General features: G+C 45.9%; 7 protein-coding genes across 13 annotated transcripts; 1 reads left to right on the top strand and 6 right to left on the bottom strand.

Moving 5' to 3' along the window:
* Positions 1-3,211: 3,211 nt before the first annotated feature.
* On the bottom strand, positions 3,212-13,760 carry angptl2b (angiopoietin-like 2b). 2 transcript variants are annotated; one of them, XM_076731938.1, is made up of 5 exons: positions 13,242-13,760; positions 7,896-8,800; positions 5,653-5,846; positions 4,426-4,696; positions 3,212-4,340 (listed from the first exon to the last, which is right to left on the bottom strand). In XM_076731938.1, exons 2-5 carry the CDS (start codon positions 8,773-8,775, stop codon positions 4,141-4,143), a joined length of 1,545 nt encoding a protein of 514 aa, XP_076588053.1. In that variant the 5' UTR covers positions 8,776-8,800; positions 13,242-13,760; the 3' UTR covers positions 3,212-4,140. The 2 variants fall into 2 exon arrangements, with proteins under 2 accessions (XP_076588053.1, XP_076588054.1); XM_076731939.1 differs by lacking the exon at positions 13,242-13,760 and adding an exon at positions 11,070-11,162.
* A 25,103-nt stretch (positions 13,761-38,863) lies between these two features.
* Positions 38,864-81,883, bottom strand: hmcn2 (hemicentin 2). Its single transcript, XM_076730895.1, has 81 exons — positions 81,625-81,883; positions 79,875-79,945; positions 79,485-79,643; positions 78,910-79,032; positions 75,231-75,402; positions 75,017-75,123; positions 74,816-74,936; positions 74,470-74,733; positions 74,213-74,357; positions 73,645-73,766; positions 73,127-73,399; positions 72,544-72,685; positions 72,105-72,232; positions 71,286-71,399; positions 71,048-71,206; positions 70,770-70,964; positions 69,657-69,752; positions 69,364-69,491; positions 69,128-69,272; positions 67,827-67,939; positions 66,349-66,508; positions 66,011-66,170; positions 63,429-63,556; positions 62,996-63,247; positions 62,002-62,085; positions 60,000-60,191; positions 59,768-59,898; positions 59,462-59,606; positions 58,790-58,916; positions 58,534-58,691; positions 57,831-58,109; positions 57,605-57,747; positions 56,748-56,898; positions 56,365-56,580; positions 56,146-56,259; positions 55,876-56,063; positions 55,691-55,787; positions 55,371-55,532; positions 55,140-55,253; positions 54,748-54,944; positions 54,510-54,591; positions 54,289-54,420; positions 54,065-54,208; positions 53,802-53,961; positions 53,146-53,270; positions 52,887-53,070; positions 52,692-52,789; positions 52,318-52,596; positions 52,026-52,216; positions 51,555-51,636; positions 50,747-50,883; positions 50,512-50,653; positions 50,284-50,428; positions 50,059-50,186; positions 49,764-49,920; positions 49,532-49,653; positions 49,288-49,452; positions 48,980-49,087; positions 48,760-48,894; positions 48,186-48,320; positions 47,774-48,043; positions 47,494-47,684; positions 47,191-47,404; positions 46,920-47,054; positions 46,575-46,765; positions 45,798-45,879; positions 45,383-45,553; positions 44,971-45,123; positions 44,265-44,402; positions 43,777-43,898; positions 43,413-43,653; positions 43,252-43,311; positions 43,041-43,160; positions 42,787-42,921; positions 42,538-42,657; positions 42,249-42,374; positions 41,492-41,620; positions 41,109-41,402; positions 40,904-41,023; positions 40,689-40,815; positions 38,864-40,564 (listed from the first exon to the last, which is right to left on the bottom strand). The coding sequence occupies exons 1-81, from the start codon at positions 81,881-81,883 to the stop codon at positions 40,186-40,188; spliced, it is 12,603 nt and encodes a 4,200-aa protein (XP_076587010.1). The 3' UTR covers positions 38,864-40,185.
* Positions 81,884-83,342: 1,459 nt separating this feature from the next.
* On the bottom strand, positions 83,343-98,602 carry LOC143321069 (neuronal calcium sensor 1). 5 transcript variants are annotated; one of them, XM_076731188.1, is made up of 10 exons: positions 98,358-98,602; positions 97,685-97,791; positions 96,591-96,733; positions 93,510-93,534; positions 88,410-88,548; positions 86,479-86,557; positions 85,967-86,055; positions 85,813-85,890; positions 85,098-85,205; positions 83,343-84,607 (listed from the first exon to the last, which is right to left on the bottom strand). In XM_076731188.1, exons 3-9 carry the CDS (start codon positions 96,652-96,654, stop codon positions 85,107-85,109), a joined length of 573 nt encoding a protein of 190 aa, XP_076587303.1. In that variant the 5' UTR covers positions 96,655-96,733; positions 97,685-97,791; positions 98,358-98,602; the 3' UTR covers positions 83,343-84,607; positions 85,098-85,106. The 5 variants fall into 5 exon arrangements, with proteins under 5 accessions (XP_076587303.1, XP_076587307.1, XP_076587305.1 ...); XM_076731192.1 differs by having other exon boundaries at positions 83,343-84,666; positions 98,358-98,587; XM_076731190.1 differs by having other exon boundaries at positions 96,591-96,725; positions 98,358-98,587.
* Positions 98,603-103,006: 4,404 nt separating this feature from the next.
* Positions 103,007-112,464, top strand: adamts13 (ADAM metallopeptidase with thrombospondin type 1 motif, 13). Its single transcript, XM_076730310.1, has 29 exons — positions 103,007-103,084; positions 103,370-103,436; positions 103,533-103,666; positions 103,911-103,994; positions 104,163-104,287; positions 104,375-104,521; positions 104,887-105,021; positions 105,280-105,430; positions 105,538-105,642; positions 105,733-105,884; positions 105,967-106,030; positions 106,271-106,397; positions 106,479-106,627; positions 106,724-106,844; positions 106,971-107,051; positions 107,120-107,301; positions 107,389-107,545; positions 107,668-107,797; positions 107,882-108,061; positions 108,180-108,378; positions 108,449-108,551; positions 108,636-108,765; positions 108,874-109,050; positions 109,183-109,387; positions 110,540-110,819; positions 110,916-111,059; positions 111,141-111,320; positions 111,615-111,790; positions 111,886-112,464. The coding sequence occupies exons 1-29, from the start codon at positions 103,007-103,009 to the stop codon at positions 112,039-112,041; spliced, it is 4,119 nt and encodes a 1,372-aa protein (XP_076586425.1). The 3' UTR covers positions 112,042-112,464.
* Positions 112,465-112,831: 367 nt separating this feature from the next.
* On the bottom strand, positions 112,832-117,964 carry LOC143320552 (carnitine O-acetyltransferase-like). Its single transcript, XM_076730311.1, has 14 exons — positions 117,784-117,964; positions 116,383-116,652; positions 116,149-116,267; positions 115,543-115,596; positions 115,287-115,452; positions 115,015-115,189; positions 114,720-114,898; positions 114,538-114,638; positions 114,336-114,455; positions 114,132-114,254; positions 113,905-114,040; positions 113,756-113,818; positions 113,533-113,670; positions 112,832-113,414 (listed from the first exon to the last, which is right to left on the bottom strand). The coding sequence occupies exons 1-14, from the start codon at positions 117,808-117,810 to the stop codon at positions 113,199-113,201; spliced, it is 1,887 nt and encodes a 628-aa protein (XP_076586426.1). The 5' UTR covers positions 117,811-117,964; the 3' UTR covers positions 112,832-113,198.
* Positions 117,965-118,424: 460 nt separating this feature from the next.
* On the bottom strand, positions 118,425-119,676 carry LOC143320554 (immediate early response gene 5-like protein). The gene has a single exon (XM_076730314.1). It carries the CDS (start codon positions 119,639-119,641, stop codon positions 118,763-118,765), a length of 879 nt encoding a protein of 292 aa, XP_076586429.1. The 5' UTR covers positions 119,642-119,676; the 3' UTR covers positions 118,425-118,762.
* Positions 119,677-132,830: 13,154 nt separating this feature from the next.
* Positions 132,831-140,481, bottom strand: asb6 (ankyrin repeat and SOCS box containing 6). Of its 2 annotated transcripts, none has more exons than XM_076730312.1 (7): positions 140,402-140,481; positions 139,769-139,916; positions 139,393-139,574; positions 135,523-135,629; positions 135,320-135,428; positions 135,140-135,226; positions 132,831-134,014 (listed from the first exon to the last, which is right to left on the bottom strand). In XM_076730312.1, the coding sequence occupies exons 2-7, from the start codon at positions 139,876-139,878 to the stop codon at positions 133,293-133,295; spliced, it is 1,317 nt and encodes a 438-aa protein (XP_076586427.1). In that variant the 5' UTR covers positions 139,879-139,916; positions 140,402-140,481; the 3' UTR covers positions 132,831-133,292. The 2 variants fall into 2 exon arrangements, with proteins under 2 accessions (XP_076586427.1, XP_076586428.1); XM_076730313.1 differs by having other exon boundaries at positions 140,414-140,442.
* Positions 140,482-140,685: the final 204 nt, after the last annotated feature.

Genomic DNA, 140,685 nt, shown 5'->3' with positions numbered 1-140,685 from the left:
CGCCACAGTTGGAGATCAGTTCAGATGCAGAGCTGCTGGAAGATGGAAAAAAACCCAATTCAATAGTTCCACTCTCCAAGTAATAAACAATGAAGTGATTATTCTCCCAAAGAGAAGCTTCACCACATTATTCCACGTTTCTATTTTTAAGCTTTTCTTAATAACTCCCACATGCATCACAATAATTTCACAGCAGCGATGAGGAGTGGTTTGAAGAAATGACTTGGAAAAAGACGTCGGTTACCTTTTATTGCCGCCTTTTCTTGGATCTCTCCATTTGCTGTTCCACACAGTTGTGTTTTTGCTGACTTGCAGTGCGACAGTGACAGCGCTGAAGTCGGGCTTGTGTCACCTCGGTGGAATTCTCCATTAGGATGTGACAGAGACGAGATCCAGACTCTGAAACGAAAGCATAGCTGTGGTTCCTCAGTGTGTCTTTAGTCTGTGGTGCGTTATGACAGGAAGATGGAGCGATCACAGGGAGGGAGAGAATGGAGAGAGGGGAAGGAGATGACAGGAAGATGGATGTGGACTCACTTTGCAGACACTTCACGGTTACTGTCGGCCTAAAATCTGTTAGAGGAAGGATTCTGTGCAAATGTTCTCCCACTCGATGATAATCAGGATTATTTAATTTTATTTCACAGTTGTGCATGAAAAGATTTTAGTGTGACCGTCGATCACAGCTGCTGCTGCCGCTGCTGCTGATGTGAAAGCATTTAACGCATCTTGAGCATCTTCAGTGCACTGATGTTATCATGGTTTTAAACAGCGATCAGCCATTCATCAGAAGTTATGCGCGTGGGATGAACAGATAATCAAAATATTAGTGAAACTGCATCACGGCCGAGTGCAAAATCCAAACCACAGGAGCTGCAGCCTTTTCATAAAACAACATCCCATCATGGATGAAGCGCTGTGGTGCAGAGAGATGCCTGCAAATCAGATTCTCCAGCAAAAATCACATCATCATCACTTTCAGATTTTTTTTTCAGTGGAATGAAAAAATTGCCAAAAATTCCCTTTCCCACTAAAATGGTGACTCATATTTCAATCAGACTCTCGTTAAAGTAACCGCAGCGTGACGTTTCTCGTGTCAGGTGGTCTTGTCTCTTCGGGGATGTCGACATTCTGCAGCGACGGCATGAAATGTGAGCGGTTAAAGTCCCTGATGGCACGGTTGCACAGCGGTTCGTCCTTGTATGACTACATTCACTGAAAAGGTGGAGTGAGGAGGGTTCATGGGAGCACGGGAAAGAGAAAAACGCTTCTGTTCAAAGTTCAAGGACGTGGACTTTCACAGATGTGAAACAACAATACAAGCCAGCCTGAAAGTTCAGGTTTGAAGGCTCAGGAAATGCGGTTGTCTTTGTGCTGAGTGAGCACTGTGTCAGCTCCTGGTTTTCCATGTTGGTTGGGGAGTGGGGGCCACAGGCCACCCTTACTGAAGCTTTTCCATCGTGGTGAGTCCTCAGACGTACACGGCATCCAAAGAGTCTGTCGTTTCTGTTTATGGAGACGATGAAACATCGTCTTCTGTTTTACCACGATTAGGCTGATTGACATAACAGACTTAAACTGGTTTTAAGACGTAATTGCTATAAAAACGTATTGTCCTGTCTGAGAACACAGGAGGATTTGGTACAAGGTGTATTTTACTGTCTCATCGATCTTTAGTAAAACAGCTGGCGGCAGTGAGCGTCGCAGTGATGAATGTCTTCCTTTGTCCCATCCAAATCCTCTTTGTCATGGGGGAGAAAGCTTTTTAGCTTTTGACTTATGAGACAGTTTTAGCTGCCAGCGTTTTGTCGGTTTAATGTAAGACAAGTGTTTTGGCCTCTGTCTCGTAAGCATCCATCTTCACTCTGGCAGCACAACATGCTAACATGGCAAATTAGGTTTTATTGGAAGCGAGGGAATTTAAATACACACGTCACGTTTTGCTTTGCTTTTGCTCGGTCTCGTCAGATTGTCTTTAAAGTTGTCACTCACAGGAACTCATGCTGAATTGACTTCAGATGCTCCAAACCTTCCTCATCTCGAGGCTGCTCGCAGAATGTGACGTTAATGCGTCTTGGTTGAGTCCAGTGTAAAGTCACTTTGGCTCCGTCTGCAGCTGTCTTTGGAAATCTCATTGACACGTAGTAAAGTAAAGGTGGTTTCTGCTGTCAGTGGAGGCGACTGCTGGATGCATTAGTTTTACGAGCCCGTCACCTTTCATTTGTCAGTCTCTGGTGTGCTGGCTCTATACACAAACACTGTGCTTGATCGTGTTTGAGATGACATGTTTTTTTATGCAATTTAGTCTTTGTCATCACAGAAACCCTTAAAGGGCGAGTCAGGCGTTTTAAAGCCTGCGTTCTTTTACATATTCTGATGTGTAAATGACTAATGGGTACAAAAAGCTTTGGTTTTGGTCCAGTAGATCAGCTGGCAGCTACAAAACGGCCTGCAGCGCAATCTTTATGGCCAAATACAGCATCGATGTACGTCCACTGAAGGTGTTTTAATCATTATGGAAAGGATAGACCCTTTTTGTTCAAGAGTAAGATCCTTTCTTTTAGCCAGAAACAGCTCTTACATCACTCTGTTCAAAACCACCAGGCTCCATTGATAAAAACAGTAATTTTACCTCAAAGAACAAGAGAGTTTCTGGTGTGCTGCTGCCTCCATCGCTGAGTTTGTTTGTGTTGTTGTGTGACTTTAAAGGATTAGATCGGATGCGAACTAATGTGTTAAATCAAAGATTCGCACAGAAGTGCAGAAGAGTCACGATAACAGTGACGTATAGTCAACTGTTAAAACGCAACGTCAGATCTGTGTCAGAGTGACGTTACTAGCCGAATTACACTGAATTGTGCTTTTAGAGCTGCAGTGATTGGTCAATTAATCAATTAGTCAGCTGAAAGATAATCAATTGCCAACTATTGTGATAATCGATTAATTGTTTTTCAAATGAAAATGTCTAAAGCTGCTGTGTCCAGCTTCTTAAATATGAGGATTTGCTGCTTTTTCTTTGTCATTAATGACAGTAAATGAAGAGTCTTTGGGTTTTTGACTGTTGGTTGAACAAAAGACACAGTTATGTTAAGATTATGTTGGGAAATTATGTTAAAAGGCCAAATTAATCGATTGATAGTGAAAATAATTGGCAGATTAATCGAGCCCCAGTGTGCTTTATACCAGAACATCCAAAACAAGAAAAACACAGACAAGCTGTACATATTTTATTGCAACTTAATAGTGACATTACAGGTTTTAATACATTATATTACAAATATCTTTTATGTACAAACACAATGTTTTGGATCTATTGACATCAACAACCCACTAAATTTATACAGTAAATACAGTGCTTGATTCATACAAGCATATTGGTGGACACCTGTTTAAGCAGTTCAAGATTTCAAAACAAGTATTTTTAAGAAAAACAAAAGCAGGAAGTTGAGAGTGTACCTCCTCAAATCTATTACATGTTGCATAAGCATACTGTTAATAACGGCGGGTATTGGTATTAGCACTTTTGGTTTAATGTTAGGAAATGAAATGGCACAATTTCTATGGTATATTTTATTGTCATGGACAAAACTGGCCAGAATATCAACCCTGTATTACAAATCAATACATGTTCCTATAAATTACACATTTGAAAAGTGTGTTTAGAATGAAATTAAATGTCACCGGATACGTTTCCTGTGTCGACCTCATTTACTTGTTACTGCAAAAAAAAAAAAAAAAAAAAGACTTTACATACATACTAAATATATATTGAAGGGTTCATACCTCAGAGCTGCTTAACTTAATTGTTGTCAAATAACTGTCAACTAAGCAGGTTTTCCGGTCAAAGACAGTGTATTTAAAGCAACTCCTGAGCAATGAGCGTGGGTCTTTACTGAGTCGTATGGAGGAGGGAAAAGGTTCAGAGAATTGAGTAACGCTCAAGTGCTCAGGTTCTTCCGAGTTGTCAGGAGGCAGCGGTCCACCAGCCTGACGCTGTGATATTGCACTTTGAACATCGTGTTTGTCTTTGTCGCTTCGCCTGGTGGCCCTCCATGAAACAGCACTGCTGAGGGGTGCATGAGTTTTCTGAGCTGTGAGGGTTTCAGTGAGAGATGCAGCGCAGCATGTGTTCACGGATGCTTAGTGGAAGGTGTTTGGGTTCGGTCGGATCATCATGACCACCTTCTTTAGCGAGTACGCTCCTCCTCTGAACTCGGCCCAGTAGACTCCGTCTTGGTAGCGGCTGCGGTAGTGTCCTCCTCTGTACCAGACTCCATTCAGATTTGAATGGGCGCAGGAGTTGTACCACCAGCCTCCCTTCTGGTAGTGGGCGCAGTTGCCTGGAAGAGAAATTCTGCATTGAACACATGCTGCTTGAAAGCTGCCAAAGTTTGTCATGTTTAAACCCTCTGACATCATTCTTACCTGTATATGCATCATGGTCTCTGTCCAGTGTTGTGAACTGTTTGCCGTTATGCCAGGTGAGGGAGTCTCCGGCATTGCCATGGTAGCGGCCCACCCGTAGCTTGTAGAAGTCGGCCTCGGGCTCCAATCTGAAGCTGGCGTACTCTGCAAACACCTTCCTACCAGACCAGTCCTCCAGCGTGACCAGCAGTTTGTAGTTTCCCTGGTTCGTCAGCCAGTAGATGTTCTCCAGACCCAGCCAGTACTCGCCATCGATGTTGCCAAAGCCTTGCTGTGAAGTGCAGTGATTAAAAAAAACACTATCAGTAGGATCCTTTCTGAATGCTCTTTGAAAAGCTTTCAGCAGTTCGTTTGGATGTCTGGGGGATGATTCAGGGTAGCTGCACATGTTCTGGAGGTAATTATGACTCTAGCTCTTCTATGTTTACCGTCAAGGAACATTATTATAAATGGACCCTTTGAGTCAAGTTTATAGCTAGCATCGGGTGTCCAGATTTCCACTATTATTTTGTTGGTGAAGACACAGCAGGGTACAGTGCATATAGTATGAAATTCGACATGCTGGATGCTGCCTTGCTGCTTTGTTCTGGTTCTGGTCACAGTGTAAGTTGGTTTGCGGTATCTTCCCTACACATGCTTTGAATCATACAAACACTCCTTCTCATGAGTGTACAATGCAGTTTCATGTCTCATGTGGTTTAAAGGTTTTCTTGGAAAGAACTCCATTGTTGCCCTAAGCTGAGATGTAATCAGGACTCTTGTGAATTTTTGGCCAGGGAACAAATGTTTACCAGTGAGCTGCTTCTCGCTGAGTGAGGGGTTTCCCTTTCAAGCGATAAAGAAAATGAGTTCCGCTGGATGCAGAAGTCTGTTCTATGCTGCCTTGTTTGCCAGGCACCCTCTGATGCATGATCCAGAAAATGAGGATATTTTGTCCAGAACATCCGCAATGGGGACACAAGCAGCCAATGTGACACTGAAGTCCAGTATTCCTACATTTTTTATGTGAGTGTGAAGTCGTCACAAAGACCGACTGATGCTGCTGGAATTAATGAGTCATACGGCTGTGGCAGTGACCGAGGCTGCTGCTGCATCAGACATTTTGAAAGCTTAACAATTACCTATTCATTACTGGCTCACATCTGGTTAATGTCAAAACAGCCTACATAAGCCGCCAGCCTCCCCTCCAAACTGTGAGGTCCTTGATTTGGTGTGAGGTTGTCGCACCTTGTACGTCTCCCAGTTCCTGAAGAAGTTGACAGAGCCGTCCACCCTCCTCTGGATGACGGTCCAGCCTCCTGGGTCGTGCCTCTGGTCGCACCACACCTGCATAAGCCGGTTTGCATTCTCTGGCTTCACCAGGTACATGCCGCTGGCAGTGTGGCCGTCTTCCAGAGCCTGCAGACAGTCCTTAAATGGACCTGAACAGAAAGGTCAGTTGCAGTAAAATCCAGTCAGTTACAGCAATGTCTGACAAGTTAAGAGAGGGAAAAGCAGGAAAAGTCATAGTGACAAGAGGAGTTTTTATACTCTGCATATAGGGAATCCCATTTTTCAGCAGAGGCTCTCATTTTAACAGTAGAATTGACTTTGGCTGCTCCTCTCACATGGGAAATGGCTGCCGGTCGTGCAGCCAAGAGAAACACTGGCATGAGGGCAAAGGGAATCCTGACTACTGAATGATGAAACGGTAGCAAAAACCTACAGTGAAAGATTATTATTTATATTACTTTCACTTTGGTTTGTATTATATGTGTCTGTATGCAATTTACATCATACACACACATCATTTTCAGTGGCAGCATCCACATTAAGGCCTCACGTCGTGTTTTGAAGAGAGGATTTCCAGGACTAAGTTGATTTAAGGACAGCTTGTAAATCCTTGTCTGTAAGTCTGCTGAAGCTTTTTCCAGTATGAGGAGTTGTTGTGTGTGGAGTAACAGGAGTAGCTTCTATGAAGACATATTTCTTTTATGCAGCATCGGCCCTGCACTTTCCTGCAGGAACAGAATTTAAGATACAAGTGTTTGAGAGATTTTGTGCAAGGTCAGTATTGTTTTATTGGATTTTATGGTGCAAATCAGTGAAACCTAATTTTCCTGCGTGCCATTCTGATTTTATCCCAAATTCCAAACCCAGTCGATATGGAAAAACACTAATGGGGCAACTGGCTCTCATGCTTCAATTGGCTGTGAAAGTTCTCAAGATTTCACACTTGTGTAGTTTGCCAACTGGCCCGGATTACAAAGTGTTTAAATACAATGGAGACAAATGAGAAGAGAACAGGAGGTCGCGCAAAGAAGTAGAGGTGAGGGAAGGTTTGCATCAACAGTTTGCAAGATATATAAAGAAAGAGGAAACGAACGAAAGAAACGAAACGTAGAAGTGTAAAAATGTTCACATGATATCAATAACCAGAAGTTTGTCTTTCAGTAACAAGGTTGTTCTCGCTTTTATTAAATCACTCGGGATGAAATCTGCCTCTCCCGCTTTCTGCCATCCATTTACTCTCAGGAATGTCTCTGTTGAGCAGATACAAGCCAGAGAGCTGCCCTGCCCTGCCCTGCTCTGTTCTGCCTGATAAAGTCTGCTGCTTTGGTGGAACATATGACTGATTCTTGCCTGGTGCAACTGGAACAAATGACATCACTGACTCGCGGTATCTCTTTCTGTTCGTGCTTCACCCCCCTCCCCTTTTTCTTAGACTCCATCCCCCGTTTCCCTCTGTTGCTCTTTCAGGTCTCTCTCTTCCTCCCTCCATTCCTGCATTGTGTGGAGCTCTGTGTTCGTGTTAAGGGTTTATGTAACATTTTGGGGTGTTAGTTGCACGGCTGTGGGCAGGAAATTACTTGTCTCCTTTCAGAAATTCCATACAAAGGCTACCGTTCACATACAGGCCTGGAGAAAGTGGCAAGCAGTATCACAAAGTGTGAATGGAAAAAGCTCCCAGTAGTCATGTTGGGAATGGTTCCTTCTTTTTTCCGCGGTATTAAAACTGAGGTCGTCTAATGAAATGGAACGGCAACAGACCAATGCCACAAACACCCTTCATGTAAATTTTAAAGCTTTATCATCCACTAACATGTGTTCAAGAGCTCCATGGGCTCCGTTTAGACACACGTATTAACCCCGCTAATATGCTTTGTGTTTCTGTGTGGGTAGAAACATGGCAATTAGATGATATGCATCTCAAAAGGCTGTAGACAACAGCATTTTTGTTCTCACCCAGAGGCCTTTGCTCTGGGAACGCGTAGGATGCATTTAAATTGGCTATGACTGGAAGAATGGGTAGATGGAGCAGTCTTGTGATTATTATTAAGTGGTTCACAATATAGTCAGCTGAGACACACAATCCTTTGTTTGTGACCCGTGTTTGTGATGGTAACAGACGGGTTTGGTAAGAATGCATCAGAAATAGAACTTCAAAATAAAGTGTCTGTGTTAAAGAGTTCGTGAGTTGTGAGACTCACCAGAGGGCTTGTCGGTGGTGGACGGGCTGTGTGTGCCCGTGGGCATCGTGGGAAGAACAGGCGGCAGAGACTTCTGGTCGCTCTGGATCTCGTTGCTGATTGGGTTGTTAATTCGCGGAAGGACCGGCGGCTGGTAAGGCTTGTTGATAGGTGGCGACGGTGGCGGTGGCTGAGGCCTTGGCTGTGGGACTGGCACGTGACGAGGGGGAGGGCGACTCTGGCACTGCTCCTCCAGCAGGGCAATGAGAGTCGATTGGTTTGTGGCCAAAGAAGCCAAGTGCTGGTACTTGTGCTCGAGGTCTTTGTATCGACTGGTGAGCTGTTGCATCTCAGAGGTTTGGTTCAGGATCTTGTTCTCCATCTGAGCCAGTTCTAGGGCATTGTCTCTTTTCCTGATGATCTCGTGGAGCAGCTGCATGTACAGCTGAGTGACTCTGGAGTTCATGTTGCGGCTCTCCTTCCTCAGAAGCTTGACCTCATTGACAATACCCCCGTCCACCTCTACCAATTGCTGCAGGGTCTCGATCTGCCTCTTCTGTTTCTGTAGCTCCACATTTAGCAGCTCCAGCTCCTGTTTGTTGACCCGGTTCTCCAACATGGCCTCGGGCTCCTTGGAGTTGACACAGATGGCGCCAGTCACTTTCTGCTGAGGCACAATGAAAGTGTAGGAACATTTGTCCTGCTGCTGGTCAGCTGGAGCACGTTTGCTCCGTCCAGCATAGAGAAACTCTCTCTCTAGACCATCCTCACTACTCTCAAATTCTTGGGTCCTGTCCCTTCCATGTCTGCTGTCTGACTGACTCCCCTGAGTCAGCTGGACCCCACAGACGAGTCCATAAACAAGAAGGAGCCCCAGCAGGACCGTTGAAGGGGCCTCCATGAGTTTGTGTCCAACGCACCAAAGCCTGAGGAGAACGGGGAAGAAAATGAAGAGCATGACCGTGTTGCATTAAAAACCTTTCATAACTGACTCACTCTTGCAGTCGGTAAGCAGGAGACTCTATGAGCAATCCTATTCAGAAGCTTTTTTCCTCCAGACTGGGCTCCATGCTCATTTTGACAGAACATCAATGGAGTCCTTCACAGCTACACTGATTGAGACCAGAAGAAGACTACCCATCAGGATACACTGGTCCTATCCTCCATTACCTGCCAGCAGCAGGCAGGCACAGACACCCTCTGCATACACACCCCAACCTCAGCAGGCCTGGAGGTCATTACAGCCTCCAGAAATATGGACTAATGAAAAAGATTAGATCTGAAAGGAAATCGCCCACTTGCCCTGTTGAGCGCCCCAGTAGCTGCTGAGACTTTCCATGACAGCAAGTGGATTATATTCACGTTATTCACGTGTAATATATAAATCAAGACTCTCATCATGGGTACACTGGACATATCACCGCTGGCATGAGCACACAATGTTGTTTTCCACGTGATTTTTGGTGTAATTCATTGGAATACATCTGCTCTTGACCCTTAATTGTGTCAATGTAGATTAATTTTCAGTCATCCAGGTTGTAAACTGTTAAAAAGGTTTATTAAACTCACCAGACTGTTGAAAAAGAACAATGTTGAACAACCAGTGGTTTAAATCAGCCTTCCACTATCAAAAGTATGCAGTTTGAAAGCTACTAATCCCCTCAAGAAAAATCCTTCGTTTAAAGATGTTTTGCTCTCCTCAGCCAGCTCCATTGCTGTTAGCGGGGTGTGTTTAGCTTAGTTTGCTGTGCTGGATCAGGCTCTCTCTGGGCGACAGCCACTGCTCGTCCTTGACACACAGAAACACTCCTGTCGGCCTTCCCCTGCGGGCCTGGACTCATTTTCTTATGGAAAATATGAGACGCCACCAGATGATGCTATTCAAGGAACTGTGTTGAATATTGATCGTGTTGCATCAGTCCTGTCCATAGCTGTTTCTGCTTCGCTTGTCAGACTGAAAGCTTATCTTAACCATCTAGCATGCTGGTGAATGTAATTAGATATGTTACATAACATCATCCTTATGCCTCAGCCTCACTCCTTCATCAAGTCTGAGAAAAATCCCACTTTAAAATTAGAGCTTACAGCCTCTCTTAAATTCTCTTTCCTTCATAAGTCGACCTAGTGGCACAGCTCATTCCCATCAAGGGTTAACAAGACTGAGATGCTCAAAGTGGAGAGAGTTTATTAGAAAAATGGGTGCTGGCAGTTTTTGTAGATGTTATGGTGTTATTAGGGGATGCCACTGAGTCCTGAGGAGAATGTAACTCCTGTGCAAAGATATCAAGGCCTTGAACTCCCGGGGCACCTTAATTGAAAGCTGCTGCATATTGGATTACAGAGAGGTCCTGTGTAACACCTCCCCAGAGTCAGAAGGGGCCCATCTAATCAGAAAGCATTATGGAGAGGCCTATATTGGCTTGGTTTTGAAGAGCCGAATCAGAATTGCCAACCTTACACATTTGTTATAGCTTATCTCTGTGTGAAAGGTAATCTACCGCATAATAATCAGCACAACATTGGGAAGAGAGCAGAAATGTTTTTGTCTCGTTAATCCGGGCGTGCTGCCAGCACATTAGGTTGGAGACATGGAGGAGAGAAATGCAGCGCTCTCCAAGAACATGACCCTCAGCACATTCGACCTTTCTGGCTTTATCTGTCTAGAATAGAATGTGTAAACACGTCTTTTTCCTGGAAGAAAAACTTGAACGGCGGATTTTGCAGGCTGTCTGTTGCGTAACCTGTTGTCTTTTTTTTTGATATCATATCTCACCTGGCGTCAGACGCGACTGCATTGGGTGAAAAGAACTCAAAGGAAGGGTGTAGTTTCTTTTCAAATTTACCATGAAGCTGTCTTCTGTCAGCACAGTATGAGGTCTTTCATAATCCTGCTAACAGAATCCGGCTGAATGACGTCACCTCAGCCAATGCTGGCTGATGCAGAGACCGTCATGAATTTTCTTCACACTGCGCAAAGAAATACTTCCAGTAGAGATCAGTAAGTTGTTACAGTATAATAGATCAAGGCCAGAAGTGATCACTAATAATAGCTTCCGAGTAAGCCCATACTAAGATAATAGAGCAGCCCAGGGCTTGTCCCTTGTAATGTGCTGATGACTGTGTTTGGCCCGTGGCTCCTGCGGTTTCTACCCCTGGAACATGAGCTCTGTCTCTCAGAAATGCCGAGTGATTTACCCCCGCCGAGGAGGAGTCCCACGTTGGACGTCGTTAGTCCGGAATCTCCCGCTCGAAAGCTTCGCTGCACTTCAAAGCCAAGAGGAAAACGTTTGCAGCTTGTGATGAAATGTGTGCGAGCGTTCGCGGGGCGTGCGGGTGTTTTTGCCATTAAAGTGTGTTTTCAGATAACAACGCTTGCTGGGCTCAGTCTCCCAGGGACCCGGAGAGAGTCCCACCTGCCCCGACACAGACAGCCTGTTATTAACCCATCCAGTCTGCCAGAGGGAACAACAGAAAGCCTCCTCCTCCTCCTCCTCCTCCTTCTTCGCTGTTAACAGCCCCCACAGCTCATTATTGTCCCAACATCAGTTCACTTTAACAAGCTGCCATTGACTGGCGAGTAGCTGCAATGATTAACTGGTGCTGAGAAGTGTCAGAGACGTCTTCTCTGCTCAGGAGCTGAAGTGCAGCGAACAGCCGCTCTCATCGTGATTTGATTGGCAACTGCTCTTGGGTAAATTTCTTCAAGTCTGCTTCACACCAAGATGTTTTGGTTTTACTGTTTTCAGGTGGTAAGTCTGTGTTTACACGACTCCTCCTCCTGGATTTTACTCCATGTTAAATCAAGTGTGATAGGCGGGTGCGGCGGATAGGTCAGTGTGTCTCTGTGCTCCAGCCTTTTTGGTCATGCTCAGCACATATTAATTAGAAGGTGGGCAGCCTTGTTCAGACTGATGTCTCTCACCCCAGCCCCTCTCATTTCAGCGTGAGCATGGCATTCCTCGCATTCTTCGTCACCTCATTAGAGTGAGCTGCCATACACACACGGAGAGTCGATGGCGGTGGCAGACGGGGAGAGCTAGACCCTCTAGACGTGGGACCGCTACTCCCCTTATCTTGCCGCAGCTGTAAGACATGCTGTATCTACTGACCCAATTCATTCCCAGTGTCCTACTTTCGTTGTGAATGCTTCATAATCACATCATCCTCATCCACAACAGGAGATCACAACATAACTACACAGCACCTAATTTGTCAGTAGCCGAAAAGAAGCGGGCACTTTGCGGGACGGCTTTGTGCTGAATGTTCAAATTAGCGCCAACTCCGCTGAGAACTGGCAGTCTCCTGCATGACACCCAATATGTGTTGGATCAGAGTCAAATTCAATTTGCTCATGGTAATCTGCACTATTACATTACCTTGAGGGTGACCTCATTCTTTCCTCAAGCATGTAATCCTTGTAAGTGAGGAACATGATTAACCTCAACTACCTGCTCGGTTTGATGGTAAAGGACAGTATTTGTTTTGACTCTGTGGAGCAGGAGGGTTCAAGTTTTTGTTCAGATTTAGCTTCGCTTCTGTGTTTCTTGCTGCTCGGTGCCTTCTTCCGTACCCCACTTGTGATCTGAGTCAGACGGGGCGGCAGGGGGTCTCGGGAATTGTTTCGATAAGTTCCAGCATGCTACCTCAAAGCCCCCTTATCCAAACACCACCCTGGCAACAGAAACAAAGCCGGGATTCAGCCGCCTGCTCCCCTGTCCTCTGGAGCCCAGGGGAACATCCTGAAGCTGCTCACTGCTTGACATCTTTTTCTCTTTTTTGAAGTGAATGGTACTTTTCAGGTATTAGAAAAGAAATCTCTATGGCGACTTGTGTCCTACAAAGCATCATCTTCTGCACACTCTCCTCATGTGTGCTTATTTTACCCCTTTAGGGTCCCATGTTATGACAAGCTAAGTACTTTTTCAGTAGCAAAGAATCACTGAAGAGCCCGCTCTCCAGCATCCCCCTGCGCTGAATTAACCCCCCTCGACTGAGCCAGTCAGTCATCAGTCCGGTTAGTCATCAGAAAGTAGAATTACCCTCAGGCACCACACAGTGAGTCAGATAACAGATGCTGCGTGTCTCCGGCTGAATTTAAGATCAAAAGAAAATATTACATAAAGGGCAGCAGCTTAAGAGTGAACAGCCAAAGAGAAAGACTTCAATCAGTTGAACAAACTGCTTCACCGCTGTGCTACAACTGAGATATCACAGCCTGTGTCAAGCCAAGAAAGGTTGCAAAAGTGGGCAATTTATCAAAGCAATAACTGATATGATGTTTGAATTTTTGTCTGAGCAGAGTGCCTGTGAGATAAACCAGTACATAAGAGAAATATGGAAATAGATCAAAGGTTAGAAGATGCTTACGAGATAACTGCAGAGGATTGATGAGGCGCTCTCAGTTGCCTTGCCCTCCTGGCAGAGCTGATTGAAGGTTCACCTCGAAGAAACTCATCCCAAGTGTGAAAGCTGCACCTCTGCGTCCTCGTCACCCCTCGCTGCCCGTCTGCTCACTCACTCTTTGTCACCTTAGTCCATTCCAGCCGTGGAGAGGTAGCGCTGTTTTAAAGCCTGTTATTAAAAGACCGTCATTAGCCCGGCAGAAGCTTAACTTGCCAGAAACTCTTCAGCAAACATTGACTAGATTGTTCCAAAATCCACTTGAAGGAGTTGGTGCACTTTCGAGAGGGAACTTGTGACTGTAGTTGGATGGTGGAGGCGGTTTCCTGATAAATGGTGGGAGTCCAGGGCAGGTTTGTGTACTGCCTGTGGCCCGTTAGGAGACGACTGTCACTTTTCTGTGGGCTGAATCCATCACTTCTGCCTCACAGCTCTAAGAGGCTGTCTCTCTCAGCTGCACCTCTCTCCCTCCCTCTCTCTCTGTCTGTCTCTCTCTCCCTCCTTGGTGCTTTTAAATGATGAAAAATCCTCTAGCAGTGTTTCAGGAGGCAGACAAATTGAGCTCAGAGCCTCCCCCTCGCCCTTAAAAATGAACACATTCTTGTTTAAAGCAACAGCCTTCTTTCTCCACCCCTCCTCCCCATGGCACAAAAGAGATCCACAAGCATGCACAACACCAGCCACACACACACACACACACACACACACACACACACACACGCACGCACGCACACAGGACTCAGATTTCGAGCCCCCTGCCCCCCGGCCACTGGTTCACCACCACCACCACTATTTCTGGCTGGGACTGCGTGGTTCTTCAGGTGGTGGACAGCACTGATGTTACACTGATCACATCCTAATTGGCCATGAATGAACACTTCCCCCCCGAGAGGCCGTCAGATAGGAAGCGGATCCAGGTGTTTGACTCAGACCAGGTCTGGGTGAGCGGCTGCTGACCCTGCTTTATAGCCTGGAGGTGAGATGTCTGAAAGGAGCAGGATCTGCACACTTGAACTCCATCTTTCGGGGAGGGGGGGGGGATCATTACGTAATTACTTAAAAAGCCAAGTTGCGCATGGTTGTGTCCATGTGTGCTGGTGAACTGAAGGATATGAAACATGTCCTGTCAGCGAGGACAATCCTGCCAATATTCAGTATAAACAATAAATTTCTCAAGCTGGAACTCGGCTGTGGACACTTTGTTGCTTTGGTTGCCTTGGCTGTTGTTTTGTGTTGTTTTCAGTGAGGTTTAGGTTTTTGCCGGCCAGTCTTGTTACCACTGGGTCTCCTGTTTCTGCTAAGCTTATTGGGTATTTAATAGTTTTCTGCTCAGTGGACATACAAACTTCAGAGTAGCTTAATTGCAGAGGAATATTCACATTTCTAGCAGCTATTAAAACTCTTCTTAATCTGCTTTCAACTGCTTGTCAGTTATTAAAATGAAACCGTCTGGACCGAACTCGTAGTAGCACCAGATGAGCAGCTGTTCATCACTTACCTCCGCATGGTTTTAAGCCTCGAGCAAATAAAACTGAGACATCATCGCTGCGCCTAACAGTAGCCAGCATATGAAGCTACAGTGTGCCATACAGCATGCACCAAAACATTTACTTGAGAGTTTTATTGTGGCTTTGTGTTTAATAAAACGTCTATGTTAGGCTGTGGAGCTTGTTTTACAATGCATAGGACGTGAGATTCTGCCCTCAGGAGCATAAACACAAAATATGTTACAGATGCTGACTTTTATATGTGTTGACTACAAACTCTGAAAGTGTCGGGATGTGTATTAAATAGGAAAGGAAGGAAAAAATGACAGTGAATTGGAAAAGGATGCATGTCTCTATCATGTTTCAGGTGCTCCTACTGACTGGTGACTGTACAATCAGCATTTTCCATTGCATTGTTTTTAATTTGCCTCTGCTGTTGGCCTCCGTGCATCTCTGTCATCCAGGCTCTTGTACACTTTGCATTCATGTGTTTTTTATCAAGAAATGCTTGAGTCATAAAACAAGTTCAACTTTGGGGGAATGTTCCCATGCACTATTAACCAAATGTAGTAAGACTGGGAAAGCTATTTGCAGTAGGTAGCACTTAACCTCTCCGCTGTAACCTCCTCGGGGCATGATTTAATAGTAAGTGAAAGCAAATATTATACACTGCAAAGTGCTGAAGATGCTACCAGCCTCCCCTCATCGCCGCAGTAAACACAGTCCTTGCGTATGTTGCGTAACGGATTTCATAAGTTTCACATTGGTTTATTCGTGTGTCCAGGTCATGTGTTGTTCAGCGTTTCTTCCACGGTTCATTCAGTTTCCTCTTTTAATGAATGGAACCGTCTAAATGCTTCCCCTGATGACACGGCGAGAATGTGCAACTGGCTTTATGAGACGATGTTCCTGGCAGAAGACGCTGGACCGGCAAGACGTGGACAAATTTCATTTCATAACATCCCGGATTAAGTCAGCCTGAAGGGCCGGTCCCGTATTTGACAAGCTGAGTTTTTTGATCAGACAAAATGTGATTACGCTCTGATGCATCTCGTGTTACACTGATCTGCTGTTATTCAGTTGTTTATGCCCATCTTCTTCTCTTTCTCGTCCTAAATGAGAGCTGCAGCTGACTGAGTGGCTCACTGGTGAAAGGCGCTCTTACTCAGCGGCTGGGAAGCTTTTCAGTGTCGAGTGCTTTGAGTGACTCATTGAGTCTGATCCAAAACCACAGTGTCGGCACAGTGATCAGTTCCCTTTCCATCTCTAATCCTCAGCTGGTGAGCAAGAGCAGATCATAAAAACGTCAGGCGGAAAGAGTTACCTCCATATTGAAAGAGTGACCAATCAGTGCGTTTCGAAGCCGCACGCAGCACTTAGGAGGGATCACGGAAGGTGGCTCCACACTGGAAATGTATCACAGACGAACTTCTGTGTGTGAGTGTGGGATTAGCAGGAGGAAAGCTTCTGTTGTAGCACAATTTGTGAGCGTTTAAATCAATAAATATCTCTGTCTTTTAAATCGTAAACAGGCCAAATTATGGAGTTAATGTCTGATTCAGTGAAAGATGATACCCAACCCAAACATTGTTCACATACAGCTGTTAATTAGTGAGTTGTGTAATGCATCTCCTCAGAGAAACTCGCATGGGAGTTAATGAAACAAGCTCGCACAGGTATGAGGAAGTGAGGTGAGAGCGGTGAGCCTGCAGCACTTCTGTACGTCGAGCACATCTTTTTTTAGCTCAGCGCAGCATTTTGAAATTAGTGTTCAAGTGTTTCAGATGTTAGAAAAGGCAGTGCAACCTGCAGCTTATGATGTGCCCTGATGTTCTTCATTATGACAGCTGCGCCCGATAAAGACCTGCAGCGCCCTGCTCAAGAAATACTGCCGGGTAGAGAACTGGTGGAATAAGTCTGAGCACTTTAGAATGACGGATATACAGCACAGGCTTTTTTCCATGAGCTGATGTTTCGGCAACAACGTACAGAACCTCCTTCAGAGCTGAAAGGGAAAACATGACATCATAGTTTTTATCGCTTTGAGGCAACTGGATGCATGAAATCTGTGTAAAATACACAAATCCACGTATTTATACAAAAAGACAGCCCATGTCTTAAATCTTCGAATCTGCATTAGGTTTCATGCGTTTCTTTCTAAGGTGAACGACTTAAAGTTGGATAAGCCACACAATAATAGAAAAAACACAAGCGCGCTGTGGAATAAATTTAAAGTTCAGTATGAAGGGCTGGACGTGAGCAGGTTTCACCTCAGCAGAGAGAGATTATGAATAAGAGCAAAAAATGTGTAAGCAGACCTCTGTCAGTAAACAGCTGGATAATCGGAAAAGCAGAGGTACGACATGTGAACAGAGTCTCGATTTTCAGTATGTTATGGTTGGATTTACCTAAAAATATTCAGCTGAGCTCTCGTTTCCTCTGACTTCTACAAGCTGGCCCCTCGTTGTCTTTATTTTTGTAGCTTTGTGGTAATTTAAAGACACTTTATTTAGGAAAATGCACCATATGAGCTTTGCAATTTAAATAATAAAGATGTTTGACCTCGATTTTGACACAGGACCCCTCTAGAAGGCCCTCAAGAATATAATAATGCAGTTAATGTTTTGTAAATTCCCTAAAAAACTTGCAAGTAATCAAGTTACTCTGGGGCTTGGTATCTTTGCCTGGTTGGTGATCCAGCCTTGCAGGATACCATCAATTGATCCCCTGAGCTACAAACAGAAATGAACTAGAGGAACTAGAGTCTAGTAAAAATACCCTTTCCTCTGCAAAGGTTAAGCTGAGGTGAAAGGGTAGATACGAAATTAATTAGAAATTAAATATTTAAAGTAGAATAAGTGGAGCTGACTCACAGTTCATCACTGTAAAATGAATGTACTCAAATATATAATATACTCAGAAAGCCAAAATGCATACTGAGAACAGTGCTGAGTGACTTCGGGCCTCGGCCGACGTTGACTGAAACATCCAAGTTGTACAGTTGAAAACAAACTCACCGCAGCTAAAACTTGAATTTTTATTATGAGTATTTCGGTGTTTTTTGGTGGATTTTTCTCGTGAATGGGATCACATGTAACGAGGTTGTGTTTTGGCTGTCAGTGTGTGAGTGGCTGACTGTGTGACCTTTGTTGAAACATGGCTCTGTACGTCTGCCAGCCGTGATGGATGGCTCTGCGCTGACCTGCGTCGACCTCGTCACCCCTGGACGACTGTTTTTGCTGTTTTTTTATGTTTTTTTGACTGACAAGCTGATTACGGCTGTGAATTCACTTCTGTACGCTGCTGTTCGAGTGGCCTTTTTTTGCCGTTTATTCTGCGCGACCGCATCGTGAATGAGATGGTACGAAATTGATCAAAACAGAAATATTAATATTTTCCTCTGTGATGTGGCATGGAAAGAGTTAGCTTAATTATTCCATGGCCTTGCTGTGTAGCACTCCCTGCGCCTGGTGGCTAGACCCACAAGGACCGTACTGTTGGGAGGAAAATTCAGTTTTATGATCTGAGTGGAAAGAATGGGACTGGCTCAGGATTTTGTCAAGCTCACCCCAACTGTTGCAGAAACCGCCAGAAGAGACCAGTAAATATGGAACGTGTGAGAACTCAGAGGAACAGGATTTCATTCAGACTTCATTAGCCTGATGTTGAAAGCGTGAGCATCCTGTGTGGCCTCGTCTGAAACTCACCCGACGTCACTCATGCAGGGATTTAACAGTATATCGCCAACGATGCTGGAGCTGCAAATGACATCAGGAGATCTGGCCTCAGTCTGTCTTTCATTTGTGTAGATTCAAGCAATTCAGAAGTTCATCCCTTCATCTGTTTCCTAACAAGCATTAAAGCACCTCACTGTCTTACATGCATTAAGTTTGACATGCTGCCTCGTAGCGTGGGGTTTAAAGATCAAGGTTACAATAGATATTTGTCATGGCTGCTGAAGCTTTAGCGTATGGTTTCCAGACATGTTTTACAAGAGCGCCGTCTTTACATCATTTGGAAAGAATCCAGAGGAACGCACTCAGAAGGTAAAGGCTTTTAAAAACAGGTGTTGTGATTCGGGATCCATGGAAGCAGGACAGGAAAACAAATAAAGGCCTGTGCCATGTAAGATCAGCTTGAAAATATAATGACGTGTGACCGAATGCGCTGCTGAAAGGCAATGGCAGTCGGTCTGTGTGGTTCGTACACGAGCGGGTTTCAAGGAGGCCGTCTGACGGCCGTCACGGACTCATGAGGACAGAGCTGTGATGCAGGAAAGTCCTGCAGTTTTCATTTTAAACACGTATACTGTGGGCCTGTCATCGGGGGAGGCCGTCAGTAGTAGAGTTCAGGTTTCACAAAGCTCCGCTCAGCTCTCGGTGATGTTTGTGTGGATTATGTCAGCAGCATATTTGACCTACTTTTTCAGCCCAATGATCATAGCTGCTGCAAATACAAAGAATTCCCTCCAAAACCAGCGTAGGAAATAAAACACATGCAGTACAAAACACTACTGTGCAGTGTCTAAGACCGTTTTTTGCAGTTGTGACAGGCATGTAAAACAGGGAGGGTCTGCTTAGCTCTGAAAGTTAGCATCTTCAAGTCAAATCATGAATCTTGGACCCAGTTATGTTCGTATGGTCACCCCACATGTTTATGTGACAGGCTGGTTTTACAGCAGCAGTGATCACTCTTTAAATGTCACCTTCTTGGCTCTGTCAAACCTTATTGGACATTTATTAGGCAACAGTATCATGTTTGAAGAAGCTAGCCCCCAGGCCAGGTGTGACATGAAGTAAAGCCACGTTAACGCAGGATTGGTTGCCTTCTTCCCTCTGGTTTCAGCTCCTGGACTGTGGGGAACCAGGTCTGTTCTGTAGCTGTGTATTTAGGTTCAGGTCTGCTAGATTTAATGGTGGATGTCCTGGGGGACTGATTGCAACGGCACCCCGGCTCAAGGTAGACCGTAGCTCATTTCCCTGTTGTTTATGGAATTACTGATGGCAGCAGAGCCACCCCCGAACCCCCTACTCAGCCCGACGGTAAACACTGTTAGTCTCGTGCTGTAGCATGCTGACACTGACCCATGTGGCATTAAAGAAGCATTACATAGAAGAGAACCATGAATCACACGCGTTGCATAGCACTAAAATAAGACCTCATGGTGGACGACTGTTGGGTACGGCTCAGGATACTTTGCTTTTGTGCAGTGATTGCATTTTGCTGAACGACTGCCGTCTTTCGTGCAGTTAAACTTTTATATTCTTGTACCCAAACATGTTTTGACACACGTGTGACCAACACAGAACTGTAAGATCAGTATGTCTGAACTTTTTTAGGAATCAACGAAGCAGAATTGGAAAACATGTTTCTTAGCAAATCCCACATTTCTCCAAATTCAGGAGAGAAACTGGCCTACAATATTCCTGTGTCCAGGCTTATGCATGGGTGTGTGTGTATATATATATATATATATATAAAATACAGTGGTCAGGCAGTATTTCATGATGTTTGCTTTGTGGCCAGTCAGTTGATTACTTGTCCTTTGTCGCCCTTCTTCACCGAGCATCCAGCCTCACACATACGGGCCTGACCCTGATCTTGAGGTGGGTCGTCTTTGTGGTTTGCTGGACACAGACAGTCCTTGTACACTGATGCTTAACTGCACAGAAGTGGACGAGTGTTGACTGGAAGTCTTTCAGAGCTCCGGTGCTGGAAGAAAGTACCCACAGAAGTGGAAATGTTTCATTAAAATGTAAATATTGAACGTCAGCTCAGCCACGTCTGTCAAAGTCTGCAGACTTTAGTTAGCTTGTGCTCTCTGAGAGAAAGCTTGTGCGAAGACATGAGACTGAAGAGGTAGCTGTTAACAGGAAGAAGGTATCTTAAGAAGCATCTGTTCACAGGTCTGAATATTCCCAATTCCAAAACAGAGTCTGCAGGTGGACTTTCAACTGTATACTCAGTAATACAATGACGGCAGAACTCTGTTTTCATCTTTTATCTTTTCATTTCATCTTTTATTTCATCCCGTGTAATAATTGAATCAGTCTCTGCACCAATTAGCAGCATGTAGCATGTGGTCGCTGTGTTTTGATTTGAAATTTTAGCACCCAATCACAATGATTGTTAATGAACAGCATGGTGGGGTGCATCTTTTGTCTCGCCCTCATCAAAATATGTCCCCTGAGAGTGTCTCATGAAACGAACAAGCAAAACACCCACATCAGAACTGATCCATGAACACTGTCTTTTGTTCCCAATGTTATCCATCTTTGCATTTTATTCAAAAATTCTCACTTAATGAGCAGGTTTCCAAGTGAAAGCCATTGACCTGAAACTCCCAGGGAGCACTCGCTCCAGTTTATGTGACCAAATTCAGTCAAGTGTGGCCTTTTCCATCCCTGTGTTTCAACAAAGCATGTGTGTTTGCTTGACCCTGCCCTGAATATTGAACCAGTTTTTCCAAAATTAAAAATTTAATAGGCTAATGGGTTACTCTCCTAATGAGCTTTAAACCACTTGAAATTAAAAGTTAAAACATACCTGTTTGTATATTCCTTCTGTCCAGCTTTTTAGAGCTGTGAGCCCCCACAAACCTCCAGAACAGCTGCTCTATTTCACAAACCTTCAGAGGACTGAACACTTGTGGGCTGAAACAGCTTCCTTGTCCCCATGTGAGATTATCTGCAGTGAATGCAGCATCATTGTGAGTTCCTGCCCCCTCACAGACCAGGACGAATGTTGCTTTCAGTGGGCTTTGACAACTCGTGAAATCAGAAATTTCCACGTTAACAGCTGGGATAGTTGACCTCAAACAGCTGGAAAAGTGCTAAATACCAGCGGTGAATGTGGGCAAATTCTGTGATACCCAACCTATAATATGATACTATGATGATACATGAAAATATAGTAAATTCATATAAAAGCACATTTCCAGATCATGATTTGTTGAATGATCTAACAGCAGGTTGATAATAATAACAAACAGGGATTTTATGCCTGGATTCCATCATTTACACCATTTACCAGTGATTGCCTACCACCTGAATTCAAGCACCTGGCACCTATAACGTGGTCACGTGATATTTCCGGATTTAACAGGTTGATGGGAATCACATTAACACGCCATTAAAAAGTGACTGGAAAGCTGTGGATTAGGGCTGCTCAGGACACACGTGTCTGCACAGCTCGAGGACAGGAAGTTGCATTTTCAGGCTGCGTGCTGCAGGCGTATGTACCGTACAGAGTCTTTCTGTAATCTATTAACTCTCTGCTAGAAGAGTTTTCCAAGAATTTTCTGAGAAATCAGACTTTTGCTGAGTATCAATAAGTACAGTAACAAATACCCCTCCAGGGAACTTTGCTTCTATGAGATGATTTCCACAGCTTCAGTCTTGTAACCTGACAGCTGGCAGTGCTCCAGTTCAGGTCTTACCCAGATTAGTTTTTAATATGAATAAGGAGACCTGTTTCAATGGCTAGAGTCATTACCGTAGTATTCCTGTTCAGACACGATGACTGGAAGAGCAGCCCCCCTCCCATTGTGACCGTGACTGATTCTGAAGTGGTGCAGAGACGAGACATGTTTGTTCACTTGTTGGCCTTTATGTTCGTTGTGCAACCCTGAATCCAAAAAGTCTGAACGCTGTGGAAAACAAAACCAGAGTCAATCATTCTCAATCAAACTGTGTTTACTGACAGCAGTTTCCTGAAGTGTTCCCGAGCCCATGAAGTAATCTCCTTTATCCAATCATGTGTTCACAGTGTGTTGAACCTCGCTCCATCCTCACTTTGTACTCCATCATGATACTGTCGCCTGTTACCAATGAAGCTAATAAGCTGAAATATTAAATATACTGTCTTTGTGCTGTTTTCAGTTGAGCTCATGTCAGAAAGGATTAGCACGTTATCACATTCTGTCCCAGCTTTTTTGAACCTGAGGGTGTAAATTTGAAGCTTGTATGTGAGAGTCTTTACGGGCACAACATGGCTCCATAGATGGAAACGGACCACACAGTCAGCATAGCTATACTTTGAAGCTGCGGACTGTTTGTCTTGGATCACTCTAAGTCAAATAAGCAGCCCAAGTTGTGTTTGATGACTTTTCTGCCACCTCGTCAGGGTACGGTAGCTTCTCAAAATAGGCTTTGCTCCCATGCAGACTTGAAGCTCAGGTGACCTCTGGTAAATCCTGTACAGACCATCACGAAGGCACCACATCGACAGATATCCAAACGATCAATGGACTGTCAATAATTGAAGCTAACAAGAGAACTGATTGAAGCTGCTCTGTGTTCCAGCTTTCTTCTCTCCGTCGTACCTTTTTTATGAGGTATTTTCCACGATTCATCCCAGCAGGAAGCAAACGTAGATTAGATTTTCCATTGACTGTCCCTGTGGTCATTTTTGTTAGACAACATCTTACAAATCATTTGTTATGGTTTCCTCTGTGAAAACAGTAGTTAATCAGTTGCCGGAAGCCTTTGGCTGTCTCAATGTCAAAAACAGAAGGGAATCATTCTGCTTTGAAGGAAGACCTACTTGCTCCATTTGCCTCCATGTTTTGATTACTTCTCCATGTGTGAAGAGGAAGTCCTTGACTGAACACGGGATGCTTTCCACGCACAGCAGCAAGACCCCATAACACACCAGTGTCATCTATTACAGCTGAGCTGGCAGGAGGATGGTACGAGTGGCCTGAGAGCTGAATGAACGTTCATCTTAAATGATCTGGAGCGAAGCCAGCTTATTGTAGCGCAGACTAAGCCTACCCAACTGTTACCTGAGGGATTTCTGCTCTTCCTGAGCTGCTCTCCAGCCGTTCTACTTCATGGGCCGGCAAGACAAAAGCCCACTTTAGAGGGAGGTGGAAAAAGAGTAGCATGGGACGGAGGCCAAGCGGGTAGTTGTGGTGAGCTAAACTTGCAGACTAAAGCATATCTCCAAATCACAGAGCCCAGAGGGTGGAAGAGGAATCCTCCGAGTGTTATTGTTTCCCATGTTCTTCCACCCCCCCAGTAATATTTTCCAGATTAAAGCATGCTCCTTGCCCTTACTCCCCAATTTCACAGGAGAAACCCCAGAAAACCACAGAACGGGAACTGCTTTTTCCACTGCGCACGCGATAATGTGTTGCCAGCCGTGTTGTGCCAAACTACAGTATTATTTCCATTTTTCACACATCAGTTTAGAGAACAAATGTCTGCTGAAGAATCAGCTTTCATATCATCAGGCTCCCAGAAATCAGCTATTGAAGGCGAAATGGTGATATCCTTCTATTGTTTATGGGATTCAGCAGCTTGCAGTGACGTAATGTTATTCCAAGTTGATAATGAGTGCGCGCCCGCCTTCCAACCTTTTACAATATAGCATGAGTCTTATAGCGTGGAGAAATCTGGCTACAAAATGTTTACTGCTATAACCTAAACATGGCTTAAGTGGAGCAGTAAGGCATTTCCTGGACCACATCAGAAAACGAGACAAGCTTAATAACCCCTCACTTCTGAACAAACACATGTATACAGTTAGTATCCTCTCAGCTCGGGCTGCTCTCGGAGGCCAGTGTTGAGCTCATGGTTTGGCTGAGTGTCTGCAGGCTCTTTGTACCGTACGGTCAGACTACAACAGACAACCAGTCCGGCACTCCTACTTTGGACGCTGGCAGTGCTTGTGTGTTTAGTTTGGAAATTTACCTTGGAAACATTCGTGAACATGTAAGCCCAGTCTTTCACTTCTTCAGTCACAGCGATGAAAGAGATGACCCCCAGGTTTTATGCTGGCTGGAGGATTTGATCTGAGCAGACATGATGCATGGACGGAACTTGTAATTTACTACAACAGTAATTGATCATTGGGCACGGCTTTAATCGAGGCCTGGGGAATTTTCCCTCATTGTCCTCCAGCCTCCCGTTGGCAGCCCAAAGCAAACGCACGTTCGACACAATGAGGCACAATGTGAAACCGGGGTCAGCTCTGAAACACTACCTCTGTGCCACTGACTCCCTGCAGACGAATGTGCACAGTGCACACTTAAGACTGTCAAGTGTTTAATTTCCTCCAAGAGGCAGAGCGCACACTCATAATGATGGTCCGTTTGACAGATTGCTGTAAATGTCGCATGTCATTGCCGAGGACTTGACGTTGGGACATAAAAAGTCTGCTGAAACTACTCAAAAGTTACATTCATCCTGCAACAGCAATCAAATGAAAGGTTTTATTAGTTTCCCTTCGCAAAGCTGGCAGCCAATTTGACTGTGGAACAATAGGGTGCCTGTCAATTGAATTGTCTCATAAGTAAAACTTTATAACATTCGCTGTTTCTGCAGAGCGATGTGGCAGATTTCTTTTCCTATAGCCCTGTTCTTACCCCCCTGCCTGGGTGATCTTAAGGTAGCAATTTGCTAAGTGTTCACTCAAAAGCTTTATTGTTCAGCACAGGTTCAGGTCGTGGCTCTAGTCGGACACTTAATCAAACCTAAGCTCTCATTCGAGCAGCTATTTAAGGCGATACTTGATCACAGCCCCGTTAGTTTAGAAGAAGTAAACAGTAAAATCATTAATGGATTATTTAATTACTGAAAAAGTGCCTTAAAGATTATTTTAAATGCTGAGCATCATGCTTCTATTATGTAACCTCTAAATACCTTCAACTGAAAGAGAAGACGCACGGTTACCTAATGATTGTCAGTCAGAGCTTCCATTTACTTTGAGCCAATATTTAGTCTTGACAGTTTTGCCAGTATTTAGTCAGCTATTTCCACTGGCCAGGCTGAGCTTTGCCATTAAAAAGCCGGAGCCTCAGACAGACATTATTACAGCAGTCTGTCTGTCCAGTCAACATTCCCACATAATTGAACTCTGTGTTGAAGTGGTGCGCGTTATGTCAACATATAGGCTCCAGTGTTAGCATCAGTTCATCAGGGCGATCGCTTCGAGGCTAGTGTTGCTAATGTACGAGTCTGCATCCTTATGTCTTTATGTGACACACATAATGTTGCACATGTGCCACTAAACAAGGGAAGACCAAACCTTTTCTCCTGGAGGCCAAAGCCGAAACTTCATCGAGGGCCAGGGGCCAAAAACAAACACATATTGCATTGTATTATTAATAATTAGGGTTCCATCATATTTAAGGATAATTTCACAAAAATAAAACCTCATAAACAACCATTTATGTTAGAATTTGTTTAAATTATTCTTATTTTTTTGCTCGCTAGAAACATCTGTTAGTCCAATTTGGCAGCCCAACATTAAACCTTACGGTGGGATCCTACACTCACTGAATACCACCATTGTGACATTAATTATTATCCGCTGTGTGTATTTAACTGCCAACAAATCCTCTGTCAGTGCATTTACATGCACTGAAGTAACGTGTTATTGCCAACTTTGTGCAGCAGCCTGATTTATTAAATGTTCTTAAACTCAGTTTCCTTTTTCCCTTTGAGGTAAGAACCGGTTCACGCCGAGCTGACAGTCAGGGCGTGTTTTTTGCTGATGGCTTTAGGCAGCTGCTATCAGCGGCTGTTTAACCAGTTCAGCATGCTGAGCTGTTTGAAGTTATTGTGTCAGCGTTGTAGTTGAATGTTTCCTAAATGTTTGCATCCATTTTTCCTTCCTATATGTTTGAGAGGACGCAGGAAAACAAGCTCCATGCTTCAAAGATAGTAGTTTTTCATGACTTTGGCTACCTTTGCAGTGAGATATATTGACATTTGTGACCCAAAAAAGAGAGTTTTTGCTTTTCTGTGCAGGGTAAATTCATCAAATTTACCCAGAAATACTGCTCTGTGTGATGGACTTCCATACACTGTCAGCCGCGATGGGTTTTCTTCTTTTTTCTGACTAAGTGCAGAAAAAAAGACTTATTGCTTTGTGTAGAATCAAGCTTCAATCCTTTATGATTTGTTTTTTCAGCTCACTTTTGCTGTCAGCCTGCAGTAGCTAACCTTTTAGCTACCGATGGCTATAAAGTTAGCCCGTGGTGACTGTAACACTATAAGAGTTTAAGATGTGAGAGCTTATATCTGAGTAGCGTAAATGCTGCAGCCTTTTCCCCGATCCTTGGAGCTGCCACAGGGGGTCCCAGACTGCAGGTTTGAACCGCGGCCCTGAACAATGAAGCCGGAGAGCTGATGGAAAAGCCATCTCCACTGAGACAGATTTTATTGCTTTCCAGGCCTGCTGTCCCTTATGAGGTCATTTTGGAGGAATGTCCCAGAGAGTAAAGTAAAAGTCAGGTCAGAGTACTTGACCTGTTTGTTTTGAGTCTTACACCTAAAACTTTCCATTTCTTTAAACATGCACAAAAGCAGCTTGAGTTTCTTCACCCTCAGCCTCGCTGGAGCTGGGACTCGCTGCTAACCAGCATGGAGCTTGTAAAAGAGCAAAGCGCCCGTGGTGTATATTAAATGACTGCAGGAGACCTCGCTTGGAGGAAGCCTCCATTGCAGGAGTGAAAAGCAATCAGTGTAATAAAATTGAGTCATGGAGTAGTAGGGGATGGTACAGCGAGCCTTGGCTGAAGCACTTCTGTATCAGGTTTTACAGACGTATGCAGGTCTGCCAGTATTCATGATTCCTTATGAAATTTATCAGCTTTTCTTTGTGCTAATCGTGAAACGTAAAGACGTTCAGGTTACACTACTAAATGATGGATCAAGAAGAGCATCAGATTAATCAATAATGAAAATATTTGTCCGTTGCAGCACTATTTGTCAATATTTTGTTAATATCTAGTCATTTTCACTTTCAGCCACTTACAAATTATAAGAGAGATTGCATATTTTCCAAGTTGGACCCAGTTTTCTACAGTATCAGTCACAAATATGCAGATTTTCCCCCAAGAGGCATCAGTTGTAACTAGATTTTCAAACTAATCCAGTAGTTTGCAGTTAATTTATCTCAGGTCATTTGTTATTCTTCATAAAATACTCACCAGCAACAAATGAAAATGACCTTTAGCCCTCAATAAGCAGAGGGAGAAAGAGCAGAACATATTGGCGCCGCTGCAGTGGTGAGACGTGATCATAGAGATGTGTAAGAGATCAGCAGGAGGAGGCGAAGGAGAAGGAGATGCCTGAGGGTGAGATCATGTCTTAAAGCTGCGTTTACACTCAACCTGGCTGACAGTTTACAACATGGATCTGTTGCTCATGAAGAGCGTTATTGTTGTTGTTGCTGATGAGGAATTGAACCTGTGAAGCTTTTTTCAGTCTTCAGTCTCAACTTCCTCCGTCACGTTTCATATGTAAAACATTTGTGGGCAGAAGACGCCTCGTCACGTAGCAGAGGCTTCACTGCATGCAAGTTTCACTGACTTTCTCACATCAGGAAGAACCAGAGCTCCATGAAAACAGGGTCCAGCTCCATTAATGCACAGAAAGTCTGTCTGCAGCGCGGCTGAGCTCAGCTTAGCGAGTCTCAGTGCGCCGCCGGTTCAGCCCTGCTTGTTTAATGTTTCCCTAATCTTTCCACTGTGTTACCCTCAGTGATTGTAAGCTCTAAAGCCACACTGCAGCTCATTTGTGATCGTTGCCGTTTTGGAGGAACGCTGCTGAGCCAAATGCTGAAGTTTAGATTTTATCAGTGGACGTGAATAGACTGGTAGATCAAACACTGCTCATGCCAAATGTTCCACTGTTGTTAAATATAATTGAAGTGCTTGATCCTCAGCTGCTCCAGTGGCTGCTCGCTGAATAGGGGAATAGTTATACTGGGAACGTGCAAAGTCTTGATATGTGTAAGAGGAGAAATGCATGATGTGTAGGTGCACATGTACAAAGAGCTTCTCTGTTTCAAGAGATATTCCAGTGCTTGCAACTGTGATCTGACCTTGATGAGTGATAGCTGATGAGAGCTTCCAGGCACGAGCTGTGTTCACTGCTCCTTTAAAGTCTGAAAGTCCGGCATCATTACCCGACTGTGTTGATTTATTATCTGCAGCTGACTTCCATTTATCATTCTTTTTCAGTTGTTCATCTCTGTGGTCAGTGAGTGTGCCACTACTTGTTATTTGCAACAACAAAGACGCAGCAAAGCAGTTACAGTTGCTATGGCCTGCAGTACTTTATACAACAGCCACAAACTGTTATGTCTCACAGCAGAGTCACTGGCATTTCTTGGCCCTGTCCGTGTTGCAAGATGTTGAGAGGACAAGCTAAATATAAGCGTGTATTGGATTTCAACGAGCGTGAAATGGTCAGTGCTGAGAGGGAGGCCGGTGGAGCCGTGCTCCGCTGAGGCCCAGGGCACAGGCCGTGATGGATGGCTGTCAACCCCTCCAGTGCCACCCCCCGTTCCCCGGGGTCACACCGCTGGAGGTCAGCTCTCTCTGGAAGTTAGCCACCAGCGCTCGCAGTTCCAGGAAGAAAAACTCTGATCCAATGCATCCTAGACGCTCATAAAACGGAGCCAAAGCAGAAATTGTGAACGCTGGACTGACGATAACTAAATGAGGCTTGTGCCAAGACAAACAGCGTTCGTAGCGTGGGATGCTGTTTGCGAGGAAACCAAAAGTCTCCTGCGAGAGACTAGACTGTCTCTTAGAAGTGGTAGAATGTGCCTTTATTGGACCCCTTTTTATTCTCACTATAAAGGTCCATTCTTTTCTTGTGAGGTAATTCTGTGTTTGCAATTATATAAGGGGTGTATCCAGTGATGTCACCCTGCGGTTCACTGTGTTCACCTCACAGATTTGTTGATGATCTGTGTTGTGTCTGACTGTTCATCAGAGGCAGGAAACCAGCAGTTACAGCTTCAGCTCTTGCCGCTCACGTACACTTCTTGAACATTTCTTTTTCCTTTTTTTGGCTCAAATTGCTGCTACATGTTTATCAGTTGTTGGAAATCTGAAAAGCTGCCATGAATGATTTATAAGCGCTGTTGAATTAAAACGCAGCCTCCTGATGATGAGAGTTGAGTTTTCCTCAGATTATTATGCCAGAGGTCATTCTGAGTCTTGACCACAGTTACTCCATAGCCGCTGTGTGGGAGGATGAGGACAGATGCAGCGCTGTTTTTGGCTTTCTCTTTACCTCTGAGTTGCAAAGCTATTTATGACTGCGATATTTCCATCTCAACCCATTCCAGGCCTGTGAATGAAGTGTCAGGAGTGTTGTACTCTGCCAGTTGCGACTTGCTATTGATGTATTGAAGGTATTTGTGTATCGAAGCCTATCTGGAAGTTGGGAAACACCGGTCTCGCAGACGTCTCCAGATTGGAGAACAGCTGTCGAAAGCACTCAAACTGAACAACTTGAACTTTAAAAAGTCATTTTACAAGTGTGTGATTACAGACGTGCGCTAGCGAGGCATCTGGTTGAACACAGGGAGCACAAGTGTGGTTTGGTTTCTGTTCTCAGGTTTCGAGCACGGCTTCCATCTTTTCCCTGTTTTACATACATGGTCTGAGTTCACTCTCTTAGAGCAGCAATGCATGAGAATCTGAAATATCTGTTTCTATAGGATGCATAAAAGGTTTGATGTCCTGTTACAGAGCAAGTCATCTTTAATTTGTACTTGTACTTGTATAGTTTTAATTGGGGAAAAATGCTTAGCTGCTGCAGAGCATGGTCTTAGTCTAACTGGCAGTGTAGCATGTAGCATGTAGCCTGCTGCTAGCTGCCGCGGTGGTGTTTTTGTCCATAGCCTAAGGGGCTCCAGCTTTGGCGTGAGAAAGTACTTCTTTACTACAAGCCTTACACAGCATGGGTTGTGTCTGAGAGTAATCACCGGAGCAGGATTGACAATTACCTGTCCAACGGGGCAGTAAATCTCTGCAGAGTGATTACTGAGCAACTGTGGCTCTGCAGAATGGAGGCTTTGGCTTCACTAATGGAGCATCCTGAGGGGGCAGCGAACGTGCTTTCTCTGTCAGATTTTCAGCATGGTGGGGGGGAGGGCAAGTTACTGATGCAGTCGTCATGCTATCAGGAGCTTATTCATGTACTTGAATGTGCATTAAGATGTTTTCTAGCAATGTGGGACAGTTGAAAGATGCACAGCATGGACGTATTATCACCTTCTAATCAAATGTATCTCTCATTTACACATCTGACAGGGAGCATCATTGACATTCATTTGGTTTCTGGTTCCTTTTAGCTCTAGTTTGCTCTCCACCTCCTCCTCAGGGATGTATCTCTGGAGCTCCTTAGCTGCTAAATGTTCCGTTACGTGTGCTGTTTGGTGCTGAGCAGGTGGCGTACAGTTGTGTTTTAACTTTTTTGGTGAAAACAGTGTGTCTGATGAACAGCTTGCAGGACGTCCGGGTACCTCGTGTCATGCTCCCGTGCCTTTTATGGTGAAAGCAGGCGCTCTAATTTACTGGCAGTTAATGCAAATTTGGAGAGCTTTGCTAATTAAGTAGCGGAAAATAAGAATACTGTATTGCTTTTTTAGCTGTAAGAGCCCAATGCTAAGGCCAGTCAGGCAACAGTTATGTCATTGCTGATGAACAATTGGTGTATATAGGAAAAAATAAAGAGCCGTTTCACTAATTACGCAACCTTTTACTACAAGCTGAGAGAAGTAGAAAACAGCCCCACTTCCTACGTGACTTTATGCCGTTTACAACGTTCATTTTTAGTGGGTAGGTCAGCTCAATTTATGTGAATGTTTAACGTTAAAACAGCCTCTGCACCCAGCGGTCTTTCAGGTGTTAAACCAAACTCCATTCTAAAAGCAGGTGTTTTACTGTAGGGCCACATTTTTTCACAGTGAAAACTTTAATTTCACCATCGCAAAGGCTCTCGTCTGATTGGCTTCGATGTGCAGGCACAATCGGCACACATGTCCTTTACTCAGTAACATCGTTAACTAGCGTGTGAGGAAGTGTTTGGTGCAGGCAGCAATTATGTCATTGCATTGAGGGGCCCACAGTTTACCATGTCCTCTGTGCAGATGGCCTGTCCTCCGCTCTTTGAGAAAGTAAAGAAAATCAAAAGTTATTTATTATTGTTAGTGTTTGACGAGCAAAATGTGATGCAGCAGCTTTCAGGCATGGTAACTGTAGCGCCCTCTAGACGTCACGTCTATTTTAGGGAGGTGCGCTCCCCAGATTCTCTCAGTTTAAGAAATCGCTTTCTTCGTACTTCAGTAGTACTGCAGGTAAGTAACTGTGCTATGACACCCTGTTTTATGAACTGTACTATTTATTACAATGATGTGTGTTTTTTTCTTACCAAAGTGCACTCTCTTGCAGATAAACTCCCTAACAAAAAAAAAAAAACACTCAAATCATCCAAACCCTGGTTATAGAGCAAGATAAACAAAAGGATGGCAACTGGTATGAATTTCTTATTTACTTAAGTCAATAGTATTCAGTAATAAAACATTTGAATGATGAAAATAAAAATAACAAAAACAAATTAGTAATTTCAGTTACTTCAGTGTTTCAAAGAAAATATCAGCACATATCAAATATGGCACTTATTATCCACTGACCTAAAGCCGGCACTCTGTCTTTAAGTAAATGAAATTAAAATGAAATGCAATGCAATGGTAAGGGTACCCTTTAATCAGTTAACCCGTTGCAGGCCTGAGTCGATGCTGGGAGCAGAGTAGCCTCAAACCAACATGGCTGCTTCGCGCATGGCGCAGAGAAAAAAACCATCAAGCGGTGACATTGAACTCACTGCACTGGAATCGTCCAAGTCCGTCTGCTTCACAGCGGTCTGCTCGAACACGGTCCCTCGACGACGAATCACTCCAGCCACACGTTCTGTCTTTTCCAGACACACTAGATGCTAGTAGCTCCTGCAGCTCCGTTACCACGGGGACAGCCGTCGACTTCGCCGAACGAGAGTGCTGGGTTAGCTTCTCTGTGGCTACGTGACCTCAGGCTAGTTAGCCTTGGCTAGGTTAACTGTAGCTGTGCTGCGCGTAGAGTATTTCTCTCCGCGTCCGCCCCGTTTCAACTCGACAACAGGCTAAATTCACTGCACACTTACTCAGAGATGTTCTGGCTGATATCTCTTGTGCGCCAGATTCAACCACTGTCAAGTTCAGAGTCTTTTTTCTGGCCACCATGAAACTTTGCCCGCTCTGCTCTCTCCTCCTCGCTCCCTCGTGTCGTCCCCCTCGTGTCGTCTCGTCCTTCTCTTCCGGCCGACTCCCTTGCCGAATCCACCCGACCTCCAACCTCGATCACCGATTGGATACATCTTACGACAAGTAAACTCAAAACAAAATATATTTTCACTTGTAAATATTACTTTTCACATTCTTTTAAACAAAATATACACTTGTTATATGAAATATGAAAATAAAACAATTACGAAAAATAAATAAAGTGAGTGCTTTTTATTTCAAATTATTTATCTATTTATATTTTTAACCGGGTTACATAACACTAGCTTCACTCAAAAGGGGGTGTACGGACAGTGACTTACGCTGACTGTCATGCATTCAGCACTGAGAGCAGTGAGAGCCAATCAAAATAGTAAAGTTGTGGTTGTAACATCAAAACAATGAGCTGAATGGAACTATGAACCTTCATAGAGATGAAGGAGCTGCAGAGCTGGGTGATTATTAGTGTAAAAATATTGATTATGGCAGCTTTAAATGTGTGTTTCTAGTTCTATGTAGCATTAGGTTTTAATGTAATTCTCAGTTTGTATAGTGCTTGAATGAATTATGCATACTTCATTCAATATAGTTCAGTATTTGCACTTAACTGCTGCTTCCAGTACGCTGTGATTGTCTTATTTTAATTGGCCCGGACCTTTTCTGTAAATCCTTATATAATATTTTTTATTTATTTGAGCCTGGAAAGCAGTTCTGATTGGAAAAAATGTGAGAGTGAGGAACAAGAAAATCTGGCGTCTGCAGTCCTGCTGTAGTGCCTGGGCTGATGTGAAAGATATTACCCGTAGAACCGAACCCAAAACAGTAGCTTTGAGACTTTGTATGGAATGCAACCAGCGAGCTGTGTGGGTTCTCCCTTTTTTTCCCCAAATGTGGTGGTCGTTTTACCTCTTTCCATCCGTAACTACAAAACGTTAGGATTTGATACACGTCCCTTTTTCCTCCCATCTGCAGCCTTGGGGAGTAATGGTAGGAAGCAGGGCTTGGCTGGCAGATTGGGAAGCAGGATGGATGGAACTACTGTGGTAAGCGTTGTGGCGATGAAGTCAGCGTCTGGCCCACATTAAAAGTCAACCAGGCGCATGCCCTCACACAGCAGCTGCATTCCAGCCAACATGTTTAGAACACACGAGCGTGCGATCCGAGATATCGATAAGCTGCTGTCTTTCTGAATTTCCTGAAGCAATGTTAGAAGGAGGGAGCGTCGCGGGTGGTTGGCAGAGCGCGAGCGTCCCAGCAGCAGCTAGCGGTGATATCACTGGCTGCACATTCTACAGACAGCCATGTGAAGTCTTATACAGGCCTGTAAACACTGGTCCAAAGCCCATTGATGTGCTTGGCAAGCCGCTCCCTGACGTGTGCAGGAAATATTGTCAAGCTGGCTGAAAAGAAGCATGTCAACGAGGATACCACACAGCCTGCTTGTTTTTTATCGCCCCACCGAGAGGGCTGATAGCTCTGAGCAGTGCTTCATTGAAGCTGTATTTCACGTATGTAATGCATATCTCCATGAGCTCATGCACGCTCCGACACTTCTGCCCCAGATTCGAGCCTCCGTCAGACTTTTCCCCGTTGGCAAAGATCAACATTAACAAAAGGTTTAACGACACAAAGGTAAAAAGTGGACGCACATGCATTAGAAATAAGATGGCAGCTCTTAAACACACAAATTACCCCAGATTATCGTCCGTGTGGCATGTCTGCATTATTCCACACTTTTTTCACTGGCCTACTTTTGAAGGATTTTTATATAGGTATATTACACCGCTGCTATGGCGACAAGTAAATATTACCATCGCATCCTTTTCATCCGCGCTCAAGTAATTTCCAGGAGGGCATAGGCTAATTCTCTGGGTAAGGGCGCGCTGCATACGTATGTTGATCAGCATGTTTATTGGCAGCGTGAAGCGAGAAACTCAATATGTCATCTGGAAAATATATACTTGACTTTCATAAATTTGTCTCCGTACTTGAGTGCTATGTTGACAAAGTGTGTGTTAGCGAATTCTGTTACTGGTTTCAAAACATGTTGCCAGCATCTTTATATTCATACACAGTCGCTGCAATGTGCAGTCTTGATTACATTTGCATTTTTGGCAAAAGGCAACACTCCTCCTGTGTGAATTAGTAAGAGCTCTGTCAAAGGAGGAGGCAGGTTTAGGGCTTCTGTCGGGAGGTCTTAGGACTGTTGGAGGAACCGAACCTTCTAACAAGTCCTCAAAATCACTTAAACTTCAAACATCTGATCCTGAGCTTGACAGGGACATTTTTAACAATCTGGAAATGAAGTAAAACAGCGACAAACTCGTCTGAGCAGCACAGTGTCCAAACTATACTTCTGACCTGGAGTCCCGACATCTGGTTCTCCACATCCTCGGCTACACTCTTACCATTAGTTCTCAGTCGCCACATCATAGTATTACTCAATCTCCCCACACTTAGTTACGGACAGCAGAGTTACGACAGTCTGAAGCTGGGGCATTACTCATGTTCATTACTGGTTTGGATTCCAGTTGAAAAAAAGTCTTTTTCGGTGACACCGCTTTGTGCAGCGTCAAAGAAAAATGTCTGGGAAATCGAATCCAACGTCTTGGGTGAACAAAAACTGACGTCAAGTGTTTTAAAATATCATTTTGTCGTGTTAGTATTGTAACTCGGAATATCTGAGAATGTGCTCTTGGACGGCAGACGGAGGTAAAAAGAGACGATGCTTCAAACCGATTCAAGACGCTCAGCTGCAGCGTGCTAACTCTTACAGACTGCCTGGCTCGTCTGCTAACAGGCTGAACATTTAAACCTGCGTTCACTCTCTTTTTTTTTAGCCATTTCTGGGCTGCAGAAGTAGTTGTGAAAACAACACTGGCACACATATCTGTTCATTAACTTGTAATGGTTCAACTAGCAAACAGTTTTTATTACTTGTCACCTCCTGCAGATGCTGAGCAGCATTAGCATTCATTTGGTGTCAAATCTAAGTCTAGTATTCACTCTTCTTGACCTCTTGAGGAACATATCTGCCTCCTCAGCAGCTAAAAGCTTCACTGTGTTCACCAGCGTGTCACTAACTTTGCTGTTTGCTGCTGGACGCGTCGTTCACCATGTGTTTCGCAGAGCTTTTGTGCTGAAAAGACGCTAAACTGTGATATTTCTCTGTGGGTTTCTGACAATTATCGACATCTTTTCTTATTATTGTTTGACTCATTGTTCGTAGAAAACAGTCGACCGGTGCAGCTTTAACTTTTTAAAGCTGTGGCAGGATGCTGTGTCTGATTTGGCAGATCAAGGAGCATAAGAATCTAGGACACAGTCGAATGTTTGACAAGACTTTAACCTGAAGAATTCTTTTGTTTGCACATGTAATTTAGTAATGATGGGTGCGCTCTGAGCTCCATTGCTTATACCTACTAATAGGCAGCAGTGTTGTGCTCATTAGTGAGTGGAGCACAGTGAGTCCCCATTTCTCCTGACATCCTGACTGTGTAAAGCAGTAGGGGAGATGTTACTGGTAGCCATCGCTCAGCCTTAAGCATTCATTTCCACTAATACTTGGCGTTTTATAGAAAGGCAGGGAAGGCCTCCGGTCTGTTTTATACTGTATTACATGTGTTGCGAGGAATTTGCGCAGCTTAATGCAACCTTAATGAATGACTGGCTTCCAGTCGGGTGTGCAGTCCTGCTGTTTTTCTCGGAAGGTCTTCTTTTAATGCCTTTTTTGATTGTTTGCAACCACTGCTCGTTCTCTTGGCGTGCAGCTGTCCTCATGGTGCTGCCTCACTGCTCCAGGTCACAGATATTATAAACACGTGATGAAGTGTGATGGCTGTTTGTTTAGAAACGCAGCTCAGAGGTGTTTCCATGGAAAATATGGAACACAGGTTGATTTACGATGACTTGCTTCATACAGATATTATATTCTAAATCATGATTAGAATGATTTTGACATGCTGATGTTTTATTTTGGAAAGCCTCTTATAACGGTGAAGAAGAGTCTGTGCGCTGTGTGTGGGTTTAATATGCGTCGTTAGTAGGTTAACATCCAGGCTAAGCTAATGACCACATCATAGAAACAGCAAAAATCAAAACAACTGGAGGCAGCCGCCCTCCCACACACACACACACACACACACACACACACACACACACACACTGAAGCATCAACAAACACACTCTCTCCACTTAGCTGAGCTCAGGTCAGCCTCTCTTGACCTTCTTTGTGACTCATTTCAGGGAAATGAAAAGTAAAAAAATGAGTCCTGTGTTACAGATGTCAAACTGAACCAGCTCTGTGGCACCGCTGTGAAAAATAACCTAATCCCACGTAAACGAGTTTACGCAGGTGAGCAGTTCTGTCAGGTAGACGCTGATTCATCGCTTTGCCGCCAGCCGTAAGCGTCGTCGTGTTGGCGTTCCCTCCTGCAGAGATCGATCTGCTCGCCGATGTTTGTGTTATATTACGGCCAGCAGCTCGACATGTGACAGCTGAGGGATCACCAGCAGCCTGCAGTGAGGGCACAGCCTGAATCCTGCTCCATCTACTGAGCAGCTGAGGCATAAACAACCAGAGATGTGCTCCACTTTCCAAAGTGAGGGAAAGCTAATGAACAATGGGACTTCCTGGCTTTGAGATCAGTGTGGAAGATTCTTGTTGAAAGGCTCATTATAAGATCGCAATTCAGTGATGATGGAAATCTGTCAGCCGTCGTAGATTTAGTGTTTATCTCCAGCAAATACAAGCTGCTTCTGGCTTCGAGGCACCAAAGCTTCAGTCACGCTGGACGAAGAACGAACACCCACTAACATCTGGTTTTTGTCTTCAGTGGGAAAAGGTACAATCAGCATTCATTCCTGGATCAAATGACTCCGGGGTCGTCACGGGTGTTTATGGGCTCCAGCTCCGACCGGCAGTGACACGAACACGCCGCCGGGGTGGACGCGCTCGTTTTCGGCCCTTTGCCACATCATCCGGTGCGATGATGATGATGCGTGTTGAAATTCGTTTCAGTATTGCAGATATAGACAGAACTGTCAGCTCGTTGCACTCGTTTCCATCTCAGCATCATTATCATCATCATCATCGTCATCTTTTACCACCAGGATCAAATCGCTGCTTTCCAGCATGACGTCAAACTGAAAGACAAACTCGTCTTCTGCCACTGAAAAAGGAGCCTGTTGACTGTTTTTAACAGCTTTACCTGCATTTAAAAAGCCTGCATGTATGTGCTAACTCTGGTGTGGAAGTGAAAAAAGTAGAGTCTGTGGGAGAGAGGCTCCCCCTGAGGGGACGGTCATGTTGGTTTCTCTTGTTCTTGTACTTAAACTGGAGGTTTTTAGATTGATTCCCTCCTTAGAGGCGACTGTTGGGTTTATCTCGACTCTCTCCCCCTGTTGTACGATTCCTGTACTGACTTATTTTACTGTAGTAACACGTTTTCACCTTCTGTGCCCATGTTAGCCAGCAGTCATGAACAGGGTCATAGTTTGCTGTTTTTTGGACCTCTGACTCATTCTCACCAGGTTTGACTGGAAACCGCGTCTCAAACTCTGGCCAATCATAATCTAATTTTCATCCCAGCTCGCATCCACTCGTCTGGTCGTGCAAACTGTTTTGATTCAGCTTTTATTGTGAAGTGTTTTAGGACTGGGCTGTGAGGTAAACTGGGCTGTGAGGTGGGCTGAAGTGGGTGAGAACCCTCACGTAAAGATTTGACACAGAGTGGAAGAACTTTTTCACTCAAGCTGAATATTCGGTTATTTACGTCATGTATTTTCATGCAATGCAGTGACAGATAACGACTTCTCCTTAACATCACACTTGGCACGATTGAATAAGCAACTGAAACTATTCTCAGTGTTAAATGTTTCATTTATTTTACTTTGACGAGGTGCAAGTCAGAGACCACCAACAGCTGCGTTCTCTGTAAATATCATAGATGCTCTGCTGTATATCCGCCAGTAAACAGGATGTATAACAACAAGACAAGAGTCATAACAGAGCAGGAGAGGGATTGTTTGAGGCTTACCCAAGGTTTGGGTCAAAGTGAGCCAGGATAGACCGTGTTGGCATCTGATCTCAGGTCATACGTCATTCATTTATGTTGTGGCCAAACGGCTTTGCCTGAGTAGGTCGTGCGTATTCCTCGTGATGAATGTTTACAGCAGTATTGTTTGTTGGCTGCAATATGTTGGCTGTTTAAATCCAATCTTCTAGAACAGGATATAGACGGACTGAGACGATGGTAACAACAGACAGGAACAAAAGTGTTGTCCATTTTATTTCTACAAATATTTGACACTCATTTACATCAACAGGGAAGTGTTTGTTTAACCTGCAGGAGCAGAGCAAACATTTGGACTGCAGTTGTGGGCATTTTATGGTTTTCAGGTAATTTCCCTTCTCAGATTTGTACATTGATGGCACATGTTTGATTACTGAGCAGATGTTGAAATGAGAATACTAAAATGTTGTGTATAGCACCATCAACGCAGGAGAAGACGTGCCGGCCTGCAGAAGCTGGAAGTGCAGTCCAGCTCTGTGGTGAGTATCTAACACTGACAGCACGCACACCGCCGCCATGGCGAGGTCACGGTATCAACTCAGAACACTCAAGTGCATTCAGAATAGCACCTTTAAACTTTCCTACATGATAAAAAATGTTATAAAAGAGTACAAAAACACATATATGAAGCGCTGTCGCTAGCTACATGGCTACCAGCCACTGTTACAATGTGCCAATGAAGGTTTGTCGTTACGATGCTAGTAGAGATATTAAGTGAAACTTTGAACCAGTGATGTGTTCAAATGACTTCAATAAATTAAAATAATAGGGGACAAACATCGTACGGTTTCATAACTGTTGAAAGACAAGTCACAGGCTGTAAAGATATAAGAATAAATCTGTCCCAACATTTGAAAGTAACGTACAAAATGAAGCATTCTGCCAGTTCCTGACGCACTTTTTACATTCTGCATTTCAGATATTGGTTAGAAGGACGCACTCACAGGGCATGTGGTGAATAAATGAACATGTTTAGTTCATCCAGCATGTTTGTCAGTTCACTTCTTTTATAAAAGGAGGTTCTGCTCTATAATTAATCAACAGAACCTTGTGAACACTTAAAAAATTTAAAAAAAAAAAAAGGTCTTTTCTCTTTCGGGACTTTTTCCACCGTCACAGCTCAGATCCACTTACTAACTATGTCCACCTTATCTTGTGATATTAGAGTGTCTGTGCATGTCCTGGTGTGTCTGAGGCACAGGGTTTTGGGGGATTGCCTTGCATATAAGAGGCACCCAGAGGCCACTGGTAGAAGAGTCATCTGCAAAGCAGCACAGAGGCTCAGTACGGGTACGTCGAGATGGAGATGTAGATGATGAAGATACTCTGGTACGTGATGCGGCCCTGCAGCGAGATGGTGGTGGCTTGTACCTTGAGGCGCACTAGTCCTGGTCTGTCCAGAGCTCGCAAGGTGAAGATGATCCCCCTGCCCACCTCGTCTCTGATGCCAAACACCCGGCCCAGCGCGCCAGTCTGTGATTCTTGCTCGAGTATGGTGAAGGACGTACGCTCTTGCAGGACACCGGACTCCGAGAAAGCCGACAGTCGTACCACATTGTAATTGGCTGGGATGCCAGAGGGGAGAGTGAGCAGCTTGTACTGCAGGAGCAGAGGAGATCCTCCTGTGGCGCAGTCCAGAGAGCAGGGCCTGTAGCAGGTCCTATCAAGGTCGACAGGAAAGAGGAAAGTATCACCGACACGAATAACTGCATGCATATGTAAGTATCCACAGCCCGATTACTGTATTTAACTACTGTGCGATACTTTTCAGTCATGTTTTTTACCCAGGGCTTCGTCCGCTCTGATAGGATGCAGGACAGGGTGTGTCCAGGCACTGGTATCCCCCTCGGGTGTTAAAACACATCTGATTGTGTCCACACTGGATGCCTTGCTCGACACATTCGTCGATGTCTAGAGGTAGAGAAAGGAGAGAGGATCGTAGCTGTGATCGTTTAAAGAGAAGCAGACGATCGTGCGGTCACACTGAATGAAACTCTACCTTTACAGCTCCTGCCATTGGGTAAGAGCTGGTAACCTGGGGGACACAAGCACTGGAAACTGCCAATGGTGTTTCGGCACTCGTGTTGGCACACCTTCCCGAGCGCACACTCGACTACGTCTGCAATAACAGTAAGACAGTACGATGGACTTTTGTCTTTTTGAATGTTGTATTTGATTGTGAACCAGCTTCGACGCACACTCACCTACACACGTGCCGTCTCTGTTTGTGTACCCCATCGGACAGCTCTGCCTGGTAATGCGAGACGCCCCGTGAGACCGGGACAGGATCGGCCTGCCGAGAGACGACACCAGCTGTGGGCGGAGTCTCGCCCTGACTCTGGTGCCATTGGTGAAGGTCTGGCCTCTTTCCAGCCCCGCACAGGAGCGCCCGTCTCCGAGCAGCACCGTACCAGGAGGGCACAGGCACCTGAAGCTGCCCGGCACGTTGCGGCACTGGTAGGCACAAGGGTTTGGTGTCTGCAGACACTCATCGACGTCTGAAAGGCGAGCCAACACTCAGGTAAATTCTCATGGCAGAGCGTCATTGGTGCATTTCATTATTAAACGTACACAGCAGCTGGCATACCCAGACATGGGAGGCCCACTCCCTGGGATCTGTAACCTCTGGGACACACGCAGCCGTAACCTCCGACGGTGTTCTGACAGATCTGAGTGTAGCGACACATGTGACTTCCATCCTGACACTCGTCAATATCTGAAAAATATGCAGTCAGCAACAATACATCAGCCAATTTTGCACAAAACGCAGCATTTCCTGTAATTCCTCTGATTATCTTTGTCAAATTTATGTGTGACACCTTTTGTATAATTACAAAAATACAACTATGAGACCGTGACTGGGATGACTGGTAGCCTCCATCTCATGCCACTGGTGCTTTAGCAACGTTCAGCTTTCTGAAACGAGGACCTCGCCACCGTAAAGTTTGTTGCATCCTGTTATAAAGAGGATCTTCGGTCAAAGGTTTTCTTTTCAAAAAGCTTTAGCCTTCTTAGTGAAAGACAAGTCGTGACCTCTGCCTCCCTAAAACAAACCTGTGAAATCTGACCTGCTGTTACGCAACGTAAAATTCAGTGAAGACATCTGCAGAAGCTGCTAACGTTACCGCCAAAAGGCCCGTTGGCTTCGGCTGATTATACGAATGCAGAAAAGAACAGATCATCTGACCAAGTGTCACATGTTCACCGTCACAATGAATGAATCCGTGCATAAACGAGTTGATGCTGTGTCTGCATTAGGTGATTTATGTATGGTCAAATGCTGTGTGCAGCAGCCTGTAAATACAGAAAGTAGATAAAGGAAATAAAGTGTGATGGCCGCTAACCCATGCAGGCTCCGTTCTCTGCTTTGGTCATGCCCGCCGGGCAGCTGTCGAAGCACTGGTATCCTCCCTCTGTGTTGCGGCACTCCTTGTGAGCCGGGCAGACGTTTCTCATGCACTCGTTGATGTCTGTAAGATGCAACCGTCACAACAGAGCTGTTATGGGCTGTTAGCGACCGCAGCTTGAGAAATGATATCCTAAAGCGAACATGTTAAAGTTACAGTATTTAATTTCCGGGACTTTCTAGGCTCTTAATAAGCCGTGGGAGTCCCATCCTGTTAGGTGACTGACCGATGCAGCGATGTCCTGACAGCTGGTATCCGGGGTGGCAGATACAGCGGAAGGAGCCCAGAGTGTTGAGACACTGATGCTGACATGGAGAGAGAGCAGACTCTTGGCACTCATCCACATCTGAAACACACAATTGACACATCCGGCTTTACCAGTCTGCTGCGGACCTCCAGTATGCTGTATATGAGAAATGAGACTGTCCTCGTCATGCCTCCGTGCACAGTTTCACAGTCATTAACAGCCGCTTGCCTTCACAGCTGGTGCCCGTGATGCTGGGCTTAAATCCTGGTCCACACTTGGCCTGGCAGCGATACGTGCCCACTGTGTTGACACACTGCTGGTTGTAGTGGCACATGTGCGAGCCCTGGGTACACTCATCAATATCTGCATGGTATTAAGTGAAACACGAGGATAAGGCTGAGGCAGAGGATTAGATGAAGATGAAACAGATTGTCGTTGTACATCCCTAAAAACTCCTGCAGGTGTGCTGCTTCCTGCCTCACCTTGGCATGTGTTGGTCTCTGTGGAGATGGTGAAGCCGGACGGGCAGGCACAGGAAAAGCCTCCCATGATGTTGTTACACGAATGAGAGCAGGGAGACTGGAGCGCACACTCGTCTTCATCTAATAAGGACACACTTAATCAGAATAACAAACCTGCTGCGGCGACAAATGTTCAAAGGCAAATGAGGCATAGAAAAGGAAAGCAGCATACCAGCACAGTAGGAGGCCTGGTCAAGAACGAAACCTTTAGGGCATGTGTCCCCGTAACCATCTGTAAACAGAGGAGTTCATAGCGGTTTCAGCATCCACAGCCAGTATTTCATGAGATATGGTGATGGTGAAGTTTGAATCATTGGGATTTTCCCCTCAGACCTGGTATGAGGAGGCTGGCAGTGATGTGGAAGTCCAACGAGAGAGTAAACATGTTGTAGACGCTGTTCATCCCGGAGACCTTGAGCAGCTGGAGCAGTGGGCCCTGGCGCTCCTCCTGGCCCTCGTAAATAATGGTGTGATTGCAGCGCAGCACCATGGGGTTTCCTCCTCTCTGGTGGGTCTGCGATGACCACGAGTACAGCTGCCCTTGGCCTGTCTGCACGTATGACTCATCAAACTCCTGCTGGACACAGAGGAAATCAGGTCAGAGAAAACAAAGAGGAGCTTAAGCATGTGGACAAATCATCCAATCAGATGTGTTTGAGGTGTTTTAAATGCAGATTGATGACAGCAGTGAACGGACCTGCAGGCTGAGATGAGACGACGATAACGAAGGCGGCACAAATCCGTTAATTACGATGTCAATTAGTAAAACGCCCTCAGAATCCACACCTCTGGCAACGTGAGTCAAACGCAGGATCTCACCTGTGTAAAGACATTAAAAACAGTAAAATCAGCGCTGATTTACAGCCACAAGAGCGCATGCTGACGAATAGTCTTCATGTGTGAGCTCATGTCAGAGGCAGTGAGTGCTGCCATCTGCTGGATGTCGTGTAAACTACAAAACACTCAGAATCAAAGGTCACAGATTAAACTACAAATTCTGTGTTTGCAGTTTGTGTCTGTGTGGAGTTTATGCTGCAAACTCAAACACATCATTTATAGGAAAGTTAGTATGAATGCATCAGTGATTTATGTACAAAGCCTGCCTGCAGCTGGCCAAACTCCCAAAACCTTCACATATAAAAAGTCAGAGGTTTGAAATGTTCATTAACTAACACTTAAACTTACCGGTGTCAAACTCCAGCTGGGACTCCTGTCTGAACTGGCCCTGAGTGAAGGAGTAGCCGTTTCTGGCTGCTCCGCTCTGCAGCACGGTGGTCCAGTAGATGGGAGCAAAAACAGACACCAGCACCCGCAGGAGGGGGCCTGCAAGGAAGCACAGTCTGTTACAGGAGCACAGTACATGCAGAGAACATGGCCCAGAAATGACTGAAAGAAATCAGAGCAGAATTCTCTACAGCAATTCCCTGAATTCACATCAATCACCAACAACACTGATTCGAAAAAAGTCGGTCACAGCGAGGATGGAGTGAGGTTCACCACTTAGTGGATGCATGACTGGAGAAAGGAGATTACTACACAGACACGTCCGAAAGCTGTTGTTGGCTAAAAACAGTTTGTTTGCAAATGATTTCATTGTTTTTATTTATGTTTTATGCAGCGTCTCAACTTTTTTGGAATCAGGGTTTTATGTAGTCAAATGGTAAATAAACACTGAGTAACTGCAGGTCGTCACAGAGTAAAGAACTTTTTTTTGTCTCTCAAAAAACAAAAGGTGAAATTAAAAAGGTGAGTTCAGAGTCCAAGTTTGGACAGTTTATATTCGCACACTCGTCTCTGATCAAAGACAACAGTGAGCTCTAGAAGGACTCTGGGATCTTTGTAGTCTACGTGCTGCAGAATGAAGACACCAGCCCGGGGATACAACACTCACCCACACTGGGAGGGATGTTGTCCAGGCGTGCCTGCAGACTGCTGCTCCCCTCTTCCTCGTTGTCTGTAATGTTGGCCTCCAGGAAGGACACACCGAACTCCCTCTCGTTCACCATGCCTATCAGACTGCCCCTGGTTTTACGAGGAGCCTCTCCTGGACAGAAAACAGTGAGTTTACATGCACGTGAGTAATAAGTGATTATTTATTAAATGCTCCATCTGTCTCTTTACAGATACTGTGATAACACCCAGAGCTCACATACAGAACTGTTGTTTTGGTGCATGTGTGCTGTGCGTGCAGAGGCCTTCATAATCACAGCATTCAGTAATTTGTTATGAAACACTGAAGCAATGACGTGAAAACATGAGCTACTGTCTGAAGTGAAGGAAGACAAACAAAAACGAATCCGTACCTGGACAGAGACCAGCCTGACATTTCCTGGAGTCGATACTGGGGCCGCTGCATGATCTGCCACCATTGGCTGGCTTTGGGTTGTTGCATAATCTGATTCGTTCTTGGAAGCCTTGTCCACAGGTGCTGCTGCATGGACCCCATTCCTCCCAGTTCGAGTAGCCTCCATTGACTGTTCGAGAGGGAGAGACGAGGAGAAAATGAGTCAAGAGAAGTCTCCCTGAAGGAAAATGACAGAAATTAAAGGAACAAGACACTCAAAGACATTTGACAAAGAGGAAAAGGTTTAAAGATTAAATACATTTCATTGAATATTTTTGACGTAGTTCTTGGAAATAAAAGCCTGTGGTTGTGTGTATTTTTTAATTGATTTCATGTCCTGATGGGATTTGTGTCATTCTAAGCAGAGAACTCACTCTGAACCTTGAGAGTAATGGTCCTCTCAGCCGTTCCAGCTTCGCTCTCAGCCACACACTGGTACTCGCCTTCGTCTGCAGCCTGTAGATCAAACAGGTAGAGGGGGACAGTTTGGCTTAATTGGCACTCTGAGGAACAATTTTCCCCTGATAGGGTCATGAACCTCCAGGACAAAAGTGTGCCTTAGATCACACTTATGGTTTTAGGGTAAAGGAGAGCTGACAGTACAGCAAAAGAAAGCTTTTTTTACTGGGCAACGAGACTTTATTCCATTGAATTCTTTGTCATAATAGATAATATTGGGCCAGAGAGAGGAAATTTCACATTAGAGTGCTCTCTGGGAAGGACAGTCATCTGTCTGTGAGAAAGTCTCAACTGCAGGCTGCGCAATTACAGCAGCAGTTAGAGGTCTAACAAGGTTACAGGCTAAGGAAAGAGGGGCAGAGTCTGGGAACATCCAGCTCTCTGTTCATCTCCTCCCTCTGTTGCTAATGCTGTTAGCCTCTCTGACTGAACTGAATCTGATTTAGGTGGGAGCAGGACGCTGCAGGACAGCCACACACTGTCCCTCCACCCAAGGGGACTGCAGATGAAGCCTGGATAGGATGAACACTGCTCCATTGTTCTCAAAGACATGAAACATTTATTGGTGGAAGTAGTTTGCTCGAGGGGGCTTAATTTTGAGTGATTGGGTTTAAAACGTGTCTAGAAGAGAGGCTCACTGCCGTAAAATGCAGGAAATAAAGGACAAAACATAAAGGTAACCCTGCACTTACAGTGATGCTGTAAATGACCAAAGATCCGTTGTGAAGCGCTTGCATTCGGAGGGAGCGGAGTAATGCTTTTCCATTTCTGAGCCAGCGCAGGACGGGGCTGGGGTCTCCGTGGACTGGACAGTCGAGCATAGCAGAGCCGCCCTGGGTGACCGTCTGAGACGTGTGGGCTTCACCCTTCAACACCGGAGGCTCTGCAGACACAGCACATACAGTCAATACCAGATCAAGGTGGTGTCTGTGTTTACTCCTCTGTACTGCAAGTTAAGCCTCTACCTCGATGCATTTCCGAGTTTGAGGTTGGATGAGACACATGAAGCCCTGACTGAGCCTAGACAGAAAGCTCACCTCTGATCCGGACAAATGAGAGCGCTCGGATGGAGCCCACGCTGTTTTCTGCTATGCACACGTAGGTCCCAGCGTCGCTCACAGTCACATTCTCAATGATCACGGAGCTCCTGCCAGCCTCATCCACAGTGGCACCTGGAACATTTTAACCAATCAGTGTAGAGCATGGCTCAGTTATTATTTAATCAGCTCCACATTAGCTTATCTACCTGGAGTCTGTACGTCTTTATTTCATGTTGTTGTGATCAGCAGATGTAAAGGAAGAGAATACCTGAGAAAGGGCTGTTGTTGACAGTCCAGGAGATGACAGGTGGAGGTGTTCCCTGAGCGTGGCAGGACAAGGCCAGACTCTGCCCTTTGTTCAAGGTCGCGTCACCTGGCAGCTCCTTGAAGGCAGGCCTCATGTTGATGGACAGGCGGAGGTCTTGTCTCACGGAGCCTGCTGCGTTCGTAGCCACACATGTGAACACACCAGCATCCCCTGGCTGTGTGAGGAAAGGAATCAGAACCATATGCCCAAGACTAGACAGAGATGTAGTTCATAGTGCAGTGAAGAATGTGGGTTGTGGCTAACCTCAGCCCTCTCGATGATTAGCTCTCCTGATCGCAGGACGGTGAATTTTCCTGGAAGGTTGGGCACAATGGCACCGTCCTTCTCCCATGATACTCTGGGCTCTGGTGAACCCTGAGCAGCGCAGGGCAGCAGCGCCTGAAATCCCTGAATGACTGACAGCTCAGTCTGCGCAGGAGGAATCATGGGTGGGACTGAAACACAGCAAAATATTATCATTTGAAGTGTTTACGGTAAACCTGCTACATTCAGTCTTCTTATATTATGAAATGGCTCAACTCACCTTGAATAACCAGCCTCATGTCATGGCTGGCTCTGCCGGCGATGTTTTTGGCAGTACATGTGTACAGGCCTGCGTCACTGCGCTGGGTAGAAGTAATTGCCAAGGTTCCATTGGCAAAGGTGCGTATATGAGCGCCGTCGACCACAGGCCTCCTCTCCTTATGCCAAGTAACTTCAGGTTGGGGCTGCCCATCAGCCACACACTCCAGGCTGACTGGCCGGCCTAGCACTGCAGTGTACTCCACACGCGGTACACTTAGCACGGGTGGAACTGGAGAAAGAGGAGATGAGCAAGTATGAATTCACTTAGTCATGTCCAAAATAAGAGTAACCTGTTGCATATTACACTCTCATACACTGTAAAGGATGGAGAAACCACCATTTTCTTATCATCTGTGAGAGCAAAATATTACCTTGCAGGACCAGTTTGGTCCTGCCCACAGCTACGCCAGCGTCATTCTTTGCCAGGCACTGGTAGGTTCCCGCATCGCCGAGCGTGACACGAGAAAACTTCAGTGCTCCGTTTGAGAGCACAGCAAGCCTGTGACCTGTAATCAAACAATTACAGTAAGTCACATCACACAAGCAGAAAATCAGATCAGCCCAGGCCCATGAATTCCATGAGCCCTTTGATGCAGAGGACTGAAGGGCCGTACAGCTGTCCAGGCGGCAGACATGTTTGAAGTACTGAGAACTTTCTCACAGCACCTCATCATGTAAGAGATGCAATATATATGATTCATACTCCAAACAACTCAATTCATACTCCAAACAAATAGGGGGCAGCATATCGCCAGAGTAATGGTTAGCCTGTTAGCTCAGTTAGCTGTGCATATATAGACATCTTTGACATAACATCAGTTATTTCTTCAGTTATTTAAGTTGGTTCAATGTGAACAGATGCCAAATGTTCGGGTTAGCACCAGTATCAGCATCCACTGCACGGTGTACGGTTCAGAGTAGTGCCTGCACTTTAAATATCTATACCTGCTGCTATGGGAACTCCCTCTCTTTGCCAGGTAACGGATGGTCTGGGGAAACCTCGAACCTCACAGGACAGAACGGTCCCATGATGCAGCACCACTTGGACTTCCTCTGCCATTGGCCTGATCTCTGGGGGCTCTTAAGTACATGGGAGAGCAAATCCTTTGTTATACATGTTTCCCTGATACCATGTTCGACCATACGTGTTCCACAGACAGCCTACCTTGCACAGTGAGAGAGATGTGTTTATGAACCACTCCAGCTGGGTTGCGGGCCGAGCATGTGTATCTGCCAGCATGGCTTGGCAGAGCAGCAGTTATCTCCAACACTCCTGCATTAAAATGAGTGCAAAGGTACTGAGTTCAATGTCATATTTAATGAACAAAAATACCCCGTGGTATTATTGTTCCAGTTGACCATGATACAGTCAGGAGCGCTCGATAAATCAACGCACACTCTCACATTCTCAATGTTGTGATATATGATGTAAAAAGCTGTAACATCTCTACAGTTCCTTTCGACATGTCTTACCGGTGGGAAGGACACGATAGCTTCCTCCTCTGGAGCCTAGTTTGGATCCACCCTTGGTCCAGGTGACGGTGGGCTGAGGACGCCCTTGTACGTGACAAGGCAACACCACAGGGGACATTTTCACAGCAGTGACGGTCGTGACATCGTCCTCAATAGACGGCGGGACTGAAAGAGCAAATTCTTCAATTCAATCATCTCAAATGGCTCAACCGTCTGCTTATTGTACAAAACTCAGAATCCGTACCTTGCAGGATGACCTCAATGACCCTGCGCTCCTCTCCAACATCATTGACAGCGGTGCACTCAAAGTAACCTTCATCCTCATTGGATGGTGACAAAAGAACCAGTGACCCAGAGGACAGTAACCTTCACAGAACAGCACAAATGCATCAGCTTTTAAGTTATTACAGCTGTGCCATTTGTAGTCAATGCATATTGTGTATCCAAAGGGAGCCCGGCTGTAGCTTTGTCTTTACCTGTATGCACCAGGCTGCTGGCTGACATCGAGCGGGGTGCCATTCCTCTTCCAGGACACTTTAGGTGGGGGTATACCTGTAGTCTCACAGCTCAGCGCAGCTCTAATCCCTGTGGTTACTGTCACATTGAATGGACCTGGGCTAATGGATGGACCCACTGAAAGGACACAGATCAGATTCCCACGTTGAACACATTGTAAGATAAGATGTAATCAGAACCAACACAGGTACCTAAGTATGAACAAAACCGCAATCACCCTACATATGTTACATAAAATGTCTTTTCTATATTTACCAAACACCCGTAGATCCATTCCCCGGTGATCGGAGCCCGCCTGGTTAGACACAGTGCAGTAGTAGCGACCAGCATCACTCAGCTGAACCCCATGTACGAGCAAGGAGCCCTCTGATAACACAGAGTACCTGAAACAAGGGAAAAGATGAACGCATGAATAGAAACACCACAGCTGTGTCTGCGTGGAAAGGGAAACATATAGCAAGGACAAATGTTTGGACCCACTTTTTCTTATCTTGTGTTATGGGGAAGCCATCTTTCCTCCACATGACTGTGGTTGAAGAGTCACCTTCAACTTCACAAGGTAAAACAGCGTCTTGGCCGATGTGTGCGGTCACCACTGAACTGCCCTCCTTTATCACAGGTGGCACTGGAGAAAAAAAGTGGCACATCACATGTAAAACCACTTAAAAAATATATTTAAATGAGCTCAGTATCGACGCGCTGACTTACAGAGAATCTCCACTGTGAAAAACAGACTGGTGCTTCCAGCCATGTTGGTGACCACACAGCTGTACTGGCCGCTGTCCTCAGGCCTGACTTCCTGTATCTCCAGATACTGACCCCCCGCCAGCCGCTGGATACGACCACCCAGCTGATAAAACAGGAGGACGGTGGGAAAAAGGAACAGTGAGTCAGAAGAGATGACTTTCAGTCCGATGCCTGTTTTCATTTCCTCGACCTGTACCTGCAGTTTGGCCTCATCTTTGTACCACTCAATATCAGGGGCCGGGTCACTGTCAGCCAGGCACTCCAGGGTCAGATGTCCATTGACTGGAACCGTCAATGTCCTCACATCACCAGAGCCGAGAAGGGTCGGCGGGACTGAAACACAACCAACACAACTATATGCCTAAAGTGGTTCTTTCAAACAGAAGAGCCACGTAAAGAGGAGGCCATGTGGAACATATAAACCCCGAAGGTCAATCAGGGGCCAGATGTTAAACAAATACATTCTTAGCTTTTCACACAGAGCACAACATTTATATAGAAGGAGTTTTATGGCACAGCTGAGCTGATGTCATAATAATGCAAAGGCGGATAACGTCATGTTTTTTGGGAACTTCACTCTGAGCATTAATCTCAGAAGTTTGAGACATCCCAGCAGTACTGCACATAATGATATTTAGAAAAGCATCATTTTCTTCTAGCAGAACAAATAGGTAGAACAAATGGTGCAGTATTCACAACGCATCGTAAATCAAAGCCTCCTGCGTCATCAGTCGAAACACATGTATGAAAATGCCTTTATAGAGCGTACATACATCATATTGCGTGCATAACAGCACACACAATATAAAAGGCTGCATGATCATACCGGAAAATGCAAATGCCAGACAAAGTCTGTTTCTACTTTTCTGCAAACAACGATCTTCACTCCTGAGTGTGCGCAGGGCTTTATTCATCAAGGCCCAGGTGCAAGTAAGAAAGAGAGAGAGAGCAGACGTGATATATTTCTTCTAAGTTGAACAATAGGCAAGAACAGCTTGTGTCACCTTGGACTCGGACCCAGTGGTTTTTTCCATCCTCTCCGGCGAGGCTGCTGGCCAAGCAGGTGTACAGACCTGCATCCTCCACCTTTAAAGAGACGACATTAATCAACCTGAGTGGTTCTTGCATGACACTGATGTGTTTGCCTGGATCGATGCTGTTCCCTCTTCAGTCTCCCAGTTGCTTGGCATTTAATTTTTGGACATAGATACTCCTCTTTTTTTTTTGCATCTTTACCCTTTTATACTTAAAAGTTCAGCTTCATGTCACATATGTTTGGTTTTTGTATGAAAATACTGGATGTGTGAAAGCTGCAACAAACAAATTAAGTGCTCTTTTCTGATCAAAAATAAATTTTTTTCTGCTTGATGGAATTCTCACAACACCATAAAGGAGCTCACGCTACTGCATGTAAAACTTTGACTACTGTCACTTTAACTTTGCAATATTTCAGATATTGTCCGTTTGAAATTTACCTGAACTTTGCTAATCCTGACAACGTGTCCATCCTCCTGGACAATGTCCGTTCCCTCCAGGGGGCGGCCATCTTTAAGCCAGCTGAGGGTGGGAGGTGGGGCCCCGACGGCGGAGCACTCCAGCTCCAGTGGACTGTTTAATGCTATGGTCAGCTCCTCTGGAGAGGTGGAGCTGGATATCTTTGGAGGTTCTGGATTAGGAAGCAGATTGTTTAGGCTCAGTTTTACAAGGAGTTTACACTGTGATTTAAACTTAGAAATAAATTCAATATACAGATTACATTGGGGTTACCGAGCACGGTGAGGTTAAAGCTCTTTGTGCTGCTTCCAGCCTGGTTACTGGCCACACAGCTGTAGAGGCCTGCGTCTGAAGGCGCTACATCAGGCAGCTGCAGCCGTGTCTCCTGTCCATCCAGCAGCAGGTTGCGGTGAAGGGACAGTGGCTGGCCGTCTTTCATCCAGGTCAGCGTCGGAGGCGGAACGCCCCGCGCTTCACAGGTTAACGTCACCAAGGAGCCCTGGACTACTGTAACTGGCTCCACTGGTTCAATGTGATCCACACCTGGGGGTACTGCAGACCATACACACACAGCATGAAACCGTCAGATCCAAAACGCTTCATATCAGTGCGAGGGAAAGTCGGTGGGTGGTCTGTTATGATTGTACCTTGGACCTGGACATCATAGCTGAGCTCGGCAAGGCCAGCTCGACTGCGTGCCACACATGTGTAAACTCCAGAGTCAGACAGCTGCACGGGGGAAATCCTTTTTCAGAAAGAAAGGGAACACATTACCTCACAGATAAATGTTGATATTTTACAAACGGTCGTGTCAGAATTCAGATTTCTCTCTGTAAACTGACCTTAGCATAGAGTCACCAGACAGGAGGCGCGTACGAGGAGAGAGGAGCAGCGGGCGGCCGTTCTTCAGCCAACTGATCTGAGGAGGAGGGCTTCCTGCTGCCTGACACTCCAGCGTCACGGCGCTGTCCTGGCTCACCTGCACCTCCCGGGGGACGGTGGTCTCACCGGAGATGGATGGCGGGACTGTGGCAAGTCAAATCAAATCAGTCCGAACCTTTAGCACTGACTCAGAAACACAAATGAAAAGTTCAAACTCACCGAGTACAAAGAGGGTGTAGAGTTTGCTCTCCTGTCCGGCCGGGCTGACAGCCAAACAGGTGTATGTCCCAGAATCCTCAGCGCTCAGCCTCAGTAACGTCAGCGTGCTGCCATCAGGGGTCACACTGCCGGGGTGTAAACACACAATTTCACATTAACACTATGCATCACTTCATCTGTTTTTCCTTTAAACCAGCATCTATTATTTTGTCCACCTCTGAACCTCAGCATTGCTTTCCCATCATCATTATCATCACCGTCCCACGATTTTCTCACACACACACACACACACGCACACACAAACTGACATTTGCTTCTTCTGGCTGATGCAGCTGCAATGACCACATAAGCTGCTGCACAGCTGTAAAGCAGCTGCTCTTACTGCTCCCCATGATGAAATTAGGCAAGGGGCTATAAACGACTCCATTTGTCTGTCCACACATCCCTCTGTCATGCACATTATCTTTGACGAAGATGATTAATATTTTATTTTCCAAACCTTTGGGGAGCGGTGTTCTTGTGAGCTGTTAGCAAAACAAATTCGGCAGCTTTGAGAGAGGAGAGCGAGCTACGTGAAATATATCATTATTATTACTTCATACTGTTCTGTGTGCATTTCAAGCCCTGGCAGTAAACAGGGAATGTGAATGACTTACGCGATGTGACGGCTGTCTGATCCCTCTAAAGTCACCCCGTCTTTCAGCCAGCTGAGGCGTGGTGTTGGGATTCCGCTTGCTCTGCACTCCAGGGTCAGCTCCTCTCCCACGGGTGCACTCACATCAGACGGCTGCTGAGAGTCCAGGATGGTTGGCGATACTAAGTAGGACAAAGATTACTGCTAAATGCCACTGGAAATCATTCCTTTTATGAGTGACATATATCATTTTGCAGTAGGCGTGCGCCTCATTCTGCTCTTTACCCAGCACTGTGAGCATGTAGTCTTTCTGCGTTTGTCCCTCGCCGTTCTTGGCCACGCAGGTGTATGTTCCAGCATGGGACAGAGTGAGAGGCCCCAGCTCCAGCCGGTTCCCCCGAACGGACCACTGCCACTGCAGGCTGCTCTCTGGACAGCAAACACATTCGCTTACACCAGTTCTCACACATGACAAATGCATGCTGTTCTAGTTCCCCCATCGCTCTTACCAATAGGAGTTCCATCCTTGAGCCAGGTGATGCTTGGCACAGGGACCCCTGAGGCCTCACACAGCAGGGACACATGGGAGCCAAGGGTGTAGTTTAGGGACTCCCGGAGAGCCCCGTCTAGGACGGGTGGAACTGTGGAAATATATATGTATTATAACTTCAGAAAGGCTGAAATAGTTGTTTAAAGTGTTACTCTGAGGGTATAGCAGAGGTATTCTCACCATGAACTGTCAGCCTGAATGTCCTGTCCACCTGTCCAGCCACATTGGATACTTTGCAGGTGTAGGTGCCACCATCTGCCAACTAGGAACCAAAAACAGGTCACTGAGATGAGGGAGGGTGCATTTTAAGCACAGGCTGGAGGCACAGAAAGGACTTCCTGCTGTGCTAGCTGGTGCATGAGCTCTGAATCAGGTAAATTAGCTCCAGCCTGTGACTTTATGTGACTTTTTTCCTGACCTGAACTCCAATGATCTCCAGCTGGTGACGATCCATCTTCAGTCCGTTCCCTGCAGCCAGTTGCAGCCCATTCTTGTACCATGTGACCTCAGGCTCAGGAACACCATGGGCTTCGCATCTCAGGGTGACGGAGGAGCCGACTTGCGGGGTGACCAGGTCTGACTCAGCCTCTGAACGGGGCTTCAGGGTGGGCAGGACTGATGGTGTGCACAGATGAAGAGGGCATGATCTCAGTTTGATTCATTCAGAACTGGTATGATTCATCCTGAACTCTCCGCGGTCACAGCTGGCTTGTGGTAAACAATTTTTTTTTGCGCCTTGACAATGTTTTGAGATTTGATCATCTGTATATGTAGCTGAATTGTGCAGATGGGTCACCATGGTTTGCTCACCATAAACACTGAGGAGAATACTCTTCTGGTCCTGGCCTGCTGAATTGGTGGCTGTGCATACATATTGCCCTGCATCCTCCAGTCTGGCCCGGGGCAACTGCAGCATCTGGCCGCCTGTAATATAATATATAATGATATGAAATGTGATATCTGTGCCGTTATTAGATTCAAACAAAAGAAATGTTCCTGACACAAGAATCATTTGGGTCTTGCGGGTGGCCGAGGTCTGACCTGGCAGAATGTGGATGCCGGTGCTGAAGTGGAGGACCTGTCCATCTCTGGTCCAGGTGATCTCTGGAGGAGGGTAGGCTTGGACGTCACACAGCAGTGACACCATATGGCCCTCAATCACGCTCACCTCCTCCTCCTTGTGGCCAACTATTCTAGGAGGCACTGAAAGAGAACAGTTGTGTTGCACACATAGAGATGATTCAGACGTCTGTCGCCATGAAAGAACATCTGATAGAATTCGTTATAAAACAGCCAAAAGACATGGACTGCTCCTGATTCCACTGGAAACTGAATTCCTTTCAGTTCTGGACTTTTCTTACCTTGCACTGTCAGACTGAAGAGCTTCTCAACTGTTCCAACCTTGTTCTCAGCTACACACAAATACCCAGCCATGTCTGAAACCTGGACACTGAGGAGCTGAGCGACGGGATTCAAGTGTTATTCCTCAATAAAACACATCACCACTGGATCTGTTTCCATTCTGGTATCTATCTAAAAGTCTAACCTGCAGCTGAGTTCCGTCCTCGCTGATGTGGTGCTGTGAGTCTGTGTGCACTGGCTGCCCATCTCTCAGCCAGGAGACGCCTGGAGCAGGGTGTCCGGTCACGTCGCAGTGGAGGACCACGGTGCTGTTGACCACCGCTCCCATTTCCTCCATAAACTCCTCCGATGCTCCGGTGATAACAGGAGGGACTAAGGAGGCAGACACAATGACTTTGCATCATTTCCAAATACATTTTGATTACAACTAAATTGTCCACATGCACTTGCTTACCTAAGATCTCCAGTTCAAAGTGCATGTGGTCCTCTCCAGCTTCATTCACAGCCTGACACGTATACTTGCCAGCATCTTCTTTCTGCACACGGGTGATTTGTAGCACCTGTCCACCTGAAAGGACAAACCCATTTGTCCATTAATATGAAGCCCTGGTCATGCATAACAACCACACGGCTGGTCTGAACTGAGATCACACAGAAAGGAGTCCCCTCTGACCTGGAAGCAGCACCACTCCATCGCCAGAGGTGAGTTTTCGTCCATCTTTGTACCAGCTGAGCTTGGGCGGGGGGATGGCATTACTCTCACAGGACAGGCTGATTGAGTGGCCCAGGACCACCTCCCTCTTCTCCACCATGTCCTCTTTATCATCATCCTCATGTCCCAGACCCCAGGCTGCTTCTCTGTTAGTCACCCGGTGAAAGATCGGAGGAACTGCCAAGACAAGACTTGTGTCAAGTCACCATTCAAGAAGTTTTTTTTTTTTTCCACAAATGTCTTCTTATATCACATCTGCAAGTTACCAAAAAGTGTAAACCACAGTTTGAGAGCACATCCAATCCTGATACAGAGCACAAATGCACAGATTTAACCGTACACACCCTGAATGGTGACACGAAAATCTCTCTTGTCCTCTCCTGCAGAGTTGGTGACCACACAGGTGTACTGGCCCTCATGGGACAGCATGGCGTTCTCTATAACCAGGAAGTGGCCATTCTCCTGAAGACCAGCATGGATGTTTCCAGTCAGCAGCTAAAGACAAAGAGAATACATGAGATGATGTCCAGGTGTTCATAACAATCTGTGTCTTCAAGAGTCTTTCTTTGAGCAGTGTCAAAACATTAGCCACTATTAGCATAGCAGACATGAATCTCTGATTGAACTGTGGTCAAGTTGCATTATGGGTAATGTAGGCAACCAGGTTTTGACGAGGAAGAATAAAGAAGACGATATCTCTGGTTCTGCTGCATTGATTTCCATCCTATTTTTAAAGCTGTCCAGCAATGTTGTGATTTTCCTGCCTTATATCAAAAATGAGAATAGAGATCAGAAATTAAAACACAATTTTCAGCCTCTGATGTGTTTTACAATAAAATCATAACAATAAAACAATTCCTCCACCCCCATTTAGGAAAAAAATCAAATGCTATATGAATCCAAAATCCCCTTCATCCTCGTGATTTTCCTGCAGGAGCCCTGCATTACAGTATTTTACATCATGATATTTAGTCACTGCATTCTTCTTCTTCTATGTCTTTGCTATAATTAACTAGCTTAGTCATCGCACAAAATCAGGAAAGTGGAGGAGGTTTGTGCAAGAGAACGTCAGTCATGTTGAGGCTGTTGCAGTTTGTGCTGGCTGCCAGTAGAGGCTGGACGTGTTCCATTAAAATCCCCTCAGAAGCACATGTTTGTGGGTCTAAGAGCAGCGCAGGGATGGCAAGGATGACACACCAACCTGTCCGTCTTTGAACCAGTGAACCTTGGGCTCAGGGAAGCCTTTGGTCAGGCAGGAGAGAGTTAAACTCCCGTTGATCCGTACTTTCTCTTCCTGACCTCCAAACGTTAAGGATGTAGAGTCTCCTTCAATCTGTGGTGGGACTGAAAAAAAACAAAAAACAGATGCATCGTTAAAAGTTCTGTCTCAGGCACTTTATTTTGTAAGTGCTGCAGATGTTTCTTACCCAGAACACTCAGAGAATAATGTTTGATGGCGGTGCCGGCCGGATTTGTGGCCCTGCAGGTGTAGAGGCCGCTGCTGTCTCCCTGTGCTGAGCCCAGTCGCAGCGCCTGCCCGCCACGGGTGTACGTCAGCTGGGGACTGGACACGATGGGCTGGTTGTCCTTTAACCAGGTGATACTGGGTGTGGGTGAGCCCTCAACATCACAGGGGAGGACTGTGGGGAAGCCCAGCACCACTGACACCTCTGAGGTCTCATTGGGGCCCTTGATAGTCGGGGGAGCTGGAGAAAAACCGACAATACACTAATGTTTAACGGCCAGTAAGAGTTTTACTGGTTAATAGCACAGAATGAACAGATCCTCAGAGGGTTGACCTGGAGTGCAACACTTTGGCTAATTACAGCACATGGTCTTAAGGTGACACAGAAGTCCTCTCCATAAAGAGAATTCAGTGTGTGCTCATAGACCAGGCAGTGCGGTAGAGGCCACATCTGCACATGCATTAAATATTCTGTTTAGTTGTTGTCTTTCTTAAAACACTGAAACCAGCTCAATATCCTGATAACTTTTAAAAGATTTTTTTCTTTGCTTTTTTCTGTACTTGAATATTTTGTGTAGAGAGAAAATAAATGAGTATATAAACTGAATTCAGGCCAGTGTGGTTGTGCTTTGTGTCTTAGATGAAGTGGGAGGAAAAGCAGAGACCTTGAACTGTGAGTCTGAACTGGCGCATCTGAGTTCCTGCGTTGTTACTGGCCAGACACTGGTAAAGCCCCTGGTCCCTCAGTCGCACTGACTTCACCTTCAGCACCTGGCCATCTTCCAGAAACTCCACATGGGGGTCTCCATCACGGGACAGAACCCTGGAGAGAGAGAGGAAGGAATGGTGGATCAAATCAATACTATGGATGCTGCATCCCGCGCCTGGCGCTGAATGTCACATCAATAAACTGACGCTTACTCTCCATCGCGGCTCCATTCCACTCTGGGTGCTGGACGTCCGCTAACCCGACACTGAAACTCCACCTCCTGCCCCAGCGCCACGGTCAGCTCCTGCAGTCGGGATGTTCCTGAGATCACTGGCGGGGCTTTAACAGTGCGCACACATCAGAAACACACTGGTTATTTCACATGGTTTGAAGTATTTATGATATGAATGAGATTGTGATTGCTTTTAAAATGACTAAAAGAGACTCCTTTAGATATTATTTGTAAATCACCTTTCATACAGGAGCTGCAGCTCAGAGTGAAATAACGTGCACCAAGTGAGTGCTTCACACAGAAAAGACAGAATGGACATAAAACCAGGGATAAAAAATTATGTAAAATAAGATGGGGAATAAAACCCATTGATGTCTGTGATCATAAGCATTGACATTAATGGCTAGCCTTTGTAGGTGTGAGGAGAATGACAACTCTCAGGATGTATGCTCCAGTAAGATGAGTATTAAAGTTTAATTAAACGGTTTAAGCTCTTTGGGGGCTTTAGACTGCTGTTCCAGGAGGTTTCTAAATCCACTGATGGCTTTTAACTCTCTTCTAGATGTAGAAGGCATCCTTAAATCTGTCTTTTCCCCCGACTCTATTCTTACTCATACTAAATACCAGTGTGACAGCTGGTTTATGAGCTCACCTTGCACCACAATGTTGTATTCCCTGCGGGCCTCTCCAGCTGAGTTTTGAGCTGTGCAGGAAAATCTTCCTGCATGTTCTGGCTGAACTCTGTAGATTCTCAGCATCCTGTTCCCATTCTGCAGGTACACCCCAGGACTGTCCACCTGCATGTACAGAAATCACTTTAGTGCATCCTCAGTGTTTCACTGTAGTTAGAACGATGACCACTTGGTGGCGATGTACAGCTAGATATCAGCAAGATATGTTAATATGCAGCCCAAAACTAAATTTACTGTAAATTGGAATTCAGGGTGAAAGAACTCACAGGATGGCCGTCTTTGGTCCAGGCGATTGTTGGGGAGGGGATCCCAAAGGCGTCGCAGCCCAGAGTGAGAGGCTGCTTCAAGGTGACAGTGAGGTTCAGCGGCTGGCCATCGTCTTGGATCTCTGGGGGAACTAAAGAAGTGCAGAAGACAGATTTGTGTTTGATCTATGTTTCACTTCAGGTTCAGGTATTCTGTCATCAGGATGAAGAGCAGGGCGAACTGAAATCCCACCGTTTACTTTCAGCCTCGTCTTCCTCTCCACAGAGCCCGCCTCATTGGTCGCCACACACTTGAAGTCCCCGCTGTGGCTGGCAGACGCCGTGCTAATTACGAGAGCGCCGTCCCTCGCCACAGAAAACTCTGATTGTCTAGGATGTATCTCCAGGCCGTTCTTGAACCAGCGCACTTTGGGACGAGGTGAACCTGCAGGTGAGGGGACGAGAAAAGAATTCAGAGTGAGTATAAACTGAGATTTATTGATCACGTCTGACAGAAAGAAAAGTTATTTCCATCTCTCTGCCTCTCTACAAGAGAACTTAATGGGCAAGCAGCCCAGACTAGAAAAAGCCAGCTCTACATTTATCTATTGGACAGCAGAGCAGCAGGAGAGACCATGCCAAAATGGTTAGAGTCCTTCTAGCCTGCAAGCTTAAGATTTCAAGGTCAGAGTCCCATAAAGAAGTAAGGCACGGTATGCTGGAGAGATGCAAGACGTACGCTTTAAAACACTCGCATCAAGATTTATTACCAAACACTGCAGCGAGAGTCTTGAGCCGTAAGAACAGGAGGGTTGAACAAGCAGTTCAAAGGCACTGGAGCCTGAAACAGGTGTGTTCTGTGGATTACTGGGTGGAGGAGAGCTGGAAATGGTCAAGAGGAGACGGGTGGAATGAGGGAAAAGGTAAAGGACTTTGTGCCCAACACACCAGCGACAGAGCAGCGAGTCGCAGTGAAAGAGCAGTGCAGTGGAGCGATCCAAATGCCACGGCTCTGTCTATTTACAGAGGTGTTACATATACAAACACCACAGACGAGGACGGCAAATCAAACGCAGAGCCCCTCCTCAATCCAAAAAACACGAACCGCAGGGGACGCAGCTCGAGCAAAGGTGATGTTATCGTCCGTTTCTTCTACATGTGTTCACAGTTAAGGAGCTCTGAGGCGAATTCATTATCTCATTGCTCAGAGGAAACGCATACAGATGTTCTATTTTGGATGTTAACAGATCTCATTAGTAGACTTTGAATTTATTTGCTTGGGCTGACGAAGTCAGAGATTATCTCTTCCATGTGTTTCCCAAATAATTACCTCTATCAAATGCAATGTGCTTGTTGGTGAATTAATGGTATCCCTCTGGCGGAGACCCGTGTTTTATCTTCCTGATACAGATAGATCTCAGGAGAACAATGAGGGGATCCTCGTTTCCTGCTGCCGGCTGCCTCTCTGGGCTGTCAGCATCGGGTATTTCTGTGTGAGCCCTCTGAGGCCTGCCTGCCTGCCTGCTGTCTGGTGGTATGACTTGGATGGAAAGAGGACTAGTGCGGCTTCACCTTCCTCTTCCTGTGCTTCACGGTGCACCTCAGACATCTCTGTCCTTCATCTGCCAGCAGCAGCCTGTAATTAGGATTCCTCTCCCAGCAGGCCCCCACGCAGAGGAAAGCAGATGTGGCTCACTGAGGCAGCAGGCAGGCTGATGTTCCAGCTGTTGCTCCACATTAGACACAGTCCTCACCTTCTCTCACCGAGATGGTTACCATGGCTCGACTCCACACAAACAATACCTGCTTCACGGGCTGTCGGAGGTATCTATCAGTGCATCTACAGACATATACAGACACTTGCTGTGTTTTCATAAAACAGCGAGCTCTCCACATCCCTCCAGGATACTCCCATGCTCACACAGAGATGTTAAAATATATAGACAACAGCGTGTCTCTGGGTGCTGCGATAAAAAGGCGCGGCGCCTTTTAAGATGGCGAGGATCTTTTTTCAAGGTTTGACAACCAGGAGTCTGCAGTGACAGCGAAGCATTCCTTTGATGCTGCACAACTCCACATATCTGTCCTACATTTAAAGTGTAATATTCTCCTTGTCATAAAAACAAACTAGAAAAGACACATCCACTTTACGCCCCAAAACTTTAGTCAGACCCTGTAAATTGCGTCTCGTCAAAACGCCACACCTTTGATTGCCCTACTCTTTCAGTCTGACTCATCTGTGACTCATCTCGTACCTTCAGCACGACAAGGGATGATGACCTTGCTGTTGGCTGTTTTCTCCATGATGGCATCCCCGGGTTCTGCAAAGGAGGGGGCCTCTGTGAGGGCAGAAAAAGATGTTTAGTGCTGGTTGAAAGTGCAAGGCCAGTTGATTCAATGAACATTAAATCTAAAGTGTAATGAGTCAGAGGTATTAATAAGGGTTAGAGTGAGAAAACGCCTGCTGGGCATCTTGCTGTAGGTGTAGGTGTGAGGTCCTCTCAGCTCATCATGGAACTCTGATGGCCAGACAGTGCCGACATGAACCTCTAACTATATTTAATCAGGTAGTCTCATCCAGATCAAGATCTCTTTTTCAGGAGAGACCTGAACACAAAGGACAAACACACAGCCGGCATGCAAGAACAACACGTCTAAAGCCAAAAACCAAACATCAATGAGTTAAGGAATCAATAAAAGTAATTACAAGAGTCGTAAAAAATAAACGTCAGATGGTGAAGTCTTAAAATCTCCAAGTGGAACGAGTCCAGTTTTAAGTTCAGTTCATTTAAAAGATGCATAATAGCTATGCCAAGGTTAGCACGTACACATGTACTTGATTTTATTCACATTTAGTAGTAGGGATATTAAAAGAGCATTAAACACAGAGTGGAGATGAGTAGGAGCCCCAGAGGCATATAAATCTATAATTTGCATAAAAGTGGGCATTGAAGTACTGATTATGAAGAATAATGTTATTTATGTGTAATGAAAATAGTAATGGACCAAGAATAGACCCCTGAGGAACCCCTCTGATGGCAAGAAGACATGATTCAGCACATTTGGCCACATTGTCTCAAAGGCTGCTTAAAGGGCTTTTTAAAGGGCCAGTACACTCCGTCAGACGTGTTTCACTTCACTGTCAGCATATATAAATGTTCATGTCACATGTGCCAAGAAATGGTTATTTCAATAGATTTTGTTAATTCGAACAAACACGATATGAAGAACTTAAGTGCCGATATTCACCAAGAATTTCCAGCTTGATCTCTAAAGTCTCCTGTCCAGCGCTGTTCCTGGCCACACACTGGTAAATGCCCTGGTCATCGAGGGTGACCTGCTGGATCCTCAGGGGCGTCGTGTTCTTGACCCCAACAGGAAGTCCATTATGAAACCAAGTGACCTCAGGGCTCGGTTCTCCCTGGACCACACATGGCAGAGTCACTCTCTGGCCGATCAGGGCTTTCAGGAGGGACGGTGCTGGCTGAATTCTGGGCTTAGCTGCAGACAAAAACAAACATGTCTCTCAATATCTGTCACACAGCTGTTTATTTACAGATCTCATATATTCTACACACGTTCGAAGTGATGCATTCACATGGAATCTATCAGCAGCATTTTGAAACCTCAAGTGTGAAGGTCTCTAAGAAGTTAACTTTCTAATGAAGCCCTGCAGAGTTACCTTGAATGTGTAAATTGTAGCTCAGGGACACGTTGCCTGCTGGGTTTTCTGCAGTGCAGGTGTACAGTTTACTATCAATCAGGCGCACATCGGTGATCCTCAGAGAGCCCGAAGGCAAAACAGTGAACCTGGGGAGTGGTTAGGGGTCAAGGGCAAAGAGATGGAGAAAACACAACACTTTATGAGTCACTGAAGATCTACAGCCACGGTGTTTTGGGAGAAGTTTTCCTGTTTTGAAGCGATATTTTCCTCTAGTGTCCTATTTACATTGTGAAGCACAGATACATCTACAGAATATGAGCACATAAATAGTAAATTATTTATAAAGGCTGCAGGTGTTTATTGAATCGGGCAGCCAATACTACTGCATATACAGCATGGCACTAATGTACATTTTGATATGAAGTTTGATAATTGTGTGTCTGCGAGGACAAATTTCAAGGTGGAGTTTTGCTTCTGGTGCTATTTTTAGTGAAGATGAGCTGATGATTACAGTTCCTGTAAACAGATTCAGACAGTGAATTCCCAGGACAACCACTGCCAGGGGCGCATTGATGAAGTGGTTCATTAGAGTGTGAAATAATCCGATAATATGTACAAATTTTCAGCAGTTTGTCAAAAGAATGGGGCATAATGCTACACCGTCCATTATAAGCTCAAAATACAAAACAAAGCATGAGAGGAAGTGAAAACAATACAATGATGAAAGACTGTAAAGCTGTTGGTGGCGTCTTTGCATTTGTGTTGTTTGGTCGCAATAAAGAAAAGTGGATTTGTGATGGACGGAAGTTATGAACAAAAAAAGCTCTAAGTGGAGTCTGGACCATAGCCAGGGCCGAGTAATCTCCCTAGTGAGCTGTTCCTTTCACAATTACCATTGTCCAGGCTAATTACAGCGTCGGAGTGTAGCCAGAGTTTGACCTGATGACATCGCCGTGCTAAAGGTCATAGGCTCACCACAGAATGCATTTCAATAATATGTGCAGCAACTATTGTGCATTCATCACTAAAGGGTCAGGAAATACAGATCATTTGAAAATTAAATGGCCATGTGGAAAGCAAAGTTTACGTCAAACCAGCCATTCCTTTTCTATCTGTCTGTCACAGACGAACAAGTGGACAGATGGAGGTGATCATATACACTAACCTCCACTCCAAAAAATTTGATTTGGAGCAAAAACACACAGCACTTAATGTAGGTTAGAAGTACTTTAATGTAGGTCAGCAGCTTTCAAGGGGTGTGCGGTAACCTGAACTGCACCAGAAGCTATCCAGCTGTATAAATGCATAATACACACCAGTGTAAACACACCTCTGTGATTTATCTTAGATAAGTGTGTGTGCTAAGCAACTGAATTATAACAATAACATATTCATGCGAGTGGAAACCGAAGCACAAAGAGCTCTCTATATCAGCTGCACATATGGTTTAATGTGGCTCCCCCACCTCCTCAGACAGCCTGAGGACAGGCAGCAGCGTCTAACATTGAACCAAATGACGACTGCCTCTGCAGTGGTCAGCCTGAGCTCACACTGCAGCGCTGCAATGCCGCTGCGAGGACTGAAGCACCCCCCCCCGCCACCCATCACTCCCCACACTGGTGTCAAGTCATCTGTGCACACAGTCTGACACAAAGACTAACTGGGACAAATTGGCCTCATCAGGATTAGGTCTAGAGTGAACAAATCCACTGACTCAGAGTTCAACAGCTCTGTCTTCACCACCCGCCTCCTGTCTTTTTGTCAGCACCAGCCGATTACACGGCCATGGCAGAAATCTTACCGCCCACTGCTTTAAGTTATTTCAACAATCAGCAGCCCCTGGTCGTTTCCTGTGACCCACAGAGAGTAGCCGAATCTCTCTCCTTCACAGGGTGCTTGTTTCCGCAGGTCCTGTATATGCAAAGCAGTGGCTGATGTGGGGGTAGTTCACAGAGGTGTGTTATTCTCATCAGACAGGCCTAGTAAAGAGTCAGCATGTTGTTTTACTGTTGAAGCACCCCGGGGAATCCGAACATCAGGCAGACAGCGCTTGTATCTCTTCCTCTGTCAGTTCGTTTTCCTCCCCTCTTCCTGGCACCCCCGCTCCACCCCCACCTTTTCCTTCATACAGTATCTGAGTCACCGCAGCTTTCAACCCACTCCGTCATTCTTCTATCTACCCAAAACCATTGGGTCTGGTGTCTGGCCCGGAGAGCCTGGCTGTCATCTATCCAGTCTGCGTCGAGTCAGCCAGCCTGTCTGCACCCAGAGTGACCACACATGAAAGCCGGGAATCAGCGAACCATGTGGGACCAGATGTTCCTCCTCAGTTTAGCCAACGAGCGAAGCCCCCACACAGCTCTCCGGCAGACGGTTGCTGCCTCTGCCTAGCTGCCCTTCAAAAGGCATCACTAAATCAACTCCAAACATGAGCAGCAGCTTTGAATGGCGGCCAGCTTCAGGCAGGGACCCTGCTCAAAGCTGACTCAGATGGTAGCTAAGTCAGAGGTAAGGTATGGTGGGAACTTATGTCTTCTGTTACATGATGTTTAACTAATTTTACTGCTTCATTACCCAAGTGAGGTCAGACTTCCTCTTACCCAGCTGTCACAGGGGGGATGGGATGCCCATTTCTGCTCCATGTGACTTGTGGAGAGGGACTCCCCTGGGCCTCACATGGGAGAACAACCTCTGTTCCCACCTCTGCAGCCATTTTCACTATGTTGTCATGGCCACTCACGCCCATTATCTGCGGCATAGCTGCAGGAGAGGAAGAGAGAAGAAGAGTAAGAACACCACGTCGTCTTCACGTTCAACCTGCTTTCTAAACAGGACGTCACGCTCTCGAATATCACACAGTCTGTAGACAGAGGTGAGCCTTTGTGAAATCAAACACTGCCATGTTTGGGAGACTGCGGTCCGACATTTATTTGCTTACTGTTGACACTGAGCTGGATCTCTCGGCTGGCGTAGCCCACAGGACTGGTGGCGGTGCAGATGTAGATGCCTGCGTCGTCAGTGGAGGGGTGGGGGATGTGAAGGTTTCCACCAGGCCCAGACTGCAGAGAGGAGTGGTCCCTGGGCAGAGGCTGCCTCCCCTGCAGGAACAGCAGGCAAAAGAGCAGACAGAGTATACTGTAGATAAAAGCCGTCTGCACAACAGCGCAGGGACGCGAAGCTTAGCGTAGAGTTTACAGCCCGACCTTTGATGTCTAATGTAATTACAGAGCACCCCTTTAACTCGCTCTCTATCCCCAATGCGAGCACACAAGAATCCAGCCTGCTGCACACGCGCTCACTTTGAACATAAAATTGCTTTTACAGATTCACTTTTATCTGACAAGAAAAGAAATTTACTCGACTCAAGAGTACGTTTTTGGGGAAGAAAGCAAGAAAGTCGAATCTGGTTCAGCTCAACAAGATGCAGGACACAACAGCACGCTGACCTCATGAAGTCATGCTGAATGTGTAACGGCGAGGGGTGTTTACACTGATATCATTGATGCTTTTAATGGCTACGGTGGACAAACCCATTCAATACTCCTCTATAATTGATCACCTACTTGTAGAAAAGTCATTAATGAGCCTCATATGATCGTATTATAGTCAGTGTCAGTGTTGTCTGATGATAAGGTTCATTCATTCATTCATTCATTCATTCATTCATTCATTCATTCTGTGAGGGTAAAGCCTGCTGACTTTTCACCAGTTCAGCCTGGTTGCACACAACCTTTACGGCTTTCTCCTCGGGACACGATTCTTTTTTTTCACTCAGGTGTTGAACTGGAAGGTTCTGCAAGAAAGGTTTTAAATGGATTCCAAAGGTACAATTACATCCTGGCTGATTTCTCACTGTCAAGCAGCAATATGGCAGAGTTACCATGGCTACCTCCTTCCTGGTCAGGCTAATCAAATCCTGATTGCAGTGCAGACTGTTACTGTTGGTGGTATTGTTCGAGCGTTGTTATGACAGATCACAGAAAAATAAGGCAGACGGGAAAAATAAAGGTCCTGAATAATTGACCGATGAGGATGCAAAATAAAATTGAATCTCAAGTAATTACTAAGAGAAAATCTTCAGAGAATGCATTATTATCTGAGGATGATCCTCACTGTCATAACGCTGGCACTGATTATATTAATAGCCTACTGATGAAGAAGAATCCAGATCCCATCATCATCAGGACTGGATATTGATTTTTTGTTTGATTGTAACCTGTTTCATGTAACTATTACTTCTACAGCCTTCATGATGATTAATATTAAGACGAATGAACACAAAGTGGGACCCTCAGTCGATAATGTGGGAAAAAGAACTAGCAATTAGTCATGCTTTGGCTGCATGATGGGTTTATGGGATGCAGCCAAAGCAATCATTAAGAAAAGTAGATTTCGACTGAGAGTGTGACATCCTACCTTGGACCAGACAACGTTTGGCTTGGGAACTCCGCTGGCCTCGCATGACAGTGTGATGGCTACGCCCTCGTTGGCTATGTAGTGGTACGGACCAGCGTTGATCTCAGGAGGCACTGTGGAAGAAGTAGGTCACAAAGCACAGCTGTCTGACTGGCCGTAAAGAAGCGGGCCCACGGCATTATCGCCGGCCTTAGCCGGCCAGCAGGATCGGCGCTCGAGGCATTTCTTCATTACAAACCGATGATGAAGCGTAATCTGGCCTGTCTGTCATTACGTGCTTATGAACAAAACGAGCCTTTCATCAAAGCACGCAGTAAATGAACCCTCTCACTACGATGACAGCAGGTGGTCACCTCATTGACATATTGTTGTTTTCCGTACTGAGTCAGCACATTGTTGACCTGACTGTCCAGACCATAAAATAAGGTCTAAACCTGTCAGAGTCTCAGCACTGAGAGGCTGTAAGCAGCAAAGGAGACTTAAAGAAACAGTTTGGGAAACAGACTCATTTGCTTTTGTTGCTGAGAATTAGATGAGAAGATTGACACCGCTCTCATGTCTGTATGCTGAAGACGAAGCTAGAGCCAGGAGACGCTTATCTTAGCTTAGCTTAGCTTAGCTTAGCATAGACACTGAAAGCAGGGGAAACAGCTGGCCTGGCACCGCATTCTAGCATTCTAGCATGATAACACTAATTAGAACTAAATACAATGTGTAACTGTACAGAGGCCAAGAACTGTCGACTCTTATGAGTCCTATGATAAATTATCTCGTTATGTCAGAAAATCTGCCTTTTGCTTTGATGAATTAACTCATTATAACAAGAAAACGAGCATTGTTATCTAAAAATGGATAACAGAATAATTAACTCGTGATCTCGAGATAACAGCATAAAAAAAAAAAAAAAAAAAGCAGGGCCGTTCTCGGCTTCTGTTCACCTGAGTCTGATGGGAATATCATTTGTTTCTATAAATTTGGCCATAAACCAAATCAGTTGATATTCATAGAGCCACGCCACCAGCATGGATTAAAAAATGTACCGGGCAGCACCTCCAAAGCTCACAGGATTACGTATATCTCACTTGTGTAATCCATGTAAAAACAACGATTTGTGGTAACGTCTCTGGAACTATGTCTTGGCCAGTGATTGACTTGCTGGAGTATCCACAGGTTACCTTTGGACGGAGCCCGGCTAGCCAAGCTAAGCTAATCATCTGCTATTGATCTTCTCATCAAATTTTTGGCAAGAAAGCCAATAACCTTTCAAAATGTCCTGCTATTCCTCTAACATGTGCATTTACCGTGCACCTCCAGGCTGACTGTGATGTTCATGGAGCCTGCTACATTCACCGCCGTGCAGACATATGTCCCAGCATCCTCTGGGACGGCTCTTTCAATGTGTAAACTGCCATCACTCCTTACAAACATCCTCCCACTCAGCTGAATCTGTGCAGAAGAAAAATTAGTGCTGTCACAGAGGAACATTGAGACTGTATGTGTGATGCCTATTTGAAGGTTAAATACTGGTCAGTCTTACAGGTTTTCCATTTTGGGACCAGTGTCTCTCTGGAAGAGGTATTCCATCCAACAGCATGCAGGGAATACTCAGGGACTGACCGATGCCAGTGCTGATGATGGGGGCACCTTGGGCCAGGAGAGGGGGCTCTGCAGGAAGGAAGGAAGGAAGGAAGGAAGCATAAAGACAAAAATACTGAACAAGAGCAGGAAAATGTGAAAGTATTTTAAGGCCGCATTCAGAATTGGAGCTGCTGCCATTGTCTCTAAAACACATTGTAGTGTAGAAAGATAAGAGGGCTCAGACAAGCCTACCCAGTCCAGTGACAGCGACTCTGGCCTCGGTTTTGATGGTTCCAAACTGGTTCTTAGCCTCGCAGATGTACAGCCCTTCATCATCCAGCCAGACACCTGCAGTCAAACAGCAAAGCAGCAGTGAGGAAACAAAATCTGCACCATCTGTACATCTGAGACCTGCAGCATCTCTACACTTACTTATTCAGAAAAATAAGTCCATGCTGATAGCAGTTAAGACCTCTGCTCAATAACAAGTGGTATTATTGGTTTGACTGCGCTGTAATTAAGAGTTAAAAATAGAAAATAATGGGATTAATGGGTTTGGCTCAGCTGCCAGCCTGCTGACACACATGTCCCACCAAATTCTCTGGAGATCACATGTTGGAAGATCAACATATGATTCACTTCTCGTGATTAAATAGGTGATGACAAGACATTAAAGTAAGAAGTGAGGAGCAGAATGGCGAGGGACGGTTTGTGTGTGCGAAACAATAACGATAGAAATATTTTCTAGAACAATAGATGGTAAAAAAAAACAAAGCCATCTGCAACAGATTGAGGTAATTAGGTCACACGGCAGTCACAAATGGAAACCATGTCAGAAGCAGCCCATGCAAATATGTCCATTCCTCTCCAATATAGTGCTACACACACTAGAAACATTTAGTCCCAGGAGCACAAAGGATCACCTTCAGTGGCCAAGATTAGTCATATTACAGGCAGAAAGGCCTCCAGAGTTCATGATTGAAATTCCCCTTGTCTCATAATGAAGGAGGAATAAATGGACAAAGGAGCCTCTCCTCTTGCAGAATGATTAATGCCACTAAAGTGACGTGTCACTCTTCCAGCAAGTCTTTCACAGAGCGGATGAAGTGCTTTTAGCAGGACGGACACTTAATGTTGTGAGAGCTGTCTACCTAGTACAACTTTACAGATGGCAATGACATCCCGTTGCCTCCCTCTCTTAAGAAAATGTTAGCCGAATTTAATATGAAAGGCTGCACCTCGTCTATATATAATCACTCAGAAAATTTCAGCCATGCCAGTCAGTGCAAGGCAGCCACGAAGCTGTATTAGCCTGCGCCGCAGACCAAAGCTCTTTGCAGTGATAGTGTTTCATGGATAACTCACTCTGGATTAGAAGATGTCCGTTCTCCAGCTGCGTTGTTCTACTGTGGCTGTCTGTCTTTGTAAGAATCCGCCTGCCGTCCTGTCTGTACCAGGTCACTGTCGGCTGCGGGAAACCTCTGGCGACGCAAGGGAGGGTGATATTCTCCCCTACGTTAGCTGTCACGTCAACCGGTGCCTCAGAGAACAATGGGCCCGCTGTGCAGGAAGAGTGAATTTGCCTTTGTGTAGATTTTGAGAGAAAAATAAGCTTTATGTGGAACACCGAAGCGCGGACTCACCTCCAACCTCCAGAGTGACGGTGCCAGCAGAGGTTCCGGCAGAGCTGCTGGCCACACAGCTGTACTGACCGGCGTCCACCTCCTGCACCCCCCGAATGTGCAGGGTGCCGCGATGGACATCCTGCTCGACGAACGGAGCGGAGCCCACCTCAAGCTCACCTGAAACACGCATGAAACAAGCCCAGCGGTCATTTCCTCCGTCTCTCTTACGTCCACACTGTTTGTAACCTTGACTTACCTTTGAACCAGTGGACGAGAGGAGGGGGGACGCCTGTGGCTTGACACTCCAGTGTCGCATCACCACCAACGGAGACAAGCACGGCCTGCTGTGCCACTGTTATCGTGGGCAACTCTGGAAAGAAAGAATTCTTATTTTATTGCAGTTTAACAGATGTGCATGTACTGCTACTATGCATGGAAATAACAGTAAAATAATGTTGCTTAAACACACACTCTCTCACACACACACACACACACACACACACACACACACACACACACACACACACACAGAGTTCTGTGTGAAAGGTGATTCTGGTTCAGGCAGACAGCTGAGCTGAAAGGATGAGATGATCTATCTTACAAGGCTCTCGCAGCCTTGACAGATCAATGTTGTTAAAAATGACATTCAGAGACAAAACTGTGTATAATACCAGCACGCCCCAGGAAAAGGCTGCCACAGTCCATCAGTGTTGAGGTTTCTGTCAGCCTCTAACTGACATGCCATGACGGCAACTTCAGGCCTACAACTGTCAGCACTCACAAAACAAGGAGAGAAAAATATCCCATTGTGTGAGACAGGCCAGCATGTGGCCTCACTCGCTTGCGCTCGACTCTGAGCCGGTGCTCAGCTCACGGTGGATATCTATCATTCACAGAGTGATTCAAAACAAATGCTCCCGAAGAATAATAAACAACGCAGACAAAAGAGTGCTGCTTTATTTGAAGTCTGAAAATTAATTCCAACAGAAATTATCATTCAGCACAGAAATTTGAAAAAACTGCTTCAGATTTTCATCCTCAAACTGACATCTGCGAGAGCGACATCCTGACTTACCTGCAAACGTAAGTGACACAGACTGAGAGGCGGTCCCAGCTTCATTGGTTGCCAGACATGTGTAGTTCCCAGCATCCTCTGGGAGGGCTCCTCTTATGGTCAGAACTCCATGTTGGGTTAGACTCAACCTGTTTCATGCAGGCAACAGAGTTCATGTTTGTTGACTCTCTCTGATTACATGTGCAGATGTTAATCAGCAGTTCATCCCGAAACATTTCTGTTCGTCTTGGGTATCATGAGGGAAATGTTTCTGTGAATATGTATCTTATGCAGACATATAAAGCACTCGTGGTTTGGAAACAATATTTTACATCAGAGGATGTAAAGCTAAGCAGTGATGCAAACAAGATGTGGCAATCGCACATGCAGTTAAAGTGGAAAGTAATGATGTCGGAGACCTCTGCGCCGGAGGTGTTGAGTGGGCTGAGGGTTCCCTTACCTCGGCCGATTAGTGAGGAACATGTTTCCATGGCTCCAGAAGAGCTGGGGAGGGGGGGAGCCGGACGCGGAGCAGACGAGGCGGATCTCATCCCCTCGGGAGAAGGCCTGGTTCTGGGGGTGAACCACCACAGAGGGAGCCTCTATGATTGGAGTCAAACAGAGGCAAAATGCTGACGATGACTCAGGGCCTCGACATGGCTGCATGATGTCATTTATAACTTCCCAATCACAGTTTAACAACAGTAAACTCCTGATGATGTGGGCTACAATGACATTACCAGCGCTCCATGTCTGACTTCATGACTGGGGGATCAGAGTGAGGAAAAGTTGCACATTTATTTGGCTGTTTTTGAAATTCATTGCAAACATCTGAGCGAATGCCCACAATAGAGGCCACACTTTTCAACACGCATCAGTTCTGGCTGATCAGGAACATTTTCTGACGAGGAAGTGCCTCAATCTGACTGCGAGGAGGCTAAGCCAATAATGGAAAACAGATGACGGGGGCCTGAGAGGAGCCATGAGGCCCCGGTGTGTTAAGCGTTTAAGCAGACGACCTGCAGGTTATGGTGCTACCGTACCTGGGACGAGAAGCCACACGGTGATTCTGCTGTCTCCGTGGGCATTGGTGGCCACACAGCGGTACTCCCCAGCATCCTGAGTCCGCACCCCGCTGATTTGCAAGGACCCGTCGGACAGCAACCTCACCCTCCCTGCTCGGGCCCGGATGGTACGACCCGCTCGGTCCCAGGTCAAGTTATGGCGCATGGAGCCTTCCACCTGGCAGGACAGCACAGCCACGCCGCCCACGGAGGAAGTCACATTCACCGCCGGCTTCAGCACCGGAGGAGGCTCTGTTTTTTAACACAAGCAAAACATCAAACTGGCGTTATCAGCGGTGAACAAACAGTGCAGAAATAGTTTAGTTTCTTAGAAATGTTTGTGTTGGCGTGTTTCGCATCATGTTGATGTTTCAGCCACGAATGGGAAATAAAAAACGGCTGGAACTCCGTTCAAAGCCTTGCTGCGACTGTGATGCATGCAGCCAGAACATCTAAGGAGGTGTGTGTGCTTGCATTGTTTTATGTGTGTGACATACCTCTAACAGTCAACTGTGTTAAGGCGCGTCCCTGTCCAGCGCTGCTCTGTGCTATGCACTCATACAGGCCTTCGTCCTCAGCTGAAGCGTGGGCTATCTCCCATGATGCTATGGCAGAGTTCCTGACACAATGACATGCTTGGCTCGTTAGCTGCAGTATGACAACAAGATCCTATTTTACATCATATTCAATTACTAACTCTGGCACACACACACTGGGAATAGTTTTCACCACAAGTCAGCTTCACTTCATGAACGTAATTCAAAGCAGAGTGTCAACACCAAGAAAGAATAGGCGCTTTGTTAATTATTCAAGATGACACAATCGAATATGTAATGTTCACGAAATTGAATGTGTGTACCAGTTTCCTGACAGATGAGCCAATAAAACACAAGAGTGTAGCAGAACTAATGTTTTACAGGCATGCTCACTGGTAAGAGTAGTGAGTGACCTAATTAGTGTTTTTTACAGCAGTTAATGGGTGCATGAAGCTGCAGCATCTGAGGAAATCTGAAGGAAGGTGAGCCAAATGTTACAGGCTGCCGAGCAAAGAGAGGAAAGACTCACTGGAAGAACTTCTCCTCTCCCAGTGTAATCCCATTTCTGGTAAATCTTAGCCTGTAGGGAATGTCACTCTCCACCGAGCAGCCAATCACAGCGGGCTGCATGTAGAAGCCCTTCACCACATCAGGCATGCTCACAACTGGGGGATCTACACAAGGGAGGAAGCAAAGGTTAAAGGTCAACAGAGAGATTGATGAGGTGTGAGAGACACTGTGGAGTTGCTTTAGGGACATGCGTCTGCAGGAAGGGGGTTGTCTCGCCTGGAACGATGTTGGTGTAGGAGACACTGGACAGCCTCTGGAAGCGGTAGCCCTCCTCGTCTTTGCCTGTCACCTTGATGAAGAAGCTCTGGGAGGGGGTGCGGAACTCCGGGAGACTCCACAGTCCTTGCTGGCCGAGGTCAGAGGGCATGGGCACGGGGATCGTGCGCAAGGAGCGGCCCGAGCCGGACATGAGCTCCACATGGCTCAGCTGACCCGGAGGCTTCAGGCCTGTGCATTTCAGCAAAACGTGGGCCGGAAGTCCTGAGAGAAGAAGAAAGATTGTCATGAGGTCATCCTCCGCAGGTGCTCTAACTCAAGAAGCTAACAGAAACAAGTCCGGCACCTTTTATTGGCCTCTCTCTGGTGTGGTTGAACTCTGAAACAGGTACGCTGGAAAAGCCGGCCCGGAAGTCTAGATTGCTGACTCCTGTGACCCTCAGAGTGTGGCGCCCGCTGCAGCTCACCTTCAGGAGCAAAGCAATAGCATTCAGTTAGCCCATTGTCATAAAGTAGTCAGAGAAACATATAGTCAGCAGAGCAGTACCTTCAGTTTCCAGGCCCCGGGTCTGGGAAACTTCAGGTTGACGACACGAGCAGAGTTGGGAATGTTCAGCAGCTCTTTTAGGCCCTGCTCCACGCCAACTACACGACCTAAGAAAACAGAACCACAACTCTTCAGTGTAAAATCCCTCATTTAGGAGGACGGAACATCTTGTGAATGAACATGGCAGCAAATAAAACAGCATTAACGTGTCTACCGAAGGGATCGCTGAGCTCGATTTGTGGTGCTGGTCCACTGAGTGACACGGTGACCTCTCGAAGACTGGGGTCAAAGGGCACTTCCCACTTGTTCTCAAGGGCGCCATCGTGGTTGGAGGACAGCAGGTGGACCTTCATGGCCTGAACTGTCTCCTCAACCCACTTTAAAACCTACAGGAAGAGAAAAACACCTTCACAGAACCGTAACAGAGCGACATCACGCTGACGGAGACACACGCATCAGTGGACGAGGCTGGGACCCATCAAACGCAAACCGATCCCTCTCGACAGCGAGGACGAGGACAGGAAGGACACGACTGTGACCTTCCCCTGAAAGTCCCCACCAACCTCCTCCCCACCCAAGCAGCAGGCTGCTCTTTGTCTCCGGACTATTCTTACATCGCAGAAGTATTCCTCAGAGGGATTTTGCCTAAACAAAGGAAAAGTGAAGCAGCTCAACTGTCAAAGTGATAACATACAGTTTTCTGCACTCTCAAGCATGTATTCCCAGAAGAGTGTCTCTCACAGTGGAAGTCTGTCATGCAGCGGTCCCCCTCCTGCAGCACAGCTTTTATGAATCATAACTCTTCTTCCTCAGCATAGAGAGCAGTGGATGGATGGGGGGGTTGCTTTGTTTTAGATTTACAGTTAAACTGTGTATTCCACAGTATCAACCTGACTTACATGTGGGATCATTTACGGACAGAAACAGCTGGCAGCTTCCCATTTGTCTGTAGAATTGGTTAAGCTTATGAAGCCAGATGAGGTCAGACTGTGACACGTTAGGATTACAGGAGGCTCACTTCTTAAATGAGTCATTCCACCAGTCAGAGCAAAGATTACCCAAAGTCTGACATAATGGTTGACAGTTTGATTATATTTAATGGCAAAAACAATCATTATGTAGACGATAATGTTCCTCGGTGGCTCTCCACTGAAATATCTGACAATGCAGAGGTTCAGTTCTCACAAGTGCTTGAGCTTCTGGGTATAATCATTATCAAAGTACGGAGCATGAATACAGTTTTCCTTTTGTTTTCTCCAAAATGAAAACAGAAGCAGTAAAGCCCACTGATATTTCACAGTCTCATTTCAGTGGCCACAGCGGACCAACAGTCTTCCATCTTCCAAATACTTAACAAGCAACTGCTGTCTAGTATTTGTTTTGACCTCATACGCAGAGGCATTATGGCTGAGCTGCATCTGTAATGAAACAAACTGAAAACATTTCTGCAGCGGGATCTTGCAGACGGAGCCAACGGCAACACATTTGAAGACATTTATGAAAAGGAGCAAAAACTGAAACAAGGAAAGTCTTTGATAATTTAATTATCAGGCCTTCGCTTTTTGTCTGTCGGGTCCGCTGGGTGCTGACAGCAGCTGGTTCCTCTCGCTGTTTTACAACTGGAAACAGCTGTAATGTCTGCCACATGTGCAGCCATCACCAGCAGAGCAGGAAACTGCTACGAAGTGACCTACATCTGCCCCAGGATAGAGTCCATTTCTTATGCAAGAGCGCAGAGAGGAGTGGGCATTACTCTGCCCTCAGACCTCAGATAAAAGCAAGTGGAGTGCAGAGATGGGACGACTTGCTGTCCGGGCCACGGTGGGTCTGGAGGAGCACGCTGAGCTCTGCAGCCACTCCCTGTCTCAACCACTGGGAATGCAGAGGATCTGAAGTGCTGTGAAACCTCATCCGGCATGTCTCAGTTGAACGGGCTTACAGGGCTGTTACAGGAAGGACCCCCCTCTGCTATTCATAGACGCATGACAGATGGGCCGGAGAAGACGGGTTAGCTAAGGCTGGGGTGATGCTGTATTCCCCTCACTCATCCAGGTACAACACCTGCAAAAGAACAGGCCGTGCTGTGGTCAAGCCAGCAGCTTGACGCAGTGTGTGGGGGTCAGCTAGCCCTTACCCAGGTTTAAAAACCACAATTTTCAGGATGATGTTCCACTACAAATAAAGGTTACTAGAGTGAATCAGTCCCAGATGGAGCCCTGCTCTTTCTGCGTGGGAGTTTCCACACACCTGCTGAGGCTCTACCTGCTACAGGTGGGCTGTATTTAAGAGAAGAGGCTAAAACATAGATGGTGCCTTTGTGTAGCACTGGAAACAAGGAAGACGTCCGTCTGACAACCATTACCAGCCTCTTAACTCACTACTGCATCCATGTAATGAGGAAACCAGAAGGCCCGTGTTATGAATGACTCTTCAAGGCACTTCAGTTGAGTGTATGTGCAGCTTGCTGGGTAGAAGCACACAACAACGGGCCATATCCCGCTGCAAAGCTGCATCTTCATTACATGCTGCTCTCAAATCCCGTTTCTGTCTGCAAGCAGGAACCACAGCGGACATTATGCGGAAGCTAAAGCATCACAGCCCTCGTTTTTGATCAGCGCTTCAGGCTACCAATGACTAAGGACGGCATTGGTACCATGAGGAGCACAGATCGTGGGCCAAGTCTGACAGCACATTAGCAAAGCTTTCTTGTACACGCTCTTGTTAGCTTATCCTCTTGTTAATCATAAGCAGTCATTTTTAAAGAGCGGAGAGAGTGTGATATGCAGAGCTGACAATGAGCTGTTGTGCGAGGACTTGGAGCCAACTCCACTGGGCAGCTGTGTTGGAAGGAGGGAGGCCATGACAGATCATATCCTGGGATTAGAGAGTAAAATAAGCAGTCTGTTTTCCCTCCACCCTCGCCCCACGGAGACCACAAAAAGATTTTGTGTATTTGATTTGGCTGCACTTTATTAAACTGCTATTAAGACGGAATATTTTGGTTAGATTTATACTACTTCTGAGGTTTTTAAGGATTAAAGGATTTGCATTAATTTGGTAAAAGCATGCCACCCAAGTGCTATAATCACACAGGTCTAAAAAGGACTGACACAGTAATTCAATGTGGATCCAAGAAAACTACGTTCATAAGCATGCACATGTTTACATGTAATGTAAAGTACATTAAGAACATGTCAAAATACTTTAGGCTACATTAGCACAAAGCCATGAGCGGTTGAGGTGTGAGGGCTACAGTCAATTGCGTCTGTTATTCCCTTAATACTGCAACACAAAAATGACATTCAAACACTCCTTAAACAGCTGGCGGGATTATGGAGTGATAATGAACCGAGCTGCCACACACACAGGCATTATATGTTTAGCTACATGCGAGCATGACTTGACAGGAAACAGACCCATGCACACGCACACAAACACATCTGAGTTCAGAGGTTCAGTGGGCCACCGGCGCACAGAGCTGCTGGCCTCGGCTCAGCGCTGCCCAGCCGCCTCCTGTGCTGACATGCAGGATACCAGTGTCTCTTCCAGAGGAAACTCTGGCTTCTTTTACGTCTGCCTGGGAAGTGAGCCCTGCTGTCTTTGGCTTCTGAGACAGGGCTTCCGTTACATGCTGCTTCCGATATAAAAGAGCCACTCGCCCGTATCATATGACCAGGAAGTTCAATATCAGCTTTGGAATTATTTGATTACTGTTAATGAAATCGCTATTATTACATCAGGAGGTCAAACAGGGTTTGTGTCTCTCTTCCTCCTGCTGTTCTTCATCATTAGCTGCTATCACCCCTTTTCATACAACTGAATTCTACTTTAAGAAACGTTTTTTTTATGTACGTGCAGGTTTAATGAAGCCTTGGTCAGTGCCATGCTCTCACCTCGTTGACCTGCTGCTTGTCCAGGTGAAAGATCTGTCCAGAGGAGGTGGCAGCGATCTCCTCATAAGCCCTGTAGCCAGGCTGAGAGCGGTCCCCACAGTCCCCGGTCAACACAAATACCACCTGGGAACGAAGGGGGCAGGAGAGTTAAGAGGATTACTACTGTGCAGTGTTTGCTTTCTGCAGACTCGCTTTCAGTTGGCTCCAAAGTGACGCTAATGCTCATTGTCATGCTTCACGTAGAGGCTGAGAGCAACTTTGAAGAAACTCGGGGAACTTCATTGGAATGTAGATCTTTCACAGCATGCCGCTGTATTCCTTTTGTGAGGGCATGTGACAAATGCAAAGACACTCAAAACTCTGTGGGACTGGCATTCAAAGCCGTAAATGTACCATTTTCCTGCTAACGACACCAGACTTAAGAAATGCATGCACACATTTGTTGTATCATTCTCATCCAGACTGAAGTTGATATTTGACATTAGTAAAATACAACATTGGCCTGATGCAGTGTTTATGTCTCCAGCCCTGATCTGTGGCGTCCTCACTACCCTGCACAGCGTCTCAGACTGTACCTGCGACTGACGGAGCTGCACCAGCTGCAGAACATCTCTTTTCAGGCGGTAGTCTTTGGCTCTGGCGTCAGTGAAGACGTAGATGAAGGATCCAGGCAGGGAAACCTCCAAGGCTTTCTTTATGGCTCCTATACTCATCTCAGGACAGTCGCCCCCACCCTGGGTGACAGAATCACACATGATCAGATACTGCTGGAGGAAATAAACTTTAAATATCGTACTTTAAACTTCGTTCCTTTGGATTTTATACTCGAACAACCGTCATGTTTCAGCTGTGCCGAGGACATGAGTTAAAGCAAACGTTAATATTTAAATTAAAAATCGCACAGGCCTGCTTAAAGCGAGGTCCCAGTCCTATACGATAATCAGCTCATGTGTTCTGGTTCCCACCTGGACGAACAGCTCTTGCAGATCCTGCTGGAACTTCTTTGGGTCGGTGGTGATAGACACGGGGCCGATATCTGCGGGGTTGGAGAGGTATGTCATCAAAGCTCCAAAACAGAGACTCAGAAAGAAAGAACAAAATCAAATCAGCTCAGTAAGAGATGTTGTGGTTGCTATACAGCAGCGTACGGCTAACAATAATCATTCAGATCGAATGAGGGCTTAGGTCTAACTTGTCTGGATTTTCCTTCAAACTAAACAGAACAACAAATCAGAACAAAGGATTAAGCGGTCCCCTCTCAGCAGTCCAGCCTCTGAAAACAGAGACAAAGCATCTGCAGCCTCAAAATTCCTCCTAAGCCCGCACAGTCTAATTTATCAGGTCCACAGCGATGCCCTGTAGCTTTTGTGCAAGACATGAATATCAATCACACACTCGGCACAGCACAGGAGACTGGAGCTCCGATAAAAATACAATGTTCAGGCTTTGTTTTACACAAATCTGGCCAAAGTTTGGATGACGACAGAGGAATCATTTTCTGCAGCAGTAGTCGGTGTTTTCTACTGGCCGTCGTCCTCGGGACTCAAGCAGCAGCGGCAGCAGAGGCCAGCATGATGGATAAGGGCCTGTCAGGACCTGACACTTACTTGGAGGCCTTCTGGGGCCAATCGATGGAGTAGTAAACATTAACCAATGCACAGAGAATGAATTGTTTTCGCTATGGAACGTTGTTGTCTATAAACATAAGCCATTCATTCTAATTACTCCAGAGAAGACCCTCATCAGGTAGGGTGGAGCCTCGTGATTTCTCTGCCTCTGTGCTTGTTATTCCAACTGTCAAATACCATTTTGAAGTGTCATTGTGAGAGTAATGATACAGAGCTTGCAGCCGTGTGTCAAGCTGATGACATTTCTAACTCGCTCTCAATCTATTTTCCAACAGCGGAGGCTTTCAAGTCCCTGTCTGCTCCTCGTGAGTGACGGTAAAACACTGACAGCTCCGTCACGCCTCTTTGTCAGCCACCGTGGCTTCTATGCAATCTTAGGAGTTTACAAGGTCCCCAAGGGCAGGGCACATTAAACACAGACACAATGTGTGGTGTTAGTGCACCCACCTCCCCTCCCCTGGCTGGATAAACTGGGGGCTACGAGGGTTTTCCGGAGGTTTGGATGCAGGAGAGGGGTGGGGTGAGTAGGGGGAGATTGGGGTAATTACACACAAGCAGACAGCATATGCTTCTCATCAGTGCTCAAACACCCTCCCCCATTAGAGCACTCTTATTTTCAAGCTGTAGCTTTCCCATACAGGAGGACAGATGCGGGGGGTTGAAGAGTCTTACCTGTCCCACAGACCCCTCGCTCTAAACGCTCACATATTCCTGCTCCATGTTTGACTTCAGTGTGCTGCTGCATGGACGTGGGCTTCTACTGGAACACAACCTGTGCTACAGGTTCAAACATGTGCTGCACTTTGCTCTTTCTGTGATCTTTTAGAGTTAAACTGAATTTACTAAAGTGTAAGTGACAGCTGCAGGGGGAAAGAAACCTGAACCCATGCCGAAAATGCTGAGTTTGTAATAAAGCTGAAAGAAGGCTACTGTGCTGCCTGGATCTGGCAAAACCATCTGACAATTTTGGCTGATTCGTTAAATGCTGCAATAACTCACAAACACGTAAAGAATTCAGGGCGACCACACTCACAAAAAGTGCAAATATTGTGTTGCAGCTCATTCAGAGAGCGGTGTGTAGGAGTACCTGGGTCATGGAAGGGGACCAGGACAAAGTTTTTAATGGGTCTGGTCCTCCGGTTGAGGGTCTTCTCCAGGATCCGTGAGGCGCCCTCTATCACCTGTTTCAGATCGTCGTACATGGAGCCGGTAACATCGAACACAAAGGCCAGGGTCGAGGCGCTGTCACCGGATCCATCATCCTCCTCAGCCCGGGGGACTGCCAACAGCCTGTGCGCGCTGATACAGAGCGCCAGGACGAGGCACTTTAACAAGACGCCGGTCATTTTTTAGGTTTACTGCATCTGTCTGCTGGAATGAGGCGAATCACATAAACAAAAGTAAAAGAAAGTTTTCAAAAGTTTAGATTTCAAAGCAGTTCAGCATGGGACGGCTTCCAGTCGGCAGAAAAAAGGTTTTTGGAACAGCACGGCTCAGCTGAAACTCATCAAAATCCAGAGTAAACGCTTCCACGGGAGAACATCCGTGCGTAAAGTTTGGAGGAGCGTGTGGACTGGCTCTGCGTTGGAGAGCCCCTGGAGAGCTGGTGCTCTGACGCTTCAAACGGGGGCGGAGATGGGTATTAAAAGGTTCCCGAGACCCAACCTGATTTGTGTGTGCGTGTGCGTGTGTGTGTGCGCGCACCGCGACCCCACTGTGACTTCCAGGCTTTAACCCTACCCAGCATTCCCCTCCGCAACACGGTTTTCGAGGTGGGCCCCCAGAGACGCGGTTTTTAGCAGCTTTACGCACATTACTGGCGGAGTCTGGAGTCTGTATTCTGGACATGCCGAGAACATTGTCTCAGCAACAGCCTCGTTTTTATAAATAGCCATCGTTTATATTCAGCTGACACCAATCTAATTTTATACACAGCCCACCCTGAGAAATATCCCCTTGGCATATGAATGGGTGGAATAGCTTGACGTGCCACACAGAAATGTCACTGTCCCTTTCCACTTTGCTGCTGATCTGGAGAGAAATATGTTATTGATGATTTAAATATTATTCTTACGCACTTGAAGTGTAGCTATGCCATGTCTTGTCTAAAGAGATCAGACCTCGAGAGGAAGTCAGGCCTGATCTAACAGTAAGAATGTAAATAATTGAGAGTCTTCTTCCAAAGAAGTGGTGAGGACCCAGAATATTTCTGAACTGGTCGTTGTGTCTTTTGCTTTAGCTACAGATGCTACATTTGGAACGTGTATAGAATACAAAGGGAATCAAAGATGGACCGGGCAAAGCTCCGTCAACCCTCCTGACCCCCCCCCCCTTGATATCACCTGCGTGCGTCTTTGATGAGAAGAAAACAGGTCTGAGCAGGCCCAGTGAGCAGACAGACCCCAGCTTTTACACAAAAACCACTGAGCTACCTCATTACCGCACCCATCAATGCCAAGACTTGACACCTTTATGCAGCTCATTGTTCATTATACAACCACACAGGCAGGCTCACACTGCCGAGGGAGCTGGCATGTAAGATTCTGTGTTTCAAAGCATGACACGAGCTCAACGTGGCATTTCTCCCTGTTAGTGAAGCAGCTTAGGGCAATGCTGGACTCATATTTTAAATATAATGCATTTGGGTGTGTGAGGTATTGGACTATTATCACGACATGGGATTCTTAAGGAAAGTTGAACGTTTGCAAACACATATTTGACCCACATTAAATGACAGCTCCTTCAAGAACTCTCACATAAAATATTCATTTAAATACAATGACTAAGAATACAGCGATAGGAAAGTTAGCCACGTAAATGCATTTTATTCTGTGCTCTTACACCGTTAATCAACAGGTAAATGACATTTATCATTTAGTAAATTATCATTTGCATAAGGCATAAAGTCAGTGAAGCTGATAAAAACATCTTAATGCTGTAACTGAAACAGTCCAAGAATGAGAAAAAGGCATCATCACATGCTCTGGCCTTGCACGGGACAAATACAAAGTAGACGACTGCAACCACAGAGCTCGCAAAAGCTTTACAACCAGAATTGATGTCTGTTTGTGCCTCTCAATGACCAGGGCTTTGTGTGCGCTGAGGGTGGAGTATGATGCTCTCAAAAGACATAATGAGCCTCAATTCAGATGCAAGCTGTGAGAATACACCGTGTTGCTTGGTGCATGTCGTTCAGGATGTGGCTGTGCAACACTGCAGACACTAAACGCTCGTGCTACTGGGGAAGTGAAAACACAAAGGGATGCACAGACTGCAAACGCAGTAAAATACTCCATAGAAAACTCCCCGCTCCTCCAACGCTCTTCTTCAAATAAAAACCGTTCTCTCAGGCAAAGGAAACTTCAGAGTGTGAGAAACCAAATCAATCCCACAATAATCATGAAAAACAGTGCAATACAATTCAACACCCTTGATAAAAAATAAAACTTCATTCCATACTTATGAGTAAAATTCCCATAAACGCAGCAAAGCAGAAAATAAATTAACAGTATATTTACATTATACAATATACACTATACTGCTCTGTAACTTGAAGTTAGTGTTCATGTCATCACCATATAACACATTTTTCCAGATTCTCCAGAGTTCGGAGTCGGTCCTCGAGGCGATGAAGCACAGTTCCTCTGAGCGGCTCACGCGCCTCCTCGGCTTTACAGTACGTGAACAAGACGCACACGAACATCTCAGAGGGAATTCAGTTCCTTGGACAGTCCATGGGGAAATCACAACACTGCGCTTGCAGAAATGCTGGTACACAGTCCACAACACTCAAGTGTGTACGCGGTGCCACATAGCTGTAGAAGCACGGATAAATGACTGAGGGCTTTGCTGACATGTTTGAATTCTCCGTCACATCAGAGGATATATTTGCTTACGATCCTTACTGGAAATGTAGACGAACAGCTACTTGACACAGATGCCGTACAGCCATGTGACAAAGGTTTGCAGTCCACATCTGGGTGAGCAAGTTAAATGTGGCTTCCTCCGTTACAGGTATGATGGTGCTGGATTGGCGTGTAACACGCAGGAGGATGCTGAGCTGGATCCATCTGAGAAGTTGTGAGAATGATGACCAGTGAATAGACACCACTAAGCGGTGTCATGAAACCTGGGTGTGTTCAGAACATGCAAGACAATCGCTAAACAGAGCCGCTGCTTGACTAAAATATGTCTTCACAAGCTCACTTCACAGTTGACAAAACACTGAGCAGGATGTCAGCAACAATTGGCAGCGGCTGGTGCATTACATTAGGCAGTGAGAGGAGAGGGCTGTCTCGCTCTTCACTCAGCACTGCAAGACTATTTGATTGCCAGCAAACAAGTGGGCCATATTGAATAATTCATAAGAACAAACTGAGAGCAGAAAGTGGCTTCTTCACTTTGGTTTTCAGCCCACAGACTGAACCTCTCTTCTTTTATTCTTTGCCATGTTGAAATAGGAATTACTCGGTATTATCTTGGAGCTGAAGGAGGCCCGGGAATTGAAAATCACCCAGGCAGAGAAGTATGCAGGTAGTAGCTCATTAATACCCCACTCACCTTACATTCCTACACAAGTCCATCATAGAGAGACAGAGCCTGAACAATAGAGGGGTCTGCCTTTGAACCCTCCTGAAACTCCTGCAGAGTCAGCTTCCCGTCAGCATTCTGGAAGCAGAACATGAGACAAAGTGAACCTGAAGCCCTTTAATGCTCTGACACAAAGCTTCCAGCAGGGGGCAAAAGAGGCTCTTGTGCTAACTTGCTCCTGTTGGGCTGATCTCTGGTTCAGTGCTCTTGGATTGTGGCCACTCTCTGCCAATACAAATCACTAAGTGCTGCTGTGCTGCACAGCTAGTCCGGGCTGATCTTGGCGGCGGTGGGATGACGAACACACCCATGCAGGCTGCGTCTCAGCTTTCACTAAAGCTGAGTAGATTCTTGGGGCCGAGGGAGTTGGCATTAGCACCGAGGGCTAGTGGTGGAGGAGACTATATATGATGTTTATAGACTGCAGGCGGTGTTAGTGACGCGGTGATGGCTGCAGCTAACAGCTCTAAACTTAACAGCGTCCATATCAAAGCCCCGAGGGTGGCAACAAAGGCAGATTCAGTCCCCTTAATGGAAAACTAATGATCATTACTGCTCTTGTATCCATGTCAGGCAGCGTTTGAGGCTAAACTGTAGGAAGTGACATCAAATGCAGCAACTAGTGCTTTAACTTTGCTCCCATCATCTCAGTCTTTTGATATTACTTCAGTATTAAAATACTGACCTTGTCCATCATTGCAAAAATACGGTCGACTCGCTTTTCTGGTGTGTTTTCTTCTTCTGGCAGCTCCACAGTGTTCCCCTAAGAAACACCATCATTACGTTTTGTTCCATTCAAATAACTGAGACGCACACGTCTAATGTTTGGAAAAACTTACCACCATCTGATAAATGGCATCCACGATGTTCAGCATCTCATCTCGAGTGATGTAGCCGTCGTTATCGAGGTCATATAATTTAAAAGCCCCTGTGCAGAGAAAGATGGTAAAACACGTGTTAGAGCACACAGAGATCAGAGCGCTGCTGTGGCTTCAAAAGCTAAAACAGCAGATTATATTAAACTGCATATTTTCATGCATTACAAAGCGCACAGTGTTTGGTGTCTTTGGAGGTGGTGAAAACTGAGCAGCGGCCTTCACGGCTGCGACAGTGGATGTAAATCCCGATCGCACTGTGTTTCTAGGCTGATCTATTTTTACAAAAGGTTGTCAACATGTTGGGTCACGACCCCCAGGTTGTAGAAGCCGCCTGTATCTTGCTAATAATCTGCTGTTTGCTGCTCTCCAGGAAGCCAGCGGTCCTCTTTCATTTGCAATGCGAGGTAGTCAATCCTAAATCCTGTCATTTAAATGTCAAAAAGAGGAGGAGAAATGGGGGTGCATCTTCTTACATCTCAGCTTCTCATCTAGAGTCCCTCGAGAAGTCACAGACAAGGCCTGGATGAACTCGGAGAACTCGATGCGTCCATCCTGCAGAGACAAGGGGGGGGGGGGAATGGCCCGGAGACAAAATGAGCATCTTACTTCACATCTTGCTGTACTTTCACGAGCTCCTTGCTGCTCTTTCATTGTGTCCTTGCTGTATTCTGCTGAAAATGGGGCCAGACGCTTGCTCCAAGTCAGCTGCTATTTTTGCCCTGCACCTGGCTCTCTCCTGAGGCACAAATATGTCACCTCTGGTCATTAGTAAGATGGATGCTACGGGCTCATGGTCTCAAAGTTACAGCACACAAACAAGCAGTGTGTATTCGGGGTGAGGATCCACATGAATGGACGGTGCCGATAATTCTGTCTGACATGGTAGAAGCTGTCCCCCTCTGCCACGTATTTCCTCTCAGCTTTGTTAGAATCCCGTGCACTGATTTTTACCACAGAGGCTCAAAAAATCCAATTACCCTCCCAAACTGGAGGCCTTCAGCGTTGGTCTGCGAGGCCGCGCTGCGCGGCGGAGAGGAACGTCTGCTAACGCGGATGATAATCAAATATGAAACGAAAGTGGCTCAAATGCAGCTAATTCAGAGCAACTCATCAAGTTATGACCTCCAGCCTCAAGCAACTGCAGCAGCCGCACTCAAATCAAACTGAGGCGCTGCATCAAAAATTCCACTTACTTTCTAAGTGAATGCATTGAAAATGAACTTCCTGCTGGTGGAGCCTTCAGGATTTCAGACATTATTCTCACCAGACACTGAAGGATCGCCTCACAAGAGCATTCTGCTGCAACAGCTGGCTACCTGTAAGCGTCCACCAACAGCTCGTCGTAGCCTCGGGTTCAGCTAACTTTATCTCTACCAGACATCTGACCAGCCAGGTAATGCTGAAGTCATGCACTGCTGATTACATAAGTCATAAAAAGTGTTAAGATCAATGCATTCTCTAACTACGGGGTGCCCATCGCTAATGAAGGTCATAGATAAACATCAGACGGAGGGGTTGTCTGATCCTCCAACACAAAGCCTCTTAACTGAAGTCAATAAACCTCCAGGGGCTCGCCAACATCCAAGGAGCTGTCATCTATACTTTGTCTTCCTGAGCACCGTCTGAATAATCTTGTACAGCTGCAATGAGGTGGATTACTCCACACAAATGTAGCCTGTAACAATTTGGCCTTGTTAAAACTTGTTTTATTGCCGTATCCTGAAATCCGTCGAGGATGTGCCCCTCATTCATAAAAAGAATCAAATGCATGCACAGCTTTGGAAAGAAACGCTGGCATCCGCTCTTAAAAACTGATTTCTGGAGTTCGGATTATGTGTTACTATGGATGCTGTGACTCATCTTCAGTCCTCTGTTCAGAGGACAGAATCATCTGTGCTGTTGAAATATCATAATAATATAATGACTGACAGAATGATTTCAGTGTGTGCAGGGCTTTGACTTTCAATACGTGCAAGCTTATAGCTTACAGCCACCAAAAAAAGGAACAAAAAGCACATTCAGAGATGAAACGTGGAATCTCCAACATGTCCTTATGTTGTATATCTGGATTAAACCTTAGCCTGGATTGTTAAAAGCGGCTTTCATCAAAAAGGGGTTTAATTAATGAACCTTTTTCTATATACACACCTGATAGTCTGCAGGCCTGCAAAGAGAGCTCAGCAGTGAAATGAATAGTATTTCTGTACCACGCTGCCCTTTTATTCTGTGCAGCCTGTGACTGAAAGGAGGACCTCTGCCGCTTCTAACATCGTGTTCCTCATCCGGCAGCTTCCCCGCACAAACAGCCACTGTCACACTATTTCTTTGTCACGCTGAAGCAACAAAGGTAGCTGAACAGTCTTTTCTGCCTTCTAACAGGACAATACAAGTCGTGATTACAAACCTTATTCTCATCAAACACGTTGAAGACAAAGGAGGCGAACTTGGTGGGATCCCCGAAAGGAAAGAACTGCTTGTAGATCTTCTGAAAGCCCACCGCGTCCAGCTGCCCGCTCGGACAATCCTTAATGAAGCCTTTGTACCTGAAAAGCGAAGCACAGATGGAGATGATTTCAAGAGTTTAACCATCATTTAGCATAGAATGAAAACACACGATGAAGACCAGAGTGGACAAAGGTGAAGACACCTCCTGACGTCCACTGCAGCCGTTCCTGCTTCAGCTTGAAAGCAGGCGCTGCGTCGAAAAGGTAAAGTGCAAAGCTATTTGTCTCATTCACAGATAAGAAGATCGCCTTAATCCAATAGCAAGCCCAGAGTGGTTAACTCTAATCAAATTACTCTCTAGTCCTCTTTTGATAATATGCGTGGCTGATAGATAAGCCTGAGAGCTTCCCCTCGTCCCTGGAAATGACACATCTAGAGGGCGACTTAATATCTCTATTAGCCTAAATATAGAAGCATCTCATAAGCAATTTCAAGCGCAGTCACTCAAAGGTAGGCGGCTTTTTGTATGGCTTCATAAAGGAGCCTCAAAGTCTAACGTGACTGTAACAGCACAGGGAGGGTGGAGCAGAGCGTTAGCCTTTATAAAAATAAATGCTAGATGGGCAGGAGAAGGATAGCAGGAAAATAATAACACTCTAGTTATAAAAAGCTTCGCAAAAAGCTTTTGCTCTTGATCAACAGCAAAAATGACGCAAGCTCACACGAGGGAGCGCCGCGTGTTCGCCTGTGATTCAGTTAACGCCGCTCAAAAATAAGGCCGGGCTGTAATTACGGCCAGAGAGAGAGAGGGAGAGAGGGAGAGAGAGAGAGAGAGAGAGAGAGAGAGAGAGAGAGAGAGAGGGAGAGAGAGAGAGAGAGAGAGAGAGAGAGACAGAGGGAGAGGGAGAGAGAGGGAGAGAGAGGGAGAGAGAGAGGGAGGGGGAGAGAGAGAGAGAGAGAGAGACAGAGGGAGAGGGAGAGAGAGAGAGAGAGAGGGAGACGGCGCTCTGATGAAGAATGAAGGCCAAGGCAGATCTCTTCCACTCCGGCTCCTCACTCTTAAACTCTTTACTTTTAATCTGCCTTGGAGATAATGAAGCAGCTCCATACAGTCAAAGAGACGCTTTGAGGAGCAGCTGGAAGAAAGTTCAGCGAGAAGAGAGGCGAGAGGAGAGCAGAGGCATGTAATTCTCACGTCTGAATTATGTGCAGATATGCAGGGAAGTGGAAGCCTCGCTCGCTGTCATGCAGAGAGGAGAATACACCCTGATTGGTATTCAAAGTGCACAGCACATAATGCATATCGTAATCCAAAGACGACCCACTTCACCTGAATTCTTTCATTTTTAATGTGTGACTATGGGATGTCATAGGCTGAGAGGTGCTGCATGGCATACGTACTGTACATACAGTATGCAGGTTTCAGTGCAGTATACAGTAAGGACTGTTGATGGCAAAAACAAGTGTATTTCTGAAGTATTTGTACTAAAGGCGCCTATTCTTTGTTCACAGGTGAAGACATGCTGATGCTCATCTCTCTGCTCTTTGAGCTGTATGTTCTCTTTTCTTTGCAAACACATTGAGTGAAATGTTCAAACTGGGGTCAAATTGCTTGTATGTGCACACACACTAGGCCAATAAAGCCAATTCTGCTTCTGATGGTGGATTCTTATTGGTTGGCGGGCCTCTCCTCAGTATACACTGTGGATCCTGGATCCTGTGGATCCTGTGCTGTATGGGAGGACTGTCCCACTGTAGGCTGTTTGAAGCACAGCGTTGTTGATGGCATGGCTCTTGATTCAATTAATCACTACACTGGTTATATGCTTTCGGAGTATTTATAGCTTGATTAGCTAGCAGGCTAATTTTTCTGTAGAGCTGCACCTCTGCGACTGACCGATGGGTTTCCATGTTTGTTGATGAGGACATTAAAGTCCACACAGACGCCGAAGCGAGCGTCGGTCCTTCTCTGCTGACTGAAGTCACAGTGGTGACATTAACTATGAGCTTCACAGGAAGTGGCCATGGTCACCTCAGGTGGGTCAAATATCAGCCAGTGTTCGTTTCTCACTGACTAAACTGAACTGAATCCAGTCCTGATAAATCTGCTGATCGCAGACGAGCACGTTTGCTGGTAACTCACAGAAACGAGTTTCTGGTTGGAACTCGACTTGTTGACGTAAACGATGGCTGTGAAGAGCTTTCAGCATCCTGCATCGCACTGACAGCAGGATGAATTAAAACACAGACAGGAATGAGGGACAGACCAGGTGAGCGACGTGGTCCAGGTGTCCTGATTAAGACCCTGTGAGGTCCAAACAGGTCTGCAGCCTGAAGCATCGGGAGGAGTGCTGCTCCCTGTGGCTCTGAAGGAGCTGCCCGAAGTCTGTTTCTTATGAGTCACTCAGCTTCATGGACCTCTTTAATACAACTTTTCCTTTGCCTGAGACGCCTGAAGAAGTTTTACGACTAGTTTTTACAAAAAGCATCACACATGAAGATTACAGAGCAGCGAATTAAAAGAGCATCGTTTTGCTCGTCTGTAACACTGTCGGAGTGATGCAGAAGAACCACAGATATCAGTGAAGTCTTATCTTAAAGTCCCAAACACCTGGAAACAGACTGACGTGTGAACGTAGAGCAGATCATTTCAGCTGTTAACGGATGATTTCCTGATCATAGTGAAGGCTCGCTCACGTCATACACGGCTTTATTTCATCTCATGGTTATTATACTTCATCATATTTTAAGTTTTAAATGGTATATATTTAGATAATTTACTTAAATCTGCAACTTAATATGTGTTTTGTTGAATTATGTTGTTGTTTATACCTGTTAAATTTAACTTCCTGGTTGATTTGAGTGTTTTTTACACTATCTTTGTCACATCAAAATTTAAGCGATTCTTTTCAAAAACTAGTCAACTTATTTCTTTAAGTGAAGAACTAAAATCAGCTGTTATAGAGTTTATTGGATTGTTTAACTCTTAAAAAAATAAGTCAGTACTGGTTGAGCTCCAGTGAAACTCTTCAATATGCACTTAAAGTTTTGATTTATCAAAGACTTCCTGGCACTGAAATGTTATTTTCCCTCTTCAGCGGGTCGACAGTCACATTAATTTGCTTTACTTGGCATAAAGTCATCCACATTTAACGTAAGACCAGTGGACCTACATTAGCAGAAGACTCATACAGAGCACACTGATGCAGTACAAACACTCTGTACCACCGCAGACGTGTTTGTCCAATGTCAGCTCGTCATCAGTCATAATCAGAATCACCTTCATCTGCCAACAACACATCACGTACAAGAAACCGTCGTGGTGACACTGGTGCTAAGACACACACAGCCAGGCTGTACTTGCAGTAGTGCAGTGATGCAGCTCCACAGTGTGCTCGCAGGGACGCAGCAGACGTGACATTGTGCTTCAGACCACACCGGGGAGCCAGCATGAAGATAAAGTATTTATTACTGGCACTGGTTCCCACTTCTTGGCATCTACCTCGGTGGTTTGCTAAAGAGTTGTGCAGGATGTTTCTCTTGCTCCTGCCTCGCTGGCAGGAACATCACTGCGCTATGGCATTTTGTTATTGATTTCAGGTGAGCCTCGAGCATACTAATGATGTTCCCTTGGAGGAGAATTAGAAAGGGGAACGAATTTAATGCACAACACAGGCATTTATCTAACCCTGCTAATTCTTCTGTGTCTGTGCCTGTGCTCTAATTACACGCCATCTGGCATTTCCCCTGGTAAAATTCCCTCTCATCCCTCACACTCAGCCGTGTTGATTGCTGCTGATCTTCAAGTGAGGACTCATGCAAACTTTCCTGTGAAAGACAGCGAGAGCGATGATGAGCTAGCTGGCTGCACAGCCGGGGGGGCGGAGGTTTAGGGGGTGGGGGGTATTCCGCCCCGGTGCACTCAGGCAGCCCCAGAGACAGGCCAGCTCGAAAGGCTCTGGACAAGCCAGTGCCCAGTGATCTCTAATGCTGCTGCTGCTGCTGCTGCTGCTGCTGCTGCTGCTGCTGCATGGCTGTGAATGTGCCCTGACTCCTTCCCCCCGTAAACCCCCCTAACAGGGGACGAGAACAGTGGCTGGCTCTCGAGGCAGAGCTCTTTTCATGCATGCAAAATTAGGTCGTGAAATGCAAAACCAACGCAGGAGAACTGAAGTGTGAACATGGAAGAGTGATCACTTTATTACAGTGCTCCCTCCTCTGATATGCACTATTCTCTGTGCTTCATTTTCAAAGAAACAATAGACCAAAAGCAGCGTGCGGCGCACAAAAGAGACGACTACGCTCGTGCTTGAATCATCTCTGTAAATAAAGATGCATTGTCTCGTATCTGCGTGCTGGCGGTTGTCAAATTGCGCCTTCAGAAAAGCATTCAGAAATTCACACCTTAACAGCAACGATCAGTCGCAGCACAGCTCTGTGGCGCCTCCTGGCCTGAGGTGTCTCTGTTTCATGACTGTGTTTCATTACGATGTATGTGGGAACACAGCACAACACTGTGACTACATGCTGGGACCCTCTGTGCGAGGTTGGTGCAGGTCACGCTGACTAACGGGTACAAAATCTGACAGGAAGGATTACTAATCAGCGACCTCGTGGACGCGCCGCGGCCGTGGAGTCATGAAGTGCCTGAAAGTGAGACAACCTTATGCCCCCGCCGTTCTGCCGTTACCAGACATCCCTTTTGGAAACAGAGCAAAAAGGCCGTGGAGGAATGCATCATGGGAATGTTTGTATCAGTGTTATCAGCCCTCAAAGTCATTCGGTCTCAGTCAGGCTTCAAAGTCATTCTATTTTCAGAACTCGTCTGTCTTCAGGGCAGAGTGACGGAGACGGCTTCAAATCAGCTATCAAACAAATAGTAAACACTGTCCACGAAGTCAAGAAGGCAAACCCTGGCAAAATATATCAGAGCGTTTGGCAAGCAGGTCGAGATAAGACCTCCTGACTGCTGCGAGCTTTTCCAGTAAAGACACAATTGCTAATATGTGATTAGCATCACAGGAGGAGTGAAAAATGAAAAATGAATGCACACACTTACCACTGCTGCACCTCTTTCTCTGTAACTGTAAGAGAAATAAAGAGTGACATTAGCTTGGAGGAAAACTTCGGCTGTCCTAGAAAAAAGTAGCTTGCTGTTAGACACCACAGAGGACATGAGTAGCAGCAGTGTTAATCATCCTGGCCCCATCCTTTCAAACACACGTCTTCTGGCTTTACCAGAAATACTCGACAGTATGCAATTACTGGAGAGCAGCCACGTTCAGTTGAGCGTAGTGTAGTCCATTGATTCTAGCAGACTATCAGAGCAGATGAATAATAATTTCTCCTGGCCGGTGTAGTAGAGAACAAGTGGGCGTAAACCCCAGAGAGCCACTAAAAGACAAACAAGGCCGAGGGAATGAAGGTCAGCCACATATTTAAGAAAGAGCACAGTTGAGGAGGCAGGATGTGTTATCATGCCCACACAAACACTATTATCTGCCAGTATCTAATCAACCAATCCCTCACGGCTTCCAATGTCTCTTTACTTTCTCTCAAGTAACCAAAGCAATTTTCGGCCTCTGGGCCCCTGGGGTTGCTAATGAAAACAGGGGCTGGGAATCAATAGCATTACTTTAACCAGGTGTTCCTCTGAGAGACGCTTTCTGAATTCACGCCGCTGTAAGTCTGAGGAAGGCTGCCGACACTTCTGCGGAGCCTCGAGCAAAGCAAGAGCTTATAAATGACCAACAGCTCGTTAGTTAATCGATAATTTCTTCTTCTGTAATGTTTAACCCTGAGCAACTCAGAGTCTTGGTTACCACAAAGTTTACACCCAGGAAACAAAGGAAACCACCAGTTTCATGCCAAAACATTGACTCACCACAAATAAGACATTTTTGAGCGAAATAAATGAAATCATTCAACACCCTCACACTGCAGGAGGCCGGTCGGGTATTTAAAATCATTCTCATAAAAAGGGCGAAAAGGCTTCTTTGTGAACGCTTAAGCATGAGATCTGTTCATGTGTTCATAATGTGACTCCTGCAGCGCTGGAGCGGGATCACACGGAGGCTATCGATGAGCGCAGCGGGTCAGGTAGCCTCCGCCTGCATATATCTCAGCCTCAATTTGTTCTGCTCAGCATTTCACCGAGGAGCCCATCGTCACGTGACCCGTTCCTGGGCAATAAATGTCAGGGTCAATCTCACGACTGTCAGCCGAGCCAAGCTACCATTAAATTGGCCTCAAAAGTCAATGTAGTCAAAAATTGAGGCAATTTACCATGGCTACCGTTTAATAAAAAAAATTTATTACATAACTCAGTCAGAGGCAATGGGCAATAATGCAATCAGCACGGTGCAGGAGAGTGCAGGGCCCACTCAGCCGCTCGGCCCTCCAGGGTCTGCTAGAACACATCCAGCTCGCACTCTGTCACTGCGAGCATCCTCACGGCTTTGACAACCTACAAAATCATCATGCTATTACATGGGCCCAGTCTACATCCTGCAGACTTTTTAATGGGACCGCTGGTCTTTCTATGTGACGCCAGGAGTCGTTTGGAAAAGCGTTTCTGGGTTGAATTAAGCTCTCTTAAAGAGCAGGTGAGGCTGATTCCCTGCAGTTTTCACTGAGAGCGGTGCGCAGCTTAATGTTGTCTCAGGCCGGAAAGTGTTTAAAATATCCTTTTTCTCATGAAGACGCTTCGTTTTTAAAGCTACAACAAAGCAGAAGACAGATATTCTTAAACAGGCTGTTTTTCGGGCCTGCTCACGTTGGTTTCCTGTCAGCGCTGAGGACAATTTGCAGAGAAAAAACACCCAACTTCAAATACAAAAAGACACATATGCACAGAGAAAATGTACAAAGTCCCCAATCTGTCAAGAACCAAAGGAAAGCGGTGGCTAAAATGGCAGACAAAGCTTCTCATGGGAGAGCAGGAGAAAGAGGCAACAGGATGAAGGAAACAGAAACGAGAGAGTCTCAAGTAAGGAAACAGCAGAACAAGGAGAATGATCGCGCTGGGAGAGAAAGCTCGGTGCCCCTCTCAGCGATGCTAACCAGATAAGATCCTAATTATACTATTCCATTCCCTGCTCAAAGAGGGCAATTAGGGGATAAAGCGAGAGAGACAGGGCGAAAGGGTAGGAGAGAGAGAGAGAGAGGAGAGGACAGCAGCGAGCAGCCCAGCCCAGCACGAAGCCCAATCTTCCTCCACAGCAATTTCCTGCCACAACAGCCTTCCGTGGTTCTGCTGTGGAGAGACCCACCACACAAATAACACTGTCATTAAGCAGCCAATGGATGTCAACTCCCACCCACACCTGCACACTCTGCTGCTCAAATAATAATAATAACGCCGTGCTCCAGAAATAACACACAAATGATTAATATAGTGCCTTCAGAACAGACGTCGCTGAGGTAATTACAAATGCAATCTGGCTGAACACTGAGGAGGAATTTTTTTTTTTTTGCTCGGCAGGAGCTCATCAGCACAGAAGTTAGTGCTACCAAGGTGAGAAAAGAGAAAGCTGTCAATTTGTTCTGACAGGTCGACAGAAACAACGTGAATACGTGCAGTGCTGCAGACTCACTCCAGCATCTCACTCCAGTCCATTCCTGCCGTTTATGATTGTGGAGTGTTTATTCTATATCCGTCTCTGTGTGCATTTAAAAAGACAAAGAGGGTCCACAGTCTGCATGTGAAGCCACGTCCTCCTCGCTCTGATACAAGCTCAGCATCCATATTCATAAATCCCTTCAGCGTGATTTAAACATGCTGATTAGAAGTTTTGCCAAACCTTAACCAATCACAACTTGCTGCACAACATTTAGATGTAAATTTAAATCAATCGGGGGGGGGGGGGGCTCGGTCCCAGCTGACATTTAGTTGTCGCTCTGTTCTGTCGATAACAAGAAACTGGTGTAGAATCCCAACACGTCCCAGCAGGCAGGACTGCATCTACTGTACAGCCTGTATGGGACGCAGTGGGAAAACAGAGGCTTTCAAAACTGCAGCGAAAACATGTCTTTGTCTTTTAACTTTGACCAGAAAGGACTCTTTCTTCTCATACGGGCTAGCTGAACGGTTTGTGCAGGATTTTCTTTGCAGAGACGAGCAGAAAGAAAAACTACTCACAGTAGGTTTTCCTCGTCAACTCCTCCACCACCTCTGGCTTGAGCTTGCTGTTTGATTTGCCCATGATCTTCAGCTCTCCTCCACACCTCCAAATCCACCTTGGCACGCAGCACCTGGCACTACCTCCTCTCCAGCCTGCTCCTCTGCCAAAAACATACACAAACGTGGGCCAGTTCAGGTGCGATGACACCGGAGAAACAAGAGAAACACACTTTTGTTTTGGTTTGGAAGGAAGAAAAGCAACTCCCATTCAAGCTACGTGAGTCTATGGCCGCGTGCACTTCGCTCTAGCTGCAGTCATGATCTGCTCAGTCATCGGCCCCGGCGCTCCAGACAGGCGAGTCAAACCCCAGGGGCCCTGCGAGGAAGGGCCGGCAGGTTGTTGAGTCTATATGAGCGCCGCTGAGTGCCTATGCGACCGCCTCATTTCTTCACAGCAGCCCGTGGGCGAAGAGTGGCGTTTGGATGCGTTGCTACCTTCGTCCTTGGATACAAGAGTCACTCAGAGGCTGGGTTAAGCACTCCCTCACAGTCATTCTCTGTTCTTCTCACTCCTCCCACCCCTCCTTTCCCACCACTATCTCTATTGCTCTGGGTAAGTTACTGTAGAGAAGAATCCTCCCTCTCGACAGCTGAGATAAGGAGGTGTGTAAACTAAAACACGACGAACAGAGGCCGCCTTGGATGCACCCCGCTGCACTTTGCACTCACACTGTTGACTCTAATCCCTGGAATTTATACAGAGCAGACACAATAGTTTAAAAACAAGTAAAAGGTTTCAGTAATAATTTATGGAAAGCAGAAAAGAAGCGAGGTCTCCGCGCAGCTCCGGATGCCAGCTGAAAGGAGATCTGGTCTTGCTCTTAAAATAAGTGTGTGAGCTGTCTTACAGGCGGATTTGAGGAGTGACAGTTTTCTTTTCTTCTCTGTTCTGACTCATAATTCTCCCTCTTTCCTGGCCTCACGACAGCATGTTGTGGTGATTTCCTCCTCTCTGTCACAGCAGACAGGAGATGAGGGATAATGGAATTTCTCTGTATCACGGGTCTGGTGTTGCCATGTCTAACCACCGAGTAGGAAAGTAGTGTGTGCACCTTCACTGCGAACATCTGCTCTCCATCGCGTCCACGGCCGGTGATGTCCTTCTGAGGGATGCCACGCCGGTGATCACCATCTTGTGTTCTTGAGTAAGACTGAGACACTACGAGAATAAACAGACAGATCAGTCACAAAGGAGCATTTGCTGCGTTTTGAGGGCCTGGTTTGTCACCTAAAGCCAGACACATGAGCACTGGACTGGAAAAACACTCAAAACAGACAACGACCTTTCCACTGTCTGCCAAAGCTGCAGGACTGAGCCGCCAGGCAGGGCTCAATGTGGAGCAGGAGGGGGCTATTATTAAAGTGAACCGCTTGAAATGAGCTCAGTTTAAAGCAAATGAACCGCAAGTCTCACAAATGATCGATTCGAGGCTCGGGAAAGCAGGAGGAAGCCGCACACCTGGATTCATGACCAGTGATCGGCTGGACGGACGCATGCGGCAGCGCTTTGTTCGCAGGTGTCCACGTTTGTTTTGGCTGAGGAGTAAACGCAGACAGTGGCGGCAGCAGCAGGTGGGATGTTGCCAGGCAGCACCATAGCAACACTCAGTTTATGGCTACAGAACAGCCGCTCCGGTGCGCGGAGCTCGCGGTCCGTATCATTCACCGTCCGTTCGTTCGTTACGCACGCCGCCGCTCAGAGCTACAAAAACACGGAAAACTCACCTTGACAGAAACAAAAGCTGCTCCGCGTGCAGAGGCTTCGGGGCTTTACCTGAGCCGCACGCAAAGTCCCAAAGAGCGGAGAGTCCGACGCCGCGTTCCTCCGCCGAGTTCCGGAGCGACTCGCTGCTGCGCGGATGGCCGTCCGTGCCGCCGCCGTCAGGAGTGACGTTGCTGCTGGCCACGACCAGCGGAGCCCGGTGCCAGAGACGCTGACGTCGCTGCCGGTGCTCACACTGAGTCTTTGTGTGCTTTAAAGACGCTGCACACGTGCGGTCTGTGCGGCGGAGGGTCAGTCCCCCAGAAGCCCCCCTGAGCCACGTTCTGCTTCTCAGGCAGTTTGAAGACACTTTAGGTGATTTTAGTTTGTTTTTCATCATGTTGTGACTGGAGGCGCTTTACCTTTTTATCAGCTACCTGTAATTAATGATCAATTAATTACGTTACTCCCATCTTAGGACATTGTTTTACTGACTTTTTCAAAGAAATGTAATGATTAAAAATGTAAAATGATGTATGATAGAATAATTAAGCTATTTTTAAAGGGACTATCTGGTAGTTCAGCACGAGACCTTCATTAAGCTTGAGTACTTAAAAGAGATAAGAGAGTAAAAAAGAAGCTCAAATGTGTGTTTTAGTCTTAATTTCATGTTTTTCAAACCTTTATTTAAACTCAAAGACACTCTGAGTTTGCCCTCATTTACAACGAGTTACATTAAAAGTTCAAAATAAATCGGACTAAACACAGGATAAAGAGGAAGTCAGTTAAAACAGTTACGCGTGGAAGCAGGGAGGTTTGTGATCCTGGTTTTAAAATCTGTTTGGGCCCAAATTATTAAGAGTCAAGCTCCAAAAACAATACTAGAACTCCCATAATGCAACTGAATAAGTCTTTTGTTAGACCCTGTCTGGGAAATGTTCAAGTCTTTCAAACTCCACCCACGAAGTCTGACTAAGACCTTTAATCTTAAACCCAAACTGAGATAACCCCGATGACATCACCAGGGTTATTTTTGTCAGACTTGAAAAATCTCCCTTCAGAGCCACAAGAGACATCAAACACAGTTTCACGGGCGGAGTAGTACTCTGTTCTACAAATAAAGTGCTACGGAGGATGTGTTAAGTAAGTCCAGTGTTTTGCTGAATTACTCATTTCTGCAGCCATTAAAAATTCAAGTCCCAGACTGGAAAAGCTTGAGAGTGGGATGTGAAACTGAGCGAGCACACCAGGAGAATTCAGGTTAAGTTTATCCAAACATAGCCCACTATAATTACTGATTTGGAGAGCACAAGGCCGAGCCGAGAAGCTGTGCAATGTGGGAACGAGTGAAAATGATTTCAGATGTAGCAGCATGTCTGCTAAAGGAGAAGCAAAGAAATTCAGATTGATTTGAGGCAAAAGATTAATGCTTTGCAGTCTTCACGTGTATTGATTATTGAGCTACATGAGCGACGTTTTTCCCACGAGTCTCGATTTATCACATCATGTTCCTTTGGTCCAAACTTTGCAGGCAGACCTTCTCGCATGCAGCCCATTAAACTTCTGCTCTGCATGCTAACAGATGTTCACTTCTAGCATTTGTCCATTAACAACTGCTACACCATCATTCTATAGCCCAGAGCCTGCTGCCCATTCATGGGAGGGCTGGGTCTAAATGTAGGCTGTGTGGCTTGGCCAACTTAGTATTCTGTGCCCTTCCCTGCAGTCCCTTATTGCAGTCAACTGCAGTTACAGTAGTCTCATAGGAACAGAGGGAACAAGGCTGAGCGCAGGAAAAAGAGGCCACGGCAAAACGGGGTAAATTAATGGAGGATTTCTAATCTTTTTCTGCTGTGGACCTGAGCGCAGGTCGAATTAAAGGCTCGATTCTTTTTGGAAACGCAATTTAGCTTCCACTCGACCTGTGTGGGCTGCAGCCAGAGGTTAGACTGACCCGAGCTCACGTTGCTCACTTTACAAGCAGAACAGTTTACCACCAAACACTTGGTCCAATACAGATCTCAACTCCATAAATTCTGACTGTATCAGACAAATGAACCGTGTGCTACGGCAGAGGGTGTTTACAAGGAAATGCCATAAATTAAAGCTGTTTTGCATCACTGATTTAAATGCAACACATCTCTAAACGTGGAGTTTCCTTCGCAGAGCATCACACGCTGACACCGTCATCTCTCCCGAAAAAGATTCGGTGTAATTACTTGCAGATATTTGTCCATTTATCAGACGCCACACATCATGATGACTAAATCATCAGCAGCACATGCAGGGGCGTCATTAAATACCCCTGCAGGGTCTTTGCATCACCATGATTTGCTGACATATGCCAAAACAGCTGGTGACTACTGGGAGGAAACCAGCGCCTGGAAAATATCTGTATATTTTGAAGTGCCACTGAGTTTTAGCACCGTCAGTGTTGCACTACACGCTGGAAAGTCATCATCTCAGGGCTGGCAGTCTCCCATCAACACAATATTTGTCTTAATTTGCAGCAAAAACAGGAGAAAGTGCAAACTCCCTCAGAAGGAGGAACATTTTGTGTGTTTTGTTTTATTCCAGCTCGAAGACAGAGCCGCTCATACATAAACAAAGCGATGCAGAGAAGCAGCAGTATATTTGAAAAGCGGATGTTATGAGGCCCTGTGCTGCTGATATTTTTACGTATGGCTGTAACTTTGATTCAACATCTGATCCATCACTCTGGCAGTTTTATAAATAGTCACATACCTAACAGAAAAGCAGCTTCAATGAGTCAGACATGAAAGATGTGCTGGATTTAACCGAGACCCTCTGGTTACAGTAACAACTGATAACATGGAAGATAAAAAAAAAAAAAGCACGGCCGAGACAAGAGATTTGATTATTTAAGAGCTCAGTCGGTCACTGTGCTTAGAAAGCAAGACTTCCACTCCAGCTGCTGAAATTAACTTCTTCTTTGTTTTCTTTGAAATCCAAACGTGCTGAGTTTGGGCCGTGGGCCGTCAGAGAGAGGTGAGCAGTTCTAGTTGTTGCACACATGAATCTTTTACAGCAGCGTGGCAGATGGAGGGAATGACAAAGAGCAGCAAATGAAGGAGAATCCTTTTATGTACAAGTCAGAGTCACTGAATGCAACACTGAGAGCCATCACAGTGCAAAGTCTACTTAACCCCACGTCTGCACAAAAGGTTGTGACGAGTAACGTTAGGAAGGCTTTGGAGGATATAAATTATAGATTTTGACAGTAAAAATATTTGCATGGGAAAAAAATGCTAAAATGTGATTGTATCTGTCTACCAGAGTGAGAGGCATCACTGGTTTTCTGCGATTAACTTCCTCCTTCTTCACAAACTGCATCCAAACAACATTTTCCCGAGGCATCATCTGTTGTGTCCACGTGAGCATCCCATATGGCTGGATATATATAATTTAGGATCATAAATATACAATCAGTACCCTCCGCTGAACAGGGTTTGAGGATCCAACAACACTTATCACAGTCTGTCGTGCTCAGTGAAGCCAGCAGGGCACTGAGGTTTTAATGGAGCGCCGATGCTGCTGTAATGCCTGAGACACCCAGCTGTTGATTCACAGTGACACAGGCAGATATCTGCAGACTAATGGTAGACGGGGCTTGAATCCTTGTTTTACAGAGATAAACTATGCCCCCCCAGGAAGGAAGGGGATGGAGAGGAGAAGAAAGAGAAGACGGAGGGTCAGTTTGGAGAGTTAATCTTTAAGAACACGCTCTTATTTCTTGATGTGTATTATTATTACAGCAGGAGGGAAAAGCTGCATATTAAGCACTGAAATGAGTCAACAGAGCAAACAGCAGTGTGTTAGAAGCAGGGCACAATCTGCAGGGTCCAGTTTTACTCCATTTTATTATCAAAGGCTTAATGATATATTTGAAATTACTTCTTTAGCCTCAAATTGTGAAAACAATCACTGCTCTGAGCTGAGAGAAAAGTCGTTCATCCGGCCCATTTTGAGCAGTAAAGGAGAATAATTACAGCCAAAGCCCGGAGGGAAAAGCTTGTCGATTCTCGCTCTTATGCTGCTGTTTTATTGTTTCCACTGCGAATCTTATTCCTTCTAAATAAGCAATTTAGCAACAGAGAAGCTTTTATGACTGCCATGGACATGAGGGATGTTTTCCTGTTGCACTCTTGTGGAGGAGTGAGCGCCTCTGTTCCCGCTCAGCTTCCTTCAGTCCATCCACAGGATCACGTCTGCCCTCTAATGGCTGCAAGGGGCAACTGCATGCATGCTTATTTTTGATAATGAGGATCCGTTCAGTAGTGGTTGCAGCTGTGGACGGCCTCAGGATAAATATGGGTGTGATCCAAAGGTGGATGTTGGTTCTAAATAAAGCCCGCAGCTGCCATCGCTCATCCTCTCACATAATTATGGATCGCAATCAGTGACGAAAGGCAAGAATTGACACAAATTAGTCATCAAACACACACAAAAAAACAACCAATGAGGGCTGTCCTCTTGGTCCCAAAGTTGGGAAAAACTAGCGAATGACGTGTGCCACTCATCAACTTTGTCCCTGCTGTTTACATAAATGTTACTCACAGGCTGTTGGCCGGCTCGGTCCTGCTGAACAGGAGGAGCACATACTGTCCTGGTGTCAAAGCAGAGCAGGGAGACGCACAGGAAGACGGGAAACATGGTTTTTATGGCTCTGCTCGGTCTGCTGTTACTGCGGCCTGGCCTCGCCGCTCTAATGACTTCTCCATTGGAAGAGGTAGGAGGAAAGCTGCGGGTGAACAGGAGCACAGCGGTTAGTGATTCCTCTGCTCAGGACTTCTGCAAAGTACATTGAACTCTTCAACTTTAAACTGCTTATCATCCTGAGAGTCATAACTGCGTTTTTACTGGATTTACAAGGCAATCACTAAAAAAAAAAAAAAAAAAGCTCTGGAAGAGTTTTGGAAGTCATTCAGTATTTGGGTCACAGATCTAAATTTAGTTATGCAGGTTTAAAGCTGCTGAACCTAAAATTGGTGTTATTTCTTGTGTCCTCTTGAAGCTTTTTCATCACTCCTCCAGTCACAGAGACACAGCTTCCTCTCCTGCTTCTTCACCTGAAGCCTCTGGTACGTCCAGCAGCTTGAAGACTCACTCACTCACAGTGTAAAGATGTGTGATATGTACAATAAATACCATCTTACAGTACTTCTCCTTGTTCTCAGCGGGCGGGCGGCTGCGTCGGTCGGCTCTGATGCCTGATATCACACATCTGGAGCTGCTGGTGGTCGTAGGGCCTGATGTCCAGCAGGTCCACAAGCAGGACACAGAGCGATACATCCTCACCAACCTCAACATTGTGAGTCTGAGCACAAACAGGCAGTCAAGAGACGCTTTACTGGATGGCCTAAAAATCAATGCATAGCAGAGGTAGTGGAGCAGATTTTCACAGCCCTGCAAGGCTGAAATAAGGAGTAATGAATGAAGTTAAAAGCAACATTAGAGGGAAAATGCTCTTCAGATAGACATCAATACCGTAGTCCCATTACACTGTGAGCACCCTGAAACACATTAACCTGACTTCTCTTCTAATCTCCACCCAGGCCTCAGAGCTGCTGAGGGACATGACCCTGGGCGCCAACATGAGGGTGCACCTGGTCCGCATGATCATCCTGTCGGAGCCGGAGGTGAGCAGCTCAACCTAAACGACCACAGCTGAGAGATTTGTCATGCGAAAGTGTGATTTAAGCACTCATTGGTACAAGGCTGTTACACAGAGTGAATGTGAGCAGTGTGAAAGAACCTCTCTGTTCCAGGATCCGTCCTTCACTTTGTCTCTGTGGTCTCTCCTCTAGCCGGAGATCCAGATGTCGACCAACATCACCTCCTCTCTCAGGAGCGTGTGCGACTGGGGCAGGAGGATAAACCCCTCAAACGATACGGACCCTCTGCACGCCGACCTCCTGCTCTACATTACACGGTGCGCTACGTGCAGCTGGCTGTGTCACGAGCTCTTCATATTTCATGAATGAACAAATGCTTCACTACATGTTTACTTCACAAACAGGTACGACCTGGAGCTGCCCGATGGGAATAAGCAGGTCAGGGGCGTAGCGCAGCTGGGTGGGGCTTGCTCCAGTGAATGGAGCTGTGTGATCACAGAGGACACAGGCTTTGACCTGGGGATCACCATCACTCATGAAATTGGCCACAGGTAAAGCAGAGCCAGACTTTCATCAACAGTCAATCTATTATCTACAATATCTGCTTTAAGTTTGCATCACAGCTCACAAACCGTAGTCGGTAGCGCTTGATTTGATCAGGCCTGTCATTTCCAGATGGGCAAGTCGGGTAAACATGTAAAAATGTACCACATATTAAAGATGTATGGAGAACAAAGTGTCCACTAATAGAAGAGAATGCTTACCTGTACTGAAATGGAGCTATTTTCCATATAATTAGGCCAAATAATTTTCCTCTTTCCAGGAAAGTTCTTAGAAATTATTAGGAAATTACAGACCTGTAAAGAGATTTCATTAGATTGATGATATTTTAGCAGGTTTCATGTTTCATTTGCAGCTTTGGAATCAACCATGACGGAGTAGGAAACCCCTGCAGCAGGAGCGGGTTCATGATGGCCGCTGACGGAGGCTACAACAGCGTGGATCTGACCTGGTCTCAGTGCAGCAGAGAGCAGCTGCTCGCATTCTTCAGGTGGGCCGACCTGTTCACGGCAGCTGTGCACGACAATGCCTCTCATTCATCACGCAGGCCCGGCGCCGCTGAGGGGCTTTTCATCTATAAGTCATATCTTAATGTTTTCACATCGGGTGGTTTTAACTGATTGATGTAATATTTGGTTCAGATTTTGAAATTCTTACGTCTTAAGCATAGAAAAGCTCCCAGTGTTAAAAACTGTAACTGCTGTGTTTTACACATGTGACTGATAGTGAGATGTTTCAATGCTCCCAGTGAAGGCAGAGCTGAATGTGTGAAAGACCTTCCTGCACTGGGAGGCTCCCTGCAGGACTGGAAGCCTGGTCTGTATTATGGAGTTGATGACCAGTGCAGGATAGCTTTTGGGAGCTCTGCCAGAGCCTGCTCCTTCACCAACCCTGACCTGGTAAGTCGCCTGTAATTACAGCTTGACACCACCAGGTGGCGTTTCACATCAGAACTATACAGTATGACACATTTCCAGTTCATAATATTGTTTTCTTCTTCCATCAGCCAGCTTGTCGAGCTCTGTCCTGTCACATTAACCCTGATGATGACAGCTCCTGCAAACGCCTCCTGGTTCCACTGCTGGATGGGACAGAGTGTGCACCTAATCAGGTACTGCTCTGTGATCAGTGAGTCATTTTGGTGCAATCCTTTTCCCAGAGTGTTGTGTTTAATAAAAGTATGCCCCCCCCTCCCTTGCAGTGGTGTTTGAAGGGCCGATGTGTGTCCTTGGATGAGCTCAGCTCCTCCGTGGTGGTGCACGGCTCCTGGTCCAGCTGGTCAGAGTTCTCCTCCTGCTCACGGACGTGTGGCGGAGGAGTCACTCATCGCACACGGAAATGCAACAACCCAAGGTAGCAAACGTGATGCGGGCATCAGTTATAGTCAGCGCAGAAGATCCTGTGACGTGCTGTGTTTGTCGTGTCTCATTTTCAGACCTGCTTTTGGAGGGAACGACTGTGAGGGACCGGATATTGAGGCTGAACTTTGTCACCAGCAGGTAAATCCTTCCTGGTAATGTTTACAGTGGGCCTCAGTATACAGTAGGTCAGTACTATTTACTCGGTCGATCACTGTACACAGAATTGTCCCACTTTTTAATGAGCTTTTGTTTGTAGTTTGCAGCCGGCACTCCAATAAAAAGCCTCCAAAATTAAAAGCAATGAAGGGACGACCTCTCAGTCACCATCACCCGGCCAGAGGAGTGAAAGATAAAGCCTGTTTTTCCATGTTGTTGCAGCCATGTGAGCGCACCCAGCTGGACTTCATGGCAGAGCAGTGCTCCCAAACAGACCTCCACCCCCTCTACCTCCAACCAAACACTGCCTCCTTCTACACCTGGATCCCTGCGGTGGGCTTTGCACAGGGTGGGCCTGAAGAAAACCTTTAGATTTCCACATGTAAAGGGACAAACCTTTATCTCTAACGGTTTATCTCGTCACCACCAGGGGATGAGCAGTGCAGGTACATGTGCCAGTCAGGTGGAGAAAACTTCATAGTGAGCCGAGGCTCTCAGTTCGTGGATGGGACTCGCTGTGAGTCCGACAACGCGCCTCCTTTTGGCTCCACAGCTGCTTGTCTGAGAGGGAAATGTCAGGTAGAGATGACAAACGCTCGAGAACAGATGCAATCTTACACTTTTCTCCACACTCAGGCTCACACCTCTTTAAATGTTCCTTTTGTCTCCGATCAGCTGTTTGGCTGCGATGGTGTGCTGCTCTCTGGGAAGGTGAAGGATGTGTGTGGGGTGTGTGGTGGAGACGGATCGTCCTGCACTTTGACCTCTGACTCCTACACCGGTGGTCAGGCCAGAGGTAGCAAACAACATCTCTAACTACTGAACACACTGTAACTTGGAACAAGAGAATTTCCCTGGCATGGCATGAATAAAGTCTTATCTTATCTTATCAGCAGTTGTAATTCAATGCTTTGTGTTTCAGAGTACGCCACCTTCCTCTCTCTGCCAGTGAACGCCACACAGGTTCACATCGTCAACAGGGCTCCTCTCTTCACTCACATGGGTGAGCGTCACCACTTCACAACAGATTCACGTTTCTGCAACAGAACTCAAACCTGGTTTGTTTTGCAGCTGTGACGGTCGGGGATCAGTACGTTGTGTCTGGGACGGGCAGCATGGCGTTGAATATGATCCACCCCTCTCCACTGGATGATAACCGGCTGGAGTACCGCCTCCACCTGACCCCTGACCTTTTGCCTGAGATGGAGGAGCTGCTGCTGCCCGGGCCGCTGCAGGAGGAGATAAACATACAGGTGAGGAGAAGGAGGGAGACTTTCTTAAACATTCAAAAACATTAAGAGAAAACACTCAAATCTAATTGGAAACTATTTTCTCTCCAGGTCTATCGCAAATATGGAAAAGAGTACGGAGAGAAAACGAACCCGAACATCAGCTACCAGTTCTATGTGGCCACCAGAAGCAGCAACTTGACAGACATCACACCTAAAGGCAAATGGGCTGTCGTCACGACGCCCTGCTCCGTCTCCTGTGGTTCAGGTCGGTGACTGTTAATGATGTTCTGATCTCAGATGTTTTTAGGAGGAAATACCACAAAATGTCCAAAGAAACCTGAAAACCATACAAGCAGCTTGTAGAATAATGTTATTAACTTTTTCCAGGTGTACAGAAGCACCTACACATCTGTGTGGATGAAGTCACCAACGCCCGTTTGGAGGAACACAACTGTGAAGCAGCTCCTCCACCCACACCACTCCACACCACCTGTCAGCTCTCCCCCTGTCCCCCCAGGTGAGGTTCATACTCTGCTCTTTCCCTGTGGACTGACATGCACACAGAGCTCAGCACAAACATGAATAATTTACTGTTTTACAGGTGGGATTCAGGAGCGTTTGGGCCCTGCAGTGCCTCCTGTGGTGGAGGAGAGAGAGTGCGTCCTGTCAGATGTGTTCAGAAACATGGAGCTGACGTGGTGAAGGTTCCAGATTCTGAATGCCCGCCTGACACGGCTCCAAATACTGCTGAAAAATGTAACCTGCAACACTGTCCTGCCAGGTATAAAGTCACTGCACTGTTGGACATGAGTGCATGGCTCGAATAACATCCTGTGAGCACAGAATATGAGGATTTCAGGTGTAATTTTATGTGAAAAGTCATGTATGTGTGCGCACAGATGGCGTGTTTCAGAGCCAAGGGAGTGTTCTGCAGTGTGCGGGCCGGGAGAAGCCAAACGCATGGTGTCGTGCGTTCGGCCAGAAGAGGGTCAGGATGTTGAAGTGGATCAAAGCTTTTGTTCAAAGCTGATCGAACCACCTGATTCTGTGCCCTGTGTGGTCGATGTTTGTCCCATCGGCTGGGAATCTAAGGGAGAGGTAAGGCAGCTAAGATCTCACTCTTATTTCAAGACGTGAAGCGTGTCTGAACGTCGTCTTTCTCGAGCAGGAACAGCCCGTGCTAAAGTCTGGATTGTTGCCACGATCCAGACAGGCTCCTGTGTACGTCTGGAGTCCTGTCATCAGCCAGTGCTCAAAGACCTGTGGCAATGGTAAGTGGACCAGTTTGCTCACCTTCACTCAGAAACAGCACCTCCTCGTCAGAAAAGGTCAACCAAAGCCTGATGCTTATGTAGGAACCCTGCAGGTGTGGTTTTCCTGTGTGGACCACCAGACCAGACTGGGGGTTCCTGACTTCCACTGTGATGCTTCCAGCAAACCTCCTCCTCAGTCTGAGACCTGCAGCACATCTCCCTGCCCTCCCACGTGAGACGCATGCACGGACCATGCAGTATTTATGTAGTATAATGCAGTAAATCTCAGAAAAATAAGGGTTTGAAAATGACAGCTGTAAGGATTCTTTACAACAACCAGGTGGCGCTCTAAGCAAGGAGTCTGCAGTGTAACGTGTGGAGGAGGGGTGGCCAACAGGGTGCTGTACTGTGCTGGAGAGACAGACGGGGAGGAGGAGGTGGTGGAGGATTCAGAGTGCAGTGGCTTCCCCAAACCCACAGCAGTGGTTTCATGCAACACCCACAGCTGCCCTGCAAGGTGAATCCACACACACACACACACACACACACACACACACATACACATACACATACACATACACACACACACACGCTTCAAACCAATTTGTGCACAAGCAAAATTATTAACAACCCGCTGCCACTCATCCAGGTGGAAGGTGTCCGGGACATCACCCTGCTCGGTGTCCTGTGATCTGGGTGTAGCTCAGAGGACCGTGTCCTGCGTCCAGTTCGTCCACGGCAAGGAGAGCACGGTGCGGGAGGAGAGCTGCGGTGCAGCCGTCAAGCCGGCCACCACGGTGCCCTGCCTGGTGCAGGTGTGCACCTTCAGATGGGAGGTGAAACCGTGGAGCCAGGTACATTTCAAACAGACTGAGAGATGAAGATCAGATTAGATTCAACATGAAACCATTGGATGATTAATCATTAAGTCCACTGAAGAAGAAAAAAAATCATTAAAAATCTATTAATCATTTGAATCATTTTTTAACCACCACCTGCTTCCAGCTTCTCTGAGTTTTCACTGTAAACTGCAAATCTTTGGTTGACATTGTGACAGAAAAGTTTCACCATATTTAGGCATTTTTAAAACAAACAATTGATTCCTCAAGACGAATGATCATCAGATTCATCAATAATGAAAATAATCTCCAGAAGCAGCTGCAGAGATGATAAAGATTAATAACAGAAGATAAATACAGAGACAAATGAGTGGAAAATGTAAAACATCAGCCATTACACCATCGGTACAAATCACCGTTATCGTAAGTGGTGAACGTTATTTCCTCATTTGTGTGACTTATTACTGTTTTTAACTTAGAGCCAAAATCCCTCTTCAGAGGACCGCGCTGTGCTTTTGCATGTTTTGGATCATTTCCTGAAGTAACATCCGCTTTGCATCACAGACATCACAAGCTGCAAACCCTCTGCTGTGTTTCTGAAGTATAAACGTGCATTTTTCCACCATTCCAGACGTCAAGTGGTCTCCATTCATTAGCAGAGTCTTGAGACCTGCTCGAGGTGTGTAATCCATCACAGTGAACGAGTCTGCACTTAAACTGCGTTACCATGATAATGTCCACTGATAATGTAACACTGAAAAGAGTAATGCAGGCCTGACGTTCACTGTGATGGATCGCACAGCTCAAGTACGTTTCTAGAGGCTGCCAAGTCATTTTCATATTGTATGGAAATAAAAAAATAAAAAAAACACCCACCGACTGAACGCATGCTTTCAAAAACTGTCAGCAGAAATGTAGATTTCCACAGATTCTTATTACAGAGCTTAACTTGCAGCCACAGCGGTCCTGATTGGTCCTTTAGGCTCGCTGTCTCTCTGAGGACATTCTATAATTATTGTTTGATGTCTTATCCTGATGTATATTTATGAATGCTAATGTTGCTAACACTGCCAGCTAACAGGATGGTCAACAAAGTAAACTGGGCTCCATTTATAGCATGAATCTAATAACTGCAGAAGATCGCTGCTGTGCTGTCTTGCTCTGCAGTGTTCAGTACCCTGTGGATACGGGATCCAGTCCAGAGCCGTGTCCTGCATGGGCCCCTCCAAGCCGGAGCCCCTCAGCCCTCTGCTTTGCATGCACATGCCAAAGCCCATCACCATCCAGGGCTGCAACATGGGCAGCTGCAGAGAGGAGGGACCCCTCCCGTCTGCCACTCTGAGCCCCACAGATACACCACCGCACCACGTGGGCCATCCTCCTCTTCCAACAGAGGCCTCCACCGTCGCACAGACCACCACAGCAAGCCTCCCAACACCTAAACCCAGTCAGTGCACACACACACACTCCAGCTCCTTACCCTTTCTCACCACGAGCTGAAGGCAGATACAGGATTATCATTACAGTGTGTGCTTATCACCAGGCGCATGTGGAAGGCTGCTCCTGGAAGAATCAGGCACGGTGGATCTGAAGGACGTGACCGGCCGCTGCACGGTGTCCATAGGTCGACCCTTGGATGAAGTCATTCACGTCAAAGTGGAATCCGGCTCCTTGAACTGCAGGAAAAGTACGTTTGAGCAGATATAAAGGTCGATATTTCCCGCCACAACTACTAAACGTCTGCTGCTCTGTGCATGTGTTCCTCCAGAGGAGAACGTGGCGTTTTTTGACCGGCTGGCATTTGTGAGGAAGTGCGAGCAGGTAGCAGGAAGTGAACTGACCACCAGGACCAACGTCCTGCTGGTGCGCCAAAACCTGCTCACCTCTGGGAACGGGGTGGTGTTCACCTACAGTTCACAGAAGAACACGAAGAAGAGCCACCATCAGGGTGAGAGAGAGCGTTCCTCAGCTGCTCGTTGGAGGAGATGCAGTGAACTGAGCCTATTGCAGCATAAAGGTTTAAATCTGAAGAGATGTGTGCAGCATGAGGAACACTCCCAGTCTAATGCAATCCAACACAAGAGCTCTGAAATATGAAGAGTGAAGCTGAAAGCACTGTGACGCATTACATTTCCTTGTTGACTGCTTATTCACTTTTTGAATTTTTGCCATCGCACGACATTGTTTGACTGCGCTGGTGTTCATATTTCCAAAGATTAAATGCACCATCTTCTCCCCACAGACTGTGACCTTCAGCTGTTTTCTCCAAGCGGCGTCTTTGAGAACCCAACGACGACCAACACCAACCACACCTGTCGAGTCCTCATCAACGCGCCTCCCGCAGTGAAGATCAGGATCCAAGCGCTGCACACAGGACTAGTGTTCAACTCCACCAACTCCCAGTCGACATACATCATGGTGCATTATGACGCTCGCTGTTTCAACATGCTGCACGCTCAGTAGGAAGAAGTGTAATAACCGCTGCACTGCTCTGTCTCGTGTCTCTCACTCAGATCCGGGACATGGACGTCTTAAAGACCAACGTGTTTAAAGGCCAGCAGCTCTTTCTGTGGCACTCCTCTGGAAATATGGCCGAGATTGAGTTTCATGGAGACTACCTGCATTCCAAAGGGAGCTTCAGAGCTGAATACTCCTTTACGCGTCTTTGATATCAAATATTAACTCCAACCCCGATTTTTAAAAAGTTGGGACGCTGTGTAAAACACGAATAAAACAGGATGCTAACTGCTAATCCTCTCTGACGTCTACTCAACTGAAAACAGCACAAATATATTTAATGTTTCTCCTCATCAGCTTCACTGATTTTTGTAAATATCTGCTTATCGTGAATCTGATGCAGCAACATGTTTCACAGACTGAAAGATGTGGAACGCTCCAAAAACAGTTTGGATCATTCCACAGGTAAACAGGCTCACTGGTAACAGGTGAGAGGATCATGATTGGGTATGAAAGGGGCATCCTGGAAAGGCTCAGTCGTTCACAGCGAGGATGGAGTGAGTTCACCACTTTGTGAACGCATGAACTCAGAGACACTTCAGGAAACTGTTGTCAGTGAACTCAGTTTGATTGGAAATGATTGATTCTGGTTTTATTGAATTTTTACTGGTCTGGAATCTTATTGTCACTGTGAGCATTTTAGCATGCTTATGTTAGCATTTAGCTTAAATTGAACTAAGGCTGCACTAATGACAGTTAGCGTAGCTGTAGACTCTTCGTCTTGTCTTGCTTTGTTTTTATTTCCACTTTACGCTGCATCCCAATTTTTTTGGGTTGTATTTTAAGGAAGTCTGAAATTTCTGTTTTAACATTTCTTAAGTTTATAATACATCTAACAGCCATTCAGTTTTATTCTGTTGAGGAGAGCAGACTTAAATAAGATTTTTGTTGTTTTCATGCCTGTATGCTAATTGTTTTGACCTGAAATAAATAATAAACAAGTCAAAGCATTCAAAATGTTTAAGTCAAGTGAGGACAGCATCATTCTGAAGACTGTAACAGGAACTGGTCGAGTGTAAACAAAGGAAAAAGTATTTATACTACAATTCTGTTCATTTCAAGTTTATATGTAACACAATATATTAAAATATAGAATTTCCATCACAGACCTTTACCTCATCCAAAAGGCAGCGTACTGACAGTCACACATTCTACTTCCCACAACCCTTTGATAACAGGTTTCCCCTCACTTCCACCACACTCGGTACATTGTGCGTCTATGTCAGCGTGGCGTTCCGCCAGCCACTTCAGTTCCAGCTCCCATCCGGCCCGGCGGGACCCCAACGCCGTGCCAGGCTCCTGTGCGGGATCACTGCTTGGCTGTGGCTGTGTCTTCCAGCAGAGCTCTCATGTCCAACAGAGCGTCCTCTACGGCCTGGGCAAACTTGGCAGCGTTGGTCTCCTCGCAGCTGTTGAAGGCTGTGATGGCGATGTTGATGTGCTCGTCCATGGGATTGTAACACACTCCGTAGCCATCTGGCACCATCGGACCAAAGCACATCACACAGTCTGTCTTGGAGCCAACCTGGACACGGAGACGGGAGAGATGAGGGCAAACGCGCAAACAAACAAACACGACGACAAATAATCATTCGCTCGGTCATAACAGACTGTGTGTCTTCTTAAAAACAAATACTCAGCACCTGGCTGGTGGAGAGATTGTAATGCTGAGCCACAGCATAAGAGGTGTCCATGAATATCTCAGGCATGGAGGTCAGGTCCTCAATACTCAGCAGCTTCAGGCCGAGGAGGTGTCTGTCTATGCCTTGTCCGTGGATTACCTAAAAAAGAAACGTTGCATGTGTCGAACTGAGATTAATGAGACGGTGTCAGAAGAAGCTCTATGAATAAACCGCCTGCACTCACGTTGTACGTGTTGTCCTTATGTGTCTGAACGGTCTTCTGCAGCAGCGCCAGCCTCTCTGCGTTCTGTTGGGAACATTTAGCGCTCACTCAGACGGTTCACGAGCCTTAAACTCAACACTTATGGTGAAACTCTGGTGGTTTGTCAGTACCTGTTTAGCTGGGTCTTGCATCGCCTGCATGAATTTTAAGGAGTCTGCAGTAGTCGCCCGGATTGCGTCTGTTCGCCCATATTTGAACATTCGTAACGATGCGCTCTCGTAGGTAGAGCAGCACATGTTATACATCCTGGAATTCAAACACAGCACACAGGATCTGTGACGGAACATTTCGTGTCTACATCAGGGATGATGTTCGACCACAAAAAGAGATTTCTTACCTGAAGTAGGCAAGTTGAAGAGCCGTTTGCACAAAAGCATCTGGACTCATCTTATGCTGCTTCGGTACGTTTTTACCATAAGCAGAAAACAGAAGCACCTTCACATCTAAGTCGTGCACCATTCTAAAGAAACAGACAAGAGCCAGTTAAACAAAATCTTCAAAGCCAAGAAGAGAAGAATATTCATAACTGCACGATACGTACATGTTCATATTTTGTTTGGCTTTCTCAATGTCTCTCTTGACCTCTGGTGTGATGTTAAAACGCAGTTTCTGAGGCATGGCCAGAGGAACCATGGGAGTGCGAACCATTTCAGTTCTCTGCCTGTTCAGAAAGCATGAAACCGTCAGTTTGAGTTCATCTGAAAACAGCCAAGACGCTCGTTTAAAAACAGAAAGACACTCACATGTATTTCACCACGTAGTCGATGAGAAACACGGTGGGCGGGCCCTCGGCGGGCGCGTGCTCGTACACCAGTCCACACGTACCGTCTTCACCCACAATGAACTGAGGATTTACATCACATTCAGATTCTCAACCGCCACCACGGCACCGCTCATTATTTTAAAGGCAAAGTCTCAAACTGACCTGTAACGTCTTGTCAAACCAGCGGTTGCCGCTGTTCCAGCGAGCTCCTCCACCGTGCAGCATCTGAGCGGCCACTCGGCTCTGATACAGCTCGTCCGACACGCGAGGCATCGGAGCGTCCAGACACACCATGAAGATACTTTTCTGGATGGCTCGGACCGACTCCTTGTTCGTCTTATCTGAGGAGCAGTAAAATCAAAAACTCTTCTAGAATCTTGAGCTGAATAAATATAACGTAACATACTTCTAGCTGATACCAAGCGGTTCTGCACAGACTCTTTAAGCTGTTGCTCACCCTTGATCAGGTTGTTGTAGGCTTTTCCCCAGGTGTTGCGGTGCTGTGATGTAAGGATGCCAACAGGCTCCTTGTTAGTCTGCAAAGAGGAGTTCCAGATCTTCTCCAGCTGCATGTACAGCTGGTCGACTGTCAGCGGGGTGCCATCGCTGTTGTACACGTCCAAGACAAAGAACTGGGGGGAGAAGCCAAGTCAGGCTCATTCAGCCACAGATCCAGTATTTCTTTAGCGACTGCATCAATGGTAATGAGCATAAGACGAAGAGGAGTACCTGGAAGTTGTGGACCACAGTGATATGAGTGGGAGGCGTTTTCCCGATGGCGTAGTTTACAACAGTGTCTCTCTTTGGACCAGGGATGCGACAGGAGGACAGGATCTGGTAATACTGGTCCATACAGAGCGGCTTCCCACTCAGGTACTCTACAGGCAGGGTCTCACTGTGACACAGCGCCACACGTTAGCCATTCAGAAACCAGCTGCAAGTCATGATGACAATGAGCTTTGTGCCATAATTGTACGAAACTCACGTGTCAATCATTTTTTTGAAGTCCAAAACTCCTGCAATCAGTTTGGCAGCAAACCTGCGCAGAAAGCGTTGTTGTGTTATTAAAAGACTTATTATGGTTTGTTTGCATTAAGGCTCTGCAGCGCATATGAGGTGCACAGACAACACGAAGCTTTACAAGCAAATGTCGTTCCATATGACCTAATGGTGTCACTGGCACCTACTGCACCCTGCACAGCTAAAACTCTCACAGTAGACTGTGTCTCTGTGGAGCCTCCATGTTCAATGCATACCCCATGGGTCACACAAACAGCTGAGCAATGCTAGCAGCAGCCAAACGCCTTTAAATAGACAGCATGCGAACGGAGGCCTGCAAAGGTCGGCTCGAAACTCCGGCTTCATGTGGGCTTGTTTATCCTGCACCTCAACGCAATGTAAATCACTTTTGGGAACAACTTTATGAGAGTGCTTACAGTCAGACAATTAACTTTTATAACTGATATTATGGGAATCCAAGCCCAGCACATTAGAGGTTCTGGCTCTTCTTTTTTGGGACTGTACAGACTGTTTAGCAAGATAAACAGCGCTGTGAGTGTGGCTGGTTTTACAGTGGATCCTGGTCTCTCACCTCATCTGTCCTTGACGATCGTGGAAGTGCATGCGAGGCAGGACGACCGCAGGACTGGTGTAGACCGCCACCGGCATACGGCAGTCTAGATAGGCTGACTGCATCCACCATTCTGACAGCTACATGAACGCAGCAGAAGTCAGAGAGCAGGAATCAACATGTTTCCACATACTTCGCCATTACCTGTTTGGATTACAGTGTTCAAGGCACAGTCAAATACGCTCAGATATCTACCCAGTTTTCTGTCTTGCGTGCCCGTCGCTCCAGGCCTCTCTGCAGCCTTTCCCCGACACCACCCGTCAGGAACTCCTCCACCAGTTTCCGGGTGTGTTCCAGCTCTTCCTCGCTCACGATGGGCTCCAGAGCAGCCAGGTATCGCTCACATGTCTGCTTCAAAGGCGGCACAGGCAGCTTCGGCAACCCCTCCTGGTGCACCAGAGACCTCTCCGGGATGTGTGTCACTGGTCTGACCAGGCGACAGGGCGTCGCCAGGCCGGGCCGCAGCTGCGGGACATGGACTCGATAAGCACAAACTCTCCTCTGCCATCAGATTTTACAAGAAACTGCTCTTTGGTCAAATATTTTAACTGACCACATGGCAATACTGCAGGCTGAGGTGAACCAGGAGATCAGTTGTATTTAAAAGCTCACTGACGCTGCCTCACAAATCCAGGTGTCAACATCTTGTCAAAAATTAATTATATGCAATTGAAGCCTCGAATAGTAAATAACTCAATGTAAATGGCTTCCTGTAAGAACAGAATGTAGTGTCATGAACAAGACTTCTATTCACAAGGTCACATAGTTTACAGTAACATGACTTGATCTGTGAAAACTGACACCAAAACAAGCGAGAGCTGCAGGGGCCGCCAGGCTGTTTGGATCCACCAGTAAAGGCTCTGCCAGCTTTTAAATAGAAGGTTGACACAGTTGAAACTTTGGAATGGGAGCTAAAATAAACACACATGAAAACAAGAAATATATCTGTGCCCTCGCGGTCAACACTACGAATCCGTTATCTGATATAATAATGACAGGTTTGCAAATAACTTCAGCGGAAGTCCAATCAGATTTAACGTGAATGTTTGTAACTTAACAGAATTCACCTTCATGATCCCATCCTTCGTTCTTGTCAAACCTTGACAATACAATCAACAACTTCCGGTTGACCTCTTCAAAATAAAAACGTTGTTGTTGTGTTTTAGCAATACATGCCACAACAGATAATATAAAAAGACGGTTGATACCGAAGGTGTGCTCTATAGCGAATTAAACTACAACTACAGGGACATTTCCCCACGATGTCTTTTTTTTTTTTTTTTTTGTTAGCAGTAAGCTAACGTTATGCTATCGGCTAACTTGTGCTAGGCTAACGTGATGCAAGATATCACAATGGCGGGCTGCAAATAACGCTTTGAATTAATGTTTTGCCTTAACGGGTAGCGTGTAAGACATTTTGACAGCCTGTGTGGGTTAAACACGAGTTATATTTGACCGTAATATTCTGTGATTTTTGCTGTCCCGGTCTGCGCCCCACCCCCTTCACTCAGACTGATGCAGGGTAGCCAAACACTGTATTACTGCGTTTGTTAATACGCATTAAAATACATGCAGACCAAATCACATTAGACTCACCGCAGATCTGACAAAAACACCCAACATCGTGGTCGACGGACGCGCTACAATATTTGACTGTCCCGGGAATATAGATGGGAAACCCTCGGGCAGTCATGTCTCAAGGACAAGCACACTGTCTATTCTCAGCTGTCCGCCCCCCTCGGACCCACCGAGGAAAGACAACTGTGAGCTCCTCTCTAAAAGTCCTGATTTTCCAAATGGGGTTTGGTACGTGCGTGCCCGCTGTTACAAAATATTTTGCACAATATCTTTCAGCACTAATAAGCCGCCTCATTTCAACGCCAGATTTATTTTATTAGAAGAAATAATAGACTCTGGTGATCCCTATGAACCATTAATGAACTATTATATTTTAGTTTTAGACATGAAAGAGTCATAAATTACAGATATGATATCCCACAAGAAAGGCAATGGAGAAAAATGCAAGGTCACTACAAGCCCCACTGATGCACATCTATGACAGCCCCACTAACAAGTCTAGCAATATAAATTATCTGGAGCTGAAGTTGTAATTTAAAGCCAATACATCCGTGTTTTTGAATTCTGTTAATTTTATTGATGAATAAAAGCAGGCCCTGGTATAAATAACACATTTACAGAAGGACATTGTGCGCTCATCTGCTGCATGAGGCTGTACAGATCCTCACTGGCCACATGATGGCGCTCGTCCAACATCTTTCCAGAGAAACAGCGTTAACTCATGTCTTCAGGAAACCAAAGACAGACTCCAGAACCCGAACGACTCACCGGTAAAAATAGGTTTAAATGAGACGTACACGTATTTTATATTGTGTGAGGGAATTATATTAGTCGGCATTAAAGTGTTAATGTGTGAAAGTGGAGCTGAGTGCTCTGTGCAGCCACATTTCATCCACATCGTTCAATAACACAGCAGAGAGAGAGAGAATTGCATTCGTCTCATGGTTTATTTGAAAGCAATAAAATAAAACGATACAAAGAAAATCAATCATACAAATCAAAATGCTTCGATTGCTCTGGTCCAGCCGCTGCCTGTTAACAGTGTATGTTTTAAACAAATTGTTTGAGCGGCGAATATTTGCTCAAGGTCCGTCTGCTGCCAACTCACAAACTCAGAGAGTCCACCTGAGCCCAGCACCGAGATCAGGTTGGAGATGTTTGTGCTGTCCAACTGGTCCGAGTCTGAATGTGAATCATCATCAGTCCTCATCCTCTTACACGGCACTGGCCCAAAGTCCGGCAGGTAAAACTCTGGATCAACAATATGATAACTTGTGTCCATCTTTCGCTTTTTGCTGTAGCACTGCGCGCCCTGCGGCTGTTTTGACTGCGCGCAACAGTCTGAGTGGAAGTATCCGTTCGTGACAGTAGTCACCACATGCGTGTCCAAGTCCAGGACAGTCTTTTGGTTGGCCTGTGCGTTCGGGATAGGTAACTCCCAGGAGGATTTGTCTGCACAACTCCAACAGGCTTCCGAAACCATGAGGTCAGAGTCACTTGGTGAAACCATTGCGCAGGCGGATGCGTCTTGGTGCGCCACCTCTGCAGGCTGGCCGACGGGCTGGTGCGCTCCGCAGTGCCAAGTGTCCGACTCAACCCCAGTAAAGTTGCAGTAGAAGTCATCGGCCAACTCCGTTAAGCTCCCCGTCAATTCAAGGTATTCTTGTCTTTCCCGGACTGCAGCTACATCCTCATAGTGATGCGTCCTCTGCGCCTGCGACAAGTTTTTGCTCATGTAAAACTGCCTGGCGTTTCTCAGGACGTACGTTACCAGTAAGTTCTTGTGGAGCTTGATGCCTCCTCTCTGCGTCCTGGAGCTTTGGATTTTCCTCAAAGAAATGGAAATCAGATTCTGTGCGTCAAATGCACACTCCATCCTCAACCGGGCCGCCCGTTCTCTCCTCTCACTCTGTCAAATCGTTTGTTTCCTAACTGGAGAAATATTTATGTCTTTAGCTGAGATTCCTACTCGATTCGTGTAGACTGTGTCCATAGCGCTCCATGTCTTCCCAGTAAGGGCATGGATTTGCAACTCTCATCTTTCCTTGCCACGCCCTCACGTAGACACTGTCCAATGGGAGGGAGGCGGTGCTTCTGTTATACGCAAATCTCACTACGAGCCTCATTCAGGATGCACGTAGGAGCTGGCATGCTGCATTTCACTAAATGTGTTCCGAGCTTTTTAAATCTCAGTGCGGACAAAAAAAAAAAATCATCAAAATTATTGTCCGTGTAGAAAAGTGGAGCAGAACAGAGCAGAAGGAGAGGAGTGAAAAACAGCAGATTAGAGCAGAGAGTAGGAGGAAGGAACAGAGAGTGACACACGAGAGGAGAACAGGAGGGAAAGTAGGAGAGAGTCACGGAATAAAACTGAGGAAAGAACGGCAGAGAGCAACAGAACAGAGAAGAAGAAGAACAGAACAGAGTGAGAAGAAGAACAGAACAGAGAAGAAGAACAGAACAGAATGAGAAGAACAGAACAGAGAAGAAGAACAGAACAGAGTGAGAAGAAGAACAGAACAGAGAAGAAGAACAGAACAGAGAGAGAAGAACAGAAAGAGAAGAAGAACAGAACAGAGAGAGAAGAAGAACAGAACAGAGAGAGAGAGAAGAAGAGAACAGAGAAGAAGAAGAACAGAACAGAGAAGAAGAACAGAACAGAGAGAGAAGAAGAACAGAACAGAGAGAGAGAAGAAGAGAACAGAGAGAGAAGAACAGAACAGAGAAGAAGAAGAACAGAACAGAGAAGAAGAAGAACAGAACAGAGAGAGAAGAACAGAACAGAGAAGAAGAAGAACAGAACAGAGAGAGAAGAACAGAAAGAGAAGAAGAACAGACAGAGACAAGAACAGAACAGAGAAGAAGAAGAACAGAACAGGGAGAGAAGAAGAACAGAGAGAGAGAAGAGAAAGAAGAAGAACAGAGAGAGACAAGAACAGAACAGAGAGAAGAACAGAAAGAAAAGAACAGAACAGAACAGCATAGAATACAGTGGTTAGTAATTATAATAGAACAGAACAGATTAGAATAGAAAATCATAGAGAGTAATAGAATAGAACATTTCAGAGTAATCAAACAGAATACACCATAGTAAGAGTAACTGAACTGAACAGAACAGAACAGAACATTCTAGAGTGTTATAGAATATATTAGAATAGAATGTCCTAGAGAACAATAGAACAGAACAGAATAGAACAGAATAGAACAGAACAGAACAGAATAGAACATTTCAGAGAATAATCAAATGGAATACACTATAGTAAGAGTAAGTGAATAAAACAGAACAGAACATTCTAGAGTGTTATAGAATATATTAGAATAGAATATCATTGAGAGTAATAGAACAGAACAGAATAGAAGAGAATACCCTAGACAGTAATAGAATAGAATAGAACATCCTAAAGAGTAATCAGATGGAACAGACTGTAGTAGAGCGTACTGAATAGAACTGAATAGAACATACGAGAGTGTAATAGAATAGAGTGCAGTACAGAGCAATAGAAGAGTATAGAAAAGAATACAGCAGAGAGTAATGGAACAGAATGAAATATAATAGAGTCGAGGGGATTAGAATGATACAGAACAGAACAGAATAGAATAAGACAGAGTAATAGAACAGAACAGAATAGAACAACAGACTTTGACGGAGCTCTTTTTGTACCAATAAATGGAGTTCAAACAGATTCCCAGAACCACAGCGGACAGAAACTCTGAATAAAATATATCAGCAACACGGTCTTCAAACTAGAACGACTGAAAATCAAGAAAACGAGGGAAAAGGGCAAAGTAAAAAAAAAAAAAAAAAAAAAGTGTTTGGACGAACATTTGAAAAAGTCAACATTTTCCACTTTGGATGACTGTTCCATGAAGCCGGGCCATCGACTGTGAACGCAGCCTCGCTGAGAGCGAGCGGAGGGGAGACGGCTGAAGGGGAAAACCACCACCTTCACTGCTCCAACTGCACAAACTACTGCAAACTACACCAAGCGACACAGATATTTCCTCAACATCCGAACGAAACAGGCTCATCACACAGCGCAGCACTCGGGTTCGATGCCCACAGACGCTCAGACAGACCGTAAATCCTGAAGCTGACAGTGATGTCATCAGGACGGCCTCTGATAATAGAAATACTGTCACTGCACTCAGATCTGTGAGGTAAGAGCTCTTTGTAGAGAGATTATCTGTCATCCGTGCCCCACATCTGTTTGTGTGTACACACGCAGATGGCAGACATCGTAGCGAACACCTGGATGTGACTTTGATTTCCTGCCAAATGCGTGAATCAGGAGGACAGCCACAATTACGGTTATCATGCTCTGATAATAGTGTAAACTGGAGTCTGACATATGTGTTCTCTCTGGAATATAGTTTCAACGGCAGAGAGCAGATTGATACCGTGTTTTTATGCTACGTATGGTGGCATCCTGTGTTATGGTGGCAGTACAGTACAATAGTACAGAGCTGGATTTCATTTGAAGTCTCTGTAAGTGTTGAGTAAGGAGGGAAAGTTAAAGCTGATGGCGGCTTAATGGAAGTTCTGACATGTTGTTACGCAGAACGCTCATAATATCACGTCGTCCAAGCAGCACTCACACACAGATCCCTGATCATCAGCACTGCCTGTGTAGGTAATGTGTTCGGTCGAGGATACAGTGGAGAAAAGTGGAGTATAGAAGAGTGTATACGGTATAACAGGGTGATATTTAGGAAAAACATACCTCTGGTCTGCTGCACACAGGACGAATTCGACTGTCTTCTTTGTGCTCAATGCACCTGAACGGGGAAAGACACGACGGCAGAGAAGAAGAAGAACAAAGATGACAGGAAGACAATGTGTGAGAGTGGAAAAACACATAAATATATATAAAACCAGCACCAATGGGCAGAGACATACGTGATTCTGTAAGCTGTCAACAAAATAAACACAAGGACGAGAAGCATTTGGAGCATAAGGATGATACAGGTTTGTATGTCGTGTGTTCAATGCAGTGTTGCATCATGGGTGGTTAAATGGAAATGTAAGGAAGATTAGAGTGAGAAAAAAAAAGAGAAAGACAAACTAATCTGTGAGAGAAGCAAAGGTCAGAGCAGACGTCAAACAGACCCCAGATCAGTTCAGACTCTGCTGGAAGGCCGAGCTGGTTAGAGGTAAAAAGGGTATTAACGTGTATTAATAAGTATTTTATTACTATTGATACTGATCTGTTGAACTCTGTGCTGAAAAAAAAATAACTGTAGAGAAATCAGTTTGTCATTTTAAGGTTAGATAAAGTTAAAAACTGGCTCTGAAACCATAAATACTATAAAAATACTAAACATGTTCTGGAGATTTTTAATAACCTGCAGATGTGTACTGTAGAAATTCAGATGAAAGTTTTGGAATATAACATTTATGATTATTAATGTCTGAAACAAACATGGTCATGGTTCCTCTCCGATGTCTTTAATGAAACCAGATGTTAGCTGATCTCTTTCATATAGTGCAGTATAGTACAGTACAGGTAGTATACTGCAGTATATGTATACTGTGATTGCTGGAACGAGGTACGTGTTGAATCTGATTAACTACATGATCACCGACACCAAATTAAACTGAAAATAAGACTTTTCAGCTTCTAGACAGAGTTTTTATTGCCTCAGAGGGAAAGAAACATACTAATATACATGATACATGAAATATACACTTGTAGAATAATATACTATGATTTAAATAGTACAGTTAAACTACCAATGACCACAAACTACCTACTTGCCGTGTTGGTACAGGACAGTGTTGGCTCGATTTGTGGAGGTTTTTCATTATATTTTAACATGTTTCTCATTTTTTCCCCTCAGATTAAAGAAAAAGGTCACATGAAGCTGTTTAAAGCAGCATCACCTCGAGTTAGAGCCTCTAAACATAACATAAAAACTGAAGTTTAAAAAGGTAAAACAGGCTTTGCTGTAAATCAGAATGACATCATACAGGTATTTTTCTGCTCACTGCATACAGCGTCAGTGGGGATGCAGTACAGAATGGTATATAAATACTCTAATGTGTAGTATAAACGGTTTTCTGGGTGTTTCCATCTGAATTCTGAATCTTGTAAATCAATAAATGAGCTCGTTTAAGCTCAGTAATGAAGGCTCGCTCTATCAGCTGACAAAGAAAACCCTCTGATAGTTTTGAGGCCTCTTCAGGCTGATGTTAACCTTGTTTTGCTCACAAATGATAAACTGAGTTTTAAAAAAGTGGAATATTTGCAGATTTTAGGACAACAAACTGTGCTTTTTCTGTCACTTGTGACGAATAAGACTTTCCCGTTTTCTTGGATTTTGTAAATACATCTGATGATTAAAGGTTAAAGTTATATGAGCTGAAATGAACAAAATATGAACGATGGAAGATGCCAATTTAATAACTCCAGCAACTCTGATGAACATATGAACGATTTCTACACTTAAGCTTTGTTTGCAGATGAGAATCCGACGTAAAGATTATAAAGTACAGTTACTTTATTTTACTTGTGTTGATAAAAGATTTTAGGTGCGAATGTTTTAGCCAGAAATCAGGACAGAGGACTCAGTCCTGCCTGTAGTCAACTTCTTAACTCTGAAGACATTTGAAGAGGAGAGGTGAAAAAATGTTCTCCCAGTACTTCTCTTATCAATAAATCTATAGTTCTTGAGTCGGCAGATGAGTCCGAGCAGAGAGGAACCGCTGCTAAACAAAGACAACTGAGCCCGTCGAGCGTCCTCTTCAACACAGAGCTGAGATATGCAGCTCCGGAGAAGATGCACACAATTACTGGAGAGGCGGGGTGCTTTATTTACATATGCAATATGCATAAGCAAGGTTACTGTGAGGGTGAAATAACCGCGAGATAGAGGGAGGGGGGGGGGGGGCTTTGGTATGAGTGTGAGACGTGTGCGTGTGTACGTGTTTGTGTGCGTGGTGGTGATGGAGAGAGGGTGTGTGTGGGGTAGGGTGGTGGTGGTGGTGGTGGTGGTGGGTGGGGGGGTGGCAGAAAATTGGTGTTATCAATATTTAACCAACCCTTCCAGCATATTTATGGCAGACAATAGAGCAGACCTGCAACTGTCTCATGTGAGTGGAAGTGTATTTATTACAGCCTGAACAGAGGCTGTAAATAGGATGTTCACTGATACATCACCACTCGCACCAGTCGAGACACGAGTCCAACAGTTGATTCTTACCAAAATAAACTATTAACATATCAGCTAATTGCGCGTCACAGCCCCCGAGTGCATCACAAATCATTAGGGAGATTTCTACATGTGGCGAGCAGATGTATGTAATTCAATCAGTTTGCTAAGAGAAAAAAAAAAAAGAAGCGAAAGAGCTCTGAAAGAGGGAGAAGAAATAAAATGTCTGGAGCTTTTTTTCAGACCCATGGCCTCTCAGAAAATGTTTCCATGTGTTGTGTCTGAGCACACTGAGAGCAAAGAAGGAAAACATTCTCTCCTCCAAACCACATGCAACAGATTCCTTCTGAAGCCAAATAAATCAACCCTGTGTTTCAGATCATGTGACACTTTCTGTGCTTTGTGTTATTCCCAACATATCCTGTTTCAACTCCCCCCCAGCACACACACACACACACACACACACACACACACACACACCCCATTCCAACACTCTCTCAAAGGCACGCACGGACCCTGCGCGCACACACACACACACACACACATACACGACACACACACATTCAGAGTTTCCATTTCCTGTGCGTAAGATCACCTGTACAGACAGAATGGCGTGCTTCAATGCAACATGCTCAGGCAGGAAAACAGGAAAGGGAGTTCAAGGGTGTCCAACATGAAATACTTCGAGTTAGGGGAAACCCAGAGCTCGTGGCAGCGCTCCAGTTTCTGAAGACAGTAAGTAAAGTTTCGCTGCTGCACTTTTTGCTTTCTTTTTTTTTTTTTTTTGCTTTAGCACTGCCATCATGCGCTCTACTTCTGCTCGTGCAAAAAATGTTCTAGAAGCGTTCTGTTCGGTCAAAACGCACATTTCTGTACAAATTAATGGGATCGTGCAGCACAGGAAGCTTCTGGAACCGATGCTTTGTCTCTTTAAAGGAGTAGTTCAGTTTTGGGTTTCATGCAACTCTAATGTCTACACGATAGAGATGCTGCGTTAGCCACCAGGCGCTTAGCTTAGCTTAGCATAAAGACTAGAAACAGCTAGCATAGCTGTGCCAAAAGGTAAAAGAAGATTAACAGCCTGCACACAAGGTCACAAACTACTGTTTGCACTGTTATGTTAAACATTTGTTAATATAATTACATTTGTGCAAATATCTTGTTTTTACTGTGTACCTTTCCTAAAGTGTTACATATTTTCTTACTGTGCAGCAGTAAACACAGTATTTTACTATCCATATCCCTCCGTGTGCCATCCAAATACTCAAGGCAATATTATTTCATTACTCTTTTTGTCTATAATGTTCATACATACAGTTGATCCCTTTTCATTCTGTTTGTTCTTTTTCTACGTCTCCCTTTTCTTCTTGCCTTTAATTCTGTCTGTAACATCTTTGTTTCTCCAACATGGGATCAATAAAGTTAGATCTTATCTTATGGCTAGATAGCACTTCTGTGTTGCTGTACTTAGGCACAGCAATGCTTTTTAGCTAAATGCTAATGTGAGCATGCTAAAATGCTAACAAGGACAATGCTAATACACAACCCAGATTCAGAAAGTTGGGCCACCATTTAAAACCAATGAAGCAGATGATTAAATATATTGTCTTTGTACTGTTGTTGAGTATGTGTTAAAAAGGATTGGCAAGTTATCACATTCTGATTTATTTATGTTTTATACAGCGTCCTAGCTTTTTTGGGATCGGGGCTGCGCTTACTTTAGTACAAGCTTCTCAGTTTAGCATGCTAACATTTGCTAATTAGGTTGAGAAATGTGCTTTTTCTTCTTTCTTGCCGAAGGTTAGATAGATACGGGTGTCATGTCCATCTGGTAAAGCTGGAGTCAGCAGCTGGTTAGCTTAGCTTAGCATAAAGACTCTGTTAGCTCTGTCCAGAGGCAACACTAACATGCCTACCAGCACCTCTGACATTCACTAAATACCATATCTTATCGTTTGTTTGATAGAAAAACCAAACACTGAACGTGTATATTGCAGAAAAAATGTTGAACTTTTCCTTTAAGTGTTCAATATTCTCCTGACATACATACATCCCTCATCTTTTCCCTCGAAAACATCCATAAATTTTCCTTAGCATGTAGCGCTGTACCTTGCAGTTGTGTGTGACATGGCGTGCTGATCAATCGGCCCAGTTCTCTGTGGGCTAACACAGTGTTCCCCTGTGCATCTGACAGCCATCCCCAGCCCATTTACTGTCAAATGGGCTCCGCTCTCTTTGCCTGAGCTCAGATGCAGATTTATGCCAGAGCAATGCCGGTTCTTGCATATTAGATGAAAGCCTTGTTTGCATATACCCGCTCTCTCTCCCCCCTCCCCTCCTTCCCTCTCCCCCTCTTCTTTCTCTCTCTTCCTTTTTTCTGAGGCGTCACTTTAATATGTATGCAAATGGGCTGCGCTCCACGGGCAGATATGTGTGGAGTCCTGTCCTGCAGTCAGGAGGTGTAGGAGAGATTGTGTTTGTATTTATGAGGCATGGGCCCTGCCGCTCCTGGGAGAGAAAACGCTGCGAGTAGTGTGGTGGAGGCTCTGCAGTGCAGGCAGAATGCAGATATGCCAATAACAGAGGTCATGGTTGTCACTAATGATAAGAAGAGACAATTAGACAATAGCATAGCTGTAATGTAACCCCCCCACACACACACCCTCTTACACACAAACACAAACAAACACACAAGCTCTGGCGTGAAGCAAGCCAACAGACCGAGGAGGAGACACTTCTTCTGGAATGTTCTGAGCGTCGCAGCAGCGCCGCTCGACCAGGACGGGCAGCGCTGGGCGATGGGTGCGGGTAAAGGACCGATCTATCGATCCCGTGCCTCCCTCAGGGGGGCGAGGATCACTGTCAGGGGCTGAGGCAGAGGAGACAAGGTCAGGTCACCTATGAGAGAGGCACCTTTAACCCGTTTCATCAGTCTGATGCGTCCCAGACAGGCCTCAAAAGCCGCTGATCAATAACTTCTCCATAACAGCCCAAACAGAAATAAACGAGCGGCGCAGCAGCTCCTCGGTGGCGGCGGCCGGCGGTATCTTTATCTTAGCGTGCGTTGTGTAAAATTTCCTGCTACACGTGTGCATCACAGAATCACAGGAAAGATCTGCTTTCAAATAAATGAACTCATTTCAGATGTGCGTTGTAAAATAAGAGAAAAACTCAGTGACAGTAACAATGAATGCTGGTATTATGTTCAAGACATAATAATATCTTGGCTTGGTGCCAATCAGTGATCTGCTCTCACACACACACACACACACACACACACACACACACACACTGAACTGTGTGCAAATCAAATGTCTGTTTCCTCTCTCTCTCTCTCTCTCTCTCTCTCTCTCACACACACACACACACACACACACACACACATCCCCTTCCTCCATCATGAATAAACCATACTGTGTCTATGAGTCATATACCACCCCCACATCCCTCTCTAACCCACTCCCCCTATTCGCCGCTGCAAGAGTAAAAACGCTAATTAACGTGATGGCTAGCTCCAGCTCCTGTCAGCAGCTTGTGGGGGCCTCTCAACCAGCCAGGCTCTGCTGGTCTCTGGTTTTAGCAGCTCTCTCCCCAGCCGCCATCTCTGGAGAGCCGGGGCCCCTCATTCATATTCAGCCCCAGTCGCAGGCACCTGGAAGCAGCCGGCACCAGCACCACCTCCACCACACAACCCCCACAGTGTCTATCACCAGCCCCCCAGTCGAGCCCACCTCCTGTCAATGTTGGATCCCCCCAACGCTGGGGAAAGATACCCAGCCATTCACCCCCGACACACACACACACACACACACACACACACACACACACACAATTTTCTTAAACTAGAATCCAATTGGAAAACAAGCCCAAACTGAAAAAGATGTGGAGCTAGAAACTCCATCTAGGAGATGACACAACCCAACTGATGGGTTGAATCACCCAACGGTGGCGAGAGAGAGAGAGAGGGGGGGGGGGGCGTGTGCCGTGGCGGACTGGCTCTGTAACCATGACAACGCAGCCGGGAGAGCGAGAAACAGGAACATACAGAATCTGTTTCTGCTGAGACCTGCACATGTGGCACAGTGCTGCTTTTCCTCCGAGAAGAAACGAAGGGGAGGCGTGTGTGTGAGTGAGTGTGTGTGTGTGTGTGTGTGTGTGTGTGTGTGTGTGTGTGTGTGTGCGTGTGCACCCAGGCCCTTATGAAACATACATGGCTGCCGCCTCTCCAGCCGAGCTCGCCCGCCCGTTCCAGTCACCCAGTGAGTCACAACACAAAGACGTTATGGTGAAACTGGAGCACACAGCCCAGTGTTCAGCGGCTGCCTTTCTGCCTTTTCTCCAGCTGCAGGGTACGTGGAGGTAGAGGCTGGCGTGCAGCGTGGAGAGAGGAGGATGAAATATGAAATACAAAGGCAGGAAAGGGCGAAAATTTCCCTCTGCAGCCGTTGTTTCTGCCTATTTTCCTTCCCTGAGCTTCTCCGCCGCTCCCCTTCTGCCTGCCTTTTCTCTTCCCTCTCGCTCCCTCTTTCTACAGGCTCGGTCTAACCTCCCCCTCCCCTTTCCTCAAGGGAATAAAGGTCGTAACGCAAATGATTACTCAAACCCGAGTTGCCATAGAAACGCAGTCATGTGACTAGAGCAGGCATGCATAGACCACAACAAAGAGGTGGATCAGGAACCAGAGCTGGAAAGAGCTGCAGCTCGCCTTACTGGTGCCTCAGTGCATTTCACTCAAATTCAGGCTTTTAAAAATAGGCGAGCGGCATGAAACGCAGGGGAGAGAGCAGAGAAACGACACTCCAAAGAGCCGGGACGAGAGGCTGTAATGAATCTAGGCTGTAACACTGCAGCGTGCCATATATTCACCCATTCACTAGCATACCAAGGGTGTGTCCTATTCATCATGTCCTTCTCAGAGGCAGAGCTCAGGCGCCAGTTGTCTGGAATTTCTGTGAAATGGCGTCAGTTGTAGAGATGCAGAGGGTGGTGGATTTGTGCTTCTAAAATAGGAGCCGGAGTATGGAACTTTAACTTTTTGGTGCGCTACGCTTTCGAATTGTTCCCCCCTCAAAGAGCAGGAGCAGATTTGTGTTCATGTGAGTGCGCAGCAGTAAGGTTACCGGCCGGAGCTGCTTTCTGTCCGGAGAGATTTGAGAAGTGGTGACGCCTAAACTTGACAGAAAACTCCCAGAAAGACATTCTGGAAGAGTGTCTGAGCTGAGTAACACCACGAGTATAACAGTGGACAAAGAGTCTCACCATTTCTCAACACACAGAGTCTAAATCTTGACATATTTGTCCTTCAGCAAACAGGACAGACAGGCTTCAGTGCAGCCTGGATGAAAGCGTGAAGGCTGGTGAGCACAGCTCTCAGAGCAGGAAGCAACACCTGGAGCGGGCTGAGAAGGTGGCCTGCCCCAACAGGATCCAGCCATCCTGCAGCCAATCCACCCCCACCGAGATTAGTCTTACGCCCCGGGTGAACCCGGCGACCTGCGGCCATCTCAGAGAGCAGCCCAAACCCCCCACGACACACACACACACACACACACGCACACACACACAGCCAAAGCCCCACGGTTGAAAGCGTGTGAGGCAAACAGCAGCAGTCTAACAGGAGATAAAATATGGCGCATGGCAGCAGCAGAATATGCTGATACCCAGTGAGAATCAGCCTTAATTCATGTCGGCATTAGCAGCCGTTAATTCTGGAGAGCTCCATCAACGCGAACGGAGCAGCGGGACGGGGTGCATTTCTTTCTGATGAAGTCACCACATCTGCGGCTGTGAACAGTGCGTTTCAATGTCTGCGCCCTCTCTCGCCCCTCTCTCCCACACACACTCCAATCCACGCTTCACGCCGGCAAACACATGCGACGACACATAAACGCTCAATCTAAAGGGGCGTGAGCCCCTCACGGGCCGCTGGACGTTTCCCTCCAAAGTCCACCTCAACTCCCATGAGGCTTCAGGCGGCAGCTGAGTGTTCAGTGATGTCTGCAATTATGCCGTGTCTAGACAATGTCTGGAGAAAGACGAGGAGATGCACACTCTGCTCAGGCTGCGTCTATAGAAGAAAAGGCCCGGAATAGACGGCGGCGTCTTTCAGCTGGTGACGTGGTGGTAAATGAAAAGGTTAGGGCCAGACGAGGAGCTCCGCCGACGTGCGCACACATTATTTTGAAAGAAATCCGGCGGATTTCAAACTAAAGTTGTTGAACGGTTGTGTGCTGGAGGCTCACGGGCAGGAAACGTGGACGTTGCGGTGCTCGAGGTCCTCTTCCTTTTATTAATTCATATCAGCGAGTTGAGCTCCAGCTCGAGTCAGTGGATCAGATTTTACATCTACTGCCATATTAAATGTTCTTTTACTGCTTTTAGTCATCTAGTATGATGTGAATCGAGCTGAAGTGGTGCTGAACAGGATACAGCATGAAGAATAACAAATGCAAACATGATAACATTTAAAACGCGTCACATAAGGCCTCCATGTCAACACTCTGGGCTCCTTCTGGACTTATTGTGTCCTCTCTGATGACTGTGAAGCACCTCAAAGTGCGACTTCATCAGCCAAACTCTTGACCTGTTCCCCGCCTTCGAGAAACCACCCTGATATTAACCATGAATTGTTTTCGGGATCATTTTCTGGAATAATGTCTCTGTACCTAAAGACGATCTGAAGAAAATAAAACAGGCAGAGGCTGGAAGCAAAGACACAATGGCTGAGCGGTGGAAGAAAAGGCTGTGAGAGAATGAGCAGGTGCGGTGGGAAAGACCCATGGGCTTCAGGGAGAGAATAGATCAATAACTAATTTCAGTACCGAGCTTCACTCGCACAGTTTTCCAATAAAGGCTGGATGGAGAGTAGTGGCTTAGCCCTCCCCCCACTATCTCTATTCTATCGCCTTCTACAAGCAGGGATTGGACTCTGTGGAAGGAGGCTGTTTTTTTTTTGTTTTTTTTCCCCGGCGTTGTGATTGTTGGTTGGGTGGATTATGCTCCTACAGCTCGTGTATTGTACAAATGTAATCCAACGTTGCCATTTCCATTTCCATGTGTCCTCCATGAGTGCTCCCACAGCCCTTCCACCTATACGTCCCTGCAACTTTTTTTTCCCCGGCTGCTCTGCCTCCCGCAGCCCCCTCCCTCCGTCCCTCCCTCCCTCCCTCCCTCCCTCCCTCCTTTGACCAGGGCCAGCGTTGAGGTTTTGTCAAGAGATTGAGACAGACAGGAGAGTGAAGCGTGTGTCATGCAGGGCTGCTGCTGCTGCTGCTGCTGAGGCTCTTCTCCTCAGAGGCTGTGACCTAGATAACCAAGAGGAGCTGGAGCGCTTGCAAGCCTTGGAGCCACTCCAGCTTCAGCAATGTCAGGAAGGGGTTAGTTGTGTAACACAATGTCCTATTTAGTTTGCTCGTCACACACACACATGGACGCAAACACATATGTACCCTATGGTGTTCCCTTACCATTGTGGTGCATTTCTTTAAAGCGCTGTTTGCTTATTGCCACAGACGGGATGTTAAGAGAGGGTTTTCTGCATGTTTTGTGCCTGAAATTCATCTGAATTTAAACATAAGCATTAAGAATGCTTGGTAAAACTTTCCACGCCAGCAGCCAGTGCAGCTATGTCACAGTAAAACCACGTCAAAACGTCTACAGGCACGCTGCTCCTGTGGTGCTGTAGCTCTTTATTCCTGCTTCTTTCTCTTAGCTTTCACTCAGCTGATGTTTGGTGCACAAACACGACCATGAGGTAAACATATAGCAGCCACTGCTTTCCTAGAACCGGCAGCCAGTGAGTTTACGGCTCACATCCACTGCTGTGCTGCCCCTTCCTGGTCAGGCACGAGCCCATATATGTTGACAAATACTGTCAAACTGCTATTACTGGATATAACAGGCTATCAGGACACGGACAGCGAGACACATGACTGTTTTATTGGTCCGTCTTCATGTTAGGCGAGAAGATACACACAACTTCCACGATACAACATCATCGTGTTGAGGAGATAAAATATAGATGGAGCCTGCTGTGCTGGAACAGCCGTAATAGGCTGCACTGTGAATGAATAACTAAATGTTTGACCCTGGCGTCGGAGCTGCTCCAGACACGCAAGAGCAACACTGCCATCTGGTGGCTGTTCTCTGGTACTGCGACTTCTTTTCCACGTGGTTCACTCGACTGTGCGGCAGCTGAAGCGTACCAGTGCAAAGTTTGTCACTGTGTCTTTAAGTAAACATACACACATTTGTCTGGAGATTTGGCACAGATGTCACAATCAATGAAGACCTCAGTGGTTTGTTAGCTTCAGGTTCATTTATGGGCTTTTTTTGTTGTTTTTTTAGGTAGAGCGAACACGAGCCAGCAGCTTACGTGGTCAGCGCTGGCTGTGTTGGGGCTTGAAGCAGTCCCAGCCAGGCTTTGGGGTGTATGTGTGCTCGGGAAGAAGAAAGTCTTTCAGTCTGTCCGGTAATGGCAAGGCTCGGACTCTGTCCTCCAGGGGCCACGGCTGGAGGTGGCTCCTTATGAACGCCCTACAAAGGCATCGCAGGGCAGGAGGGCTCGCTTCACGCTCTGCTACTCGGTTGTGCAGGTCTAGCAGAGCCTGAGCATAGGGGTGAGGGTCCTGGCCGGGCGCGGCGAGCTCCAGCCTGTCGGGCAGATGCAGCACGGGCACGTCTACCCTCGCCAAGTCGAGCAGCACCTCGGCTTGCTCCAGGAGCTCAGAGGCGTGACTTTGATCAGAGCACTGCTGCAGGGCTGTTTGGAGCCGCTGGAAAAGGAGGCTGTAACCTGACCAGCAGGAGCCGCCGTGAAAGGAGCAAACCAGAGAGGCTCTGCTCTGGATTAAGAGCACAGCCAGAGGGAAGAGCAGGTCAAAGTGCTCCAGGCTCGTCTGCGTCAGCGAGGGCTCGCCGTCCTCGTTCAGACAGCAGCTGGGGTCCACGCCGTGAGCCAGCAGCAGCTGCGTGGTTTTCAAGCAGAAGTTGCCGATCTCAGCGGCGTCCTCCACGGTGGCCTCCAGAGCCTCCTTCACCAGAAACACCAAGGAGGACTCGACTGTTTCGCCGTCTACAGTAGCAGCATTAACGTCAGCACCTGCAGTGAAGAAAGCGGCACTCAGAAGCACAGCTGAGATCAAACTTCTGGACGTGCACGTTAGAGCACACGAGCCTTAGATGGTGCATTTGAAATAATGAGGCACAGATAAGATTCATCACCGACTCTTTGGACCCCTGAGTAACTGTTCAGGTCATTTATGAAACCAACAAACTCCCGAGCACTTACTGCTTACAGCTTTTAAAATGAACCCCTCTCCAGTGTGGCTCAGGTAATAAAAGCACTGGATCCTACATTTCCCATAATGCCACTGCAGCTTTCATTAAGCCATCTGGCTGGTTAACGTCCAAGTCTCCTAACTCCGCCCCCCCAGTTTGTACTGTAAAGCAGGTTTTCTGTTATAAATCTGTAGGGTTAAAGCAAAGATGTGATATATAATATATATTAAAAATATCAACTTTGTGCTGTTTTCAGTTGAGTTCATGTCAAAAAGGATCAGAAAATGATCTCATTCTGTTTCACTGATGTTTTGTGCAGCGTCACAGTGGTTTTTTTGGAATCAGGGTTGTACTGACGATATCCTCCTCAGATAGATTCATGTGTGTGACTCACTGGTTCTTTGTGGCTGTTGGGAGAAGCTGCTTTGCTGCTGCCTTTTAATGTAAAATAGACGGTTATGTTTGGGATGATCACAGACTTATCCTGAAGAGCTGAAATCGGCCTCTCCACCTTCCCTCAAAGGCTGGTTGAATGAACTGACTTTTGACTGTTGAACTGACAGAATGCAACTTTGCTGCATGTGATTCTTTTTGTCAGTAATATGTCGTCACACTGACCATGAAACTACGAGTATGCTGAGAAGAGACGATACCGTGAGACGCAGAGGACACCCACTTTGAGTCTTCAGCATCCTGCAGTTAAAAATCGGGCACTTCATTCGTGGATCACACGATTTGTTCTGCTCCATCTTAAAAACTGTATGTGCATATTTCAGCCTGACAACCGCTGACACTTTACTTTGATCTGAAAATGCGCACAGGTGGACAGGTATGCATACTAACACACCTCTGAATGGAGTGGATTGACCTTGATCCTGTTTGAGAGGGTGATTGAATGACCAAAAGGGAACTAGAAGGCAGAGTGAGGCCACTTCAGAGTCAGTACCTCTGTGGAGGAGAAGCTGGATGTTCTCGGTGTTGTGCACAGTCAGCCCGTCGCTGCTTGCCAAAGCATGGAGCAAAGGTGTTTTTCCTTCACAGATGAGACCGAAGCGATTAGTTTTCCAACCACTGAATGAGTTAAAGAATGAAGTTTTCTGAATTAAACTGGGCGGTCTAAGTTTACCATGTTTGTCTCTTGCATTGACGTCAGCACCCATATCCAGCAGCGTCTGCAGGCAGGGCAGCCTCTCGGACTCCTCGCTGGCCAGATCCAAAGGACTGCTCTCATGGATCTACCAAGAGACAATTAGATTATTTACGTCAAAGAAAAGAGAGGAGATACCATCAGAAGAAGAGAGGACGTAAGCAAAGCTGCAGTTGTCTCACCCGGTCTCTCTTTTCGATGTCTGCTCCGTGACCGACCAGCAGCCTCACCATGCTGGGCCTGTTCCTCAGAACTGCGATATGCAGAGGATTGTAGTAGGACACTGGGTCTGGAGGTAGAAACACATGTTCACATTACACAAACTGAGTCTTTACCACCAGGATGAAATAGATAGAAATAGATTTCTGACCTCTAATTTATTACTATTCAACAGCAGAAAGTTCATACCCATCCACCCTTTTTCATTTCTGACAGTCATGCCTCTACATTAAAGAGTCGGGAAAGGTCATTTGGCTTTACAGGTACACGTTCACTGTGTATCATCACAGTAACAATGAAGATTAACACTGTATTCATAAATGACGTCACCAAAGGGAAGCATGTCGAGAGAAAAGAGCACCGGGCCAAGGACCGATCTCTGGGGTACCCCGAACTTTACCTCAGAAAATTCAGAGATGTTATTATTCTAACTTAAACATTGAGGTCTGTTTGATAAATATGAATGAAACCATGAAAGCACCATCTGACAGATGCCAATATGTTTCTCCATGTGGCTTAAAAGCATTGTGGTGATGTGGAGTCAGAGTGAACAGTGATTAATCGATCATTGATTACTCTGGTCAGCAGAATGATGACATTTATCAGAAGATATTTCAACTTAAAAGAAAGATTTTGATAGTAGCAGTTTTAAAAGATGAAGGGTACAGAACCAACGGAACGAGACTTATTGATAATATCAAGAACAGAACAGAACAGGAACCATTTCCTCACAAAGCTTTGATGGTTCAGGGTCTGATATGCAGGTTGTGGTTTGGAAGCAGTTACCAGGCTGAAGTGGCCTGAGAAATGGACTGAAATTGACGACATACAAATGCAAACAACACAAAGAAAACCAGAGCGCAGACACAAATACAGAAGACAAGAAATAAGAGAAACAACACAATACAACACCAATGTCTCACTCTGTTTTCTGTATTTACCGAGGGCTTCAAACGCAGCATATGACTTAACAAATGAAGAATGTTCGCTCATGTTTTCTCAAGCTGCTGCATGTTAGACTCTCAGAGCGCCTGCAGCTGGCAGCAATCCAACATAAAGGTAGATAATAAACCTTTACATGTAACAGAACTGCATCTGTACCTGACTGTGGTTTAAGATAAGACTTTATTGAACCCACACGAGGGAAATTAAGTCATTACAGCCAGCAAGTCTTATAAAGAGCAAAAACAGTGGCACCAAAAGGGTCAAGATAAAAAAAAAAAAAGTGTACAAGATACAGAAAACAAACATGTGTAAGTACATTATGTACAGATTAGAAAAACACTACATGCCATAAAAATCCTACTGCCCATAAATATCGCCAAGATTCTTATGAGGAAAAACTACTAATGTCACATGTTGGAGAAGTCTATGCACAGCCTGAATACTGACTGAACACCTGAGGTCAGGTAACACCGTCAGCTCATTCAAATCAGGGCGTAAAGGTCCAGTGTCGGACTGAGCGGCGTCCAGCAGAGAGGCTGCAGACTGCCTCACCTCACCCTCCAAACGCCTTCTCTGTGTCAGTGTTTGGTTTGTCTGTTCTGGGCTACCGTAGAAACATGGCGGACTACAGGGAGGAGGGTCCGCTCCCTCTGTGAACACGGAGAGCTCGCTCGAAGGTAAAACACAGCGAATCTTCATTTCAGTGATTTTACGTGAATGAAAACATGCTTATTCCGTTTCTGCCCATAGACCCTGTAACTCCTTCACTCTGGACTTTTACGAGGTCATTAATCACCACAGCTGTCCGATAAATTAGATGCATGAATTCCTTTTAATCTGTGTTTGTGTTTGTGTAGTGGAGCAGCTGCGGCTCAGGAGGCAGAGCCGACGTCCGCCAATCCGTAAGTCTGTGGTTTGACCTCTGACCCCTGCAGATCGAATGGTCATCGCTCCTGATGAGCAGGTGGCACCTTGCGTGGCAGCCTCTACAGCCAGTGTGTGAGTGTGAGTGTGAGTGTGTGTGTGTGTGTGTGTGTGTGTGTGTGTGTGTGAATGCTGTGCTCTGAGTGGTCGCTGAGACTAGAGAAGACTTCATTTATTCTTTCTCTTACATGCAGCTTCTTTCCTATTCATTTGCTTGTTTTCATTGTCTTTTTAATGCACTTTAATGCTGTCTGGACTTCTTGTTTTTAATGTATTTCCGTGCTCCTGTAAAGCACTTTGAACTGACTTCTGTCTGAATGGAGCTGAATAAACCTGCTTTGCCTCATATTCCTGCTGCATTTTACTACTGTAGATGTTTCAGCTTGAGCTCATTTGAACTCCTTTATATCCTGTTGGTGCTTTAATCTACAGCAATGCATCAGATTCTATAAGATCATCACGTGTTTGCAGCGCGGCCGTCCTGTGAGAACCACGTATCTCCAAAAAGTCTGACGAGCCCAGAAAACCAGGCTGTTTTCAGCTTTGTGACGGTGCATTTTCAGCTGATCCGAGAGGCTTTTTAAAGAGTTTATTGAGCTGAAGAAGACATAAAGGAACACTTCATCCTTCAGTTCAGCACAAACCTTCCTTACTCGAGCTGACAACCACTCGTTACGTTACAGTTAAGTGCAATAAAAGCTTCCCAACGAGAGTGATTCATCCCACTAGAACTTGCAGCAGTGTAGCTGCTTTGTTACTAAACATCTGGACTTTGTGGATCACTGAGAAATAAAATATAATACAGGAGGACTTGTAAGCTATGATTAATTTACCTGTTTGTTTGTTCAGACCCAAATGTTCTGTCGTATCATAATTAACTGGGAAAGGCAAATACTAAGAAACATTTCTGCATGCTATTGTGGGAACATTTGTCAGTGTTTCTTCTAAATTTCTGGAAAAATGCATTCAAGAAATCGAAAAGGTGAATGCAGCTGCCTCGACCAGGATCCTCTAATTGTGTCCCTGGGGAAAGACACGTTTGCTACCACCAGAGGTCACCACAGCAGAGCTGCTGAGCCCCAGCAGGTTTCACCACAGCAGCAGGAAGGGCTGCACTCTCTGCTGCAATCTGCTAAAAGAACACTTATTCTCTCAAGTGAACCTGGAAACCTTCAAACTGTTGTGCATGCAGCAGAGAGCCACAACCAGACATTAAAACTGGAACAAGAGGGAAGCTTGAGGGCTGGTTAATTATCAACACAGCAACAGAATGTTTCACTGAGAGGAGGAAAGACTTATTAAAGGTTTAAAGTCATCTCCAAAGTGTGAGTGGCCTTAAAGATGAATCACTGGAAATGATACACGTCCTGTTAGAGAGTCCTAGATACAGAGGAAGCCTGAAAGAAGTATTTCATCAACATTTCATAAAGGACCCAAAGACGGCATTACTGGGAGTCAAACCAGGAGACTTAGATAGAAAATACCTTTTACAAATATTAATAACTGCAGCCATTAAATGCATTACAATTAGGTGGTTAAAACCTGACCCCCCCATTTTCTCTGAGACTTCAGAGATATATTCGATAAAAGGTGGAGCCTGTTATGGCTATTTTAATACAGCGAGGTGATTTTCTTACATCTTCTGAATCATACTTTCCAGTCCATCTCTGACGAACACACACTTCTGCCACCACACATCTCTGACTCATTTGTTCATTTGTTTTTAATTTGTGGAATTATCTAAAAATCATATAGACACAGCTGAAGAAGGAAAAAAATTAGGCAAACACGAGTTTAGTGATAGCACTTCACTTGTTAAGACCAGTGAGCTTGTGTGTGACACCCTGACTAACCCGTATGAGTAGACCGGCTCCTCTGGCGTGCTGCTTCCACTTCAGGTGCTTTGCAGCTTCACGTCAAGTCCGTGCAATGAATTTAAAGTACACTCACGTCTTGTTTCTCACCTTCAAAGTTGACATCAGCTCCATAGCGCAGAAGGATTTCAGCGGCGTGGACCAGTCCCCTCTCCGCCACCTTGATCAGAGCGTAGCTGATGCCTTCCACAAACACTTCTGACTGGGACTCCCGCTCCAGAAGCTCCACCAGAGACCCGCAGAGAGCGGACTCGTCCTCAGGACCTTGGACTCTGGACACAGAGGGGAAGGTAGAGCAGTTTCATTCAAACTCTATGAGACGCCACCAGTGAGTCTAACAAATGCATTCTGGAGCAGTTATGGCATTACAGAGTACACAAACTGCTTCAGGTAGAGCATCAGAACTGAGCTACACTTTCCAGCTGCGGATCAAAAACAACTCTCCTGTAAAAATGACTTTCATTACCTGTCCTCGTGACCACCTCCTCCTTCCTCCAGTCCAACCACACACATGACAGCGTCCACCAGCGGCTGATACTCATATATGATCCTTCGAAACCCATGGAGGAAAGGCATGGCTCCTGCGCTCTGCAGCCCACGAGTGAGTCAGTTAACTGGAAAATGATCCAAAAACAAACGTTCAAGTCACGGACAAAGGGTGTGTCAGAGTCAGAGAGAAAGCGAGTCACTTCAGATCAACTTGCTCTACGTTATCTCTCGAGTTCAGCTGACCAATGTCTGAGAAATGGGTGACGCTTCATGCTAGCTTGCTAACTTCACGCTAGATTGCTAACTTCATGCTAGTTTGCTTTACTGAATATTATAATAAACTAACGAGTGTATATTTCATTCGTACTCAAACGACGAAGTTTGACTTTATTCTTGACTTTAGCGTGTTAGCGTTACAGCCGGCTAGCTAACTTACGACAACTGTATTTACGTTATTAAGAAAAAGTTATTTTGTTAGCTAGCAGGCAAATGCTAAAGGTCACACTCGTCGCTAGCATTGCCAGATAAATGTATCACTCGTTGCCTGACAAATTTGAATTAAAACGTTTGAGAGAAATGAGTCAAACAAGGCAAGTTGGTAGAAACTCACTCGGACACTCACGTTAGCCGTTTACCTTCAAAACAGGAAGCGTCGACCACGCCCACATCAGTCCGACCGTCTTTTCTGTCCCCTTTAAAGCACAAAGGTAACGAAGGTTCCCCTTCAAACGTTGTCCTTGAACAATAGCTGTTTTTATTTAATTTAATTGTATTTTATTTTTTTTATTTGTGTAGCAAAAAAGCAGAATAAACGAAACAACAAAATGAAAGAAGCAAATTGTGCAGGTGATTTTAGAAAACCCCTTGAGGTTCATAGAGGGAATCTCACCTCAA

Source organism: Chaetodon auriga, chromosome 5, assembly GCF_051107435.1.
Source record: "Chaetodon auriga isolate fChaAug3 chromosome 5, fChaAug3.hap1, whole genome shotgun sequence".
Classification (NCBI taxonomy): Eukaryota; Metazoa; Chordata; class Actinopteri; order Chaetodontiformes; family Chaetodontidae; genus Chaetodon; species Chaetodon auriga.
The sequence above is the reverse complement of the archived record's forward strand: the minus strand, read 5'-3'. Positions and strand labels throughout refer to the sequence as shown.

Excerpts from the sequence above, each read along its gene's own strand:
- asb6 (XM_076730312.1), bottom strand. The coding sequence starts at position 139,878 with ATGCCTTTCCTCCATGGGTTTCGAAGGATCATATATGAGTATCAGCCG. Across the intron at positions 135,429-135,522 it reads ACATCGAAAAGAGAGACCGG|ATCCATGAGAGCAGTCCTTT; the intron begins GTGAGACAACTG and ends GTCTCTTGGTAG. Across the intron at positions 135,227-135,319 it reads CAATGCAAGAGACAAACATG|GAAAAACACCTTTGCTCCAT; the intron begins GTAAACTTAGAC and ends TCATCTGTGAAG.
- angptl2b (XM_076731938.1), bottom strand. The coding sequence starts at position 8,775 with ATGGAGGCCCCTTCAACGGTCCTGCTGGGGCTCCTTCTTGTTTATGGA. Across the intron at positions 5,847-7,895 it reads CACCACCGACAAGCCCTCTG|GTCCATTTAAGGACTGTCTG; the intron begins GTGAGTCTCACA and ends CTTTCTGTTCAG. Across the intron at positions 4,697-5,652 it reads GGAACTGGGAGACGTACAAG|CAAGGCTTTGGCAACATCGA; the intron begins GTGCGACAACCT and ends TGCACTTCACAG.
- LOC143320552 (XM_076730311.1), bottom strand. The coding sequence starts at position 117,810 with ATGTTGGGTGTTTTTGTCAGATCTGCG. Across the intron at positions 114,639-114,719 it reads GGTTTGACAAGACGTTACAG|TTCATTGTGGGTGAAGACGG; the intron begins GTCAGTTTGAGA and ends GTAAATCCTCAG. Across the intron at positions 113,415-113,532 it reads ACAATCTCTCCACCAGCCAG|GTTGGCTCCAAGACAGACTG; the intron begins GTGCTGAGTATT and ends CTCCGTGTCCAG.
- LOC143320554 (XM_076730314.1), bottom strand. The coding sequence starts at position 119,641 with ATGGAGTGTGCATTTGACGCACAGAATCTGATTTCCATTTCTTTGAGG.
- hmcn2 (XM_076730895.1), bottom strand. The coding sequence starts at position 81,883 with ATGACCGGCGTCTTGTTAAAGTGCCTCGTCCTGGCGCTCTGTATCAGC. Across the intron at positions 69,273-69,363 it reads GGTCCCAAAATGGAAAACCT|ATTCAGCTGAGTGGGAGGAT; the intron begins GTAAGACTGACC and ends TCTTCTGCACAG. Across the intron at positions 66,171-66,348 it reads GATCCAGCTCAGTGTCAACA|CTATGCCGCAGATAATGGGC; the intron begins GTAAGCAAATAA and ends CCTCTCCTGCAG.
- LOC143321069 (XM_076731189.1), bottom strand. The coding sequence starts at position 96,840 with ATGGGAGTTGCTTTTCTTCCTTCCAAACCAAAACAAAAGTGTGTTTCT. Across the intron at positions 86,056-86,478 it reads TCTAGATGAGAAGCTGAGAT|GGGCTTTTAAATTATATGAC; the intron begins GTAAGAAGATGC and ends TTCTCTGCACAG. Across the intron at positions 85,891-85,966 it reads ATGCCATTTATCAGATGGTG|GGGAACACTGTGGAGCTGCC; the intron begins GTAAGTTTTTCC and ends GGTGTTTCTTAG.
- adamts13 (XM_076730310.1), top strand. The coding sequence starts at position 103,007 with ATGGTTTTTATGGCTCTGCTCGGTCTGCTGTTACTGCGGCCTGGCCTC. Across the intron at positions 103,437-103,532 it reads TTCTTCACCTGAAGCCTCTG|CGGGCGGGCGGCTGCGTCGG; the intron begins GTACGTCCAGCA and ends CCTTGTTCTCAG. Across the intron at positions 103,995-104,162 it reads TCATCCTGTCGGAGCCGGAG|CCGGAGATCCAGATGTCGAC; the intron begins GTGAGCAGCTCA and ends TCTCTCCTCTAG.